General features: G+C 35.7%; 4 protein-coding genes and 1 long non-coding RNA gene across 14 annotated transcripts in view; 3 read left to right on the forward strand and 2 right to left on the reverse strand.

Moving 5' to 3' along the window:
• Window positions 1–6,945: 6,945 nt before the first annotated feature.
• On the forward strand, window positions 6,946–16,386 carry LOC134848048 (uncharacterized). Of its 3 annotated transcripts, XR_010162889.1 has the most exons (4): window positions 6,946–7,187; window positions 7,867–8,071; window positions 13,067–13,594; window positions 16,030–16,386. It is a non-coding gene; the product is annotated as an uncharacterized LOC134848048 (long non-coding RNA). The 3 variants fall into 3 exon arrangements; XR_010162887.1 differs by lacking the exon at window positions 6,946–7,187 and having other exon boundaries at window positions 7,405–8,071; XR_010162888.1 differs by lacking the exons at window positions 6,946–7,187; window positions 7,867–8,071 and adding an exon at window positions 8,444–10,304.
• Window positions 16,374–93,662, reverse strand: LOC134848047 (U5 small nuclear ribonucleoprotein 200 kDa helicase-like). 2 transcript variants are annotated; one of them, XM_063865381.1, is made up of 38 exons: window positions 93,500–93,662; window positions 92,719–92,885; window positions 89,937–90,114; window positions 86,656–86,845; window positions 84,521–84,727; window positions 84,113–84,333; window positions 82,767–83,013; window positions 77,375–77,562; window positions 73,101–73,218; window positions 72,625–72,818; window positions 71,525–71,680; window positions 69,400–69,629; window positions 68,917–69,086; window positions 68,029–68,216; window positions 62,798–62,959; window positions 60,602–60,733; window positions 59,699–59,840; window positions 59,269–59,382; window positions 58,414–58,772; window positions 45,003–45,157; window positions 42,168–42,322; window positions 41,751–41,923; window positions 41,201–41,546; window positions 37,769–37,938; window positions 37,235–37,474; window positions 35,344–35,523; window positions 35,064–35,242; window positions 34,362–34,524; window positions 33,948–34,099; window positions 33,684–33,822; window positions 27,713–27,818; window positions 26,871–26,947; window positions 25,855–26,064; window positions 24,753–24,917; window positions 23,387–23,545; window positions 18,779–19,027; window positions 17,329–17,606; window positions 16,374–16,770 (listed from the first exon to the last, which is right to left on the reverse strand). In XM_063865381.1, exons 1-37 carry the CDS (start codon window positions 93,542–93,544, stop codon window positions 17,361–17,363), a joined length of 6,672 nt encoding a protein of 2,223 aa, XP_063721451.1. In that variant the 5' UTR covers window positions 93,545–93,662; the 3' UTR covers window positions 16,374–16,770; window positions 17,329–17,360. The 2 variants fall into 2 exon arrangements, with proteins under 2 accessions (XP_063721451.1, XP_063721452.1); XM_063865382.1 differs by lacking the exons at window positions 84,113–84,333; window positions 84,521–84,727; window positions 86,656–86,845; ... (1 more) ...; window positions 92,719–92,885; window positions 93,500–93,662 and having other exon boundaries at window positions 82,748–82,922.
• Window positions 48,910–54,717, forward strand: LOC134848035 (uncharacterized). Of its 7 annotated transcripts, none has more exons than XM_063865365.1 (4): window positions 48,910–48,997; window positions 50,047–50,241; window positions 54,087–54,255; window positions 54,519–54,717. In XM_063865365.1, exons 2-4 carry the CDS (start codon window positions 50,145–50,147, stop codon window positions 54,589–54,591), a joined length of 339 nt encoding a protein of 112 aa, XP_063721435.1. In that variant the 5' UTR covers window positions 48,910–48,997; window positions 50,047–50,144; the 3' UTR covers window positions 54,592–54,717. The 7 variants fall into 7 exon arrangements, with proteins under 7 accessions (XP_063721435.1, XP_063721436.1, XP_063721439.1 ...); XM_063865366.1 differs by lacking the exon at window positions 48,910–48,997 and adding an exon at window positions 49,041–49,059; XM_063865369.1 differs by lacking the exon at window positions 48,910–48,997 and adding an exon at window positions 49,166–49,183.
• Window positions 93,663–100,111: 6,449 nt separating the features above from the next.
• LOC134847793 (TPR repeat-containing protein DDB_G0287407-like) lies at window positions 100,112–108,038 on the reverse strand. The gene is made up of 11 exons (XM_063865008.1): window positions 107,449–108,038; window positions 107,065–107,226; window positions 106,531–106,709; window positions 105,962–106,122; window positions 105,441–105,603; window positions 104,669–104,804; window positions 104,118–104,335; window positions 102,562–102,742; window positions 101,325–102,386; window positions 100,910–101,067; window positions 100,112–100,574 (listed from the first exon to the last, which is right to left on the reverse strand). Exons 1-11 carry the CDS (start codon window positions 107,826–107,828, stop codon window positions 100,321–100,323), a joined length of 3,054 nt encoding a protein of 1,017 aa, XP_063721078.1. The 5' UTR covers window positions 107,829–108,038; the 3' UTR covers window positions 100,112–100,320.
• Window positions 108,039–141,379: 33,341 nt separating this feature from the next.
• LOC134848747 (melatonin receptor type 1B-A-like) overlaps window positions 141,380–144,179 on the forward strand; it is a 3,151-nt gene continuing 351 nt past the window's right edge. The window contains exons 1-3 of the mRNA XM_063866260.1: window positions 141,380–141,486; window positions 143,481–143,598; window positions 143,850–144,084. Of these exons, the coding sequence (XP_063722330.1) occupies window positions 141,445–141,486; window positions 143,481–143,598; window positions 143,850–144,084 (395 nt within the window). The 5' untranslated portion in view covers window positions 141,380–141,444. The remainder of the gene's footprint in view (window positions 141,487–143,480; window positions 143,599–143,849; window positions 144,085–144,179) is intronic.

Here is a 144,179-nt window from a genome sequence, read left to right on the forward strand (position 1 = left end):
TCAATTAGTTCTATATCTTCGCTCTCTGAGCAAGCTCTACACTCTCCATCCTACATTGACGTCGGCATCTACAACTTCTGCTCACTGGACAGGGACATCAAGTTTGCACTGCTGAGCGCTCTTTTTCGAGCATGAAACTACTAATGTCAGTGCACCTTTCGGATTTAACGAAACAAGCGTAAAATTTTTATCAAGTTTCATTACTGATAAATTGAACAAAGTATACTTAAGTCATGGATGATACCAATAATCTGACTCAATACACCTCATCAAAAGCTTTTCGATTAAAATCTGCTGTAGTCTTAAATTACTCGCTATCACGCCACCAAGAGTTTTCATCCACAATCAATTTAGAAATAGTTTCTGGAAAGACGATGTCATCAACATAGCATCAAAAAAAAATTTCATTTACATTTACAGGCTCATTAATTATGCGCGATCATTTGAGCGCGGTAAAACTATTTCGTTGGAAATTTTTTCCAGCTTTGACATTTTTGCATCATTTTTTGAGACAACTACTAGCAGCTGCGTTATTATATATTGGTTTTAGATTCCTTTATAGGATTTTGATATGGATTTGATTTTGTTATTAAATCTATGTCAATTTGTTTTTATTATCAAAATCAGCTAAAAGATGAATGATTTGAAAGAAAAGCAATTTTTTTAACCAATTCCGTTTCAATTTAGTGAGTATCGAGAGTATAAACTTACAGCGCACCATTGTAAAACTTTCAAGAACTGAGCTGAAAACATACCTTAGTGTGTTATCTCAGTCATGATAGATTGCTAGGAGAAAACAATTAAAAAGTTGAAGAAGACATCAGGAAACACAAAGTATACAATTTTGTGAACTGTTTTATTCTTTTTGATATTTTTTTTGTAAAAGGAATCTTTTCGAAGCATTCTGTGCTTCGTAAAATTTGCTGTTTATTCACGCCAACCACTTTTGAGCACAGCCATGAAAAAAACCATTAATCAGGTATAATGCGTTCCTTACTTTTGCATACTTGTTTTTTCCTGAGAAGGGTTAGAGGGCTTTCCACTTCCTGGGTCGACTCTCATGTAGTAAAGACTATTGTATTAGTTTTAAAGCATTTTTTTTTGATTTTAAGAAATCTATGGGCCATAAATGAGAAGAGTATGGCCAGAATTTTACTCAATTGTTTTTTGAATCGGGCATTTTATGGGACAAAGCTTCCCAAAAAAACATTAAGCATATATATTGAGTCATTTACTTTAAATGTCTGTTTTTTTTGAAGATTTTTTCACCTTATGGAAGTTTAAAAAGGCAGCGTCTTTGGCATATCTGGATTTGATCCTCAATATTTCCGAATTGCACCTGACTGTATTTTTGATTGATTAATGCCCACAAACTGTGCAAAAACTATTCTTCTTGACCCAAGAACTTTTTTTCTGAAAATTTTTTAATGCTGATCAGGAATGAAAAGAGTTTCAAAATAGTATATCAGTCAATTTTGCACCACGTGTTTAAATTCTACATGGTTCGGCATATGAACTTAACACGTCCTAGTACAAAGTAACATCAAAAGTTCAAAATGACAAACATTATTTTTAGACAAACTTAACAGATTATGTACGACCTTTTCTGCCAAACAGAATTATTTTAGTTCCGACTTTCGAAGTAAGTGAGGAATATTTATGCTTGGTGTTGTTTTCGACTAGTTAACTGAGCGTTTTTCTTCGGAATTTTTTCTTCGGAAGGAGACGCTAAACACACCCTTACTATTTTACATAGCGTTTGGGGGGATAAAAAAAAGAAGCAATGAAAAAACTTTCCTTCTTTTTTCTCAATTCTTTTGTCAATTACTCCGCCAAAAAAAAACTTTTTAATTGGCCTTAAGTGCAGTCGAAAAATTCAGGTCTTTGCACTGATACACGAGCAGTCTTGTTAATCCGTCACTACGTGTTCGCACAAAAGCGCACAAAATTTGAAACAATTAAGTTTCAAAACACCTCGCGGCTTAAATTAACAGAAGAAGAGCGTATTATCATTTTTTTGCATTAAATCAAAGTCAAAAGGATGTTAAAAATGGGGAAAAGAGAAAATAATTATCACTTGCTCCATTTTTATCCTCTTAAAGCATTCTTATTCCTGAGTTAAATTGTAGATTTTATTATTAAAAGCCGTACGTAACACAGAAAAATGTATTCAAATGAGGATGCATTTGGTTTTCTAAGGTAAGTTACCCGTCAATTTTTTCTCAATGTTACCTTTTATAAAAGCAAATGAAAACATTCTTTAGGCGCGCTTTTGATCAAATCTTTTTTTACTATTTCCCCCTTTATTGCAAAAGGGGAGGGGCATTCTTTACAAGGTATTAAAGTCATATATAAGGTATTTTAGTCATTCGTTGAATTATTGATTTCTAGAGGTGGCAATTCTCTACTAGATACCATAGAGGGGGGGGGTAAGGTTAATAGATATACTTTACCTTTTTGATGATGAGGTTTCAGTTGTGACAAACTTTCTTGAAGATCCCGATACCACCATTCTAAACTATTCTAAATCTGCCTCTATTCCCGGATATCAAATAACAAAAAAAATTGATGCGGTCCTTTTTTGTGAAGTTTCCTACTGGAAAAAATATTAACCAACTTCACTTTTTTGAAGCTCAGTAACTTTTATTTGAGTACCAAAAAATTCTCCGATTGACTTTTTGTCAGCCTGGAAGATTTAACAATGAAAACTTGAACTTCGCCTATCAATATAGCTTTAAATGTTATACTTGCATAGGGGGATTATCAAATAGATACAAAAAGTAATCGTGAGAGAGATCATTTTTCTCTACTTTTCCATATTTTCTTTTCTTTTCATTTTTCTTTAATACAATGTGATAATTGTCAATCATATCAGTTCAAAAATTCACAAGCTGTGATTTTTTGATATCATACAACTAAGCAATAAAACTGTTGGCTCCCTTCACCTCCCTGGCGATATCAAAAGATACAGAACTGCAGCGCATAGTGAGAACATCGGCTTGTCTTTATATAAAAGCAACGTCCAACGGAGATGAGAAAAAAATCACAGCATATTTTCAGGAAAAATTGGATGTATTTCATTCTGAGCAAATGGTTGCCTGTAGCAAATAAGTCTACTCGTATCAGTACGCAGCCCTGAATGTTCTGACTGCCTTTTCATTTAGATAAAAGTTTTTTAATTTGCAAATTGGTGAAAGATAAGCAAGCAATTGAAAAAATTCCCAAAACATTTTCTGAATTCCAATGTCATGCAGTTTTAATTTCAAGCTTTTAATTATATCCATCAGCGGATGATCTATGTACATTGCAATCAGCGTAAGAAAATAGAAAAAAAACAGTGCATTTTGTGAATAGATTTATAAAAACTTTCCAAATATTGAAAGCAAAAAATAAGAACTTGTTTCGAGTTATCTCGAGCTCGTCAACTTTTATACGTTCAGAACAAGCACTTAACAGAAAAGACAAAACGGAACAAAACTGCTCGAATATAAGACCAATTGAACAAAACTTTTTGGTTGAATGATTGACAAATAAATTGAGAAAAAAGAAGATTTTTTTCCATTTTTTCTTTATTTCATCCCCCTGCACTCTAATTAAAATACTAAGGGTGTGTTTAGCATGATGTGATCATAAGACTTAGGAACGCATTGATTCGCTTCTTACGCGTGTTATAAGTACGTAATTTAATGCACTTTAATTGTCCCAAATTGGCCAAATTGGCAATTGTCAAACGCCCGTAACTAAACAAAAAAAGATCACAGAAGAAATATCATTTTAAGTTTCAGCTCAGAAGACTGATATCATTCAGATTGACTGAATAAAAAGAACCATGTCAAGCATAGATATTCGGCACTTTCTTCGAAAGCCGGAACAATAATGTGAACAACAAAACTTGGAAGTTAAAAAAAAACCAATGAGCTTTTGTCTTCTAAATTCTATATAAAATAAAGCAGTTGAATTTGAGTGAGAATCCAAAAAAAGATCCGCTTGCTGAGCAACTAGCACAAAATGTGCTGATTTGAGCCATGGCAGCAAAATATTAAGCCATAACAATGACAAAACTACGCAAAAACAATCATTGAACGACCAAAAATGCAAATATTTATGAATAACTTTATTTTCTATGCTTTTTTCTGTTGTTTGTATCTGCAAAAAGGAGAAGTGGGTCAACTCGAATTACATTTTGGTATTCCACAGTGAAAAATTCTAGAAAGAGAATAAAAAATTTCGTATGGTTTGTCAAATTATAACTGTGCCGTTTCCAAATCTTGCTAAACATAGGATAGTTCATTTCTTATAGTACTGATAATAACCCGTTCTAGGAGGTACTTTTGTCAACTGAGAGCTGCAAAAATCTTGTGTCCGGGTTTAGCGGGCCGTTTTTATTTATCGCAACAAAGTGAACCGACAAAACGTCAACTTCTTTTGTAGCTTCGACTGATCAAGTAGTGGCAGGGAATTGGTAACTCAACAGCGTTTTTTTTTCCAAAAAATATCCAGACAGCTAGAAAAGCTTATTTAGTTCCAGTACCAAATTCTTACCAGCGCGCTCACTTGTTACTAAACTCTAAAATGCTATAGTGTTATAAAATATAAAGACTATAACGCTTTTTCACTTTTTACCTGTTCAAAAAACTCATTTTCAAAATTGACTTAGACCTTTTCATTGAATGATTGCACAAGTGACGATGACCGTAAACAGATTGAATACGGAAAAAATAGATTGAATAAACAAAAAATCAAAAAAATTATTTTCAGTTTTTGTAATTTTTTTTCTTCTTAATCTGGGGTTTTTAGCTGCAACCTTAAGCAAAAATGTCATTTAATTTCTAGAAAAATTTATTTGTTCTCTATTCGGGTAGAAACGATGGTCGCAACGCTCGGTATTTTTTTCACGGTCTCCTTTTCGTACCGACTATTTCAAAAGTGTGGAGGAATTTTTATTTGGGTTTGCTTTAGTCTGCTTCTTTTTTTCTTTTTGTTTTCTACGCAGAACCAGGTACCACAATAAATCATTAAAATCTGTCGAATTTTTTATGATGTTATAACCCTTTCAACTGTGACTCAAATTAAAATTGAAAAATTTCCAGAATTTTCCTCAGTTTAGAGAAAAATCAGATGGACGTTTTTAATTTTTGGTCTAGGTTCAAGCTAATAATGTGAGCGAGCAGGCTTATAAAATCTTATTTAAGCTTAATTTAAACAGGAAAAATTTATTTATGCTTGATTAAAATTAATTTTTGGAGATTTTAGCGCCACTTTGAGAATCAAGACTTCAAAATTCAAAAACGTTTTGCATGAAAAAGTTTCACAAAAGGTTCGAAAATTTTTAGAATTTTAGAACGCTTTTTTTTACGTTTTTTTTTCAGCAGAAACTGTTTTTCGATTGGGTTGTTTTGATATGATTGTCGGTTATGCTTAAGTTTTTTGTTTTTTTGTTTAGATTTTCGACCACTCCACGCAGAAAAAACGACACTAATTTGAAAAAAAAAATCGTATTTTTGTAAGGATATGGTCGCAACATTCTGTGCTACTTGCATAGTAACCGGCTCCCTTTTTTCTTATTTGTCTTTTCATCAAAATATACGGCACAATGGACCCAATGAGTATTTAACGTTTAAATGCAAAATTCAAACTTGTCGCCGATTCCAACATGTCGCTGAATAAACATGCCGCCGATTCCAACATGTCGCTAAAAAACTACACGGCAAAAGAAGAAAATGAGTTTTTTCTGTTTTGCTTGTGTTTTACATTTTTTATAACTGTTTCAATTTTTGAAAAAAAAATTGACTAAAGTTTGTACTCCAGGAGTTTTTCTCTAAATAAACTTCGATTTTTATCTAGAAATTTGTAACCAATTTTTTATTGCTGTCTTGAATTCAAATCCCATAAATATTTTGCACCTATGAATTTTCTCTGTAAAGTAACGAGGGTTGAAGAAGGCCAATTTGACCAATTTGGAACAATTCACCCGCGATTTTTGCCTTCAGCGCGTAAGTGCAGATTTGATCCGTCATAGAAATTGTTTCAAATTGAATTGAGGCTAAGTTTTTAATCCTTTTTTTAGTTCCCAATGTGAAAGATTTATCTTTTGTATTTTACTTAAAGTGTAGAGGATGATTTTTACCAAATCTTTAGAAAACATTCTGAAGTTTTTCTCTGTTTTGTAATTCATCAACTTCTATAATGTGAACAAAGCTCTGTTCAATTTAAAATGCAGGCGGAAAATTCAGGGTTTTGCGAGCAGTCTTGATTAGGCTTGCTTAAATATGAGCATTTTTGTTTAAATTTGAATGGATGATGGAGAAGCGGCTATTGTCTCCGCCTATCTTTCAAAAGATCGGTGGTTTGAGGGACCGCCCTGATCCGGGCATGTTGCCAGTGGGTGAGGCTCAGAAATTCAAAAACCATAAAAATACCAGGTAGTTCTTAAGCAGGGGTAAACGCACATTGACAGCTATAGGTAAATAACAACTCGCATATTGGTTCCTTGCCTCGTGGAAAAATGGTTTTCAAAATAGTTTTTCGAATATTTTCCTCGCTGAAATGCTGTTTTTTCTTTATTTTCCGATGATATAATGTCAAACTTGCACAACATCTAGTATTATAAGTCAGACTGCATTGCAAACAAATGGTTCCCAGAGAATTTTTTGTTTACCAAATTAAAACAGCAAAACAAACAATAAGTATGCCACTTGATGATTTATTTTTTCTTTTATTTATGTTGTTCATTTTATGTTTTTTCTTGCCTTAATATATGTCGCCTCCTCCCTCGGGATGCTAAAAAATGCAATCCTTGGCCAAGAGAGGGACTTTTTGGCGCTAAGATGCCACTAAACTCAAGTTCAAAACTAAACTGTAAAAATTTACCGCTTATGTGTATTTTTTGTACTTAGCTTAAATGCTTTTTCAATTTTTTCATTATCTCCGTCCGATCGTGGCTGAAAAGCGGAGATGGCTGGATGGCTGCGCGTATTGTATGTTGGCGCCAGGATTCTATAGCAAAGTATTGTTATCAAGACTTGGTCTGAAAAGTGCTTTGCTGAAATTGATAACAGATCGCCAACTTTACTTGAAGTGCCTTCAAAAACACTCTTTAAAACACGCGCTCACATTGCAATTGTTCAACTCCGATCCGGAATTAAAAACTTGCCAAGTTCTTAACAATCTTCAATTTCCATTTTTTGGTTTCTTTTTTAACCTAACGTAAACTATTGTTTTTGACTTTTTGAAGTCAAATCAAAAAATTTTTGCAAGTCAAATTATATTTTCAATTTAACCATGCTGTGCTAAAAAAACTCAATTTCATTAAATAATTTTTATAAGTCGTAAATGAAAAACTTTAATCTGGAGCAAAATGAATGACTCAGTTCTTTTTTATCTTTTCTCAGATGATTGAAAACGCCATTAAACTAAAATACAGATCCAATATTTCATTCAATTATGAAAATTTTCCTTTAATCGCACTTTTCAAAAAAATAATAATAAAACGGCCAAAGAACGTGAAAATTGTGTGGACGCAGGTCATTTTGAATCCCCAATTTCGATTTAGTTTCCAATTCTACTTGATTCTATTTTGGCGCTTTCTTTGGTTCCCCCTGGGATCTTGTGATTTATTCCTAATTTTCCCACTTAATCTTCAGCCCTCATCCTCGCGGGATTTGGGCCCCGAGAACAGTCCAAATTGCATTTATTGCATGAAGGATTATCTATCAACAATCAATTAATTTTGGGGAAGCATTAAAGGGGTAAGAGCTACCAGGAGTAAAAGCCAGAAAATGGGCCAAAAAGGAGCCCAGTTGATTTTAAAATAAGCAGAAAATAAGCCAAGAAACACGAAATTAAGTCACTTCTTATTAAAATCAGGTCGATTGTTATGAAGATCTTTTGTGGTTTCAGTTTACCTTGAACATTTATCTTCACTTGTTATTTCAAGTTACTGTCCATTTCGTTTTGCACTCCGTATGGATCAGAACCAATAACAGTTGTCATTTAAGACCATAATAAATTACACATTTTTATTGCAAATCATTGGCCTAATTGGATCACTGTGTGCAGCATTTTAACGGTGGTAAGTTGTTGTTGGTTCACGTTGGTAAACTGAACTCTTCAAAGAACTCACGCGCTCCAAATTAGAATTCACGGGACGTTCCCCGGTGTAATATTACATAGCGGCATTTGCGGATATTGATTAAAGTATTAGTATTGGCGTTATCGTCGCTATTTTATACTTTCAACACCTTGCGAGGTTTACCTGGGCTATAATCACGCTAGATCACAGGGTAAACTTGGGAAGGAAATTTCCACAATAACCACCGGACGCATTTAATTTCTAGACTGATTTTGCCTCTGATGATTACAATAACCAATACTGCTTTCGGTTTTCTGTTTCTTGTTAAGCTCAAACTCTATAGTCTTAATTTAACCATTTAAAGGTAAGAAAGTCAGATTACAAATTCTGGAATAAAAAGTCGTAAAATTTTGATCCGTCATTATAGGTAAAGTTAGTTTTAGTGTTTCCTGCACGGCAAAAAGTCTCATGCCTAGGAAAAACTGAAGTCTAGCTGACTAAAAAGAAATAAAAGCAAATTTCCGGCAACTCTTATACGTCACTTTTAGAAGTACGTATAATTGAGTTTTAATATTTTATAACTTCGTTATTTGATACCTTGATAAAATGAACCAACTCTTGATTAGGACTTACGAAAATAGTTTTTTTCATCGGGTTTCTAAAAGTGTTCCCATCTGCGATGCTTTAAAAAATTTCAGATCCATTATACTCTTATGCTGATTGTAAAATGATGAATATTTAATTGAGCAAACTGTGTTTTTGTATCGATGGAATTTTTTCCAAATTGCTTTTATTTTATTTTTATAAGGCTGTCGTTTTATCTTTAATGACAATTTGCTTTCAAAAATTATCATTTATGTTTAAAAGCGGAACGCATTTCTTTGTTCAAAAATCTTGGGGCATTTCCAAAAGCCACAAAAAATTCAATTTAATTCGTTTCACTTCAATAAAATATATTGAAAAAGGCAACAAAAACGCAAAATGGTAGTTTATTCCAACTAAAAAAAATGTTTCCTTTCCAACAAAATCACATTTTATTCCATTCACAATTTATTAACAGTTTCTATCAAGTTTTGTAAAAAGCTCTCTTGTCAGTTTTCAAGCTGAGCTAGTCTGAATATATAAAATCGCATTTTCTTATAAATCTTCAAAATTCTGAAGCCTTGTTTTTATGAATACATTTAATCAATTTTGAAGTTGATTTCTCTTGATTTGAGATCCAAAGCAGCCTTTTACGCTGATTTGAGTACTAATTAAGCCTGTCTGTTTCCCCTCCTAACAGGTAACGCTGTTAACTTGAGAGTTATTGCACCGCAAGTCGGAAATTAGTCCAACGTAACGGGGGAATTAAGGGTCTTTGGAGGGGTAAGGGGTGCTTTTTTCGAAGGTAACTGAAGAAACGGGATATCCTTAAACGGGTAAAATGAGGGAAATTAATTTCCGTGACTTTCCAATTTTCCTCAATTTTTGAGATTTTTTTTCCTTTTCGGGACGCTAAGAAACTCCTGTGGTGATCTTAGTGTTTAGCAGAGAGTCAAACCTTGTCTACGCATCCCATTTTCAAAAAATTGCCTCGAGGAAAAAGAAGGGGCTAAATGGTATAAGATCTTGTTTTCCCACCGCGTTAATTGGCTTGCTTTGTTCGTTTCCCAGTTAATTTTGTCTTTCATGACACTATTTGGTCTCTAGCAGAAAATGTCGTCTCTTCAAGACGCCTGCTGTGAACACAAAGGATGCTCTATGTCACTTACAATTTTCTCCGTTCCAAAAAACACCGAAATAATTAATTCCTCGCTCCTTTTTCAAAATTGTTCCCTCCCTCCCTTAAGTTCAGAAACATTCGCAATTATTGCATCTTTTTCACCACTTCATAAGAAAGGTAGCGGCAAAAAACGCTGATTGCGCGTTGCACCTCTAAATTTAACCCCACTCTAAATTTACTCTTTTTGCCCCTCCCTCATTTTGTATGATTTTTCTTAGGATGAAATTTTCAAGTATAACTGGGCAAACACCACGGTGGAATGTGTCAAAGTTAGCCTTTATTTTCCATCAATACTTCAATATTTTATCCTCCTAGGCTTGGTACGTTTGCATAAACAGTGTAAAAATTTGGTGCATTTTAGAAAATACAATCGAATTTACGCCCGCCGTACACTTGTTTTACAAGCTATGACAAGGATTAATCTTTTTCTTACATTCGACTCCCAGCATCCAAGTGTAGGAATTTAAACAGGTCAGTAAATCAAAATTAGACCATAAACATCGGAACACTTTTTCTGAGTGTTCTTGAAGAAATTAAATGGGAAGCCTTCTTCGAGCAAAAACTATCCGCTTAGCTCAACCGATTTGGTTAGTGTGCCATAAAAAGCACATTTTGATGAATCATAACAAAAAGTAACAACAAAAAATTACTTGGTGCAATGTAAATGGTGTTCCGACCTCTGACATGGTGTTCAGACCTCTGGTGTTCCGACCTTTGCTGTTCCGACCTCTGGTGTTACGACCTCTGAAAGATTTGTAATCGAGTTTTTTTTTCAGTTTAGAATTTTTTTCTTAATTTTTTTTTTAATTTAGCGAGTGAAGCAAGCGAGTAGAGAGCGTAAACCGTTTCAATAATTTTTCACACTAAAGCTTGATGTAGTAATTTACCAATACGAAATCAAAAAGTTGTATAGAAGTTAACCTGAAAATGGAAAATAAATTGTTTTCTTTTTTTGCCTTTAAAAAAATAAGTTTTTGTTCCGACTTTCGATACGAAAGTAACGGAATATTTGTGCTCAGGGTGGGTTTTTTTTCTTCAGACAAATTTCGACTTTTTAACTAGCCATTTTTTACGGAACTTTTTTATATCATTCAAAAGGTATTGTTGTCCTGAGCTTAAATTTGAAAAGATATTTCACCTGTGATTATTTTTCGTAAAGTTATGAGGGTTTAACGATTGCCATTTTGGCCATTTTGACCAATTTGGGACAATTAGCGCGCGATATAATTCGCGCTATTAACGCGTAAGCGGAGATTTAAACCGACCTAGAAATCCTTCCAAATTGTTTGAACGAAGCTTGTTTGCCATAATTGATTTGTTACAAGGAAAGAAATCTAGCTTTTTGTACTTTATATGGCGTGTGGGGGGATGATTTTCATGAACAATTTCAAATTTTTGAAAAAAAAATTTCATTTTATTTTAGTTCATTTAATTTTTTTATGTTATTACTGCTGCTTCATAAACCTTAAACGGTAGTCGGAACATTCAGGGCTTCTCTCTGATACGAGCAGTCTTGTTCAGTTTTGTTATGCTTTTTGAATAATGCATGTTTGGAGCTCATCAGGTCCTTAATTTCATGGATGATTGGTTTCAATAAAAGTTCATGATGGTAGGCGCAAACTTAGGATTTTCTCGAGGGAGTGAAATTTCAAAAAAAAAACGAAGTTGGTCAACATTTGATTTTCTCAGCTCTCCGCGAACATTATAGAACCGGGACCCCTATGATGCAGGCAAGTTTTTAAAAAAAAAAAAAACTCTGCCAAGTTTTTGGAGTTTTGACCAAAACAATGAATTTTTTTTTTCAACGAGCGTTCACCCTTAAAGCTAGTATATATTGACGCCTAACGCAACTTTAGAGCAGTTTTAGTATTGAACTGACAAAAATTAATGTCATAAAAAGTATCTAAGGAAGTGTAGGGCTTTGTGGTCATTGTGGCGGTCAATTAGTCGAAATCATGAGGGGGACGCTAAATTAGCTACTGATGGTAGGTCGCTTGATTTTTTTTTGATGTGTTTAGTGGTTTAAGGTGTATTTTGAGGTTTGGGGCGTACATACCACCCTGATAGTTTTCATTTTGCACCAAACAATCTAGCTTAGAAGCGGTATTATCCATGCCTTTCTCTCCTCTCCCAGCTTGTTATGCTAATCTGTCCGGTTAGAGGAATGGTTTGACTGAAATAAGTATTACTGTTTTCAGAATCGGTTCTAATCCCAGCCTCGCTTTTTGATTTCGAACAGGTAATACCATCCGCTTTTAATAACTTTTATCCACCCACCGTACTTCACAAAATGCCGCAGTCGATCACAACATAGCCTTTAGTCCTGATTTCAAGCAACACTTTTGGATTTTAACTTAAAAGCACGTCAACTGTGAACTTGACTTTCTTAATTGTTATTATTGTTATCAATTAATTTCTATAAATGTTTACTTCGATGATCTTAACTTCGCAAATTGTTTTAGAAACTAGGTGAAAATATTTAATCTATTTTATCATCCGATTTTATTTTTGAAATTTAGACTGCACTGCACCTAGGAGTTCAAAAAGCTCATTCATGGCCGTTTTAATTTAGAGCTCAAATGTAATGCTCAAGTTCGCCAGCAGATTTAGGATAAAGGGGGGACGCCCCCTCCCACCAAGGATTCGACCCCATTGCCGACTCAAATTTTTGTACTATTTTAAGATCTCCATTTTTGGCTGACGGACCCGTATTTTTTTAATGGCGCCTTTGGCGCCAATATATACTAAGGCTCTTTTTCCTCCCCCCCCCCACCTGCAAATTTTTACATGTAAATTTGTTGTTCATATTGTCTGATTGTTATGAAAATTTACATGCAGACTAATAAGGCCACGACAAACATATTTGGTCCTCATACTCAACCTCGTAAATCCACTCGGTATACCAATATATTGAAGCTCGTGTGAGGTGGGGGGGGGGGGAGGAAAAAGAGCTTATACTAAATTTGAGAGGGAAACGTGCGCCGAAAAAAGCGTTTTTGCGGTCAAAATTTTCCAAAAAGTGCCCAAAACGCTTTTTTTGGTCGTTTTTTTGAAAAATTTGCCTGTGGCGCAGAAAATGTGGTCAAAATAGGTTCTTTATAGTGATTTGGGGGAGCTCAGAAAATAAATTTGGCCGAACTATAAAAAAAATCGAAAAACTTTTCGAAATTGTTTTGAACATCTGCCCCCTCGAGAAAATCCTAGACCCGCTCATTCAAGTAGCTTATGTTTAGGATTCAACAATAGAAAGTTAAAGAACTAAATTTACACGGGTTCGATTATTCAAAAAACGTGAAATTCTAGTTAAATGGGTTGATCCCTGAATAGTAACAAAGTACGAAACTCAATCAAAACGATCATGGTCGACGTATTTACGGTTATTCAAGTTGTCGCCAATATTTTCGTCCCAAACGACAAAAAATGTTCCCCGTGCGAAGTTCCATCCCTGAAAAAGTTCAATTGCGATTGCACAACAACAACTATAAATTGTGAAAACCGACGAATAACTTCTCTTCCTACCCTCGAAGACGGTTGCATCTTCAAAGGCACTACCGAAATCAGTTTCGCCAACAACGAAATATCAAAAATTAATCACGACGCTTTCAAAGGACTACAAGTCAAGGGGTCGAGTTCGGGCCAGTTGCGACTCGATTTGTCATCCAATAGAATTTCATCAATAGACGAAGAGAGTCTGAACAGCTTATCCAAGTTCACGAGCATTGATTTGAGTAACAACAAGCTTCATTCTTCATCATTTAAAGGTATTCAAACTTATCAATTTCAGAAGCGAATAAAGATAGCATCCCTAATTTAAAGAATAGGTTGAGTGATATTTCAGAGAAGAAAAACCGCTTTCACATTTCTAGTCCAATTTTGAGCAAGTTAAATCTAAAATAGATAAAATAACATGAAAAACTGATGTAATAAAATAAAATGAATTTTTTTCTTCTAAAATTTGGGAATTTTTCTGTGAAAATCATTCCCCCACACGTCATATAAAGTTCAAAAGGGCAAAGTTCAAAAGGACAAAAAACGTATGGCAAATAAGTTTCGTTCAACCAATTTGAAACGATTTCTAAGATGGATTAAATCTCCGCTTACGCGTTAATAGCGCCAAATATTAATTGTCCAAATCGACCAAAATGGCAATCTTTAAACCTCGATAACCTTACAAAAATGATCACAGATAAAATATCCTTTGAAATTTAAACTCAAGGTAACATTAATTTTTGAATGATATAAAAAATTCCGTCAAAAAGACTAGTTAAAAAAAACGAAATTAATCTCACACCGTTCACCGCTGAGCCACAGTGCTATTATATATCGAAAGAGAAGATACTGTTCGCAAACAGAAACAAAATGAAAAAGAGAGGGGCGTTCAACAGTGCTGAAGTACAACAGTGCCGAAAAAGTCGGAAAAGTTTCAGAATATTTTAAACGCATTCTCAAAAGAGCGGCAAACTACTAACGCTAATTAACAAAGAAATTCACTCCAATTTTGGTTCCAAAATGTCTGCAACTGCAAATTAAACAATTATTTTGACGATAAAACGTCCAAGTGGCAAATTTTCTTGCTCAAATTCTCAAAGTGTCACTTTAAGATTGTTACAATCGCATTTTAATTTTTGATTGCCGCACTTAATACGTTGAAATTTGTTCAAATTTTTGGCTCTGTTAAACAAATTTTTTTTTTCGGCCCTGTTTTACTTCGGCACTGTTGTACTGCCCCCAAAAAATACATCAACCTACTGAAAACACTCGCTCAATTTAAAAGAAAACATCAATTTTTTTTCAAGTTTACTTTAGTTGATAAATTTAAGACAAACACACGCCTTATGTATAAAATGACCAGTTTTTGGTGTAGTAGAACCGGATTTATTCGCCCTTTACTCAAAATTTAACCGACAACTGAGGAACAGTGCGCACTATTAGTCCCAAATTAGTCAACTTAATTTTTAAATCTCATTTAAAGCCCATTTAAATTTTCGGAAAATGATAACCGGCAAAATTACTTTTAATTTGGGGCTCAATGCATCAATATTTTTCAACAGGTATCATCAAAGCAGTTAATTTTCCTACATTCATCAGCATTTATTTCAATTTTCTGATGAACTATTCACATATAATATAGCAAAACAATAAACCAAAAAACTTGCCATGTAGATTTGAGAAAAAATAGTCCAATTAAACATAAGTGTTTTCTAATGTTTTTATCGAGACAGCAATCAAAACTTAAAAAAATTTTCATTTTTTCCTCATCTTGGGCTGAATAAAATCATGGAAGATTAGTCAAGACATAATCTGATAATTTTTTCTAATCAACAAAACTTTTCCAAAACTTACTGAAAATATTTTTTAAGGGTTAGCAAATTTCCGCAAACTTCACAATGTTCCCAAATGCAAAATATATTTTAAAAACATACTTTGAAAAAGTTCGGTGAGACAGCAGATGTTAGCCGAATAGTAATAAAATAAACAAGGATCGCATATTCCTGTGCAAGCAGAACAGTATTCTGACCACTCTTTAAAAAACTACAAAATAGTTTTCTTTCAAATTAAAGCTTTTTGGACTAGGTGTGATGAAAGGATGGGACTGAAAGCTATAGTTAAGCATTTTTAACAGTCGTAGTAAAGAAGGCAAATGGGACAAAAATGTGTAAAAAATCAAAAAGTAATTTAAAAAATTTAAAATTTTTTTATCTTCACTTGGATTTTGAACTGTTTTGGTTCTCAAAATGGCGCTTAAAACTCGAAAAACTTAGTTAGTTTTCTTAAAATTAGTTTAAAGGGCTTAAAATAGGCATAGTTACTAGAATTAAGCATAAACATGCTATTGTAAACGACATAAATACTCCTGCTCGCTCGAGTTAAGATGAAAAACCAAAATTTTCATAGCAGTTTTTCTTGAGGCTGGGAACTTAAATGTTTTTTTTTGTCTTTCGAATCACGACTGTAAGGGCTTTAAAATGATACATCCTTCATTTTTTTTCCTTGATTATTTGTGGTACCCCATGGTGCGTAGAAAATAATGAAAAAACAAACACACGAATACAAAGTTCCTGCCCAGTTTCATTGGTCGGATCAAAAAGTTAATGAAGTGATAGAAATGTTTTCATCCGTAAAAATTCTTTGTAGTTACTCAAGTGAACTTAGTTTGAAGAGATCTATTTGAAAGTTTTCAGAGTTTCTCTTTTAGGTGACTATTCACGACTTAAAGCATTGCAGGAGTTTGATTTGGGCAGAAACTCTTTAGACAACGTTCCGGGTCAATTTTGCCAGATACCTCATCTTCAGTCGATTCACGTTGATGGGAATCCGGGAAGAGCTTTTCAGGATACCTCGAGTTGGCGTGAACTTCCCGAAGATTTTTGGGACAAAACTTGCCTATCATCTTCAATCAAAATTTCTCCAATTCCAATTTTAACACTCATTATTTCATTACTTATCAGTTGCTATTTAGAGATACTTGTAATTAAAAATCTATAGACATATTTAAATTTTAATTTCGTATCGGTTCTATCTATTTTGTTGTTTCAAAAATTTTATATTTAAACGTTTTATTATCTAACAGAATAAGTACAGCATCAAAAACAACATAAGACATTCAATCAACAACACTAGGAATACAGCATAAAAACCATTAAGCAACCGAAACCTGCTTTCTGTTCGCATTTAACTAATGAAACTAATATTTTGTCCGGTGGCTTTATGAAGAACCCATAGGTCTTTATTTTCTCGCATCAATCAACAATCGAATATCGAAAATTGTTTTTTTTTTCAAATATAATCTTCAGCCATGAAATAGTTTCACAGCGTTATGATTAATTCTGGAAAGAGTTTAACTCCATTTAGTTTTTGATCATTCCATTGCACTTAATGATTCTCCGTGATTCGAAGCATGGCATCGAAATTCTATCGACAAGAGATGCGATGCTTCCTTGAAATAGTCAAAACATCCAATTGCTGCTACTTCAAATTCCCGTCAAAAATCATTAACAGCAAAGGTGTGCCACTTAAATCCAATTCAATTTTATTCAGTGGAATAGCGAAAAACACATCTGCGAAGTTGGCAACCAACATTCTCGATTCTAATGTTTTTAAAGATATAACAATTGGACTATATGCTATCTTTTCGAGCAACCTTGATTCTAATTTTTTAACCGAGTTTCAAAAGATCTGGCTCATATTGGATCTCAATGTCAAAAATTTCAATGTGGCCAAAAATAAACGTTTAGTCGGAGTAAACGACAGATTCGATTAAAGTAAATAACTTGAATAAAATAAGCGAATTGGATTAGTTAGTCTTAGTGTAGCAGAAAATTACATCTACATCTATTTCGAAGAAAAAAGATATCACTTTTTAAGCTGCGCTGCAATCTTTATTGATTTAAGCTCTTTATAAAAAATCGGATGTCCTCATTTTCGAAACTAAATAAAACGTGAATAGTTTCGTGGAAAAAAATTGAGGCAAAAAACAGCATTCGGATGTTTTCACATTCTCTCAGTTTTCCAAAAGACCTCTTCGTTCTAGTCCGAATCCGATCTGTGTCCTTGACCTCCCGAGTGTCTCACGTCAATCGTGAACTTATACTCCTGATCACACCCCATGTACGCATCACTCATGAAGTATATTGTATAGTTGTACTGTCCAGCGGAAGGGGCTACGAAATCTAGCTTCACTTTTGCCTTCTGCGATAGGGTCACTCTTTTGATCGAGATGAGAGAGTTCTTTTTCGGGTCTCCAATCACCACCCACCACCCTTCTTCTCGTTTCTAAACACTTTCACTCTTTAGATACCTTTAATCTTGGTTGACAAAAAGATTCACACTTCAAACAAAGGTGAACAGGAGCTTCGCACTGTTTGTGATTCAACACAAACAAAGCATGGCAACCATGCCGTCAGAAAGTGAGACAAAAGCCGCTGAGCCCAAATAATTTTGAAATAACAAAAAAGACTATTTTTTTTTATTATTTGCATAAGATCGTTTTAGCTTACCAATTCAGACAACTGCCAGTGTTGCATTCGTATCGAAACAAAAATTACGCAGCGGTAACTAAGTCAACAATACTGAAGCAGGCACCAATTGGACCGAAAAAAATGCCATAAAAGATATCAATTATTTTGAATCACGAAAATCGAAATTGATAATAATTAATACAAAGGCGAAGCTGCGATTCGCAAAAACAAGCCAGACAACAACAAAAATCAGCTGCTAAATATAAATAAGCCCTGGAAATTAAAGCTTTTCCTGCTACGGATTCAAGCATACTGAAAAAAACTGCAAATGCTGTGGAGCTAAAGTGGCACCAAATACAAATAGATACATTTTTTATGCTTTTTTGGTTCATTTGATGAATTAAAAATGCATCAACTGTGTTAATTTATTACTAATCGATTATTAAAGCACATGCTATCAAAAACCCGTAAAGGTGCCTCAAAAATGGCACCAATATTTGCGACTTAGGCTGGGAAACAAATCATGGTCGTACTATTAAACTACGCTCGCTACATCTCGCAAGTGTAAACATAAAAACTAGAGCCATCCAGACTAACTTTGCATGTAATAAATTGGTAAGCTCAAGGCCAAATTATGCAAAAGATATATTGAGTTGAAAAGTTTCGGATGGAGTTTTTAATTATTGTAATGTTGTTTGAAACAAATAGCTTTTATCGGTTCATTTTATGACTGTAAAATACCGAATATTTTTCGCCTTCCGAATTTCAAAAAACAATATATCACCATTTTCACTTTTGTTATTGGAGAGCGTGATTTTCCTTCCATATAGCAAATGAGTTTAAAGGCGCTTTAAAATTGAAAATCGAAGCACAAAAATATAAATTTATCAAAACTTAAGTAACTAAGGAAAGTGAAAAACGCATGATAACAAGAAAAACTCAATAGAATTTTCTCAATTTTATCAAAAAATCAATAGACTTTCTCACCTGTGGGAAGAATGGCGCAATCACAGGTCCTACCACCTCTTCCTCTCTCTCCAAATTCACATTCAGCTGCACTCTACTGCCAGGATGGATACTGTTCGCATCATTGGCCAATTCGTGAGTCAGCTCTATGTTTGGGTATCTGTTCACGAATCGGGCCACGTCTGCCATCTGTCGTTCAGAGAGAGAAGATAACAGCTGGTCTCGAACTTCATCTTCCAGGTCCATAACATCAAACACACTTTCTACGCCCTAAATTGAAAACACCGCTACTTTGATTTTATAATTAATTCCAACTTGTGGGCAATACTGAAGCCTTGAAAAGTTTTATCGGTCACAAAACAGCATTTTAGACATATTAGATTTTTTGATATAGTTTTTACTTAGAGAAACCTGTGAGAAAATTAAATCCGACGTTTCAGGTAAAATAATTTCGTCCAGACTCATTGACTGAAAAGGATATTGCCAACAATTTTGCTTAAGCTATACTAACAAAAACGCCTCATACTGTAGAAGTCCTGGGTTTTTCTAGGATGAATTTTTCCATGGATGAATTTTTTCCAGAACAAAACATAGCCAACAGACAGTTGGAAAGAGTCAATAATGACTTGTTCTTTGAAAAAATCTCAATTTTCCCTCTTTAAAGCTCTTTGAATTATTAGAACAATTTATAATTGAAGTTTTAATTATTTTTTTAAATATTAAAATAACTCAATTTGAGAAAACTGGATCAAAAGGTAGTTTTAATTCCACTGCGGAATGTGAAAACTAAACTCTACTTTCGAAATCAGCAGTCAATCACTTTTTGTGACCTTAACACTTTTGCAGTTCAATAGATGAGTCTGTTTTCCTTTTAACAACGGATATGAACTTAACTTAAAAAAGGAAACAAAAGTCAAACCTCAAAACTAAGCCTGAAAACTTTTCCTGAAAAAAAAACGAAAAAGAAATTATTGCGACCTATATAAGAGTCCGAACTACGTTCATCGAATCTTAAAACAAGATGGCGTTAAAGTTCTTTGAATTTCCCGAACAATTTTTGACTGACACTTTTTTGACCAAATTAATACAATTCGAGAAAACTGGATCAATGGGTGAAACTTTTAATTAGCTAGGAAATTCGATAATTAAAATAGTTTTTCGATAGTAGTAATCGATCACGTTTTCTTTATTTTTACACGTTTGTTGTTCAACAATAGAGTTTTCCTTCCTTTCAACAAAGGAAATGAACTGAACTTCAAAAGTCAAACCGCGAAAAAAAAAATTGAAATGAAATCTTTTAGGACCTTTCCTGAAAAAAATCACCACATATCTCCGACCTAATGATTAGGAGTGCCACTCACGTCCTCGCAACTGCGACACGGTCACTTAGAAGTTAACTAGTGGCCCAGCTAATGCTAGAAGTACCTGTTTTAATAATTTTAATCATATATTGTGCTGATACGTAACTTTCAAAATTGCAAAAAAAATGGACGTTACGCAAAATCTTAGTTATTTCTCTGCTCAAGTAGGGAATTAGCTGCTTGTTTAAAGTAAAAAACTTCTGCTTGCTCTATCAATTGAATTCTTTAACTCATATTTGGCTGGGTAGTTTTCAAAAAAGTGAAAGATTCCCAAAAGACAATCAAAAAATGAAAAATTTAACTTTTCCTAAACCCATAAATTCTTCTCTGCTAAAGCATGGGAACATACTCTTATTCAGGGAAGATAACCACGCCTTGATTGTAAGATTCAACTGTTAATATGAGATTAAGCAGTTTTCGAGAATTGTGATAAAATTTCTTTAAAAAACGGTTAAAGTGCAAAAAATGGATTTTCCCGAAGTGCATCTAGTTTTTTCTATAAAAAAAATAAGGAGAAACAGATCACGCAGGGAAAATCTAAACGCCAAAATAATTTAAATGAACTATCAACCTCAGAATTAGCAGCTTATCAACCTCAGAATTAGCAGCTATCAACCTCAGAATTTGAAGAAAAGAAGTTACCAAAAAACGGTCAAATTTCAAAAATTGGACCTTGTTTCAGGACACATATATATTTTTCAAAATGCAGGACATGGCCGCTTGCTCCGGACAGATTTCTATAATTTTTTCTCTTTCGGTTAAACCCTCAATCTCTGACTTGGCAGGTTAATTTCAGAAGTTTTGAAAATTAACTAAAGTGTAAAAAAAAATCAGCTTGTTTGAGGCCATATTTTTTTTCTACCAAAATTAGGAAATAACCACTTGAGAAGAGGGAGATCCCCATGATTTTTTCTTTTGACTAAAACCTTCATCTCTGATTAGTGCATTTAATATTTGAGAAAATGAAAAAATTCAAAGCAAATAGGTCAAAAATCGGCCTACTAAAACTTTCGAAGGCCTTAGACCGTAGGGTCAAATGAAAAGAGACTAGCGAATTATGCAGGCACATGAAAAAGCAGTCGGTTTGTCAATTGGTACAACTTTTGGACAAAATCCTTGCAGCGCTTCGCAAACACTACTGAGAACATGACAAACAGCAGCGCTATAAAGAGCGATGAGAAAAAGTCTCAAATTCAAACCTACGACCAACTGCCAGCTGGAATACAAGAGCTTCACGCACTAATCACTCAGCCACGGCCGCTTAATTAATGACAAACACTAGTCATAGTCACAAATAAAGCAGAGAACAGATGCTATCCAAATTCCAAGGCTACAGTGCAACTTCCAGATACGTGAACACTTTCAGTGAACACTTTTAATTGCGAGTTAGGTTAGAAAAAAGAAGGGCCCTTGAAATACACTAAGGCTCGCAAGCTCGCTAGTGAAAAAAAAGGCTGGGTAATTTTTGAGGAAAAATGAAATTTCTGCGAAACGAGCGAAAAATTTCCAAAAGCATTGCAAAAAAAAAACAAAAAATCCAATTTTCTTAATAGCTTTTTTTTCTAACAGACTTAAAACTAGCCAAAAACAAAACAACAACACATGCATCTGAACTATCTATGCTTAAATAAGCTTAAAAACCATTAAATTGAAATATACTAACTTTTATTTGCGACTAGATTAGAAAAAAAATCTTCGTAAAAATACACTACGCTTTGCTACACTACCTTATTTAAGAAAACTGGATCAAAGGTAAAACTTTTATTTCGCTGGGAAATTCGATTATAAAACTCCAGATCCGAAAATAGAAGTCGATCACTTTTTCGTGATCGTAAGATTTTGGCTGTTCGATAGTGGAACTTACTTTCCTTTTAACAAAGAAAATGAACTGAATATAAAAAGAAATCAAAGTCAAACCGCGAAAAAGTACATTTGCGTCTGAACAATTTTTAAGACCTTCCCTGAAAAAAAGGATAAAGAAAACCATCACGACATATTTCAGAGCCTAAATTACGTTCAGCGACTCTAAAAATGGCCCTAAAGCTCTTTGAAATTGAAATCGCGAAATATTGATAGCCAAAACGAAAAAATAAATGAAATTTGAGCATGAGCGGTTTTTATGACTTTTCTTAGCAAGAACAAAGCCTAATAAGGAAATAAATCATTCCGCTCATTAACATTCAAAAACATAAGGAAAACTCCGACCCGGTCAAAAAATCAAATTTCCTCATTCGAAAGGAAAGGTCACGCTCGACCTATAAACTTCTATGCTCTAAGTTCTCTAATTAGGGAAAAAATTGAAGTCCAATCTCTTCGTCATCGATTGTTCTTCAATGTTGGCTTTCATGGACATACCGCGATGAAAACTGTTTAGTGAACCTTTGCAAGAATCGCGCTAAGTTGGTTGGAATAGGTGGCCTTTTATAGCACCGGAGTCGCTTGTGAAAGAATCAATGCTATTTGATTCAATGAGAGGGAACTACAAAAAAAAACATGGCCAAAAGACAGTTGGAAAAGTGTCGATGAACTCAAGTAGTTCGAAAAAGAAGACTGTTTTCGTTTACGAAAACTTTCAAAATTCCAGTAAGAACAAAACATTTATCTCTTCGAAGCACTTTCTTTGAAGAAAACGGGATCGAACGGGAAAAAGTCTTTCACCTTTTTTTTCAACATTTCAACTACTTCCACGCTTTCCTCATAATGTCACATGAACTTCACAAGAATCATATGTCAGACCCACTAACATAGCCGACAATCAGTTGGAAAAGTGTAGAAAAAAAGGAAACCAAAAAATTGATTGACAATTTTTGAATATTTTTCAAGTTACGAAAAAAGAAATACATCATTTATTTGAATTTCAAATACTGTTTATGAGTGGTACTTTTTGAAGCAAGAAGTCATTCACATTTTTCGTGAGCTTTTTACTTTAAATGTTCAAAAGTGGAGTTTGCCTTCCTTTTAACAATGGAAATGAGCCGAACTTAAAAAGATATCAAAAGTCAATCCGCGAAAAATTAAACTTAAGAGCGGACAGACTTTTAAAGTTTTTCCTGAAAAAAAAACATCAAGACCTTTAATAAAGAAATCGCTTCGTTCTCTTACAAATGAAAAACGCTGAGCGCCAACGCTATCAATACGAGACGCAAATGAGTGTCTTTAATCCGTTCGTTGACCCTCAACCAGGTCACTATCGTCCACTATTGATCTGACGAATGCTGGTCTGTTCTGTTCTCTCATAAAAAAAAACGTTTTAATCCCCAACACCTACTTTGTCTTTGCATTGAGTGATGATGTCTGCGTTGAAGTGTGGCAGCTGTTTGAGGTATGGGTCTCTGTTCCAAATGGCCTGAGTCACCATCTGTGCCAGCTCCATGGCCGCCAACGCCGGAGACAGGTAACCACTCGAACTCAACACGTCAACACAGGCCTAAACAGAATTCCATCTTTTCTATTGGAATTCTTTTTTTTCAAACTAAAAGTACATTTGATTTCTTTTCGGATTATCCTGTTTGAACAAGGATAAACTCGCTCTATACCTCTGCACAGATAACAAAAATCCAGATATTTGCTCTAAGTCCTTTGCAAAATAAGATTTTGCTTTAAGAAAGCCTTTGCAAAAGTTTTTGCTTCTAGATGGACAAAGCATATTTTTCATCTAGCAGCTCAGATTCTTCCAATTTGATATTTGAATTATTGAAGTTCACTCTGATTTCGCAAATAAATTCATGGAAATTGATTATTGAAGAAAAATTCATCCCTTCGAGCAAGTACCATCTAATCTTCAACTGATCTATCCATAATATCTTTCTTGCATTTGAAATTTTCGCAGGTCAAACTCGCAATAAATCTTGCGGAACCAGCACAGAAAAATGCAACGAACTCACACAAACAGACTCTAAAGACATTGTCATGGCTTCACGTTTGATAAAAATTTCCGAAGTCCTTTTGTTGCTCTTCAGTGAACCTTATAGAAAATCAATCAAATGGATGGGAACACCTATTTTCAAGACAAGCGTTCTTTGTGTAAACTGGAACGTACAAAATCAATTGTTCAACTGACATTGAATTTTGGCGGATTTTCAAAATTTTGAGTTCAACTTCACTTTCGCAATTTACTATGTCATTTCATTGGAGCTATTCATGATTCCGCAAACACACAAGAAAACTGTTGAAATAAAATATAAAAAATTGAACAGTCAAATCAAATTCTCGTTAGGTTAGGATTGGTAAAGTGATTTATCACGAAATAACTAAAAGTCTGAAACAATTAGGGAATATTTCAAGTGTGGAAATGAAATTTAAAAACTTCCTTAACTTCAAGTTTTGCTTATTAACTGCTTTTTACTCTATTTTAGGCTCTATAAAAATCTTTTCGTACAATAACAAACAGTGATGGCTAAACTATCGATAGGATTATTTCAACGAGCTTTTTCTGTTGTACGGCCATTATCTACACATTAAATGTACTGTTCTATTTGAATTTAATTTTGGAGATTTCTTTTCGCAGTAATTAGTTTCAACATATCAGATTCAAGTATTATGATTCAGATTTCAAAGTCTCAAAAAACCAATTAGGGGAGTGTAAAAGAAACAACATATTTCATCAATCGGTAACTGCAGTTCGCTGATCATACCTGAATGAGTCTGATGGAGTGTGTTAGAATGTCGTTGGTATCTGCCTGCAGTTCTGGACTCAGTTGAATCCTAGACAGATGAGCTTGGAGGAGAAGTGAGGCTTTCACGTGTGGGTCTGCAAATTTCACCGACTTATCTGGCTTGTAGGGAATGTGTTGTATCAACTAAAACCAGACAAAAATATGTAATACAAATTGTTTCCAGAGGTATTGGTCACTTTTGCGTATTCCGTGTATCTTTCTTTTAAATATTTTTTACACAGAGGCGAAGCGAGAAAACGAAAAAAAGCTCTATAACGTGCAATAATAAAAATTATAAATGAGCCTCGAATAAGCAAAAAAAAATTCGGCTACATCTGAGATTTGAAACTGAGACCTAGAGATTAAAAGTCTCACACACTAACCACTCAACCACGGAAGCTTAATACACGCCAAACACTAGCCACAATAAAATCAGAGAACAGATGCTATGCAATTTCGAAATAAGCGAGTTAGGTTAGAAAAAAAAGAAGGTTCGTAATAACACACTAAACTGATCGCAAAAGTAAAGATATCAGCCTGAAATCAAGAGCAGTTATAGCTGAAACAGCAGGTTCAGCTCAGCTTTTCGGCATTAATGTATAAAAACTTGGTCAAAACTATTTTCAAAACTCTTTCCAAATCAAAATTAAAATTCGATTCAATCAACAATAGTCTTCGTGATAGCTGATCATTTTTGTTGATGAGCTTAAAGTGGGTAAGAACTTAGTGTTTGTCTGAATTCATTTAAAAAACTGTAATCCACTCAAAATCAGGCACCAAAAATAACACAGAAGCTGGAGTTCGCAAACATAAGCAAAAAGAAACACCCAAGAAGTAGCTTAAAAAGTAAAAACAATTCTTAAAATGACCATTTATATATTCAGAAATTCTCCTCTCTTCCAAACGTGACACCGCAATACATTTACATGTCACAGCGTGTTTTTTTGCAGAATGCATTACGTGAGTTTTCATTCCGGACAATCTCTGATTCAAAATACGCAATAAGTAAGCCCAGACAAACTAGCGATTATACAGTATGACATGTATATTATTTGAGACGTCAACATTTTCTGATATGTACCTGTCGTAATAAATTGTCCTCCTTGTGTCTGATAGGAATGACATCGAACTCTGCCGCATTGCAGATGATGTCGATGAGGCCCTTCACTTTGGTCTTGTTCGTCAGACTCATGCTGAACAGTTCTATGGTGGTGTAGTTTATGTAGTAGTAGGCTGCTATCATGCCCAGATTGAGGGGGGTGACGTCCATCCCACCCACTATGTCAATACACTACACACAACAATCCATTATGTAATAACAGCCCATTATGCAATGAAGGTATGTTTATGGCGACAGGATACTTAGCTCTATTCCAATTCAGTCTATGTTCTGTGCCATCTTCATATGCGTTCATATTTACCCTCTGCCAATTTTACTCTGAACTTATCCTATACATCGTATGTTGATTTACAAGAAGTTAATTTCAATTAGCAACAACTGTTTAGATAATTCACTGCCCGTGCCTCCTCCAGCTAACAAACAGTCATCACTTACTGTCAAAGGGTGATTTCGCCAAATAGTTTTTTGGCTATAGTTTCAATCTATTTTGCAGTTACAATAAGGCGATGGATGGGTTCCGTGAATTGAACATAACCAGCCTTTGTGTTATTATTAGTTGAGAGCGAAAACACTTATTAGAACCCATTAGGACGGGATTGCTAACTAGGTCCAATTTAATTTCAAGAACCACAAGCAAACAAAGCACACAATATGAAGTTTAATCAGTTTCAACAAATCGAATGTCAAATGGTAGTGAAGATAAGGCTCAATATCTTTTCCATCCAACTAGCCTACGTTTATTGTTCGAAATCAAATCAATTTTTCAAAGCTTTTATTTCCATATTCATACATAAATTGTAGTTTTATTTTCAACTATCATTTAATTAAATTTACTTAACTTCTAAGGACTTTTTGATTTTAAGCGTCGAGAATTAATCGAAAGAACTTTTTGTTCAACAAAAAAATTGCACAGGATGAAGTTAAATATACCATACACTTTGAAAATTAGCAAGCAGAATCATTGATACTCTTGTTACCTTAGACTGTTGGAGGTCACTGAGGGTCGTCTCCACCAATTCTGACATATGTTCCGACAGATGTCGATGGGTCGTACCTAGAGGCAACAAAACAACAATTTTAAATAATAAGCAACTAATCTGACACATCGAACTAAGCTGAGGGTTCAAAAACCGGATAAAAATTTACTTATACGCGCAATACCTCACCTAAGCCTTTATTGGCGTCTATGATGCCTTCTGAAAAACTTTCGTATTGGTCATAAAATGGATACGCTACTAGGGTCGAGAAAATGAATGCAAAGGTTAGCCTCCCAGCAAATTGTGCCTCCCTACTCCGCCATTGGCTTTACACGAATTTCTATCATCTTCACATTGAAACATAGCCAACAGAGTTGAAAAGTGTCCATGAACGCCAGTAAACAGAAAAAAACTACTGACTTGTTTTTTTTGAAAAATTTCATTTTCGAATAATTTCCAAGAAAAAATATATTCTTTACAGCTCTTTGAATTTCTGGAACAACTTATGATTGACATTTTTTTGATAAAACTAACCAAATGTGAAAAAACTGGATAATTATATATAAAAAAAAAATCGCCAGGAAATCTAATAATTAAATTTCATTTTCGAAGTACGAAGTCGATCAAGTTTTAGTGATCTTTACACTTTCGCTGTTCGATAGTCGAGTTTGCCTTCCTTTTAACAAAGAAAATGAACCTGAACTTAAAAAACAAAAAAAAAAAATCATCACGACCTACATAAGAGTCTGAACTACAATCGTCGACACTTAAAAACAGCCTAAGTAAATAATTCACAGTTTGGCCAATACTATCAAACAAGAGAACATTTTGGTTCAAAATACCTTGCAAGTTGTAGTAGTTGGGATTTTGAGTCATCCTCCTGTATATGAATGTCCACGTCAAATAATCAACAGCATCCTGTTTATTCTCAATAGTCTTCGTCACAACCTTAAAAAAATAAGAATCAAATTAATTCAAATTCTCTCCGTTCATGAATTGAAAATTGACAAGTTTCTAATTTTGTTCTGCCCACTCCCAAGATTGGGATGGCACTAAGCCCAGCGTGGATATTTTTACTCGATTAACTCAAAAAGATTGGGAATTGAAAATGGTATCTATCATATTGAAACAATATCAGATTTGATGAGAATCAAACCATTGAACTCCTTGTATCAAAGACACGTCATGATTATTGTTGTGACATCTGGAAGTGGGAGACATGGATAAGCGTTAATAAAATGAAGAAGCGCAGACAAAACTGCTAATTTTTCAATTTTTTTTTGAACTAACATGATTGACAAAATTTCATTCACACAAACATAGCCAACAGAGTTGAAAAAGCGTAGCGTCTATGAATGCAAGGGAAAAAGTGATTTAATTGATGAAAAAACTTCAATTTTAGAAATTTAAAGTTAAAAATATATGGGCTTAAAGCTCTCTGAATTTCAAGAACTATATCATCGACACTTTTTCGAGAAAACTAAAACTAAATTGAAGAAAATTGGATCTATAGCTAAAGTTTGTATTCCGCTGGTAGATCTGAAAAAAAAACTTACGAAAGTAGATGTTGATCACGTTTTTCGTGACCTTTTCGCTTTCGTAATCGGACACGGCAATTTGTCTACTTTTTAGCAAACGAAATGGAATTGAACTCAAAAAGTGCAGATATACCTAAGTGTATTTGTAAATGCATTGTTCATTTGTGAATGCATTAGCAAGTATGAATTTATTTCTGCAGTGCTTGGAGCATTTTAAGACTTTCCTGAAAAAAAATCATGACGGCTTATAAAAGAGTCTTCAATACGTTCATCGAATCTTAATAACCCCTTTTGAGAAAATGGAATACTGGGTAAGTACTCTAGCATCTCTAGAAATTACATTCACACTTTTGAAACTAAAATCTAAGCGTCAATTTCCTTGCCACATAGCAGACCAATTTTTATGTCAATTGAATTCACATGGGCATGTTTATCTAGAAGTCACGTGAGCTGAATGCTTTACTTAATTTTCGAAGCTTACATCACAGGACTTTTTCGAGCTCCAGTCCAGTACAATGGCGAAAATGGAGTCTCAAGAAACTGAAAAGATCCCTAACTTAAACTTTAATGCTTTAAGGTTTAATAAAGTGATTGTTTCGGTTTAACAAAGCATCAAATAAGTTCTCGTGTGAGCCAGGTATGTTAATTAAGTTTGAAAAAACTCTTGTTCGTCTTTTATCTAGGTAATGAACTGCTGTCTGTCTACACTTTAGCCCTCGATTTCATAATTTCTATCTATAAGGACCCAAGGAGAGCACAATTTAAGCAAAATGTTATTTATTCTGCACGTTTTTTTTTCGAAATATATATATTTTTAAAATAGGGTCTGTTTAGTGGTTTTATTTTTCGATCTTTAGTACAAAAATACGCGCTTTTCCCTTCTTATTGCTTAATATGGCATATGCAAAATAATTTTGTTTACCTAAAACCAAGTAAAACAGCAAAACAGAAAAGAATTCTAAAATTCAATAAAACGAAAATAAGACAACGAAAACAAGACTTGAAAACACTCCACACTGGCGGTGGGGGTTCGAGCCCTCAATTCACCGGGCCCAACTCGAACACCACAGCACTGACTACTAACAACTAACTCTTCCACGCATGCTTTAACATTAAATATCAGGCAGCAATGAATGTGATTTAACTGCCGAGTCTAACTTATGCGTCATACATAAAGCGTTCAATTGGAAAACATATCCAGTAGACAGCTGAAAAAAGTCAACAAACTCAAGGAAACAAAAAACCGATCTTGTTCCTTCAACACATAAGCAGCAGACAGTTGGAAAAGAGTCAATGAACGCATGGAAACGAACAAAAATACTGGCTTTTGAAGAAAAATACTGACTAATACTTTTCAAATACTTAGAACAAAAAAAACGTAAGCTATCGAATTTAAAAAACACACGCAAGCAAGTACATGAAAATGTAAAGAACAAATCATGATTGCCACTTTTTTACACAGAAGTGAAGCTTCGCAAACATTAGCAAAAACACGACGGAAAGCAGCTCTATAAAAAGCAAGAAAAATGAGAAATAAGCCTCGAATTAGTAAAAGAAAAAAAAATCGGCTACAAATGATATTCGAATCAGCGACCTATAGATTAAGAGTCTCACACACTAACCACGGAAGCTTCATTGGTCCAAAACACTAACCACATATAAAGCACAGAACAGATGCTAGGCAATTTCCAATGTTACAGTGAAATTTCCAAACAAGTGAACACTTTTAATGAACACTTTTATTTGCGAGTTAGCTTAGAAAAAAAGGTTCGTAATAATACACTAAGCTGATCAATTGTAGTGACATTAAATTGCTGAACTATGAAATGTCACGCCATGATTTCTCATCTTGTTATCTAAACTTATTGATATTTGTATACCTTAGTAAAGATCACTAACTTTGTGAGCAACCACCAAGACCGGTTGCCACCTTATTATATATCAAATTTAACTTGTGAAATGGCATTTGAACAAAAAGAGTTCAGAGCTAAAAGCTTTGTTACACTAGTGTAGACAAACATGAAAAGGATTTTAAAAAAAAATTCAAACCGCGACAATTAAATTAAAGCGTGAACAAATTTTAAGACCTATAAAAAGTCTTCACTGCGTTCATTCACTCTTAGAAACTTTAGCATTTGATTTTCAAATAAAAAATATACGCGCTTAGAGCTCCTCGAAAGCAAGAACAATTTAGTTTAGACACTTTTTTTTATAAACTTAACCCAATTTGAAAAAATTGGATCAAAGGGCAAAATTTCTATTCCGTTGGTATTTTGAAAAGTAAAATCCGCTTTTGTATCAAGATGTCGACCATGTTTCTCGTTAACTTAGACCTTTTGCTGTTCTACAAGTTTGCCTTGGTTTTAAAGGAAATGATTTGAACTTCATTACGGTCGTTGACACTTTAAAACTTCATTACTTTATAAGTCAAATTCCGATGTTAAACAAATGGTTCTATTTCCAGTTAAGTTTAAGGTAATTCACCAGTGCTTCGAGTTAGAATTTATCAAAGACAGTGAATAATTATTATGGCATACAATACTCGAATGAGTGATCATTGAGATAACTGAACTTAGCGAGTTTCTTGATTTATAAGAAAAGCTAACAACCGATTGCTGCTGCCTTCTTCTTTGACTTAACCAAAAACGCTCTTAGAAAAATAAACATGATAGCTAAGCACTGATGTTCAGGTTATAAAATTCACACCGAGGCGAAGCTGCGGTTCACAAACACATGCGAGAACACGACCAAAAAGCAGCTCTATCAAGTGAAATAAGCTTCGAATTAGCAAAAACTCGCCTACGTATAAGATTCGAATCTGCGACCTACTGCAATCAAGAGATTTTTAGTCTCTCGCACTATCCACTCAGCCACGCTAGCTTAACAACCGACAAACACTATTCACGAATGAAGCAACTACATATACTAATAACTTGCCATTGCCATTCAGCAAAAGTGGCGCCAAATACAAATAGATTCAATTTTGCATGTAATAATTTGGAATATAACAAACAGAAGGCATCCACACTAACTTTGCATGTAACTAATCGAAAAGCATAAAAACACATTATGTATAAATTATGCAGTTCAAAAAAATTGCGAGATACATTGAGTTAGAAAATTTCTTAATCGAGTTTTCATTATTGTTATGTTGTTTGAAACAAATATTTTTTTTTGGTTCATTTGATGCATTCAAAATACATCAACTGTGTTAACTTATTACTTTTCGAATGTCAAAGCACATGCTGTCAAAAAGCTGAAAAAGTGCTTTAAATGTGGCACCAATATTTGCGACTTAGGTTGAAAAGAAAGAAGGTTCGTACTAATACACTCGCTTCGCAAGTATAAACATAGAAAAATTTTGCACATTTCGAACGGTCGAAATATTGCTAGCAATAAGAAAAAAAATCAAATCAATTCTACACGCAAAGAACGATTGATAAGTAGTTAAGTCATTATTTTCTGCTACGGTTTTCAATTTTGTAATATTTCAACCCAGTGGTTTATAAACCAGCCAAGCATAAGCCAGCTTCCATATGCTTCACATACTCTGCACAGTTTCGGCTGGTTTCTACTTGGGCTGGTTTGTTCACCTTCTCCTGAATCAATAAAATTAGTTTTTTAATAGAATAAAAAGGATCTTTGATCTTTCAGATGGGCACGAGCTACTATTTAACAGATCGATTCTAACTCAACAGACTTCATAACACAGATGTAGATGACAATTGAATTATGCTATTCATCAAATAGAGTCCTTAGCCTCCAAGCTGAACCGGATAAACACTCCCGATTTCGTTAATCATAATTGTTATTCTTGGCAAGCTAATACAAGAAAGCGAATTCAAAATTGTTTGTTATGCATGATTCCTTAAGCAAGATATGTTAAAAAATCAGTTTGACTGATATATTTAAACTCCGGATTATGATTTCAATTAACTCAACTTAAAAAAAGCTGCATACTTTCTATGCACAAATTTATTAAGTTTATTAAATTTCACAAAGGTAATACTAGCACTTCCGATACAACAAAAACAATGCGTTACAAGATCTTAAATAGGAAAAGGGAATTTTTATGAAAAATTAAGTTAAAAAATTACTTAGAGAAGTAAAAAAAATAGACTTACAAAAATTTCACACAGAGGCGCAGCTACGCTTCTCAAACACTTGCGAGAACATGACCAAAAAGCAGCTCTATCAAGTGAAAAAAAAAGTAGAAATAGGCCTCGAATTATCAAAAACCCGGCTACGTGTCGGATTCGAATCTGCGACCTAGCAAATTTGAGTCTCACGCACTAAACACTCAGCCATGGATGCTTCAAATCCCAAAAACTAGCCACCAATAACGCAGCTACATATGGTAATAAATTGCCAATTCGATGCAGCAAAAGTAACACCAAATACAAAAAGACACAAATTTGCATGTAATAAATTGGAAAGCATAAAGCCAAATTATGTATAAATTATGCATCTCAAAAAAATTGCGAGTTAAATTGAGTTGAAAAATTTCTGAAATCGAGCTTTTTATTATTGTACTGCTGTTTGAAACATATTTTTTTCGGTTCATTTGATGAATTAAACTTGCATCAGCTGTGTTAACTTTTTATTTATCAAGTGTCAAAGCACATATGATATTAAACTGCTACCGCAGCCTACCACTTCAACAGTGCCACCAAAAATAGCACTTTTATTTGCCACTTAGGTTGGAAAAAAAGTTCGTACTAAAACATTTGGCTTCGCAAGTGTAATTACCGAGCGGCAACTAAGGCTACAATTTTTGGGTCGACCCCTGTTGAACCGAAAACAAAACTTATGAAAATTATAGAGCTATAAAAATATTTTGCCCTCAAAACTGCGCATTATAAGTTGACATAGGTGACATAATATAGGCCAAAGCCGTTTAATCCAAAAAAAAAATTATAGAACTTTCTGTTGTAGTAAATTTGTTCAAATCAATAAATAACTCATGCTTCAGAAATTACCAGATAGTATAAATGTCATTTCAAAAATAACGGAAAATGAACCGACAGAAACTAGGAAGAAAACCACGAATCCGAGAAACATTCTTCGAGAAAACTATTTGAAAAAATAATTACTGTCAGAAATGAACTTTAGCGAATTACTACCAAGCCTACATGATGGTAGTTTTGTTAAAATTTTCGAGAAATTGAGCATGTCAGCAGTATTAAAATTCTGTGAACAAAGTTGTTTACGGGAAAAAAAGCCAAGTACCCGGTAGCATTATCCTTGCCGATTACAAGGGCAATGAATAACTAACCTCTGCGTTGAAGTGATCATGTAAATTCTGGTCCAAATGGGACTCAATAGGCAGTGGCTCATAGAGGAACTTCTTGTAGAAGTCCTTCTTGCTGTTCTGACACAGCAACATACAAATGCCCTCATTGTCGTGCTTCGGCCTGTTTAAAAATAAAACAGTTTTTAAAAAGAACGTTGTACCCCTTTCTACTGAAAAAGTTAGTAAATTTCGTCAAGTAAATCAATTCAGTATCAATTTTCATTAAATCAGTGTCAAAACCCTCGCCTGTTAGCTCTTCCGAGCATGTGTAATACATCTGTGATTGGGTAGTCCACGTATGAGTGTACTTGTCCATTGTAGTATTGGGTGTCGATTATGACCACTAAATGGGCGTGGGCTGTCAGAGACCAGCAGAGACTGCGAGAGGCCACGATGATCTATCAAAAAAAATAGTCACGCTTATCACGATCCTCGTTGTCTTTTGTTAAACTTGAAATTGACACCTATACGAAGCAACATGTTCTGATAATTTCAGTTCATTCCATTCTGATCGCTAATTAAATTTCACTGTGCTGTTATCCAAAACTAAGGATGATCCTTTCCCATGTTCTCTCATAGTTTATTCTCTCAACATTAGTTCTTGACAGTATTATTTGTAATCTTCTCTGCTTCAAAAAGAAGAACCTGAATGTAACTGACCTGCACAGCTCCAGCGTCGAACAGTTGCTGGACGATGGAGAGATCCTTCTTGGACAGTCCCTCGTGAGTGAATGCCACTCCTGAAGAGAGAGTCTCTCTTAGTGTCTCATCTTCTACCATGTCCACGTACTGCTTCAGGTCACTCTCCGAACAGTGCAGGAACCTGGAAAAAAACATACATTTACTCAGAATTTTTTCCACCAACCATCCTCGTCACTAAAAATTCTCCATTGCGTGACATAGCGACTCAAAGTATGAAACGAACCTAGCCAACAGTCATTTGGAAAAAAAAGTCAAGGATCGCAAGGAAATAGAAAAAACACTGACTTTTTTAAAATAAACTTACGAATTTCAAAGAAAACATTAAATGGCCTTGCAGCTCTTTGATTTTCGAGAACAATTTATTGAGTTTCTCGTGACCTTTACACTTTTGCTGTTCGGTAGTCGAGTTTACCTGCAACAAATTAGAGCCTTGAAAAAATCACCAAGACCAATAACAGAGTATTCGCTACGTTCATGACTCTTAAAAATATAGTATTTAGAATGGTTGATTTATTCAGCATGTCAAATAGGTTTGGATTGTACCAAAGCTGAATACATTTTCAATCGGTTTGGTATATCAAAAAAGATAACAGAAATCTTATCAATCAATTTAAAAAAAAAACATTTCGATATTACAAATGCAAACACAGCAAAATTCACCTTTTTGGACTGAGCTCAGCCGCACAATATGTCAGCAAGTCGATCGCCGTTATTTTTGTCTGTTTGCGTGATGGCACAAACACCAGAACTGGCTTCCTGGGTGAGTGCTTTATGATTGCATTGTAGGCTGGCTTGGACATTGCCAGTAGTCTGGATGCATTGTGGCTGATGTTGAAACCCTATCAAAAATTAAATGATTAGAATATATTTGGACCAATGAATTTTTTAGTATAACTTTTTAGTTTTAGATCATAATTTAACAACCATGTGTTAAACGTACCTGAATATGCAACTCTAATGGTAGAGGTCTGACATTAGGATGGAAGTTGAAGATTCCGTTGTTGGGACAGCCGAGCCACTGTGCCACATCCCTGGCATTCGCAATAGATGAAGCTAAGCCCACGATACGGATTGGCTTCTCCAAATGAGATGCCATATTGTGCATACGTGAGCAGATTACCTGAAAAGTTACTAAATTACGCTTACGATTAACACGTATTCATAAGAATGCATACGCTTTTCTGAAATCTAGAAATCTAAAGCACATAATAAAAACTCCGATTAATCAAGTAGCACAGAATGTTCCGACTATTTAAAAAAAAACTATTAAGTTGTTTTATAAATTACGTCGTCTTTTTGTTTTGGTGTGATGAGAGAATCTTAAAGAAAGACTTAAAATTCGATAGTAAATAAAACCATAGAATAAAATCGATATTAAATTCAACGTAAATTCAATTAAATAAAAAAAGCAGCTACATATGCTAACAAAATGCGATGCGATGCAGCAAAAAAGGCACCAATTACAAACAGCCACAATTTTGCTTGTAGAATATAACAAACTGAAGGCCTCCACAACAATTTCGCATGTAATAAAATGAAAAGCTTGAAGAAAAATTATGGATAAATTAATCTTTTCAAAAAAATGCGAGATAAATTGAATTACAAATTTCGAAAATTAAGTTTTTTTAAACTGTTTTTTTTGTTTGAAACAAATACCTTTTTCCGGTTCATTTATTCATTTGACGAATTAAAAATTCATAAAGTGTGTTGACGTATTACTAATCGAATATGAAAGCAAATGCTATCCAAAAGCCGTCAAGGTGCCTCAAAAGTGGCACTAATATTTGCTACTTAGATTGTAGAAAATAATAGTCGTACTATTACACTACGCTCGCCAAAGTTTAACCATTACACAGAGGCGAAGTTGCACTTCGCATACACAAGCAAAAATATGACCGATAACGCAACTGAGAAAACCTGAAAACTGAATGAGTTAAACTTTGAGTCTACAAAACTTCTCTAGTGACGCACGCCAATTATTACGCATTAGCAGTCAATTTGAAAAAAAATTTACCAACTAACATACCTCAATTTATAGAGCGGACGCATTTCAACAAGTATACGAAAAATTTCATTAAAAACATCCGACCCTGTTAAGGTTCGAACCCTCTTGTTTTGCTGCAGGCCTCCTTCCCTACCTCTATGCTACAGATCCATGATTCCTTGAGGCTAAAGTGATATTTGTAATATAATATTCTGTGCTAATATCCTTAGCATTGGCTGTACTTAATAGCTGGATCAAAATGAACACTTTCAAAATGAACACATATTTGTCGCAACAATTGCATCGCAACAATATTTGCGACTTAGCTTGCAAAAAAAGTTCATACTATAACACAAGTTATGCTTGTGTAATAAACCTGCACACTCGCTTTATTCGATTCAAATTATACGAAAAATGAAAAAATTCAAACCGGTTTTTCTCGAAACTGGGAATTTTTTGTTGAAAAGGGCTTTATTTAATATATCATTCGATCCACTCTGAAAATTATTTGTGGCACCTGATTTTACGTGGAAATTAAATTAGAAAAAACTAGAAACCCCAAATACAAAGCCCCCCCCCCCCCCCCCCCTCCTCAGTAGCTTAAATATAAACTTGCAAACAACGAAACCGAAAAATGTTATCAGAACCAGGGGCGGATCTAAGATTTTCAAAAAATAATTGTCGGCCTGACAAAAAAAAATTATGTGTTACATAAATTTGACAAACTTAAAAACGATTCAGGAGCAAAACAAACACAACCAAATGTTCGAATTGAAATAAAACAATTAGACTGACTTTATGCTATTGTGCCTTTTTGGCACTTTTTTCCCCCGCCTCTTTCTCTTACCTCCATCACTGGTCCCTCCTCTCCTCCCAGCAGATGCAACTCGGTGCATATGAACAGGTTCACATTCTGCACACTCTTCCTTTGTTTCCACCGGCGTGAAATGATGTCCCAGTTCTGAGGGGTTGACAGGACTACGTTTCCCTTCGCGAGTAGTTTCAAGTCCACTGCTGTTTCGCCTGTCATCGTCACCACTTTCTTGCCCAGTTTGTTGCCGAACGTTTCACTCCACTCCTCGTATTTCTAAACCAAACAATATTAACATGTTGATAAAAGATAGAGCAAAATGTTCTGACTAATGTTGACGTCGAAAAAAAATATAAAACCCCCACCCCAGGAGCAAAAAATATGTAGCTTAAAATGTAAATACCACACTATGCTTTCGAGCCGCTGGCCAATGATTCGCTTGTGGTCTGCCTACAAAGGCGAAAAGCCCTCCTTGAAAGGATTAAGAGCCACCAATGAACAGGGCAAGACACAATTATTTGTGCCGTCGCCATCTGTTTGTACAAATCTACTAAATAACAAATCTCTCACCTGTTGCACTAGTGAGTCATAGGGTGTAATGTAGACTGCCTTTGCAGAGTCTGGATCTGGGTGGTGGTTGAACAATCTCATCATAGCGAACTCAGCCACCACTCCTTTGCCACTGCCACATGGGGCACCCACAAACACATTGTCATCCGCGTTGTACACTTGGTTGAACACTAGAATGGGGGCAATTTTAGACACCGAGGCGAAGCGGAGCTTCGCAACACTTGCGACGCAAAGAAAACACATTGCGCTACAACGTAGTGAATGAAAAAAAGACAGAAACAAAAAAGAAAAAATTTCAGAAAAATTATGTTAGAAAAAATTACTTGACAAAAGTTGAAAAATTACAGCTACAAAAACTTCATATTGGTATCGGATGAAGTTCATAAACAGCCCTCAATAAATGGAAATCATTTACCGAGCGACAACAAAGGCGAAAAACTTTGGGTCCAAACCTGTCGAGCCGAAAAAAAAACTGTTGTCATAAAAAATTTCATAAAATTTTAAACTTTTTACGGCCCATCCGAACTGAAACTTATAATCCCAAAAAGATATAATTTGCTCTCGAAAGTACGCAAAATAAGTTGACTAAGTCGATACAACATAATTGAAACTGTTTGAATATTAAAAAAAAAAACGAAAAAAAATGAACAAAAAACCAAACAAAATCAGATATGGTAAATTAACAAATTTGTGAAGTTCCAGTTATAGTAAAAAAGTATTTTTTATTAACCAATAAATTTCAATAACAAACCCCAAGTGACCTTTTGAAAATATAACTAGTTTAGAAGTTAGACCAATATTGAACTTTATAGAACACTGTTTAACTGCTAACACTCTCGCTTTACCAGTATTCCCATAGATCTATTGAGATGAGGCAATAAGAACAGGACTAAGATCAGTCACGAACATATCCGGTTGACAAACAGACTGTGCACTCAATCTGAAAATACTCTGAGATGGAACCTCGCTCAATCTCAAAAAGAAGAGAAAAAAATAAACGAAATTTCGTTCAAAAAAGTAGGTAAAAAAATTTGCTGAAACTAATGGAGATATTTACGAGTTTCGAGAAAACAAACATATCACGTTTGCACTCTTTGATTTTCGAGACATGTACAGATTTTTCGTAGGTGTTTTTCGGTGTTCAATAGTGGAGTTTGCTTTCTCTCAATTAAGTAGAAGACCTGAACTTGAAAACAAATAAAAAGTAAAGCAGCCAACAATCGAAATTCAATGTGAACAAATTCGTGAAAAAAAAAATAATCACGACCTTTATAAGATAAGTGTCTTCACAACGAGCATTGACGCTTATGGACATTAGACAAAACTGCTGAACAAAAACATAGCCAACAGACAGATGGAAAATCTGATAAAAATGGCCCAAATTGAGAAAACTGAATATTGAATAAGGTAAAATTTATAATTCGCTGGGAAATCTGATAATTTAACTTCATTTTCGAAGTTAGAAATCGTGCACATTTTTTGTGCTCTTTTCAATTTTGCTGTTCGCTTGCCGAACGTGCCGTCCTTTAACAAAGGAAATGAACTGAACTTAAAAGAAATTTAAAGTCAGAAGGCGAAATAGTAAATTTGAGAGTGAACAAATTCAATGACTTCTTCCACTGTCATTACGACGTATAAAAGAATCTGAACTACATTCATCGACTCTCAATTAATCTTTCTTGCAAAAAAAAACAGAGAACAAAAGAAGTTTTAAAAAATGGAAACGGAAAGAATAAAAAAAAAGGTAGAGAATAGGGATTGGTAAAACTACAACAAAAAAAAACACGAATTTCGGGAAAAATGATATTTAAAATGCAAACATATTCTAATGTTTGTGAAGTCATCAAATTGTGTAACAAATATAATCTATGAAATTTTACGAAAGTGCCGACAAACAGTTGGAAAAGTGTTAATGAACACGACTTCTGAAAAAGATTTGACTTGTTTTAAACATATTTCAAATTTCACTTTTCGGAGAAATGAATCACATTTAGATTCTTTGACATTTAAGAACCTTTTATGAAACTAACCCAGTCAGAGAAAAATAAGTTTGTTTTCTTCATTTCGCTGGGAATTCTGAAAATTAAAGTTCAATTTTGAAACTGAAAGTCATTCTCGTGTTTTCTCGCCATTGCACTTTCGATATTTGAGAGCGCAATGCGCTTTTCATTTAGCAAAAGAATTTGAAGTGAAATAAGAAAAACTCAAAAATCAAATCGCGAATAATGTAACTTGAGCGAGAATAACTAAGACTTTTTATAGAAAGAGTAGAAAAAAAAATAGCCAACCCAATTTGAGAAAACTGGATCAATAGGTAAAACTTTTATTTCGCTGGGATATCTGATAATTAATTTTCATTTTCAAAATTCGATCACGTTTTTCGTGACCTTTACATTTGTGCTGTTCAATAATTGAGTTTCCTTCCTTTTAACAATAGAAATGCACTGAACTTAAAAAAAAATCACAAGTCAAACCGCGAAAAATCAAAACTGAGCGTGAACAAATTTTAAGACTTTTTCCTGAAAAAAAAACAAAAAAATCAGCAAGACATCTTAAAGAGTCTTAACTACGTTCATTACTCTTAACAATGAGATAAATATATTCATTCAATTACACTTTAACAACTTTGGAAGGAAAAATAACGAAAACCTTGAAAAGCTTTTCGCTTTTTTAGCTCTACATTCAATGCCAATGAATTATGTTAATGAAATTAGATTTTTAATTTATCAATGCCATGCATCAAATTGGAGATCTCGGTCATCCTCAAAGTGGGAAAGTCTCTTACGCGGTTTCAATACCCTTGCTTATTGCAATGGTAATCATGGAAGAGAAAATACTTTCCTTGATTTTTTCAAACTATAACAAGTAAATTTGGCACGACAAAAATAGCACCAGGGCCAAGGTTGGCAGACAATTACCAAAAAATCTAACTGCGAAGCTCAAACAAATTATGAGTACCAAGTAAACGTAGAAAAAATTAAAGCGGATTATACTCAATACTACGACGCGTTTCGCCTTAACCAGAAGCGTCGTAAAAGCTACGTTTATTTCAAAATGAGCAATTTAAACGTGGTTTTTGTCAGCGAGTATAGAGAGTTGCGAAAAGTTGGAACAGAGAGAACTATTTAGAAAAAACAATGACCAGTTTCAAGAAATTTTTGCATGCAAAAGCTAAATTTTCAGACAGGAACTAAGACTCAAGGTCACCTAAAAATTCAAATTTGCATGCAGCAATTGCTCAAAATTGGCAGATTGCTCTTCATAATTACTTCAGTCTATTCCAGCTTTTTGCTACTAACTATAGAGTCTATATGGAGTCTAACTATAATTCTCCGTCTAGCAAAGATCAATTGATGTTCAGACCGTTCTATTTCAAACTTTCGTTGATATAGCATGGCTGTAGCAAACGAAGAGCTATCAATATTAGCCAACCTTGAGTCTGAATGGGATTGAAGTACTGGAACTGTCTCTTGTATATCTCCTCATACCTCGAGTCTCTCAACGCACTCATCGGCAACGACTGCAGATCCAACAGCTCAGTCGGAGGCGAGTACTTCTCGGGTAGAATCAGATGTCGAAACGAGACCGGGAGCTGCGTTTCCGAGTTCAGCCATGAGTCGGATACGACGCGAATGAAGTATTGCGGAGGGAGGGGTTCGAACATGGGCACATAGAACTTAATGAGGTGCTCATCTTCGCAGAATTTTTGTTTGAGTAAGAAGTATTCACTGTGCAGAATGTTTTCGTTATCGACGTCTTCAACCAAAATCCAGAAGGCCTAAAATATCCACAGTATCCAATTATGGACTTGCACATTTACACTGACATTTGAACAATTTAGAACAAACTTAATCTTTAGAAAAAGCAAATCTTAACAACCTCGTCTACAATTTTTCTATGTTAGTGCAACTTCAAAGATTATTATCGGAAAGCCAAATTCAACAGTTGTCATTCGGTAAATTTAGCACGTATGAAACCGTACCTGTGATGAGCCGTGTACTTTTTCATCCCACTTGAAATCGGGAGTGACTGTCAGTTCCACCTTCAGAGTAGCTCTGTTCACTGGCTGGATGTGGGAAGAAAGATCTAATTTGGGGAACTGGTGAACAAACTTGTAGATGTTCTTCCCTATCTTAGGCATCTTCAGCAACTCGCCTAAATTCACAGAATTTCTCATAAGATTTCTGATGTAATTCTAGTACAAATTGACCCAAAATAACTCCAACGAAGCTTAAGATGTTTCTGTGACACAACTTTATCTTCAATAGCATGGGAGGCCAATAGCGATATTTGATTCTGAATTCGAAATAAAATCACCTTTCCGTCGGATTAATTTGCCCAAGAGTATAATTCAACTACCTCATTCATTTGGTCGTCGATTACAAAGCAACAAACTTACCGATCTCGCCAGCCTCTAGATCGTAGAACCTCTCCCACATGAAGTTCTTCTTCTCTATCTTGCGCACCACTTCTTCCGGTATCTTCTTGAACTGTCTCAGGGGACACATGCTCAGCCACATCTTGTGGTTCACCATCTTGCCCACATTCAGGGCCCTAGAAAAGGTGAACAAAATTGTCCCCATCAATTTTTCAGCAGCCAGTTCTAAACAATCTAAAAATTATCCAATTGCAGTATTTGTGGAGGCTGTTAATCAGTGTTTTTTTTTCAGATCACCGAGGGTTGGAAGTAACTTTGAATTAGGGTGTCTTTTTTCATGTAAAGCATTTATTTTTCAAAGTAACATCAGATCAGGTCCATTCTTTCTGTTTTGGATTCCACAGAAAAATTACCAAGGGACACATTGACTAAATTCTTTCCTAGTAATGTAAAATCATTAATCAAGAATTTAGAAGTCTAGTATTTTGCCGTGCAGTCACATTTCATCCGCCACGTGCAAGTATTTGACTCATTGTAAAAAATTTCGAAGTAGTTCCACATCCAGTTAAGTAGTTCAATCGATGTTCAAACTACGTAAGTTTTGCAAATGATAAGTTTTGTTCAGGGGCGGATCTAGGATTTTCTCGAGGGGAGTTGCGGATTTTAGGTCGACCAAATTAATTTCCCGAACTGTGCCACCAAATCAGCAAAAAAGACACTGTTTTGACCAATGTTTTTGCGCCGCAGGCATATTTTTGAAAAAAAAAAGGTAAAAAACCCGTTTTTGGGCACTTTTTAGAAAATTTTGACAAAAAAAACTGCGTGTTTTGGCGCGCTCTCCCTTTCAAAAATAGTATTTCTTGGTACCGAAGGCGCCTTTAGAAAAATTTTAGGGTCGGTCGGCCAAAAACAGATTTCTTAAAAAGTACCAGAGGGGGGACTTAAAAAATCCAATACACAAAAATGTTTTTGAGTATTGGATTTTTTGTTAGGGGCCTCAGTTTTGAAAAAATACATGTTTTAATCGTTGGAAAAGTAGTCCAAATTTCGTGACGAAATTGCCTTTTTAGTCATACTTTGTTTTATTGCTAACTTCTTTAACAAAAATTTCGGCTATCCCGGAATTTGGCTCTGTGGGTACGCGCCAGGGCAATGACCAACTTCGGTACTCGTGACCAACTACGGAAACCTATTGAAATAGCAAATAAAGAGCAGAACTTGTTTATTTGAAATGAATCTACTCGATGAAGTGTCCTGGTAAACAATAGTAAGTTCAATTCGATGAGTGAGCCAAGTGATTTAATTCAATAATCTTTTGAAAAATAATTTGTCTTGTGAAGCAATTGCAGAGTTCTTTTAAATCCTCGTCTTTTATTGGATTAAAAAGCTATCAGCAAAATGATAAGTTAGACGTTTAAATGTTTGCCAAAGAACTATATTCTAAACATGGGTCCATGTTGATTTAAAAACAGGGTCAAATCCCCGAGGTAAAACGTAAAACGATCCAGATTTAAAACAATCATAAAAAAACACTTATGTGTTAAGCATAACGTGTTAAGCATTGTTTTTAACATGGGTTGATTTATGCATTACAACACTGGAAATTTGATTCTGGCACACAGTTGACACTAAGCCACGTCGAGACTACAGTTCTTAGAAAAAATTGAAACTTCTGAGCTTATCATTCAGCAAACCACTTTTATTTCATTAAAAATACAAAGATTTAAAAGGACATTGAACTTACATCACAAAAAGAACAAACATTTTTCAAAAGATTTTCTTATTGAATTAAATCACCTGGTTCAGTCAGCTATTTGAATTTATTTTTGATTACCAGGACACTTATTGGATCAGATTTACTGAAAGTAAACAATTATTGGTCTTTGTTTACCATTTCCATAAATGTCATTAAATATGCAAGTCTTTTAATCGGATAAACTGATTATTCATAAAAAACAAAGACAAATGACACCAGTTCTAAAGGCATCAATAATTTCGACCGAAGTAATCATCCTAAAACTGAAAAAAAAACACCCAACAGAAAGTTGAAAGCTTTTTGCAAACGGAACAAAATGATTGATTTTAATTTCATAACATAGCCAACTGACGATTGTAAAAGAGTAATGAACGCAGGGAAACCGAAAAAAAAACTGATAAAAAACTTACTTGTTTTTTCAAATAAGGTAAGCTTTTGAAGTTCGAAGAAAAAAATAGATGGTCTTAAAGATCGTTGAATTTGCAGAACAATTTATGATAGACATTTTTTTTTGAGAAAACTGGATCAATAGGCAAAACTTTTATTTCGCTGGGAAATTTGAAAACTAATTTCCATTTTTGAAATTAAAAGTCCGTCACCTTTTTAGTGACCTTTACACGTTTGCTGTTCGATAGTGAAGTTTGCTTTGCCTTCCTTTTAATAATATAAATGCACTCAACTTTAAAAAATTACAAATCACACCGCGAAAAACCAAAATTGAACGTGAATAAATTTTCTGATTATAAAAAATCACCAAGACCTATATAACCGTACTCACTGCGTTCATTACTCTTAAAAACAACCTGATTCATCTTGAACTGGTCTATGTCAAGATCTAGATACGGTAATCTATCTAACTCCGGAATCTGAGCCAAAACAATACATTTTCACCAAAACTCAATCATATCAACAGATTGCACAAAATTGGTTGAATACGTTTGATTTCTTGAATCCAAAATGAAAATTTAAAACTAACATTTATTCTTTTCCGAAAGAAAAACTGTTAGATTTTTTTAGCTTTTTTTGTAAGTATTTCGAGTAATCTTGAAAAATGCATTAATTATGAGTTAATTTTGCTGAAAAAACCGCGCTTTAATTACCTGTCGGTGAGTTGTGCCCAACCCCTGCTGAGTGCGATCTCGAATATTGCACGGAGGAGACGTCCCGCATTCTGAGAAATGAAGACCATGTCACATGCGATCGCAAATCCATCCAGCTTCAGCTGCGATATGTATGCTTGCAGCAGAATGTTCACCTAGACAAAAAAAATGCCACACAATTTTCCAAAGTTCTCGAATGAGACAATACAAAAAACCTTTACAGGTGATGAGACATGAATGAATAGCAAATATTGGAAAACTTGAATAAATAATCCATAATTAACGCAGAGGCGAAATTACACTTCGCATACACCAAATATGACCGATGACGCTACTGGGAAAAACTGAATGAGTAAAACTTAGTCTACAAAAGTGACGCACGCCAATTAATACGCATTAGCAGTATCAGTCAATTTGAAAAAAAAAAAGAAAAATATCAACTAACATGCCTCAATTTATAGAGCAGTCTATGGAGCAGTAATAACATGATAAAAATAAATGTAACAAAAATAAAATAACATTTTTTTTTAATTTGAGATTTTTGTCCCCCCCCCCACACGCCATATTAAGTACAAAGTGATAAATTTCGCTCCTAGTAACAAATCAATTATGGCAAATAAGCTTCTTAACCAATTTGGAACGATTTCTATGACGGATTAAATCTCCGCTTACGCTTTAATAGCGCGAAATATATCGCGCGTTAATTGTCCCAAATTGGCAATTCTTAAATCCCCATATTTTTCCAAAAAATGATCACAGGTGAAATATCTTTCCAAATTTAAGCTCAGGACAACAATACTTTTTGAATGATATAAAAAATACCGTCAAAAATGGCTAGTTAAAAAGTCGGAAATTTGTCTGAAGAAAAGAAACACCCCGAGCACAAATATTCCGTTACTTTCGTTACGAAAGTCGGAACAATAATAGTCTGTGTTAAAATCCTTAGCATTGGCTGTACTTAATAGCTGGTTATTGATCAAAATGAACACTTTCAAATTGAACGTATTTTATCGCAACAATTTTGCGACTTAGGTTGGAAAAAAGATAGTTCATAGTATAATACAAGCATTGCATGTGTAATCATAGAAACCCAGAAAATGATTTATATGATATTCTATACAGACAAAGAGGACTCTTTTCTAAGATAGCCATGCAAAAACCCAGTAGAAGTGCCAAAGAGGTCAATCAACAAAAACACCTAAAAGTCCAACAAGTCCACACACATTTCGAGCTCAATACAAATGACTTTTATTACTTATTACTTTATTTTTTTCGTTCCATCCAAATTCAAGAAGCTTTGCTGGGACTTCGAGCAAACTACCTCGGGGGTTTCATAGTTAATTTTCTTACTTAATTTCCCGGTACTTAACTTTCCCAGAAATAATTATTCTCAGAAGTCTACTCTTTCGACCGACACGTACTTCGTCCACTACACATTTTGCCTCAAATACTTCAAACCCAAAATCCCGTAAAACATGATAGGCAAAGAGCTTGAGGGGCGAAATATGTCACTGAAAACAAATTAGAAGAATCGTATTGCATTCATTTTCTTCAGGCAAAACAAACTCGGCAAGGTTTCAGTTAAATACTGCCGTTTTTCTGAACTGTGGCTAGGGCAGGCTAAACACATCTTCTATCGTCCAAATATGGAAAAAAAAGTCGCAAAAGAAAATCGATCTAATATTGACGAATACTCTATGTCGTGGTCAAGTGGGTTAGGCACATCTCTCTTAACACGAGGGTCATGCGTTCGAATCCCGCTTCGGTCACGGCTGGAGGGGTCCCAGTGTCATCCGCCTCCTCAAGGTGGGACCGGCTGCGGCAAAATGGATGACATCTCCCCCTCCCCCACGGTTGGTCCTGCACTGAGCAGGCCGGGGGCAAATAAAAAAAAATAAATTAAAAAAAATAATAATAAAAAAAAAAATACTCTATGTACCAAGCCGCATGAATCCTTTTTTACCCATACTTTCAAGCTAAAATCACGCACACAAACGAATTACCCACAACAAAAAACAATGATAGCCGGTTGTTGTGCACAGAATATTCCAACAACAGTGTATATTTATAAATTTAAAAAAAAAAGTCAAAAAACGATTTATTTTTACAAATCGCTAAAATGAAATAAAAAGTTTTCCAACTTACTGTAAAGTGTTTTTAGGAAATAGTGACTGAGTTAGGTGAGAAAACTTCAATAATGAAAAGTAAAAATAACTGAAATAATGATCAACTTGTCATAATATCCGATTTCTGGAGCTTCTAAGTGCCGTCAAAAATAATCAAAAGCAAAAGGGTGTGTCACTTCCTTTCAATTCATTTTTTTCAATGGCATGTCTGCGAAGTTGGCAACATGCATAATCAATTCTAACGCTCAAACAAGTATAACAATTTGGACACAGGTACTCTATTCGAGCAACATTTATTCCAAATTTTCAACCGAGTTTCAAAAATTTGGCTTGGATTGGATGTGAAAACATATTTAAAAAAAACTCAAATACTTTACCGAAGCACGCGGGAAAATTCGGTGAAAATAATTAACTTGAATAAACACAGAGGCGAAGGTGCACTTAGCATACACAAGCAAACATATGACCAATAACTCTACTGGGAAAAACTGATTGAGTAAAACTTTGAGTCTACATAATTGCTAAGTGACGCAAGCCAATTATGACGCATTAGCAGTACCAGTCAATTTGAAAAAAATTCACCAACTAACATGCCTCAGTTTATAAAGCGGACGCATTTAAACTAGTATACGAAAAAGTTCACTAAAGACCCTGCCCAGTTTCGAACCTTCTTATTTTGTTGCGACTTAGGTTGGAAAAAAAAGAGAGTTCATACTATCACACAAGCTTTGCTTGCGTAAATATACTCATTTGATAAGTTAGTCTTAGTGTAGCAGAAAGATACCTATTGGGAAAAATGAAAATTATTTGTTTTTGAGCTGCGCTGGAAATTTATTCATGTAGGCAGCGGCGGATCTAGGATTTTCTCGAAGGGGGAGTGTTTTCAAATAGTTAGTCGAATTTTTTTGTTTCAACCAAATTGATTTCCCGAGCGCTCTTAGAACACTATAAAGACCCTATTTTGACAAAAAAAAATTAGCCTATAAAGACCCTATTTTTGAAAAAAAAAACGGGTCAAAAAAGCCGTTTTTTTGAAAATTTAGACCAAACAACCGTGTTTTTTTTGGCGCTCATAATTGGTACATATTGGTTTCAAATTGGTATATATCGGTTAGTCGGTCGAAATTTGATGTCATAAAAAATCCCAAAGGGGGACCCTTTGGTTGGTGACATGCCATTGAAAAATCCCAAAGGGGGACCCTTTGGTTGGTCGAATCCCTGAGCTATTTCATTTCGCGTCAAAACTTATATTATCATGAAAACATGCTCTGATAACTGAGAGGAAAGTTATGATTTCCACATCCACAAATTTATCTGGAAGGTGTTTTTTAGGCAGGCCAAAAAAACTGTTAGCCAAGTTTTCATATGTCATTGGAAGTCTTCTGCAATAATTTCTGGCAAAAATGCAGGAAAGTTTTCGATAAACCAAGCTTTTGCACCCCTAAAATTTTAATTTGGAGATTTAGCGGCATCCAAGTTAGCGGTGCAGCGCTTAGATTTTTAAATTAGCGATGACAGAAGTCTATCTTTGGTAGTAAATGATTACAACGGACTTCTCCCCTGAGATATATTAAAAAAACAACGAAGCATTACTTTTTATTAGGTTGTCAAACACAATTTTTACACTCACTCCGGGCAATAATTTCGGGCACTATCATTTAATTTGAGAAATAAAAGCTGATTCACGCATTGAATGTCGAATGGACAAACAACACCATTTAAATTAACCGGCTTTTGTAACCAATTTCCATACTAAACAGTGATCAAATATTTATAATATGTTAATATTCTGGTTGATTATTTTTTATTTGTCTCATTTATAGCACTTGGTCGCTTTTCGACTTATAAAGAAGCACAATTTTGTCAAAAGTGAGTTTAGCTCACCAGCTAACATTTGCATAAATATTCAGTTGAACCGCTCAATTATTAGGGTAGTTAAATTGTGTTTTGAATAAGAAAGGGAAAAAAATAGCTCGTATTGAACATTCGTATCGAACATTCTTCTCAAAAAACCTGCAAAATAAAGGAAGCTTCTTCGATATAAATTATTTTGAAGCAAGTTTTTAAGTACATTTAACGAAATAAAATACAAAGTAATCAAACAATTTCTTGCTGTATTAATGATTTATTTCTATAATTAAGTCTAGTTAATCAATATTTTAGACGTTTTCCCCCTCTAAATCCACTATGGTTCTAGAAGGGTTCTCCGCACTACAAAGAAATCATTTCCCCGGGTACCCAAGATTATCTTTGCCCAAATTCAACCTTAAAAGCAAAAGAAAGCTGAATAATTGTTTAGAAGACCTTTCAATGTCTTTCTTTTTTGTTCTTATCAGTTCCGCGCAAATTTAACGACCAACAAAAGTGCTCATCGGTAACCCCGATATCATATGTGCATAAATCGAGGGCTCAAACTCATATCCGTCAAAAACAAATTTCTAAAAAAGATAACAAAAACGTTTTCAGAAACATCTTTGAAAGTTTTTATCTAGTGCAAATTTCCTTTCAAAAAATAGTCTGAGATAGCTTTTGATGAAGAAAATATTGTATTTTTGGTAAGTGCCGCCCGTATTCAAGACTGATTTTAATCGGAGGACATAGCTGAAAAGAAACTCTCCGGTCACTTCATAAACACCTGAAAAAATATTGAGATCGGGGCAAGGAAATAATCAATAGTATTCAAAACAGCGACACCACCCAAAAATTATTGGCTTTTCAGAATTTTTCTACCACTCTTTATTGAGCAAATAAAAATTCTCAATAAACCTCAATCGGAGCTCTTAAGAAAACTAGCTATAAAACAAACACTTTGTAAAAAGAAAATCTCCAATAGCAAAATAAATTTCATTTTATTTTCTCCAGATTTCTTTTTCCAATCAGCGTAGAACTATCTCTGCCAAATACAATCTTTATTTTAGAGCTAAAAACATCTATTTCTTCATTCAGCAGCAGTTTCTTGGCCCGAGAAACCTATATTTATCACATTGTTTTATACACCAGTTCAATTTGTTCAAACATGTCAGCCTTTGCAAAAATTCGCATCGCAAACTTCCTCAACAAATTATTTATTTTGTCAGTTATTTTGTTAGTCATATCTATATACAGCTGTTCAGGTGAGCTTTCTTCTACCAATAATACAAAACCCAAATGAAACCTGAGGCTTAAAATCAAACAAAAAATTAAATACAATCAGTGCTTTCTCCCATTCCATAAAAATCCCATACAAAAATGAAAAACGTATAATCTTGGAGCAAACTTTTTTCATTTAACTCATTCCAAGATCAAAATCAATATGAAACGGAGAGTAGAAAAGCATTAATCTCTCAAAGAAACTGCAAAAAAACGAATGATTATGTTTCAAATAGGTTTTCTTGTGAACAAACAAAAAGTTTTTCATGTGGTATCTTATTCGCACTTGCTAGGCGAATTGGTATCTTAATCTAAAAAAAAAACAATTGAACCCAAAGCTGCCCTCTCCTTTGCAAGCGTTAGGGAAAAACACACTTCAAAGCACAAAGATTTACAGCAGAGGCTTATTACTTAACCAAAACCTAATTCAGCATGTATGTTATTTACAATTTAAATATCAAGTTTATTCGTGGACTAATCAACTGACCTTTTATTTGGTCATTGTTTTCTTCGAGTTTGCGAGAAGGCGCACTTTTTTGCCTGACTGATTAAAAAAATGCATAGGAGTCATAAATTTGAAGGGGGAGCGGTCACCGAATAAGCAAATTGGTAATTGGCTCGTGGTGATTTCAGTTTTGGACCAAGTACCAAGAAAAAAATTGGCAACAAGGTTTTTCATCGAATAATCGAGCACGAAACTTCTCAAACGAAAATTACCCCCAGCAAAATTTCTATTTCAAATGTTTGTTGAAAAATACCTCAAACGGAAGGAACCAAAATGGTTTTTTATTGCTTGGTTTTTTTTATTGTTTAAACGAACATAAGAATCAGATCAAGTTTAAACGAACATAAGAATCAAAAAAGGAATCGCATTATCATTTATTTGGGACAAGTTCATTCAGTAATTATAAATCAACACTACGAAAAATTTTGCAAGAAATTTAATTGATACCGTCACATCCCTCAGCGAATGGACTTTCATATACATTAATTTATTATTTTTTCTTCGTTAATTTATTTATACATAAGGAATGTGTTTTTATATAACATTCCGACGTAATGGTTGTATTAAATGCCTGGTCTGTCTTTTATTTTTGGCAACAAATATCGAGTAAGAAAAAGGTTAATTGAAATCAAATTTTAGCGAATGTAACTTTCATTTTCGAAAAAAGCCCATAATTTGCAATTCGGTCGCCATAGGATCTTCTTAATAAGACCGAAAATCGATTTGTTCCACTAATATCAGGTCGAGAAAAATTCTGAATACTGTATCGCTAACCCCCCTCAACTTGGTCACCAAGATCATGAGAAATTTTAAAATTAAAAAACACTTTTGATTGAAACTACAAGCTAGCCGCCATTTTTCTTGATAACAACTATTTTCTTTTTGAAGACCGTAATTTACTATCATCTTGTTGAATGATGTTGAAATGAGCTAAATACTATCGATGGCTAAACAAAGCAATTTTTTTAATTTCGAGTTTCATACAACCTTCATCACGTTAGAGCTATTTGAATTGCCATGATCTATTACTTTTATTATTTTTTGATAAATATAGCTCAAGTTGAGAAAAACGGGATCAATCGGTAAAATTTATGATAAACTTTGAAACCCATTACAAACAAAGTCAACACACTAGAAAACAGTTTATTGGAAAAGAGTCAATACACTAACGCAAGGAAAAGAGAACAGACTTGTTTTTTTTTGGGAAAACTTCAAATTTCGAACTCCAAAAAAATGGCCTTGAAGATCTTTAAATTTCAAGAACAATTTATGCTTGACATTTTTAAACTAAAACTAACCCATTCTTATAAAACTGATTGAACAGGTAAAATGTTTTGTTCTGCTCTGATATCTGAAATACACTGTTAAAACTAGAAATCGATCAAACGTTTCATTACCAAAGGAAACGAACTTAACTTAAAAAGAAAAAAAAAATCTAACAGCGAAAAATCAATTTTGAACAATTTAGAACTGTATTCCTTCAAAAGTCAATCCATCAAATTACTGAAATGCATGCGAACAAGAAAAAACCATACCGCCAAGAAAAATGAAAATGCCTAAGTCGAAACATGAACGTGAAAACATTTGTGTTCATATGAAAGAAACGCGATCACAGAGGCAAAGTAAGCGGAGCTTTGCTTTACTTGTGATTCAACGCAAGCACACCATTGCAAGCTACCGCAAAAAAAGACAGAAATAGACAAAAAATGAATTTTCTTTTTTCGAAAAACAACAGTCGAAAAACAGAAACACCAGAATTAATTTATCTTTTTGTTCTAACAGAGCGGCCACAAAGCTGATAAATAGTTAGTGGACGCCTATAAAGAAGAAAACAAAAAACTATAAAAAAATGTTTTAATGAATGTAATTAATTCATAAAACTTTGAAAGCTTGCAACATTAAAAACCTGAAATTTTCACAGAAAAAATCAATCGGTTATCATTTTTTGCTTCTGAAGCGACAAAAAATAAGGCAACTAAGCCAATAAAACATGAACCGAGCCCACTCAGGTCGAATACAAGTTTTAAGCAAAAACTAAAACAAAAGGTAAAACCAAGAAAAAAATACAACGTCAGGGCTAACAAGTTACAGAAACAAAACATAGCCAATCGAAGATTGGAAAAGAATAATGAACGGAAAATCTCAACTTTCGATTTTCAAAATAAAAAAGATTCCCTTAAATCTCTTGTAATTTCTATAACAATTTATTATTGGCGCTTTTTTGATAACATGAACCCAACTTGAAAAAACTGGATCAATAGGTAAAGTTTTTATTCCACTGGAAAACCTTTAAAATGAATTCCACTTTCAAAACTAGAAATCGTTTACGTTTTTTCGCGCCATTTTCACGTTCGTATTGGGAGAGTGCTATTAACGTTACTTTCAGCAGATATATTTCACATGAACTCAAAAAGTGCATTATACCTAAGCGCATCAATATTTCAAAACAATTTCCTGAAAAAAAATAGCAAGACCTATAAGAGTCTTCACTACGTTCGTTACTATTAATCAAAAACTTTGCTGACATTAAAAAAAATTTACCGATGTGGCAACTAAGCCGACAAAACATATGAAGTCATACGACAGTCCGACAAATTTTTGCTGAAAAATTTAATTTCGAACACACTGAAAAACAAATAAGTCCGACCGGGACTCGAACCCCAGATCTTCAGGTACATATGCATAGGCGTTAAATCCGGCCAAGTAAGAAGGAGTCTCGAAGTTGTTAATGATATATCAACGTCCCAATTTCTTACAGATTTGTAAGAAAATTGTTTACGGGGAAAAAACTCTAGTTCACGATTACAAGACCCTTGTTCTTGCAAAACTACTAAGAAAAACTTGCCCCGTTCACCTAATCGAATTTAAGATCAGAATCAAAAAACAAAATGCTGATTTCTGATTGAAAAAAAAACATAAGCCTTTCTGAGTCATTAAGGGAGAAGACTCTTATAAGCGAGAACACGACACAAAGCAGCTCTGTAAAGTGCAACAAAATTGAAAAACGCCTCGGACTAGTAAAAATTCGGCTACGTCTCGGATTCGATCTGCACCCTAGAGATCATGAGTCTCACGCAATAGCCACTCAGCGACGAACGCTTTATAAATCACAAACAAAAGCCACAAATAAAGTAGAGAACAGATGTTATGAAATTTCAAATGCTACAGATCGTGATTATAGCGAAAGTGCACCAAATAAATGAACACTTTCATTTGCGAGTTAAGTTACAACAAAAAAGGTTCGTACTGAGACACTACGCTGCTGGCTAGTGTAATAAGCTAGGAAATAACTTGTAGCAACACCAATTTTAACATTTGTTTCAGCCAATGAGTCAGATATGGCTGATCCCTCAAGGTACATAGCATCTCCCCAATTGAGGGACAACTGGAATTCACTACGAGGATTCAACAAGAAGAACACAAACTGGAACTCATTCAGATCTTTCAAGAGGTCGCCCTCCCAGTGGACCTCACTGCGCAGTTTCAACAAGAGGTTCGTTTTTTTTGGAAGTTTCAAAAAAAAACAGCCAAAACGAAAATTTTCGGCGACCTTTGAAAGGTTTCGACAAAAAAGGCAATTGATTGGTGCGCGGTCCCAAAATGTAGGGTTTGCCAGCTGAAAATTAATCTCGTAAAATTGTAGAAAAGGATGAACCTTTTGGGTAGTGTGTCGAATTCCTACATCAGCCCCTGGATACAAAATTTATTATTTTTGAACCTGAGACAGTTTCCAAGCCTGTGTTGTTGAACTTCTAGATCACCTTCTCGTTGGAGTTCGTTCAGAAGTTTCAACAAAAGAGCAGAAGAAGAAACTAGCTTTGAAAAATGAACCAACAACAAAACAAGGACATAAAAAGCAGAGCCGACAGCTGAGTCAAGTTGAAAATATTGAGAATATGTCTATTTTGAATTGATATTGGTCGTATTATGCTGCAATTTACACCGACTAAACGCGTTTTTCTTAAAGACCAATAGTGAAACTCTGAGAATCAAGAATCTTTAGTCAGCTTAGTGAAGGAAAACGCAAAAACATTACTCAAATCTGTATATTTATGTAGAGCACAGAAAATATTCCAGCAAGATGAGACAATCAGTCAAAAATTTGCCGACTTTAACAGTCTCTCTGAGGCAACTCGATAATCGTTTCGAGACAATTTTTTCTATTTCGATCTTCACGAATATACTAAACGGAGCTTAACAAAGGTTTCTCCTGTTGTAGCTTGAATTATTCTTAACACAGGAAAAAAGGAGCTTCGCATAAATTGCCACGTTGGTTAGAGATTCGACAGAATTAAAGTTGATGTTGTAATAACCTCCATAGAAGAGAAATGTCAAAAATGGGTATCGTAAAACACAATGATACATTGCACGTTAATTCATCTAAACAAGGCTTTTGAAACAGATGACCACAAGCTACCATTAGAAAATGAGAATCATATGCATTTCGAGGTTCTGTTTCTAAACTTCTTTGTGCTATGTAAATCAGCCTTAATAAAACGATACCAAAAAGCTCATGCTAAACAAAACAAAATACTTTTTCATGATGTCCCATAGGGATTTATTTTAGGTCCTTTTTCATCATTTATTCAAATGATAGCAAACAGGCAGAAAAAAAAGAATTAATCGCATTTTGTATGCAAACTACTGTTATAAAAACAGCACCAAGAAACGGTGACTTACCGGTTAGATATCAGAAATATCAACACACTTGCGATACAACATCAACATAGCATTTTAAATTACCAGACAGAAAATGACACGGAAGCAACGCACTTTTTAAAATTCAAAGTTTTGGAGATGCGGTTCAGAAACAAAATCCAGAAACAAAATCACCGCCATTAAAAAAGCCTTTAAAACATTCACCGAGCGGAAACTAAGCCGACAGTACTAGGGTAGATGCCAGTTGATAAAAAAACCAAATGAGGTCATAAAACTTAGAGCTAAATAATTGTGAAAGCTTCTAGGAGCTACTTAACAATCGCCCTCCCTTTGGTTTCTACAAAAGAATTAACATCCTTATAAATAAAAGCAGTAAATGGCACTAAAGCGTTGTATTTGAAATCCGAGTTTTGCTGCATTCTGATCGGCAAAAAACTTGACAACTTAATCTACTTAACAATTACCCCCACCTTTCTTGAAAGGGGGCAATTTTTAAGTAGATCCAGTTTCTATGCTCCATCATTTGAGACAAAATAGAACAACGATCTTTTTTGCATTCTAAACGAATCAAGATGAGATGAAATTTAGAATCCGCGGCATAGATTTGGGCAACTATCAATATCAGATACACGTCTCCCTCATAGCAGTTTGGATTTTTTATTTTTCCCACCAAATAAATTACTTATTTTAACTTGACTGCTTTCTTTTACAAAGGAGAGTAGGCGCAAATAAAGGATTATAGGTAGGTGCCGAAATACGGGCTGAAAACATACTAACGGCATTCTCGCAATTCAGTTTTTTATTCTAAATATTTCTAAACATTACAATGGATGGAAGGTAATTTGCAAACAATTTATTCTATATTATTACAGAGGCGACTCTTTCTTTACTTCTTTAGCCCATGTTAGGCGGTTTCTGCTTGTTCCTCTCCAGGCGAAGGAACTTTTCCATTTTCACCGGCCTTAACCACAGGTCTGCAGGAGAAAAACGGGAGGGATTTCTGGGGCAGTTAAATATATGCCAACTAGTGTGGGGTGACAACAGACAGTTCGGGCAAGGTGGGAAACATGGTTGTCTAAGCGGCCGAGATGGGTGTTTAAAATCCGACTAACCGGACCAAAGTTCGGAAAACTTACACCAGTGGTTCTGGGAAGGGACTGTTCAGAGGGGGCGATACTTGGAGGTGGGATACAACTGACTTTGAGGAAGGTGCTTCTGCTAGGAAGTTGGTTACAAAATTTGTATGGTTTTGTTTAAGAAGGCACTTGTGGTAGTAAAATCGAAAAAGGAAACTTCCTCTGAGTCGTTGAGATTTGGTGATGGGTTTTGGTCGGTTAATACTGAGGCTGTGATATTTTTAAAAGCACTTAAATGAATTTGCGAACTTGATGTGGGGGTGTGGGGGGTGGGGTAAGAGTGATAAACATAATTTGGGTAACGGAAACGGAATGTGGAGATTAAAAACTGAGAATTTGAAAGAAAGTGCTGGTTTGGAACGTTAAGGATCTTGACTTCACTGTGCTGGAGTGCAGTGAAGCTCATAAGAGTTAAGCCAGTTATTACACTCTTGTGGGAATGCATATAATAAAAAAAAGGCGAATTAAGATGTAAAACAGAAGTATGGTTTCTTCAGAGTGACCCCGATAGGAACCTGCTAACGCCTTCAGGACTCCTATCATGCGACAAGCCTTGCCAGCAGATCTCTTGCAGTGTGCTGCAAAGCATGGATTCCGATCAAAATTAGCCCTTAACATTTTTGGATTTTTATTCAGAGGGAGGGCTCGTGGTTTAAAAAGACAGTAGACAGTAGGAGTTTTGTAGAAATCTTTGTTGTAAGACGAAAACAAGTTATCTGATCCTTTTATAGGACGCGAACGCTAGGTTACGGAAGGTAACAAAAAGTTTAAAAGGTAGCGCCGATAACCATTAGCGAGCGCGATGCTTTCGGGGTGAGGAGGGGCGTCATGGACGTAAAATTAAAGGGTCGGTGATGAAACAAATCCCCGGGGAACTTCACAAAGAAAAATTCTATTGGGGGATACTTGGTTGTTGAAAAAAGTGGTGGCTTGTCGGCCACATAAAAATTGCCGAGCCAGTGAACTATACCTCCTCTCTGCATCGGTGTGTCATGAATGATTTTCACTACTGTTCTATGACATACCGCATCAGATGCCTTTGAAAGATCAAGTGTGGCGAGAACAGTACGTAAAGAAGGACGGTTTTGGTTAAAACCTTGAGAGATAAAAATTCAAGGGTGGAGAAAGCGGTTGCGATGGAATGAAATAGGCGGAGCCCATCTTGGGGTGTGGCAATTGGGAGGTGCTTTGTTAAAAAGGGATGGACGAGCCTCTCTAAATTTTGACGGTGGGGCACAGTACTCAAATAGGCCTGTACATGGAAATTTTCTGTTCCTTCTCAGGTTTGAACAGGGAGGTTACATTTGGGGGATAATCAAATAAGTGAAGTATTCAAGTCCAAGAGGTTCACGGAGTTTGAGGTGGACATTATAGATGCCATCCGGACCGAGTGCTTGTGAGGGTTTGCTATCCGCAATGGCTTGTTTAATTTGTTGAGGGAGAAAGTTGGGTTATCAGAAAGAGAACGTTTGCCAATTTCGCGTTTAGTTTTCCTTTGCAAACACAAGGAAAATACGCCAAGATCTAGCTTAAACGGGTTTAAATGAGCACTTTTAATTGAGAGTGTAACTATTTTTGCTATTAACTTCACAGAGGTGGAAAGAGTCCACATAAGTCAAATCATCTAAGTCAGTGATAAATCTGTTTGTCGAGTTTCACTTGCACAACTAGCGTGAACAACTCTCAACTTTGATTTGCACAAATTTCGCATCGCTTAAATAATATCTTTACGGCGTTCAGTAACATTTAACTAAAAATAACACTTAAATTATACTAACTTTTAGAGCGTTGTGAAAAAAAGACTATTTAAAATTTTAGAAGCTTTGAAAAACTTGTTTCAACGAAAGTAATATTACCTTAGCACTTGGTTCCTCTACCGACTCTTTGATCGGAATCGGGACTCTTTCCATCAACTTATTCAACTCTAGTTTTTCCTCATCCCGCACAATTATATGTTTGAACTCCGAACTAGAAGCGAACACTCGGAACAACTCAATTTCCGACAACGTCGACTTCAACAACTGATTGAATGTAGCCATGGTTTGAAAGCAACAGTAGTAGTGGCTTGAGATTCTTCCGAGGTCAGTGACAAAAATATTCCCGCTTCTTCTGTCGTATTTAATCAGATTATGTTTGTCCAGAAGTGCACAGGCGCTGTGTACTAAATCGATTCTTCTTTGCTCCAAGATTTGGTCTTTGTCGTCTTGAATGACACCTGAAATCAAGATCTTACATTTCCAAATGGATATAAACTATAACCACAAAAAAAATCATCTAAGATAAAACCGCAATACAGAAATAATTGACACTGAATAAGACCAATTCGATTTTAGGGTTCTATTGCATACAATTTTTTGTCTCATCCCATTCTTTTCAATGGTCTCATTATATATTATGATAGCATTAGTTTTGGCAGTGGGTATCATAAATTGAACTCGCGTAGAAGTTCAGCAATGCTACCCTACTTAAGCCCTCCAGATCATCTCTACTACGAATACATCAAAGGACAATTGAGAAGACCCTTGTCAAAACCCGATATGAATTAAAATAAGATAAAGAGAGCATGATTAGCGCGAATCGGATAGTTTTCAACGCGGAGAAGACTTTTTAATGGGAACGGAGAAAATAATAGACATACACTGAATGTTAAATATTTAACTTTCAAATTTATCTTTCTAAATAGGATTATTATGTTTTAAAGGAGTAAATACCATATAAGGATGGGTTTCTCAGCATCCGGATGTAAAGATACGTGTATCCCAGCCAGTTGACAGCATCCCTTGTGTTGTTGATATTTCCCAGCACAGCCTCCGCACAAAGATGGTCTGCAAACAACCTTGGTTTTTTCTACTTAACCAAAAAATAGCTCACTAATGATTTCTCAGTTTTCGAATTTTTGAAGCTGGTCCCATTTATGGAAAAGTTGGTGGGTACAATGATCGACAAATTATCATGCGTATGAAAGGTGAAATTTGTTTTTAAATGGCCCGAATTTCCATCTCAAACGCCGTTAATGGAACTTCAAATCACTTAAGAGCAAACATTTTGATGCATTAATTTAAAATTTAATCTCTATCTCAATAATAGTTTAGCACACAAAAATCATTAAAGTTTGAATGCAGATTACAGGATGGCACAGACCTGGTAGTTTTGAAATGAACTGGCTCTCGATTGGGAGTTGCTGGTTCATCAGAGACAGGTAGTACTGCAGCTCTGAGTGGGAGGTGAGAACTATTCCAGTTCCCTTCTGGTCGTATTGGGGTCTGCCGGCTCGACCCAACATCTAAATTATAAGGCAAACTTCCCTCTATGTGTAGCAAACCAACATCTCAATAAGTGAAACGTAGCCAACACAGTTGGAAAAGAGTCGAAGAACACAAAGAAACAAAAACTGACTTGTTTTTTTTAAAATAATTTCAACTTTTTCGAAATACAATATGAAATATATTTGGCCTCAGACCTCTTTCAATTTCAAGAACAGTTTATGATTGACACTTTTTGATAACGTTAATTTAATTTGAGAAATTTGGATCAATAGATAAAGTTTTGATTCCGCAGTTTTTGCATGTGCATTTGAACTTTTAGGTGATATTGAGACATTGTCCGAATTTTTTTGCTACTGATCATACATGAGTCTTCACTGCGTTCATCGATTCTTAGAAAAGTAAGAAAACAACCTGGCTTCCGGATTTGAAAACAGAACACCAGTTCCAAAGAGGATATCAAAAGGAAGAGGATATCTTTGCGCGCTCTACATTAAATGAGCTGTCTCTGCAATTAACTACTACGCTCTGCATTAGAGTAACTAAGAGATTCTATTACAGACATCAAATCTGAATCTCACTATTTTGGACCTTTTCTACGCCCTCTCCCTTAATTTAGAGTAAGCTACAATATAAGATAACTTAAGAAATTGTGACAAATTGTGACCCCCCCCCCCCCCAAAAAAAACGTTTGAAATCACTTTGTTGACAATGATATTACCCGCACCGTATTTTTTATGGGTTTTTAGAGAGGCATGAAAAAATTTGATCAGGTACTCACCTGCAAAATATCCAGCGCGCCAAGTTCAGTCCACCTGCCCTTTTCTGGACTATAAACTTGGGTTCCCTTAATTATCACAGTATTCGCTGGCAAATTCACACCCCATGCTAAGGTTGCTGTAGATACCAAAACCTGAAACAAAAAAACTATTACAAGATAACAAACAACATGATAAGCGGTCAAGTGGCTAAGATTTCAGCCTATCAGTCGAAAGATTGGTGGTTCAAGGCCCATCCTGATGCGAACTCAATGCTAGAGGGTAGTACAGCATTCACTTGTCAATAGAAATAAGATTTCTCAAAAACAGAAAACAATTAATAGCCTTCTAAATGTCTTTCAATTTGCAGTGAAGCTTTTAGTTCAAATGTCAGGCGAAAATCAAATTTATTGATTTTCAATTCAGTTCCTTGAAATATAAAGTTGTCGAATTGAAATCCGCTATTAAAAACTGGCAGGGAAAATTAGAATTGTATAGCAGTCACAAAACTGTTCAACAAGGAAAATGGAAATTGTAAAGTAGCTATTTGAATTGCATTCGATCAAAAAAACTTTAATTAAAAACATCTGTTTGAGAACTCTCAGAGCTACCAGTTAAAAGTTATGCCTTTCAGAGCTGGCCCATAAAATTCAAAACAAAACGCTGCAACAGTCATCCTATAAAAACAAAGCTAACTAACAACATAAAAACATAGCTCAAGGAAGCCGAAAAGTTGAATTTCGGAGAAAAAATGTCATGTTTTATAGCCCGTTGAATCTGAAGAATAAATGAAGAACGTGAAACCGTAGAGTGATTGTTTCTCTTCTAATAACGCATTAACTTGACCGAATAGCACAACCGAACAGATTCGGCTGGAAAGAAAAGCGATCTCGTAACTTTTGTAAAGAGCAGACAGTTGGAAAAGGTCAATCAACTCACGGCAACCATAAAATGAAAATTTTTGGACAATTCTTTAACTTATAAAATATCAGCTTCAAGCGCTGTCTCAAAAAAGGATTTTTTTATTCCCTTGAGAAATCCTACAACTTGAGTCGATTTTAAAAAAGTAATATGCATTTTTCGCACTATTTGCACTTTAGAAATTGGTGAGCGGTGTTTGCCTTCTATTTAGAGAATGAAATTTAAGTGAATTCGCAAAAAACCTTAAAGTCAGACAGCTAAATTGAAACATAGCCAACAGACAGTTGGAAAGGAGTCAATGAAAGAGGAAACAGAAAAAAAACACTAAATTGCTTTTTTACAAAAAAAACTTCAAGCTTCGAATTTCAAGGAAAACATCATGCTTTGAATTTCAAGAAACATTTATGTTTGAAACTTTTTTGATATAAATAAAACAATTTGAGACAAATGAATCAATAGTTAAATTTTTATTCTACAGAAATCTGAAAATTTAAGAGCACTTTCGAAATTAGAAGTCGATCTCCTTTTTCGCGGTCTTTACACTTTCGCACTACGTTCATGACTCTTAAAAGAAAAATATGTTTTGGAAAATCAACGTTGCGTTAAAGTCAACCATTAAAAGTCAGACAGCTAAATTGAACCATAGCTAACAGACACAGAAGGAAATGAGTCAATGAACGCAAGGAAAATAAAAAAAAATACGAATAGAAGAACAAAAATCATGTTTCGAACAAAAATGAACAAAGTATAATGCGGTCTTTGAAGTTAAAAAAATATATGATTGAAGTTTTTCGATAAAATTGAACCCATTTGAGAAAACTGGGTCGATAGTTGTATTCACTGGAAAATCTGATCCATTTTCGAAACTAGAAGTCAATCACGTTTTTTTTGCGACATTCATACTTTTCCTGTTCGACTGTGGAGTTAGCCTTCCACTCGAAAAGAAACCAAACGTCACACCCGAAAACCAAATTTGAGCCTGAACAAATTTTAGGACTTCTTATTAGAAATAAACGAAAAAAAAAACACCACAACCTATACAAGAGTCTTCACTACGTTCATTGACTCTTAAAAATTGAGCGTGAACAAACTGATCTAAAAAAAAGAAAAAATGAAGTTTGCTTAGGTTAACATTATTTGAAAAATGTTACACTAAGAAACGAAGAAAATAAATTGATTTTGGGCGTATTACAGCATCATAGTATAGCCTCGTCTGACACCTCAATTTAGAGGTTATGGTTCGAATCCTCCAAAACATGAAAATTTGAACAAATATTTTGTTATATTAATTTTTGTACCTGAATGTGTCTGTCACTGAATAGATCTTCCACCAGAGTCCTGTCAACTCGACCCATGCCTGCATGATGGATTGCGAAGCCATACGGCAACAGATCTCTCAATTCAGTGTCTTTCACATCTTCCGCCTCCTTGCGCAGAATCTCTACCGACGCCGACTCCTCCTAAAACATAATGGACATAGTGATCTTTCGCAATTTCGCTCATCCTAAAAGGTAGCGATCACAAATACCGGTATAACGCCTATTTTATATTATACACAGAAGTGATGTTGAGATTCGCGCACCACTTGTGATGAAAAAAATGACTACGATTATTATCAAATGAAAAGAAACATTGAAAATTTAAAAAACCGTCAAAAAATGGTTTTTGTCAATAAAAATTGTGAAAATCGTAACAAAAGCCCAAAAAAATCAGGAATAAAACTAGCTAAACAATAAAAACTCTACAAGATGCTTTCCGAATGCGAAAAAGTCGAATTTTCAAAAAAAAGAATTCTGCGGAAATAAGCCGACAAAAAAACACTCAGACAATAATCTTAAGTGGCCGAAACACTTCAGTTTGCAAAAAATCAAATCTTGACTGTTATCGAACTCCCCGGCTTTGACGTCTCAAATATAGCTGTAACAGCAACTTGGAAAAAAGCTGAACCTTTAAAAAAAGTCGGGCTACGGGAACTAAACCGACTAAAATAAATAGACTGAAGATAGTCCAAATTTTTTTCAGTTTGCAAAAACACAGGCTTCCGCCGGATTCCAAGCACAATCTTTTGCGTCTCACGCAGTTGTCTTATCTCTACACCAGATGCGCCAGATGGTTGATTGAATTTGAATGAATAGTTATCAAGCGATAACAAAGTTAAAACATAAGAGACAAATCAAATAATTTCAAGTCCCCTTCCCCTCAGAGCACCAAAACACGCGCACCAAAATATTTTCGATTAACAAACAGAGCAATAAGAGGCCACTAGGTCGATATTAACAAAGAGGCGAAACTGCATTTCGCATACACAAGCAAAAGTATGACCGATAACGCTACTGGGAAAAGCTGAAGCCTTCAAAATTTCTTAAGTGACGCACGCCAATTATGACGCATTAGTAGTACCAGTCAATTTGAAAAAAAAAGAAATTTACTAACTAAATTTATAGAGCAGTCCATGGATCAGTAATAACATGAAAAAAATAAATGTAAGGAAAATAAAATAAATCCCCCATACGCAATTTAAAGTACAAAGTGATACATTTCGCTCCTAGTAACAAATCAATTATGGCAAAAAGCTTCCTTCAACCAATTTGGAACGATTTTTTATTGACGTATTAAATCTCCGCCTACGCGTTAATAGCGCGAATTATATCGCGCGTTAATTCACCCAAATTGGCAATTCTTAAACCCCCATAACTTTACGAAAAACGATCACAGATAAAATATCTTTTCAAATTTAAGCACAGGACAACAATACCTTTTGAATGATATAAGAAATTCCGTCAAAAATGGCTAGTTAAAAGGTCGAAATTTGTCTGAAGAAAATAAACCACCCGAGCACAAATATTCCGTTACTTTCGTTACGAAAGTCGGAACAGTAATCGTCTGTGTTAAATTCCTTAGCATTGGCTGTACTTAATAGCTGGTTATTGATCAAAATGAACAATTTCAAATGATTACATTTTATCGCAACAATATTTGCGACTTACGTTGAAAAAAAAAAGATAGTTCATACTACAACACAAGCATTGCTTGTGTAAAAACACCGAAACCCAATAAGCCGATGAAACCAAAAAAAAAAAAAAATAATAAATCGAGTTGGTAAAATTACAACAAACATAATAAGCACATTGCGATTAGGCCGGATATTTATAACTCTAGCATGCACAAAGATCTGTTGCAACAGAAAGTCTCCTGGAATGAATGATTCCAGGAGATGACTCCTCTGAACAAAGTTTTAACAAAAATTTCTATTAAGATTTTAGCAAATTGTGCGATCTAGAAAAAGCAAATATTTTTCGCTAGTTGAAAAACGCAATATATGCCATTAAGCCGATGCGACATATGCCGAAACCCAGCGAGCCCAAAATAAAGAAAAGAAAAAAAGCCAAGAAAAATGTTGTCATGAAAAACTTGACCAATAATTTTTGAAAACTTTAGCAATTTGGGCTATCCAGTGAGCATAAAAACTATTTTCCTTTCAAACTACTCAAAATTAGGCCACTAAACCGATGAAGTATGAGCCGAAATTGTATGGGCAGAATAAAATTTTTCAGCAAAAAAAAAACAGAAAATTTACGAAATAAAGAAATTACAAACAGCAGAAGTAAATAAAAACTCTACAAGCAACTACAGTGTAAATTTCGTTCAGCAATAAAAAAAAACAATAATATGATGTAGCAACTAAGCCGATAAAACATAAGCAGACAAATATTATCCGACAAGTTTTTTGAAACTGAATATTTCGTATAAAAAAGGTCCGGTCAGATTCGAACATAGGACCATTAACGTCCCAGGCGTATTCGTTAACTCCAAGCCAAGTAAGTCAGAGAGGCAAAAAAAATCAAATTCATTATGAGCTGAACTTAAATTGACCATTCTGTGAATAAAGTTATTTACGTGGAAAAAGTCTAGTACCCGATTGCAATACCCTTGTTTATAGCAAAGGTAACAAGCACTTGAATCTGAATACAATGATACTTTTATGAGAAATATTGCAAAACGAACTCGGATATTTTATTTATAAAATATAAATTTTTTTTGTATTGAAAAAATGTATATTTTTCAGTCCCAACTTTGATACTTGCTACATTCATACAATTCCTGTTGCATCGAGGGCAGCCGAAAAGTTGTATGAAAATGTAAAAAACGCCGATAAAGCTTCGCAACAAACTATAAAGCCGAACAAAACCAATTCGTCTCTAAAAAGATTATCACATTTTCAACCTAGAAAAACTGTTTTAGGCAAAAAAAATCAACCAAACGAAAAAATGCAATCAAAGATCCTTCCCCACACTATATTTTTTTATTGAAGGAATTCTTGCAAGGCAAATCATCAATTTTTCAAGATATCTTAACAAGTTGTACTGGTGAGTTTGGCAGTCTAAATCGAATAACATGAAACCGTTAAGCGATATATATTCTCCACAAAGAATTTAGACGGCGATAAACCGCTCGAAATACATGCATTTTTTATCTTTTATATCATACTTTTAACATTTCCCCCCATATATGCCCAGTTGACAGCTTTCATCAGAAATGTGTTCACAGAGGCGCAGCTGCATTCCGCGAGCACGCGCAAAAAGGGACAAAAGGTAAGAAAATTTCGACTTTGGTTATGTCATCATCCAAGCGAAATCAACAAAAAAATATTGCCTTTTTATCTTTGGAAATCTTCATCTTCAATTAAATTTCGATCAATCAAACGCCTCAGCAACGTTAAATTGATGATTGATTCGTCTAAATTGGCCAGAAAGAATCATTTGATCTGACATAAGTTCACAGAATAGCATTTAAGAAAAATATTTCACGCCCATAAATAACACCCACACAGAGTCCACAGAAAAGTCAACATGATGTCCCATAGACAAAAATGAACAAATCTAACTCAATAAAAAATTATCTTACACTTTGAAAATCTTCCCTGTAAATTCCCACCACACATGTATCCATTTAAATTTATCCATCAGAATAAGGGTAAAAAAAAATTAAGCAGATATGAACCTTCAGAGAAAAGTTGTCAAGAGAAAAAAGCAAGAAAGAATATAACTTTTTATATGGTTGCTAATTTCCATTTTCCACATAAGTTTTGACATGTTTAGCTACCGAACACATCCCGTCGAAAAAAGAAACACGGAAGCTTTAAAAGTTTGAGGCTATTAACTACCAATTACCGATTAAAAAATTTAGTAGCTTAATATTCATTGACAATGGCAACCACCTCGAGCACTTTATATATCGGGATGCCCGCAGCGGCATCATGGTTGAGTTTACTAGCTCCCTGGAAAAATCACGGGCGGTATATCCCTTGCTTTCACAAAGGAAATTACAGTTTACATTTGAATAATTCAATTTGAATCAATTTTTAACCAGTGAGCAGAAATTGTAGAAAGATGTCTAAAAAGAGCCGTGAAGCTTCATTCAAGACAAATATAAATAAAAGCTTTACTCGAATTTACATTCGGAAAATGCTAGGCGGACTGTTTTGTCAAATTTTTGTCTAAGTTCCGGACGGGCAAAATTGCTGTTTTTGGGCTATATTTGGAAAGTTTTGACCAAAAAAATCAACCTTTTTTGGTGCAACTCCTAAAGGAGGTTATCGATTCCGCGGGAGGCGTCCCTGACTACAACCATAAAATCCGCCCCTGACTACAAGCATAAAATGAAACGAGCATTAATTACAATAACTTTGGGACACAGATTTTCACGACGCATTCTTGTGACTATCTTTACCACGATTTACATTTAACACCATTAAAAAGGCTGTACTCTTTTGTGCGCCATATGCCCTCATTGGTCAATGTTTCAGTTTCTCGAGTTTATGGCACCCAAAATAATAATTTAGATATCAAATGATGTTGTGAAGCTTAGTTTGAACAGAGGCGAAGCGGAGCTTCACACAAATTACGATACAACAAAAAATGGCACAGCAGCTAGCCCAAAAAAAAAGATGCAAAGCTGAGCCAAAAATGTTGGAAAACCTTTGATTTTTTTAACGTTTGTCGGGAATGCGGGTAAATTTAAGGAAAAATACTGAGAAACACAACCGCCAGTCTTATATAAGCATTAAAAACGAAATTCGTCAAGCGGATACTGAGCAGACAAAACTTGAGTAGACGACTGTTCAGCCGGAAAAAAAACCAAAATTAAGCTAAAAATTATTTTGAGCCAAATTATCAGGCAACTAAACAGAAATGCATCAGCCGAGACCTTTTAAGCCGATAAAAAACCTTTTGAAAAAAGCGAAAAATCATAACAAAAAAAAGAAAACTTAAAACAAGAGTTTATTTACAACCATCAATGAAAATTCGAATGGTCATTTGAAAGGCAAACGAGCTCAAAAAAAATCTGCTGACCTGATGCATTCTGTTCTGCTGCTATCAAAACGAGCTTACTGCTTCAACTGATTTTGTTCATCTAGTTATTAACCCGAAAAAAAGTCTACATTGAAGCTTGATAACGCTTGCTAATTGCGAGCGAAGTTAAATATCCCTTTAATAACTTGTCAACTAACTTTCTGAGATTAACGTACCTTGAGGAACTTCCCTAGTGTTTCATTCTGCAGACACTGGTCTCTGATGGATCTGGCAGTCCTGCCAGTCTCCTTCCTGGAGTGAACAAACACCAGCACCTGACACTGGCCCGCCCTCTCCATCACTTTCTCATACACTATTTCGTTCATCAGCTGCATGCGCTTAACTGCCTTCTTTTCTGTCACTCCTAAACAAATCACGTTGGAACTCATCTATAGAGAATATATCAGTCCAAAAAGTTAAAAGTTTGCAATATTCATTTTTCCAAGACTTTCTAGTTTTTTAATGCTTTATAGTTTGTCCATGAATTATCAGTGCTTTATTCATTTTGAAACACTTATGATCACGAATAAGGAAAAACTTAGGTCAAAAACGCAGAGGTGAAAACCGCAAACTCGTTATTTTCTTCCTGAAAAAAGGATGAAAAAAAACTTCAAATAGCTGCCATCAAAGCCGCAATTCGGAAGTTTTTTCATTACAAAGGCATGATTGATTGAATCAAGTCTTTGCAAAAACTAGGAACACAGAGATATTGAACGCAAAGAAACCGAAAACAGTGACTTATTGTTTTGAAAACATCCTACGTCATAGTTCCTTCCAGTCACTGTCAGTGACATGGTGGACAGAAAAATACTATTTCGTAGTGCCCTATAAAAAATTCCTTCTTAACTTTACAAAAGAAATAGAATTTCTACCCATCGAATTTTTGTAGCATGGTGTAATCGCTATGATGCAGGAACGAAAAATGTTCCTACTAGCTTTAGACACCAACTCTAGTAGTAATGGCTCCAACATTTCGTAGGCTTCATAAAAAACTTATGCTTCTAACGTTTCAGTGTTTCAAGAGCGAAAATATACAATCAATTTTTTGCAGTTGTTGGACTTACCTATGTACTGCTGCTCGAGTGGACATGGTCTGTATGAGTTGTCGAAGTAGTGCAGTCCAGTCTGGGGTTCCACTCTGAGGAAGGTGGCCACGTCCTGGTAGTTGGGGAGAGTAGCACTCAGACCCACCAGTCTCACCTCACCCTGCGTATTCTCTATGTTCCTGATGGTCCTTCAACGAAAAAATTAAATCATACAAAATTGGTAGTTTCAAATGATTTATCTCAACATTATTGCTACATTGTTCGAACATCTAATTTGCGAAAATACTCATAATGAAATCGGTTATCGTTATACGTAACTCGGCACCGACGTGTTGAGCCATTACTATAACTTTAATGAAACCGAAGCGCACAAATAGATGATACAACAAAGGTGACTCTAAACCCGCGTTCTTCTAATTTTACATATGTGTATTTTAAGTTGTCAATTTTCAATTAGAACTTCAAGTCTGCTTCAGAAAAACTTAAAACCAACTGGCTCACCTAGCCACAATATTCTCCAGCACCGGTCCTCTGTCATCATGCAGAAGATGAATCTCATCAATTATAATCAACTTCACCAGCTGAGTGTAAGTTCTCTCTCCCCCTTTCCTTGTGACTATGTCCCACTTCTCAGGGGTGCAAACTAGAACTTGAGTGGCCTGGATTTCCTCTCTTGTCAACTGATGGTCCCCAGTCAATTCCGATACTTTGATGCCATAAGACTCCAGTCTCTAAAAAAAACAGAAACAAGGGTACGTTTCAAAACTCTACTGAAGGTTGAAAGGGCTTTTCCTAGATAAAAATCTACTTTCAATCAAATATACGCTATTTGCAGATAATGAATTTTAAAAGCGGTAGAACTTCCGAAAAAGCGACAATCATAAGCGGATTAACTACACTAATTAACACTGAACTAGGAGCAAAAAGATAGCAAACAAACAGTTGGGGAAAAAGTCAATAAACGAAGGTAAACAAGAAAATAATGTTTTTTTTAAATAATAGATGGCCTTACAGCTCTTTGAATTTCTAGAACAATTTATGATTGACACTATTTGATTAAATTAACCCAATTTGAGAAAACCGGATGAATAGGTAAAATGTTTTATTTGCTGGGAAATTTGACACAGAGGTGAAGCTAAGCTTCGCGCCATTTGCGATACAAAAATCAAAAATGTCGAAAAAACGATATCTATCAAATGAATAGGGCTAGTTTTAAAACCAAGACGTGCCGAGACAAGAGAATGAGAAATTAGCAATAGAAGATAATTTACCCAGCGGTAACAAAGCCGAAGATACTTTCGCAGAAACCCTCTAAGCCAAAAAAAATCAGGAAGACTTCAGACTTATGGAAAGTTAATAAGTCCACCTCACCCTCAAAACACTCAAAAAACTTTATTTGCTCGTCAAATGAAACAGTATGAGACAAAAAAGCCGATTTAAAATAGACCGAAACCTATTAGGACCGAGAACAAAAAAAATGCCGAAAAATTTCAAAAAAAAGTAATAACAAGTTATCCAGCCCACCTCACCCTCAAAACACAGACACTGTAGTTGGATGGTTAAAACACAGCGGAAACTAAGCCGACAAAAAATAAACCCGAAGCGACGAAGTCAAAAATTCAAAAAATACCAAGAAATATCATTAAACACAGGCGAAGCTGCGCTTCGCAAACACTTGCGAGATCACGATCAAAAAGCAGCCCTATCAAGTGAAATAAGAAAAAGTAGCATAAGCCTCGAATCAGCAAAAACTAGGCTACGAGTAGGATTCGAATATGTGCCCTACTATAATCAAAAGATTTTGAGTCTCACGCACTATCTACTCATCCACGCAAGCTTAACAACCGATAAGCTACTAGTCACGAATAAAGCAATTACATATGCTAAAAAATTGCCAATGCAATTCAGCAAAAGTGGCACCAAATACAAATACACTCAATTTTGCAAGTAAAAATTTGGAATATAACAAAGTGAAGGCATCCAGACTAACTTTGCTTGTAAGAAGTAGCAAAGCGTAAGACCACATTATGCATAAATTACGCATTTCAAAAAAAAATGAGATAAATGGAGTTAGAAAATGTCTGAAATCGAGTTTTCATTACATTGCTTGAAACAAATCAATTTTTTCGGTTCATTTGATGAATTAAAAATGAATCAACTGTGTTAACTTATTAGTATTCGAATGTCAAGGCATATGCTATGAAAAAGCTGTAAGGGTGCCCCAAAAGGGGCACCAATATTTGCGACTTAGAATGGATAAAAAAAGAAAACGTACTAATACGCATCGCTTCGCAAGTGTAAAAATTTGAACTGCGAACTTATTGGAAAAACAATAATAAGGATGCTCAGAGAGAGTAATAGACCAATGAGCGCAAATATACGCACATACTGCATGCATGTCGTGAACTACATGCAATACTGAAATCTGTGAACAAAGTTGTTTATGGAAAAAAAATCTAGTACCCGATTACATTACCCTTGCTTATCGAAAGGGTAATAGTTAAAATCTATTTTTAAAGAAGAAATGAACTTAAAAAGAAACCAAAATTCAAACCGCAAAAAAAGCAAATTTCGGCTTGAAGACTTCTGAAAAAAAAATCACGACTTATAAATTAGTGAAACTTACCGCTGAGAAGTTTCCGACCATCTCCTGTACTAGTGATCGCATGGGTGCTACGTAGACTATCTTGAACTGGTCCGTGTTTATCCTGGCCTCCATGTCCATGTTCTTCCCTATCACTCGCAACATCGTCAACAGGGCCACGTTAGTCTTACCAGCTCCCTGCAACAGAATTACAACATTGAATTGAGCTCTCACGGAAGTGAGCAGCGTAAATCCAACAACTTGTCTGAAGAGAGCTCACCGAGTTTACAGAATATTCGCCCAATAAGATACAATCTATTTTGAAGGATTAGAGTTTCCGCCAAACAATATCAAATGAAACAATATCTCTCCTAATTTCTACATCGTGTTTATGAAAGAAGATTCAGACAATTGTTTTTTAAACACAGACGGGGCAAAGCTTCGCACCTACTTCGATACCACACAGACATAGCATTGTAAGCTAGTGCACACAATGACCAGCGTTAAATTAGCATTCGGAAGAATTTACTGGGCGCCAACAATAATTGGGTAAAATAGAATCGTTTACTGCTGAGCTTAGCTATTCAGTTCTATTTCAAGTTGTAATTGAATTTCATACTTAAAGAAAAAACACATTGTACAACTCTAATGAGGCGACTAGCAAAGAATCACTATTCATTACAACACCCTTTCGACCCCTCACCACCCAAAGGGTCCTCACTTTGCCCGACATCAATGTCGGCCGACCGACATCAATGTTCGGCCGACCGACCCTAATTTTCATACATGCGCCAATATAAACTAATTTTGAGGGGGAGCGAGCACCGAAAAAACGCAATTTTTTAAAATTAAAAACCTTCAAAAAAAAGTAACCTAAAACGTTTTTGTCCTGTTTATACAACAAATCCCCTACGCCGCAGAAAATTTTGTCAAAATAGGATAGCTATGGTGTTTTAAAAGAGTCCAGAAAATCAATTTGGTCGACCATTCTAAAAGAAGGGCAACGTTTCCTCAAAAAAACTATACGTAAAATGGGCAACGCTCGATGGGAAAATTGATCAATTGGTGCTCAAATATTCATTAAATAAATAAAATCAATGTACAAGGTTGAGAGTTATTTTCATCAGTTACATTCCACTTACAGTGGGTGCACAAATCAGCATGTTTTCATCACTCTCCAGGGCGCACTTTTGTACTTTGGACTGGATTCTGTTCAAATGAGAGAACCCCTTGAACGCCGGCTGGGCATATGCTGGCAGATCTTGAATCGCCACCAGTTTCTCCCCCTCTTTGAAAGGCTTTGGTCTCAAAGCAGGCACATGTACTTCCTCGTAACCTTAAAATCAGATCAATTAGTTCATCGGATCAACTGGAATGACTATTACCAGCAAGGACGTGCAGCTCTTTCAACAAAAAATACTATCAGGGTTATCTTGCCGCAACATATATTATTTTTGTACCCACACGGTTTAATTAGAAAATCATAGATTTAGACTTGCATTTAGAGGTTGAGCATGCAAGGGTTTTGAACGCAAAGTTAGCGAGATACAACAAGACCTACATGCAACAAGGTTCATACAAAACCAGCATGGATAAATTGACCGCATTAGCTCTGTACCTTTTTTCTGTCGTCTGTTTGAGCCTTCGGGCAGGTGACACTTCTTGTTGGACATGAGATGACTTCCTTGACTGAACGAGAGGTCTTCCAGGTCTAATGTTTTCATCTGGGAGTAGTTCTAGAACAAAAATCACATTTAATTTCTTCCACCTCATTTACGGATGCTTTTCCTTGAAAAATTATACACCTTAACAAATAAATACATATACACCTTAGCAAATAAATACGCCCACAAACTGTCAAAAAAAAACTAGACAATATCGAGATTCAAAACGATCCGCCTCCCATAATTATTCCATTTTTCCATTCAATTTACTCTTTTCCGCTTTTTTACAAATGCTCTTATCGATTAACAAATTTTCTTTTCGCTTTATTTGCAATGATGCACTGGATGCTCTTGGAGGTTGCTGGTTCACACATCACCTTCATGCGTGTACGCTTATAATTCGTTGGTCTATATTCACAAAAAAACGATAATTTCAGTTAAACCATCTTTTTTGATGAACATTAGTTTTTCGGTGGTTTTAGAGTTTTTTTTCATCTTTACCCTTGAGCTATCAAGCTTAAATTGTCTTTTTTAAACCTTTATTTAAATATCAGTCCCCGAAACCAGACAAAACTTAAAACTAAGAAAAGAAGATAAGAAGAAAAACGGCTGCAAAGAATTTCACAAGTGGTTTTCAAAAACTTCGAAAGCTCCTTTTCTTTATTAAGATTCAGAAATGGCTTCAGTTTGCGGCTCTTAAAGGCAAAACGTAAAGCAACAAAACTTAGATGCATTAAGGCACTTCCATATTTAAGTGAATAAAAACAGTAGTGTAAATTAAAACAAAATCACAAGTAATTTCTGAGGACCCTTTTTCAAAATGAAAAAGTAAAACGAAGCAGTAATGCAGTGAAGTAGTAGATGTTACAGGTGATCAGTGATGGTGGGGGTGGTGCTGGGAGACCCCCATGTTTTAAGATAGGAATAGAACATTGATATTTACCAATTGGATAACGCGCGCCCTAATTTCTTCCAAAAACCCGAGATTTCCACACAAAATTTGGTTTTAAAAAACGCTATTTTTCTTACCATTCTGTTACCATTACACAAACATGAAACCTTACCAATTTTTTTCCCTATCGTAATACATTGTAGACTCTATACCCAATGTTAATACATAGCTGGGAGACCTGATGTTCTATTCTCTAAAAACAGGGGTCTCCCAGCACCCCCACCCCCTGATCACCTCCAACATCTACTACTCAGTAAAAATATCTCCAAGATCGCCAAAAAGATTGCTGTCAATATTTATTAATACAAGCCGGTAAATTCAGTGCAATCGACTTGGCAGTTTGAAAAGCGAGGATAAAGAAATCACATGATTTAGACAACAATGCTTCAAAGGCTCATTGTCATATGAAAGGACACTCGAAAACTGGAAGAACTCAAACCTCGGGACAGAAGAGTGAAAAATTTCATCAGCGTATACAACCAGCATACAATATCAATTCTAAAGATTTGCCAAATTGGTGGAAATTGATGAAAAGGATGCCAGAGATAAATTAGAGTTATAAGTTTTACACCCCATTTTTGAAACAAAAAGCATAACAATCAATTTTTGAAAATTAATCGACGCAAATTGAGGTAGAGAAGAGAAAAGCATAAACTGAGCTCATTCGTTGAAAAAAAGTAATTAAACAAAATCATAGTAAACTTACAAACTACAGACCGACTGTGAATTGTAATAAGAATTGCTGAAATAAATTTGAAAAAAGCTTTGAAAAAACTCTATGCGTTGGACCGTAAGCTGACAAAAAACAAGCAGACAAGACAGGCCTACAATTAAAACTTTCCAAAACAAAATCTTCCACACATTGAAAAAACAAGGTTCCATAATAAAGCCAAGATACATACATACATACATAAATACATGATTTTATATCAAGGTTTAATGATTTTTGAAATTTCAAATATTCATGTCGTCCCCGAAGCCCGAACTTAGTTCGCTTTTCAAACGACGTCCAATAAGGCAACTTTATCCATATAACAAAACGAACAACCTTTTAGCGCAAAAATAATACGCAAAAAAATATATTTAAAATGGTAGAACACTGTTACCTGCAACATAATAATTTTGAATATAGTATTCATCAATGATAAAAGTAGCGTAAACATCAAGTGTGTGCTCAGGAAACTAAGCCGATAAAAAGCGCCGACACGAGAAAGTCAGAAAAAAAATTAAAAGCCTAAAATTTACGAAATTTTGGATTTAAAAAATTGTTGGCGATATTTCAAAAAATCATGTGCCATGAACTTGAGCCCGATAACAACAAAAACTCTGAAAGAGACGAGAAATAAAACGCTAACTAGCTAGAATGTAACTCCAAACCAACAGACAAAAGAAATTAACCAAAAGCTATGCAGCCAGAAAAAACACATCTATTTACGTTTTTCGTCAGTAATAGAAACATTTGGGGGCTATAATACCAAAATTATATTAAGCATTTACACTGCGCTATACAAAAGTGATTAGAAGAGAATTAGAATAAGAAAAAATTCTGATCATAGCCAAAAGACAAAAAAAACTTAAAATTGAACAATCGAACTTAAAACTTAATATTGTAGGGCCTTAATGCTCGTTAAATTTTCAGACGAAATATGATTGACATTTTAAATCGAACTACTGACACTTTCAAAGCCAGAAAATATTCACAATTTTTTGCGCCATTTCCACGTTCTTAAGTTTAGAAAGCGCAATTTAATTAACTTTAAGCAGATGAATTTGAGCTGAGCTCAAAAAATGCACATTAATATAGATGCATTCACAAATGCATTAATAGGTATGAAAGCACACATAGAGTTATAAAATCACTTTAGGATTTTTTCCTGAAAAAAAACGAACAAACAAATTAGCAAGACTTATATAAGAGCCTTCACTTCATTCAGTGACTCTTAAAAACAACTCAACTTGACATTTTAAAACAAAAAGTTATGAGCAAAACTTAATTTTTATACCTATATGTATTCATAAAAAAATCGCTACGTAGGACTGCACTTCTTTAGTTTTTAAGCATTGGGACTTTTTCCTGACAAAACAAAAAATCATCAATTCGTTTTTTTTACACTCAAAAAACAAATATCGCAAAACTATTCCAAAAAACGTGCAAAAAACTCATGATTTTAATTATATTCACCAAAAACGATATGGTTAACACAACACGCCACTTAAAAAGCAGCGAGCATATATCTACTTAAAAAAAATAAAAATTTTATGTTTTTTGTCCTACAAAACAGTGTCAGAGAAATTGATTTTGAGATTTCGCAAACATTGTCAAATTTGAATCAATTTCAGCTCAAAAAAATTGATAAGAAACTATAAGAAAAAAATGAGGTATAAAAGCCGACATAGTTATGACCTAAACCCAATAAAATCAAAACAATCAGAAACTTCAACGAAAAAAAATCGCATTAGAAGTACTTTCAAGTAACAATCACGAACAGTACACCAGCGCTACATGTAAGATGTAAGCGCTACATTAGTATACTATCATTTTAAAGATCATTCTTAAACTGACCACTCTGTGAACATATTTATTTATTTCAAAACATCGTCACCATCGAAATGGATTTCGCAACAACTACACAGAGGGGAACTTGCACTTCGCATAAGCAAGCAAAAAATATGACCGATAACGCCAATGGGAAAAACTGAATGAGTAAAACTTTGATCTACAAAATTTCTTAATAACGGACGCCTATTATGAGTCTACATAATTGCTAAGTGACGCAAGCCAATTATGAAGCATTAGCAGTACCAGTACATTTGAAAAAAAAGAAATTTACCAACTAACATGCCTCAATTTATAGAGCGGACGGATTTTAACTAGTATAAGAAAAAGTTAATTAAAAACATCCGACTCTGCCTAAGTTCGAACCCTCTTATTTGGTTGCCGGTCTCCTTTACTACCTCTACGCTACAGATCTATGATACCTTGAAGCTAAAGTGCTATTTGTAATAGTCTGTGTTAAAATCCTTAGCATTGGCTGTACTTAATAGCTGTTTATTGATCAAAATGAACACTTTCAAAATGAACACAATTTGTCGCAACAATGTTTGTGTCAACAATATTGGCAACTTGGGTTGGAAGAAAAAGATAGTTCATACTATAACACAAGCTTTTCATATGTAAATAAATTGATTCCAGAAACAGAATTAACAGCAGAAGCAGCTAGAATTCCGAAACTGAATTTGAATTCATCTCTACTTATATTTACGAGTGTATATTACCTTGTCTCCATCTCTTCCCATGAACTCTGGATCCTTGTCTACATACTCGTACTGACTTTGATGTCTACTCTGAGCGGCAGCAGATGAACCCGACACTGCACTCGAACTCCTGGCCGACGACGACTTCGAGGATCCCGCTGACGACGATGTCCTATCCAAACCGGAGTGGTCCATTTGTTTGTCATGACCTGCAAATATACATATATTTTTTAAAGAATTGCAATATGATAATCATAAAAAAGGTTACCAACCAAACTCTCCTCAAAATTACAGCTGATAGCAAAAAAAAAACGCCGGTTCTGTTGAGGACAGACGAGCTCAATGCCAGACTAGTGAAATACCAGACCAAACTCAAGGTCAGACTTGAGCAATAGAAACCTAATTAAAGGTCGACTGGTATAAAACTCAATGCACTCAGACAAGGTCAACTGGTCTGCTGGTATTTGATAAACTAATTAATTAACTGGTAATTAATTAACTGGTACTATTTGATGCTCAGTTTGTCGTGTCATTTTAAAAACACAATCTCAATTCATTCTTCAACAATCAGTATCTCTTCTCTCTCCTCAGTTGAAACCGCAGATAACTCTCAAACCTCTATCCCCTAGTCCTACTTGCTCTAACTCTGAATCTTAACAGGTTATGGGCCCAGATTTCTAAACTTTTTGATTTAATAATTATTTGATTTCTGTCAGAGTTTTTTTTAGCTTTTATCTAGCCTTTAGCAAAGCAGAGATGGACTTGAAACTGGCTGGATTCAGTGGAAAGTCTGAAGATTTTCCAGCTTGGTCGACGAAGTTTGTGGCACTGATGCATACCAAAGGCCTGTTCAGGACTGTGATGGGCAATGACGATCTACCAGAAGCTGAACCTACGCTACCTGAGAATCCGAATGCTGACCAGATGACGGCGTACAACACCAAGATGCAGGAGCGAGCTGTGCTGATCCAGCAGAGGAAAGACAACCGAAACACAGTGTGGTCACATCTAGCTCTGGTCCTGAACAACACCACACTGATGTACATCAAGAACGACTGCGTGGCTGCGGATGGCTATGGCGATGGGACGAAGGCCTGGAGACTGCTGCAAGAGAAGTTTTGCAGTGTGGAGAGGCCTACAGTGGTCAGTCTAGTAGGCCAGCTTGCGAAGCTGCGCCTAGGATCAGAGGAGGATCTCGATGACTACTTCGTTCGAAGTCAAGAGCTGATGACGCGGCTGAGTGAAGCTGGGGAAGCAATTACGGACACACTCTTCAATGCGCTCGTGATCAACGGACTGCCTGACAGCTTTGAGCATTTCGTGGTGCAGGAGAGCTTCCAGCCGGCCAAGACTTTTACAGAGCTGAGAACGAGGTTGAGGAACTATGATGACTCGAGACGAGCTCGATGTGGAGAGAAGACTGGGAATGGACACATAGCTATGCAAGCTGTGAGGAAGAAGAAAGGAGCGTCGGGTGGTGGCTGTTTTGTGTGCGGTCAGAAGGGTCATTTGGCAAGAGATTGCAGATCCAGAAGTGACAGTGGTCAATCTGGTGCTCGAGGCAGTGGCTCGAATGAAGCAAGTGGTCCAACTTCAAGGAAGCAAGGGTGCTTCAAGTGTGGACAACAAGGACACTTTGCAAGGGACTGCAAGCAGGCAAAGACAGGGTTCTTCAGTTGTTGTGCAACAACCTCAATGAAGGGAGATGATCTCATTGTGGATACGGGATGCACCGATCATGTAGTGCGCGACAAGGCTGTCTTCTCAAGCTTTGAGAAATGGGATGAGGGGACAACAGTTGAGAATCCGAACGGTACAATATCAAAGATTGAGGGCATAGGCTCGGTGGAAGTGGACATACGAGACTGTCAAGATGTGACGAGGAGCTACACTTTCCACAATGTGCTGTTTGTGCCGAGCTACAACGTGAATCTGATGAGTGTGAGCTCAGCAATAGCTAGAGGGTCTAGTTTCAGCTTTACATCAGACTCTTCTCATCTTGTGGCACCGGATGGTCGACGGCTACCAGTGAAGCAGCGCGGCAAGCTTTTCTTCCTGGAGTGCAAGTTCAAGAGGAACGCGATGACTCTAGCTACGAAAGCGAAGATGGAGACAAGTAGTGCAATGCTGTGGCACCGAAGGCTGGGGCATCTCAACAAGCATGATCTAATATCAGTTGTTGATGTCGGCGAGCTAGGGTTCTGCGAAGTGTGCACAGCTTCGAAGATGCACGAAGTAGCAATGCCAAAGAAGACAGAGAACAGGGCAACTGCAGTGGGGCAGCGGGTCTTCAGCGACATCCAGGGACCATTTGAAGTTGCGAGCATGCATGGAGCGCGCTATGCCGTGAGCTTCATTGATGACTTCAGCCGTCTGGCAGTGGTCAAGTACCTGGTTAAGAAGAGCGATACTCTTTCGAAGTTCAAAGACTTTGTAGCTGAGCACGGAACACCGAAGTGCTTGAGAACTGACAACGGAGGTGAGTATTCGTCGAATGCTTTTCGGATGTTCTGTAGAGAAATGCAGGTGAAACAGGAGTTTACAGTACCTAATACTCCGCAACAGAATGGCGTGGCAGAGAGGTACAACAGGGTGATAACTGAGATGACTCGATGTCTACTGGCCGATGCAAAGCTCTCAAAGATGTTCTGGGTACGAGCAATGTCAACGGCAGTCAGGGTTCGCAACTTGTGTCCTACATCCAGCAATGAGCATCGCATTTCATCAATGGAGATGCATTATGGGAAGCCATCGAAAGTCAACTACCTGCGAGTGTTCGGATGCCTGGCGTACTACCTGGACAGAGGAAACCGGCGGAAACTGGATCCGAAAGGCAAGAAGAGCAAGTTCATTGGTTATGACGAGGAGAGCAAAGCCTACTTGCTGATGGACCTGGAGACAAAGCGAGTGGTACGAGCAAGAAGCGTGACGTTCAATGAAGACATCATTCCAGACGACTTTCTGGTAGACAGTGAGCAGTCACAAACACTGGGTCTATCAATCGAGGGATGCATTGATGTAGAGGAAACTAGCACGAAGACCATCACTGAGTCTACCAATAAAGCGAACGATAGTGGAGCAGCAGCTTCAGTGGGGGTTACGGAAGATGACCCAGTCGAGACTGAAGAATTGGAACCACCTTCCACAGAGCCTCCAGAGCAGAGGCCAACAGAGATTCCAGAGCAGCGGTCAACTAGAACGCGGAACCCTCCCATCCGATACGGACTGGCTTACACTCATGCTTCAGTGATAGCACAAGAGCCAAGAAGCTACTTGGAAGCAGTATCTGGACCAGAAAGGGAGCAGTGGCTAGCAGCTATGGCTTTGGAGGTGCAGTCACTGAAGGCAATGGGCACCTGGACACTTGTTGATAGACCAAATTCTCGCAAGGTCATTCCTGGACGCTGGGTGCTTGCTGTGAAGAGAGATGCAATGGGACAAGTGGAGCGGTTTAAAGCCAGATACGTGGTGAAGGGTTTTATGCAAGTGGAAGGACTGGACTTCAATGAGACCTTTGCGCCAACCTGTAAACCAGAAACAAAGAGAATACTACTGGCTTTGGGAGCGCAAGATGATCTTGTACTTCATCAGATGGACGTGAAGTCAGCCTTCCTCAACTCGCCGTTAACAGAAACTGTGTATATGGAACAGCCCGAGGGCTTCAGCAGCGGGGACAACCAAGTGTGTTTGCTACAACGCAGTATCTATGGGCTGAAGCAGGCAGGAAGGGACTGGTACCAGACGCTGAGCACGTTTCTTCTGGAGACTGGTTTCACTCGAAGCACCAATGACTTCTGTTTGTTCACGATGAGGGGAATGGATGATGCTATGATCTATGTTCTAGTATGGGTGGATGATATCATCATTGGCTGCAAACTGCAAGCAGAAGTTGACAGGGTGAGGGACCGATTCACTGACCGATTCAAGATGGATGATCGCGGTCCATTAGCCTGGTTTTTGAAAATGCAGGTCAAACGGGCACCTGGTTCTGTCACTGTGAATCAGTCTCGCTACATTGAAGACTGCTTGGAGCGCTTTGGGTTGGCTGACTGCAAACCAGTAGGGACACCAGCTGATATCAGCACTCAGTTGACGAAGAAGGACTGCCCTGGAGCGGGCTCAGAAGAAGCAGTGGCAATGCAGCGTGAGGACTACAGAGGCATAGTGGGCTCGTTATTGTACATAGCCAAGCAAACGAGGCCAGACATCCTAGCTACTGTGACTCAACTTTCACGGTTTCTGGAGAATCCTGGGAGAACACACTGGGTGGCTGCTAAGAGAGTACTGCGATACCTGAAAGGAACCAAAGATCTGGAGCTGTGCTACATCAAAGATCCTGATGGGTTCAACCTTTATGGTTCAGCAGATGCTGACTGGGCTGGTGACGTTGATGACAGAAGGTCAACAACAGGCTACAGTTTTCATGTGCAGCGGTCAGGAGCAGCAATCAGCTGGAGTACCAAGAAGCAACCTACTGCAGCAATATCTACCAGCGAAGCTGAGTATCAAGCAATGGCAGCGGCTGTTCAGGAAGGCCTCTACTTACGATCCCTACTCAATGAGATGGATATGACGTGTGATGGTCCAACTGTGATCAACGAGGACAACCAGAGCTGCATCAAGATGTGCAAAAATCCCGTAATGCAGAAGCGTACAAAGCACATTGATGTCAAGTATCACTTTGTCCGAGAGCGGGTCGAGGATGGAACATTTGCGCTCGAGTACTGTCCAACCGAAAACATGGAGGCTGACTTGTTGACGAAATCCCTGAGCAAGGCAAAGGTGGATCAACATCGTCGAACGCTGATGGGTTGCAGCCTGACATTGGACAAAGCCAATTCAGCCTGAGTGGGGGTGTTGAGGACAGACGAGCTCAATGCCAGACTAGTGAAATACCAGACCAAACTCAAGGTCAGACTTGAGCAATAGAAACCTAATTAAAGGTCAACTGGTATAAAACTCAATGCACTCAGACAAGGTCAACTGGTCTGCTGGTATTTGATAAACTAATTAATTAACTGGTAATTAATTAACTGGTACTATTTGATGCTCAGTTTGTCGTGTCATTTTAAAAACACAATCTCAATTCATTCTTCAACAATCAGTATCTCTTCTCTCTCCTCAGTTGAAACCGCAGATAACTCTCAAACCTCTATCCCCTAGTCCTACTTGCTCTAACTCTGAATCTTAACAGGTTCCACTTAAAATGATATCTTAGAGCAGTAAATTAAGTATTCACATACTGATATATTATTGTTAACTGCGCATACTTTCCAAAAGCGAAATATATAAAAATCATAAAAACAGTTCTGAACTTCAGCTAAAGTAAAATTATCAAAACAAACATGATTAAATCGAATAATGTAAAAAACGAATTAAAACAGTTGAAATCACAATTAACAGAGACTGGAACCTCGCGAAGATGATGATTCCTGGTGATCCGAAGTCTCCCACAGCGCATGTAGAATGACACTCAACTTGGGATCACTTTGCATCTTATCTTCAATCTTCTCCTTCTCGTCTTGGCTCTGAGCTTGGGCCAACAGGGTGCAATATAGAACTACATTTCGATTCTGCACCAGTTTCTTGATGAATGCGAACTGGTCGAAGGAGAGCAGATCCACTAGCTGGTTCTCGCAATCTCGGTTGTCGCCAGCAGCCTGAAAAGCGACACTACGATATAACACAGAAGAGAAGCTCTGCTTCGCAAACACTTTCGAGAACACGTCGAAAAGCAGCTCTATAAGGGGCAATAAGAAAAAGTAGAAATAAGTCTCGAAATAGTAAAAATTCGGATACGTCTCAGTTTCCAACCTAAGACCTACAGCGACCTAGAGATAATTAATCTCGCGCACTAACCAATCAGCGACGGACGCTTAATTGATGACAAAAACTACCCACAAATAAAGCAGAGAATAGATGCTATGCAATTTCCAATCCTACAGTGAAATTTCCGTTTAAGTGAACACTTTTATTTAAGAGTTGGGTTAGAAAAAAAAAGAAGCTTCGCAGTAATAGACTACGCTGATCGCTAGTGTAAACACAGCCAATCGAAGATTAGAAAAGAGTAATGAACGCAAGTAAGCATTAAAAAAAAACCACTGACTTTCTTGAAAAAATATCAACTTTCGAACTTCAAAGAAAAAAATCGATGCCCTTTAAGCTCGTGAATTTCTAGAACAATTTATGATTGGCGCTTTTTGATGACATGAATCCAATAGAGAAAACTGGATCAAAGGGCAAACTTTTATTCCACCGGAAATCTCTAAACTTCCACTTTCGAAACTAGAAATCCTTCACGTTTTTTCGCGACATTTCCACGTTCGTATTTGGGGACAGCTTTTACGTCACTTTCAGCAGATTAACTTCAATTGAACTCAAAAAGGGCATATATACCTAAGTACATTCATAAATGCATCAATGTATATGAATGTACATCTGTAGTTATTAGACTTTTAAGACTTTTCCTGAAAAAAAAAATCAGTAAGACCTAAATAAGAGTCTTCACTACGTTCATTACTTTTAATAATTCACTATCTAAAGCTTCGGAAGAGTCGCATGATATGCTAAACTTACCTCATATGCAAACACGTCAAAAACATTCAAACTCACATGACATGGCAAGATTCCTATTTGGCAAGATATCCATATCCGACATTAAAGCATTTGATAACAAAGATTGCATCCTTGTCTTGGCTTAATGCCAATGTCGACATGCCAGCCTTAGTTTGGTATGGTGAAAACTTTTTCTGTTCTTACCTTTAAAATAGCTAAAACTTCATCTGCCTTTTTCTGACTTGCATGTGCATCATTGTAGACTTTGTTCAAATTCCTCTGCAGCCAATAAGCGTCGATGTCCCTCGGATTCAGTTCATCCAATGACCTTGAACTCTTCTTGGAAGTCATGGTGGTCAGACCGGCATTCAAGTGCTTCTTCGTATCTTTCTCTTTTACGCCTTCCGATGCTCCTTTTGCTTTACCTAAAAATATACTCAATAAAACATCTCCAGCCTCAATAAAAAATTCCAAAATTTTGTGTGGTACTTAATTAGGTCAAAACTCAAGCTTGCGAAGTTACTGTGTTTAAACTGTGTTGACACATATTGTCTTGTGTTTACTTATTTTCTTCCAGATTGATAAAATTAAGATAAGTCTTTTTGATTTAACCTTGCGTGGTGTCCATATCAGAGTCGCTATCTCCCTCGTCATCCTCACTATCACTCCCCCTCTCCCTCACTTCCCCGTACACATTCTCCCCATCAGCCGCAGCTCCTCTTCCCCCTCTCGCCCCTCCCTCTTCTCCCTCCTGATTATCTTCATCTGAGTCGTCAAATTGCACATTCACCCCATAAGTGTCGTCTATTTCGTCATTGTCTACACAAACATTTTTTTTCCTTCTATCAAATGGTACTTTTTATAACGAAAACTACGATGTCAAAAAAACATAGATTTCACTTCACACATTGATTCTTGGTTGCTTCGGTCATTGATCTGAAGTACCATAAATGTTGTCTATTTTGTCATAGTCCACGCAAAACTCCTCAATTTTCCTGTTTTCAAAAAATACTTACCGTAATGGCAACTGAAATGTCAATGAAAGCCGCAGTTTTCGATTCGTCATTCAAAATTGGTTACTTCGGTCATTAATCTGAGGTAGCAGACCAATAAAACAAACAGAAAAAATGCTACTCACAGAAAAATTCAGACTTTCAAATCAATTGGAGCCAAGTGAAAGGCTCCTCGAGTTTCCAATGCGTAAAGTATCGTTTGATTAGATGAAGAAGAAAAAAGCTCAACTCGGATGAAGGAAGTACAAGAAATTTTACATCAATTACTTAAGATTATTGATGATTCAATTATTTACAGTACAATCATTTTAAGACCTTTAATTATTGCAATTGCACTTTATAAAAAGAGAACAGGTATTACTGGTATCAAACTTGCAAAATTTTACGCAGAGGCGAAGCTGCGTTCGCATACACTACCGATGCTCTATAATAGGAAATAAGGAAAAGTAGAAAAAGCCATAAAATTAAAAACTTTGCAGTGGCAGATTCGATCCCACGACCAGGAGATTTGGAATCCCATGTCCTCGCATTTGCGCTACCGGCCCTTGAGCAGCTACATGCCGGCCCTTGAGCAAAAAAGCTGCTACATATGCTAATAAATTGCCAGCAGAAGAGGCAACAAATACAACACTGAGGCGAAACACTAGCAAGAACACGAAAAAAGCGTCTCTACAAAGCGCAATAAGAAAGTAGAAACAAGACTTGAGTTACTAAAAAATTGACCCATGTTCGAACCCTCTTATTTTTTTTGCAGGTCTCCTTCCCTACCTCTACGCCGCTACAGTGCCATAACATCTTGAAGCTAAAGTACTTATTGTAGTATAATAGTCGGTGTTGATATCCTTAGCATTGACTGCAGTTAATAGCTGGATCAAAATGAACACATTCAAAATTAACACAATTTGTCGCAACAATTGCAGCGCAACAATATTTGCGACTCAGGTTGGAAAAAAAGAGAGCTAACACTATAACGCAAGCTATGCAAGTGTAAAAAAAAGCTATAATTGTGTAAAAAAAAAGTGTACATTCTATAACACAAGCTATCAAAACAACTAAGGGTGCCACCGATGGTGGCGCCAACATTTTCGACTTGGGTTGGAAAACAAGAATAGTCGTACTAATACACAACGCTAAGTGTAAAACAGAAAACTACCCAGAGCAACCTTGAATGCTTTTAGAGTCATGTCACAGCTAATTTTTGTCACACAAAGCATCTCGCTTGAGGTACTGGTAGCGCCTACAAAAAAATTGTAGCAACACCTGAGTTTTTAATAATGCTCAAATTCAATTCGTTCATTTCTGACTGATCTAAGGTCGAATTCACTTTGACTTGCTCCAATTGTGTAAATTATGCCAACTGTTTTAATTATTTATCAAAAGATCAATTCATTGCTACAAAAAACAAACAGGAAGGAGCTTAAACCGTAAGAAAGAATAGACCTGACAATCGTCTTTACTGTAAACCCATTTCGTAACTCTTCGCTGAAAACTCTCCAATTTTCGCAAACAGGATACTGGCGAACACCAAACCGCAGAGCAATATACTACAATTGATAAAACTAGCGATTGAAACAATAAAGCCGAGTTCTTCAATAAAATTAACGTCAAGTGAAAATTTAAAAAGGGTAAAATTGTCGTAGCTGTAATTAAAACGTAGAACTTTGATGGGAGAAAAATAATATTACAAGCGACATCTTAATAATTTTATAACCAATATCTGGACCTGGTCCTTACCTGCACTGAACTTGTCAGCGTTCTGGAAGTCAGTGATCTTTCTGGTCAGATTCACCAGCAGAGCATATCTCTCATCGGGTAGTCCTCCCAGCAGGGACTCCACCTCCTTTCGCTTTTCCTTATCTTTCCTGTTTTCACTCTTGAGTGTTATGAGCACTTCGTCAGCCGCACCACACAACACGTCACGAGGCTAAAATATTAAATGAATTTAAAAACAAACCGGAACTGTGAGCCAGTCCGAAATGAGCGTGTATAAGGCAGCCAAAAATTACGTTATTTGGGTTGAAACTTGCCAGATTTTTGTAACTGTTACACAATTGTTACATTATTATTACATGATGATTAAGATAAGACAAAAAATGCAGAGGGCAAAGTTGCTCAGAATTTCACCAAAATAATATGGTGCAATAGTTTTACCAAATTTTTATTCAAAACTTTACCCAAAAAATGGGTCAACTTGGCTTTTGTAATTAATCAAGAATTACGATGAACCTACCAAATTAAAGATGAGAACGTTAAATAAAAAAGCCCCTTACACGGCCAAACAAAGTTTTCGAGATATAAAATTTTCGAAAATCTATGTAAGAGAATATATTTTGATTGATAGCCAAAAAGGTAATTTTTACTTCATAAAAATCAAAGTCTTCGGCTAAAACAAATTTCAAAAATTTTCCGAAAAACTTGGCAACTTTTTTTTCAAGAATTTTGTTGGGCTGTGTAAGAGTCTTCTTTTGATATAACTTTTTTTCTCATCATTTAACATGGTAGTTTCAGCGTAACTGCTGATTAATTTAAAAAAGCCTATGACCATTTTTTGGGGCGAAATTTTAGGAATTTCGGTTAAAAAATTGCACAATATATTAACTCTGGTGAATCTCAAAGCACCTTTTCTTCTGTTCATTTTTTTGTCTAATCTTCACCCAATTTGGTAAAAACGCGTTTTTAATTTCAAGTTTTATTCGTCTTCATAACAGCTTCCTACAGTTCTCATTTAAGTTATCCGGACATTTAAAACTTCAAATCTTTTTTCTCAAATTGAGTTTAGAATAAGACAACAACAAAAAACTGAAAATTTGCTCAAAATTTTATCAGAATTATAATGATCCAATTTACTTTTTGAAATTTGCAGCCAACATTTTTTTCCCAAAAATGGGTGTTTTTGGCTTTTTATTAGTAAATCAAGAACCCAGCTGAAAAAACACTGCTAATTGATGAAAAAATTATAACAAAAGAAGCTTTTTACACACCCCGACAAAAATTTAGAAAGTAAAAATTCGAAAAATACCGCTTGACATTTGTTTTTAAGCAAAGATTTTGATTTTTACATAATAATTCGACTTTTTTTGGCTATCAATCAAAACTATATTCTCTTATACAGATTTTTGGAGCGTTTACTTTGTCGGACTATCTAAGAGACTTCTTTTGATATAACTTTCTTATCATTAACTAGATAGTTTTAGCGTAATTCTTGATTAAATTTAAGAAAACTCAAAATGACCCATATTTGGTGTACAGTATTGGTTGCGAATTTCGAAAAATGAATTGCACTATATTAATTCCGGTTAAATTCTAAGCAACTTTTGGTCTCTTACCTTTTTGTCTAATCATAACCCAATTTGGAACCCAGAAAAAAAGCCTTTGAAATGTCAAATTTTGTTCTTTGTGCCCTTAAATAGCACTGTATTATTGTCTGGCTTATATGGTAGCTGATTAAAATACCCTCCATGTATCAAAATGTAAAACTTTGAGTCAATTAGTTTCAGAGGCGTCTGAAAATAGGCTGAAAAAACCCACGGCATTTTCGCTGATTGATTTTTTGTATTTTTTTCCTAGCAAATTGATTCTTTTTGTTTGCTAATTCTTTACTTTATAATGAATGGAATCTTATTTTGGAAACAATTTATTACATTACTAACATTGGAGGAGTCCAATTCCAACCATCATTATCTATCATTGAAAATGATTTTCTTTAATACAATAACCACAAATTAACAATCGGACGTTACCATTTTTTATATCCCTTTCATCATCAAATACATGACGAGTATATGCTACTCTAGACAGTACCATTTTGAAAAGTTAGAAACCCCCGATTTTTTCGTTTCGACTATATTATTTTAGTGATTCGCAATTTTGCGATCAGAATGTTCCGACGATATTGCTCTTGTGATTGACAGTTTTGCGATTAGATTGTTCTGACGATAATGTTCTAGTGATTGACAATTTTTCAAACATAGCCAACTGACAGTTAGAAAAGAGTAATGAACGCAAGGAAACTGATAAAAACTGACTTGTTTTTTCAAATACCTTAAACTTTTGAATTTCGAAGAAAAAAAAAAGGCGTTAAAACTCTTTGAATTTGTAGAACAATTTATGATGGACACTTTTTTGTAAAAATAAACACAATTTGAGAAAACTGGATCAATAGGCAAAAATTTTTTTCTGGGAAATCTGATAATTAATTTCCATTTTCGAAATTCGATCACGTGATCTTTACACTTTTGTTTTTCGATAGTGGAGTTTGCCTTCCTTTTAACAATAGAAGTGCACTGAGCTTGAAAAGAAATCACAAGTCAAACCGCAAAAAATCAAAATTGAGCGTGAACAAATTTTACTTTTCTCAAAAAAAAGACCTATATAAGATTACTCACTACGTTCATTACTCGGAATCAGGCAGGAATATTGTCTAAACAATCTGATTAAGAGTAATGAACGTAGTGAGTAATCTTGCATAGGTCTTTTTTTAGGAAAAAGTCGTAAAATTTGTTCACGCTCAATTTTGATTTTTCGCAGTTTGACTTAAGATTTCTTTTCAAGTTCAGTGCATTTCTTTTGTTAAAAGGAAGGCAAACTCGACTATTGAACAAAAAAAAAGTAGAGATGACGATAAACGTGATCAACTTCTAATTTCGAAAAAGGAAAATTTCGAAAAAGGAAAAATCTGATTTCCCAGCGAAAAAGTCTTGCCTATTGATCCAGTTTTCTCAAATTAAGTTTATTTTTACAAAAAAAGTCCATCATAAATTGTTCTACAATTTCAAAAAGCTGTAAGGCCATCTATTTTTTTTCTTCGAAATTCAAAAGTTGAAGGTTCTTGAAAAAACAAGTCAGTTTTTTTATCAGTTGAATCAATAGATTATTATGGTCGGAGAAATCTGATCGTAAAACTGTGAATCAGGCAGGAATATTGTCTAAGCACTCTGATTAACAGTTTTGCGATCAGATTCCTCCGACCATATTTTTCTATTGATTCAATCTTGCAATCAAGTAGTGACATGTACCTGGTCACCCAAAGCCTCTTGTATGAATGTCAGCATGATCTCATACGTCTGTCTTGTCTCCTGTGTCTTTGGCCTGTACACGACTCCTGAAGATACCATTTCATCCACACTCTCACTAAGCAATGTTGTCCCCTTCATCCGATCTACGTCATACCTGGCCTGGTCACGCTTCACACGTCTAAACACGAAAAATTTTATACCATTTTTCAGTTAAGCAACTAGATGCCGGTACATAATAACAATAACCGCAAAGTTACTGCTTGCGCAGTCTCACAAGTATGATAAATTAGACCCTGAAAATTTGATGGTCCAATGAAAAGTTTTTTATTTGTGCTTGAAATCTTTGGAAACAGAAATCTTTGTGCTTGAAATCTTTGGTGAGCGGGCAAGCATTTGCTTACTTGTTTCAAATTTTTTTTCAAAAATTGCGGACGCCATCTTTCATACTTGCTTTTCCAGGGACCCATGACTCATATCTAGTTTTTATAATAAACCAAAAGTTTCATACGTTCATTTACAGAAATAAATCTAACCGTTTCATTAATCATGCACATGTTCTAAACGCCAGATACTAAAGCATCCGTTTAATTTCGGATTTTAAATATTCCTTTACCAAAATGTTTCTATCTGTTTCTTTAATTCTGTACATAACGCCACAAAGGTCGCAATGCTTGTCGAAAAGTTCAGATACTAGAAGCATCTTTATTATTTCGGAATTTTAATACCATTGATTCAGCTCGCAAATCATGGTGGCATAAATTCCAGGCAATAGCAAAACATCACTCTTCTGTAAAATGTTTGATTTCACGAAGACATTTCGAAAATTGAGATACAACAGAATTAAACTCCCACACAAACCCAATGTGCTCATTGTTCGGATAATAGTGAGCTTAAATTATTGACAGATTACTTAAAATTACTTAAAGAAACCAAATAAAATTTAAATAAACAAAGATAGAGATATCCAACTAAACTTGGATAATTTTTTTTCTACATTTCTTTCCAGTTTTTTATCAAAAAGGCAAAGGAGTTCAGAATACTGTACATGAGAGGTTTCTTGTGACGATTCTTCATTAGCAGTGGAATACATATATTTGCTATATGCTGTTCTTTCACAAGTAGTATACGTACTTTTATACTCCCTAGTCCACTGAAAAATTTTAGTTATCTAAGATTTTTGTGGTAGGGCGACAATTCGTAACAAGCGACAATTCGTAACAAGCGACTATTCTTCACAAGCGACAATTCTTAACAAGTGACAATTCTTAACAAGCGACAATTCTTAACAAGCGACAATTGTAACAACACATAGACAAGAAGAATAAGCTTGCTCCGCTGCGCTTACATTCTGCACCAGGGGAATACTGCGCAAGAATCAGTGTTCTCCGATTAATCTACTGTAACGAAATGTCACCTGTTACGATTCGTCACATCTTATGAATTGTCGATTCACGAGTTTTTGTAATCAGGTGGTTTATGATACGAAAGACAGGGCAATAATTTGTTTGGAATTTTTGAAAACTCAATAAAACCGCATACATTGAAAAAAAAGATCTGGAACCTTTGAGTGTACTCTGACAGTACCCAATGACAGGGTTCGTAATTTCAAATGTTGACAAGTTTTTTTCTATGAGTTTTTAAATTCAAATATTGAAAAAACATTAAATTTTGTGAAGTTTATATATCTAAGTTTTTGAAAAATTTTAAAATGACATTAAAAACGTCAAATCTTGGAAACTTAAAGCATTTGAGCAGTCGCGTTTCGATGCTAAATTTGCAACTCTTGAGCGTACTCTAACAGTACCCAACTACCGTAAAAAGATTTAAGTAAAAACTATTATGATTTGAGTAGGCATATTCAGAGGCAAGATTTTCAACCCTTCGAGAGTTCTCCGACAGCTTCCAACCAAAGGGTCGGGAATTTCAAAATTTGAAAAAAAAAATGAACTTAGGTTTACTGAGATTTTTTAAGCAATTACAATACACGCCATATGTCGTAAACTACAAAAATTTGAACAGTCATAATTGGAAAGAAGATTCTCAACACCCGATAGTATTCTGACAGCCCCCAAATAGAGTGTTCGGAATTTCAAAGTTTGGCAAAAAAAATTCAAATTTAAGATTTCTGAAAGTTTTTTGAAATATCACAAAAAAGGTCATATAAGAGGTTTTGAGCAGTCGCATTTGGGCGCAAGATTTATATCTCGAAACTCCTGAGAGTACCCTCACAGTACCCAGTACCCAACTACAAGATTAGGAAATTTCAAATCTTTTGAATTTTTTAAAAACTAAGTTTTCTGAAAACTTAAAAAGAAACCATAACACGTCATATCTCGAAAACTACAAAGATTTCAGCAGTCATATTTGGAGGCAAGATTCGCAATCCTTGAGAGTACTCTGAAAGCACCCAACTACAGGGTTTGAAATTATTTTTAGTTTGAGTTTTCTGAAAAACTTTGAAAAAATCTCAAAAATCTCGTACACTAAAAGGATTTGGGTATTCTTAATTGGAGGCCAAATTCGCAACCCCTGGGGAAGCTGACAGAATCCTACTTTTGTGTTGCTAACTTTTAATTCGCTGGAACAAACACTAGATTCAAACTGGAAAATCGAAAAAAAATTGTTATACATTACAATATACGACATAGCTTAACCATGCATACTTACCTTATGCCCTTAACTGTTGTGAAAACAACGCTTAAAGCTGGCAAGATACGTGTCACGCGCATTAAAATATAGTATAGAAGTTCAAATCTGTTTTAAGATTCTGAATCAAACTAACTTCTCCTTGCGCCTCTGCATCTGGGGCGGTTTGGATCTCAGTGCCTTGTCTCCCATCTGGGTGCCCAGTAGCTTCCCGGTTAGGGACAACACCTCCCCTGTCGCCTCATCTCTGCCTCGCTTGTTGTCTATCAAGTTACGGTCCGGTTGCAACACCAAGTTCGAGTTCTGAAACAAATTTGGACTGTTTTTCAGTAGGTTTGAAGCATATTACCTTGTATGTTAATAATTTTCATATAAATTTACAGTGCTATTAACCTCATCATGATTAGTTCATGAATTGCAATTTTTTCTAATTTGATTAAAATATTATTTTTACTCAGATCAAAATTATGTAAAAATATCAAATTTTACGAGCTTCATGTGCTTGCGGCCCATTTTTGAACTTAAATCGCAATCACAATTTTTGAATAGACAACTCAGACCAGAACGCCTAGAAACTTTCTCATAATTTAACACTGTTCAATGATAAAATCTGTATTGCACTTTTTGTATTGTAATTTCTGTACCATTTGAAATATTTTTTCTACTTCTCCCGAAAAAAATCATTTCTTTTCACGCTTCACAGACTCTGAGCTTTTTGACACCGTCAATTTCTAATCCTCTGGACCGCGGCGACATAAAAAAAATATATATATTTTGTTTCGGCACCTTAAATTTCAATAGTATTGAATCTACGCTTGAAGAGTAACTTTTATGGTGAATTTGTTTTGTTTTTCATATTGATTTTCCAATCAAGGTTAGATTGTGGTTGGCATAGAATCTTTGAAAGAAACTCTTACCACTTTGTACTCGAACTGCAAATTTCGTGCTGCTTGATCGGCCATCTTTTTTCTTTTCTCTCCTCTTCAAGTTCAAAGAAACAACACTCCGAGCTATTTTATTGTGAAAATCAACTCAATGAAGAACTGTTTCTAATCAAGCAGTTACTCAAATTGCATGTGATATCTAAAATGCAACACAAAATGCTAACACTTATATTTTATTTCGATATTAGATTTTATTTCAATGAAATTTCCTGATTGAATTTTCAATTCATTTAATTGATCGGATTTTTCAATGGATTTTCAATTGATCCGATTTTGCAAACGATTTTTAGGCACTTTAGATTGCTGGATGAATTCCGGAAGAGAAATTTAACTAATCGGTAGACCCTGTGTAAGACAGTTTGATAGCTAAATTGACTGCATTTGCATAGAAGATCCTCGAAACTATTAGTAAAAACTATCTGCGAAGCCATGAATGGTGATTGGATTAATTGTACTTTTAACTAATTTTAACAAGAGATTCCTGTTGCTGCCCCTGTAGCATACAAGGTTCAAAACTTTAATTACAAAATTACAATAAAAAAATACATTTTGTTCGAGAAGCTAACTCGAGTAAATTACTCCTAGAATACCAATGACAGCTAAAAGAGCTTAAAGATGAAGCCATACGCAATACCTTACTTCAAAAATGTGAAGATCAATCGAACCGATTCCCCGAGCTTCCCTAAATCCCTATATAGACTCTATTTTGCCGAAGAATGCCCACCCCCCCCCCCCCTTTTCTCGAATGTAGCAATAATTGGCGCTCAAGGCACCTGAAGAAATTTTTTTGTTAATGGTAGGGGCCGAAAACGGCGGTCACAAAATAGCACCGAAGGTGGACAAGACTCCAATGAACGAAGGGAGGGGGCTGGAGGGATTGCTTATCCATCTTCTTCCCCTAAATCCACCCCTGCAGTCGGCAATTTTGAGTCGCAAAACCATAAAATGGCAACTGGAAAAAACGTTCCATTTTCTGTGCCGCCGGCAAACTTTTCGGCTCGCACTTCCAATTCAATTTTTTTTCTGGTTGGTCTGCCGAAAGGTCAGCTTTTAATGTTCAAGAGCGTTATTTGTCTTTCAATTGGCAAAAGAAATTGAATTGAATTTGAAAGATTCCAACCGCGAGAAATCAAATTTGAGCGTGAACAACTTTTTCCCCAAGTAAAACACGATGTAAATAAGTAATAAATTACTTCATTCTTCAGCGCTAAACAAAGACCTTTACATTTTAGCAGTCATAGCCTTTCGCAGACATTAACAAAGGCAAGCAGGAATACGCAAACCAAAGCGATAACACAACGGCCAAAAAATGCTCTAACTTGAAAGTGGAACAACGAAAAAGTATAAAAAAGAAAAAAATTCTTCAATCTGCAAACACTTCAATCTGCAAACACAAGCCATCAATAAAGCAGATACAATAGATGCTATTTAATTGCTAATGCTTAAAATAAGACCTTCGGAATTGAACCCCCGACCTGGAGATTAAGAGTTTCACGACTTTGCACTTGTTCCACGGTCACTTCTCCATCTCCAACAGTAGCTATCAAAAAGCAGATAAATAAGATGCTATTTAATTGCAAATGCAATGAGAAAAATTGCCACAAAATGAGCACTTTTAGTTGCAAGTTGCGCTGGGAAAAAAGTGGATCCCTAAGGTAACACTACGGTCGCAATATCTCATGTGTAATTATTTAGGATCGATAACTTAACAAGATTGATAATAATAATTTACTTGGATAGACAACCATTCAGCCAAAAAATGCCATGAAAAACTTTGAGCTACTAAGTTTCAAAACTCATTTTACAACCAACCCTTCAGAAGCAAACAATAACGGAGAAAAGTAATTTCTGTTTCGAACGACACATTTTACGGTGCCCAAGCCGGTATAAATAAAACGGAAACCACTTAGGCGATACAAAAACGATTAAAAAAATTGTATTGACAGTCAGAGTTCGTTAATTAAAAAGTAACAGAACGATTTTCGATAAAAATAAAAACTATTTAAGTTAGAAAAAAAAACATACATTTCGGAAAAAGCCAGCAAAAAATAAACAAACGGACTATAATCCGACTATCGAAAGTTTCCAAAAAAAAGCAACCTAAATAAAATCTATTAAAAGAAAACAAGTCTCGAAGCCAAGACCCAATGATGCCAAGGCACGCCGGTTACAGGTAAGCCAAAAGTATAACGGCCCTCCTCGAAAACCAAAAGTATTTCAACCGAAAAAATTATATTGCAGATTTGATAGCCTGCACTGTAACCTGAAAGCACTCCATCGTAGGTTTCAGATTTTCAATTTCTAGTTGTTTTTGAAAACCAGTTTTTTTGAAAAAGAATTCAAAAAACCATGACAAACTCCATATCTCGGAAACCAAAAAGGTTTGAGCAATTAAAGTGAGAGGCCACATTTGAACCCTGATAGTACCCTTGAATATACCCTAACAGCACCTCACCATAGTGTTGAGAACTTTAAGATCGTTTTTTATTTCTATTTAAGTTTTTGAAAATTAGAAAAATCATAAAATCACATCTCGGAAACCCAAAGAATTTGACCAGTCAAATTTAGTGGGTAGATTTTCAATACCGAAGAGCACCCCGACAGTGCCACACCAGAAATTTGAGAAATTCGAGTTCTGCTTGTATATTTTATATCTAAGTTTATATTTAGAAGCCAAACTTGCAACCCTTAAGTGTCCCCTAACAGCACCCCACTATAGGGTTAAGAATTTCAAATTCGGTTAGTTTTGTTTTACCTTCTTTAATCATATAAAAACGCTATATCTCGAAAATCAAAAGGATTTGAGCAGTCATACATGGACGCCAGATTTGCAACCTCTGAGTGTACCCTGACAGCACCCATTATAAGGTTGAGAATTTCAAACTTAGTTAAATAAATTGTGAAACAAAAATTTTGATAGCTTTACGTTGCAAATATAGGAAAAATGTCGAGTTAAAGCATTCAGGCTCCAAACAGATTTAGAAATGTCGACTTGAGTAAATATTTCAACCCTTGCAATGTTTTGACTTTTTGATAGACCAACATAGCGAATTCTTAAACATTTGCCAAGTGAAATTTCTAAAGGATCACAATATATGATATATCTTACACATGCAAAAATTCTTTCGTTAAACTTACAAAAAATTATACGTTGAAAAAGCTTTAACATGTCAAAATAGGAACTTCTTGAACATGTATCAAGTGAAACGCCAATTAAATAATGTATATATTTTGGCGCAGAAAGCGACAGTTAAAACTTTAGAGACGAGATTTAAAAGTTACCAAAGGGGGCCCCTTTGGGCGGACAGAGGGTCGAAGGCGAAAATCGCAGAAACAATTCAGGTAAAAAAAAAGCACACCAATCATTGACACTTAGCAATTAAATGTTTAATATTCACATATGACATAACTAATAAGTACTCATGGCTGTCGATAAAAAAACAGACAAAAATTAATGTATAAGATTTGGATAGTTTCTTCTGTATCGGAAAAATCTCTGCCACCATTCCACAACTCTTTTTATAGACGAGTTCCTTTGATTTTGACAAATCCAGGGCTGATCAGGGCACATTACATTCGATTTGAACCAGCTGAAGGTTATGAAATCGATCGGATTCTCATACGGTATTCTTGGAGTCCAATTATCTCCAACCTTTAAGAGATAAGGGATGCCATGACGCTCATCTCTGAATCCATTCCCATGATTATCTCGTTTTAGCTCCCCAATTCCGAAACCAATTATGGTAATTATATTAGCATGACAACCAGGCTCGTAGAAGGACAAAATGTAATTAAGTTGCTTGTCTTCCTCCGAGTAATCAAAGAGTTTCGTTAAATACTCCATAGGAGTAAGCAACGCTTCTCGAAAACCATACGTGAAATAATAAAAATATTGACCTTGACAACAACCCTCGCTGACTACAAAATGGTTATGATCCTCATACACTGATTCAAAGAGATCATCACATTCTTCTCTAACAAATCTCTTCAACATGTTAAGATGACTTCCGAACAATTCGCTGGCAACAACATCTCCAGAAATGGTCCGGACGTGAAACGCTGGATTGTAAATATCTTCTTCAGTTACGAAGGCAGTTAAACAGTAGTATTTACTACGCTTTTTGCACAGTGGCCAGTAATGGTTAAAAGGGACTGCAATGGGAATTAAGAAATTCAGAGAAGACCAGACAGGATTGACCGTCGAATTAATTACAATACCACTTGCTGCTCCTAACTTAACGCTACCTAACCAAAAAAATACAAACCATAGAATATTTATAATCATTTTTACCACGAATTTGTTTTCATACGTGGTTCAATGTCATTTAGTAACAACAAATACATGACTAGTATAAATAAACTTAATCAGGAAATATCTGATCATTAACTAACTCCTTAAATTGAGTTTAATTGATATGAGCAAATACACTTAGATATCAAAGATCAAGATTCGCACTAGTAAAGACACATCCGAATTTCGAAACAGAAAAACGAAATCATGAAACTGAGTTACTTGCACCTTTAAAAACTTTTCAAACAGGCGAAGCAAAGATTCGCACTATTTGCGATATAATGCATACACCGCATGAAAAACTAATCGAGGGAAATAGAGATGAAAGCCGCAAAATATGCCAAGACGGTAAACAACGTCATCACCATTGAAGCCATCGCCAATATCAGTCATCCTGTGACAAAGTTGTTTACGGGAAAAATAGCCGAGTACCCACTTGTATCTTAACCGAAAAAATACTTTATAAGTTTGACCGATTCAAAGAACGCATATAAAGGATTATATGCAAAAGGTAGGATACGATCAATGTAAATGGCCGAACTAAATTCAAAAACAATCTGATTGGCCGAATCATTGGAAGACGAAAAAGAGGCCTATCTAGAATTCCAACAAACACTCTTTTACGATCACTACACTACTTCAGCCGAATACCGCTAGTTATAAACTTTCGAGTTTAAAAAATCGAACCACATTAGAGCTTATTAAACCGCGAAAATCAATTTTAAAGACTCTGTCTCTTCTCTTGTAATGAGAAATTTTACAAAGTTTATAAAGTTTTTGACCTATCCGAACTGAAACACATAATCTCATCATTATATCTATTTTGCCCTCAAAACTACGCAATATAATTTGAATCAGCCGATTTAACAAAAAGCTATACTCTTTCATCGAATAAAAAATAAATGATTGAAAATCAGATTTGATAAAATTACAAATTACTTAACTTTCAAATATAGTAAAAAATTTTTAATCAAAATGAAACCTAAGCTTAAACAACCGAACCAATAAAAAAAATTGTGTTAAAAAAACGGAAAATGAACCCACAGAAACTAGGACGAAAACCACGAACTCTAAAAATCTTATTTCAAATTGTTTTGACATAAATTCACTACACCTTGAACGAATTGCACCTAATTACTACTTGAATGATGATAGTTTAATTTAAATTATTGGGGAATTGAGCATGTCAGCCATTGAGCTTAATTTCACCGATCCTACTAAATCTGCCATTCTGTAACAAAGTTACTAAGTGGGCGAGTCTAGTACCTGATTGCAACACCCTTGTTGACCGCATGAGTAAAAGACGTAAATTATACTAAATACAATTAGTTGCATCTTTGCAAAATTTAACACAGAGGCGACGCTTCACTTACAAACACTAGCGAGAACACGACAAAAAGCAGCTCTATTAAATGTTTAAAAAATAATAAAAGAAAGCCTCGTAATTAAATATTCGAGTACGTCTCTCGGATTCGCTCTCCAACAGATCAAGACCTAGAGATAAAGAGTCTACCACACTAACCACTGAGCAACGAACGCTTTATAGGTAATATACACTAGTCACAAACAAAGCAGAGAACAGATGCTATGCAATTTCCAATGTTACAGTGAATTTCCAAACAAGTGAACTCTTTTAATGAACTCTTTTATTTGCGAATTAGGTTAGCAAAAAAAGGTTCGTTATAATACACTAGGCTAATAGCTAATTTAATAATAATCACAGAAACATTAGTAAGTTTATTCAAGCTATCCCAGCAGTAAATATTTCAAATTCTATAGCTAGCAAAAAAAACAAGATGCGACCTGGATTCGAACCAAAGACATTAGGCTACCAAAACAAGCACTCCAACACTAGACCAAATATGAGGGGCCTGGAAGTTACTGAGGTTTCATAATAAAGTAAAGTTTTTACCGGGGAAAAGTTAAGTTCCCAAATACAAGTAAACTCACTTTCTCTCGCAAATGAATTGATTTGAACAGCGATGAATTTGAACTCCGCATACAACTCAAATCAATAAAAACCATAAATCTTAAGTTTCTTCACCTTCGAGACAGGCCAAAACAGCAATAAACAATTCGATCTGCTTTTCAAAGTGGTGACCTAGGGGCCATGTGATTAGCAGCTATATAGGTGCAATTAAGCGACGCTATTATGGAAGACGACACGACAGATCGTTTTTTTAATGGGTTCAGGCTTCATCCGCAAATGTTGCGTTTTACAAATCTTTTGAGCCACAACTGATCAGAAAGCCCAGCTGCTATATTGACATACTCAGCGCATTGCTAAGAAAACATAAAATCTAACTTTAATTAGTCAAATAAACTATCATTTACTAATTAATTAAACTAAAATGCCAGATAGATTATGACATGGTATACGTGATTAAAGTACTAACATGATACATTGCAAATCTATTCACACTATATGTAGTTGGCACGTTTATTGCATTACTGTGTGAATAAATTTTCGTTTGTAACGTCAAGTGAACGCATTATTTGATCATCAATTCTTTTTATTTTCATTCAAATCACTCAGCAACTCGTTTGCCCTTTTCGTCTCGGGGTGGTTTTCTCCGTACAACGACACCGAATTATGATAGAACCCAACCAAATACTTCTTTGCCTCTTGGATTTCATTCGCATATTGGTGGAATCGTCCTTTGTTTCTGCAGAATCTTCCGTAGGTCAGGTGGAGACCCCCGCCTCCGAGCATCTTCTCGGCTTTAGTAAAATACTCGCGCTTTTTCTCGTGATCCTCTGCAATGTCATTTCAAGGTTAAAATTCAAAAAACATAACAGTATTACTCAAATGACAACTATCCTTATTTTCATTCAAAAGCGTACTATGTTATTTTGTTAACAATACTATGGCCAAGCCTAACTTCACAAACAGAACTCTTATATAGTAGATTTTTTCGCACTGCCATCTTTATGCACTGTGATCTGCAAAAATCTATGAAAATTGCATCAAAAACGCAATAAGAACTGAGGCAAGCAAAATAAAATTTCGAGTTAAAAAAACTACTTCATGATCACAATTGTCAGCGGTGATAGATATCATTCAGTGGTTTCAAATAATATTTTGTACTCACTTTCGAAGATGCCCCTGGATATTTGGCAATTGGCGAATCCGACCATATCTCCTGTTCTAAGATAGCATCCTTCTCCACTGTCGAGCCAAGTAGAGACTTCTATCAGAATCTTGTCAGCCAGTGTCGTGTTTTTATCCCTGAACGCTTTCCTTGCTTTCCTGAAGCAGCAGTTTATTTTATGGTTTAATATGATTTAAAAAAGTCCTTTTTGATCCATATTTGCTCAATTTTTCTAAAATCAAACAAAAAATATGAAGCGTTTTTGTAAAAACTTTAAAAAATTCATTCGATCTGACTCATAACTACTAACTACGACAAACCTCAAAAGGCCAAAAAAATTAACAAATCAGCGCCCAAAATTTTTGCACAATTCAAAATGCGTCAAACATTTTGTTCAAACTTAGACTATCCATACCTGTAACACAGCATAGCCATTCGATTGCATATATCTCCACAATAAGTCAGCATTTCCGAATTTGCCCCGAAGTCCTTCAATAACTCATACGAGTTCGTCAATTCCTTTTCAATCTCCTCTATTTCTTCACTAGTTTCCTCGCCTTTTTTCTTTTCTAGGAAAACATTCCTTTCTAACGATTTCGCCTTTTGGTACTGCAATTTTGCGTGGAAAAACTGTGCCCCTTTTTCTTCGTTGACCATTTTTACAAGTTCGCCTATATCGTTCAAAATATGAAGCGATTCCTGAAATTTAGCGTTCTGAAAGCACACATCAGCCAACACTAGAACTTGACTAATTCTTTCGTCTAAATGCAATTCACAGTCTTCAATTATATCACTAGCCAAATTCGTATATCGAGTAGCCAACTCGTTATAATCGCTATCAACAGCTCCCCATAATTGAGCCAATTCCTTTGAGAACATCGGATTAAAATACCCGAAAATCACTTCACTGTCGCAAAGAAAATCTGCCAATTTGTCTTTCTGACCCGATTCTGCTAAATGATACGGGTACTCTTCCAGTTTTCTATCCAGCCTGAGACATTTCTCAAAATAAGAGGCCAGTTTTTCATGGAACCATTTGTAAGTTACTTTCTCCGAAGAAAAATACACTCGTTCCACTGCTTCTTTGAACGAAGTATGATATATATTCAATCTATTTTCAGCCGTGTCTCCGTTATACTTCACAAAGGGTCGGATTGATCGTTGAATATCTTTCCACTTTTTCAGCGCAAGTTTCTCTGAAAATCGGTTCTCTCTCAGATGTTCTGGTAAAATATTTGGCGGCTCAGCCAGAATCTGGAGCAGTTCATCTTCTAAGAGACCAGTACGACTTGTTACTAACAAGCATAGACTAGCGACTAGAAGCCAAGACCTAGTATCCAATTCAGCTTCAAGCCGGTGTAGAATTTGACACTGGAGCTCGACCAAGTCGTCTGGTAGGCTTGCGATCTTATCAGTCAAGAGAGAGAAATGTCCGAATATTCGCAGCTCCTCGCAAGCCAGAGATAGCCAGTAGTAACTGAAATACGAAAACACGAATTCTAATTCAATTCTAAAACCTCCATATTCCAAAGTTATCAACGCAAAATTAAGTGATTGAAACGCAATTATTAAGTATCAGATGTATGAGAAGCTCCGTGAAACAAAATCGCAGGATACATCTATAACTACAGATACTACATGCAAAAGCCCACCTTGACGAGGACTCTTTGGACAGGAGTATATCCATCTGTTCATTGTCCAGGGTCTTGTTGTACTTGCCCAGGGATGCATGGACCAGTTTACGCCTTCCGGCTTCGTCCATCTTCTTCAGTGTTTTCACAGTTAGTCCACGCGAGTAGTTATTCTGAAGGTAGTCTGCAACATCTTCTCTGCCTGAAAACAGAATTACAATCAACTCTGAATTTCATAAAACCGCAAATAATTTTTGGACATCTCCAAACCGAAGTTTGCATGGTACCAAACTTGTGTAAGAGAGCTAGTTATCAAAACGCTTTGTTTGTTTCGACTGATTAAAGTAGCCATATTATATTATTAACAAAAAGTAGCTCTTGAACTCATCCAAACGCAAGTTCAACTAAAACAGCAAATTTCTAGGTCTGTGTTAATTAATAAACTATACAATTTCAAAGGATGAGCAAACCCATAAACATTATTCAACTCAATTTGAGCGGTAAATATTCTGTTATTTACGAAAGTAATCCCTGTTACTAGTTTTTTTATTAGCCCCCGGTCCAGCTCCCACTATTCAACCTTGGGCTTTTTTTCCATGGCGAGAGAAATGTCATCAATTTTGCCGCAGCCAGTTCCACCTTGAGGAGGCGGATGACACTGATACCCCTACAACCGTGTGTTTTACTACTTCTAATACCCTTTTGCTGTTCTCTTAAATCTGAAAATGATGCTTTCGAATAAGTAAAGAAAATCATGCACAACTAAACTGTTTGACTTTATAGTTTGCCGATTTCGTAGCTGATTTTTTTTGGATAAAATTACCTGATACGACATTAATTATATAATTGTTCCGACCATTTGAAAAATGTGGAAAAACTTTGTATTCGGGTTTGTTTTACTTTTTTCGTTTTGTTTTCCACGAAAAATCAGGTACCACAAATAATTATCAAAATGGGTTGAGTTATTAATCATATTAAAACTCTTTCAGTCGGGTAGAGCTCTTTGAATTTCAAGAACAATTTACGTTTGACACTAGTTTGATAAAATTAACTTAGTGTGAGAAAACTGCATCATTATATTTACAAAAAATTTCTCTTGGAAATCTGTTAATTAAATTCCATTTTTTGAAGTTAGACGTCGATCACGTTTTTCAGACCTTAACACTTTTGCTGTTTGATAGTGGAGTTTGCCTTCCTTTTAACAATGGCAATGAACTGAGTTGAACAGAAAACACCCGCGAAAAGTCAAAATTGAGCGTGAATAAATTTTAGGACTTTTTCCTAAAAAAAACAATGAAAACGTTCAGCAAGACTTATATAACAGTACTCACTACGTTCATTACTCTTGAAAATTTTCGTTTGTCTAGTCATTTTCTACAAAAACTGTTTTCTAATTAGCCTATTTGACTATGACTGTCGAATATGTCTAAATTAAATTTTTTTGTTGAGATCTTTTCTCACGCCACAGAAAACCACACTCATTTGGAAAAAAATGTAATTTTTTCAAGACTATGGCCGGAAAATTCTGTGCTATTTGCACAGTAACCGGCCATCCTTGTTTATTTCTCTTCAATGACCTGTGATAATGACATGCACATTTTCCTTGAGGGGGCACGGCAGCCAAGTCAGCGACATCTCATCCAGCTGATTATACGCATCAATCACCAGCATCACATAATCACTAGTCGAGTTGAGAGTGTTTTTAATCTGGCCCACTATCAACGATATGGGTTTGTTCTCATCTAGTTGCAGGAACACTGCTATCCGTTTCACCAACTGCACATAACTGACTGATCTAAAAATACGAGATAAAACGCGACCGAAACATGGCTGCTTTGCAACTAAAACTAAAAATTCGAACAAATCTATTTTTGCGAAAAATAGAACAAAAATTTAAAAAACTTAAGATTACCGACTCGTTTCCAAGACTGCATTGCTTTCAGTTTGATCATTCAGTTTTCGAGACTAAATTAAGACTATTCATTCATGAGAGAACGGTGCTATGTCCGAGCTGTGAGCTCTCCACAGAGATCTTAACAGCTTTTGCTATCATAATTTTAGATCATTAAGCCAAATTATTTAGAAGTAATGAAACTGTTGAAATAAAGAATCAGCTGACTCTGCTAACCCTGGAACTGCCCCCACAAAGTGATGGAATGTCTTGAAGTCCGGGTAGTCTTGGGCCACTCTGTTGAGGAAGACTGCGAGGCAGGAACTCTTCCCACTTCCAGACACAGCAGTCATGATATAGGGACTCTTATCGCCTGAAGCACACAAGTAAAGATGTCCAAAATGTATCAGCATATCAAAAAAGCCAGTTTGAATTAATTGCGACAATCCGCGCCAAAAGATTTAAATAGATAAATTAGTTAATCTTTAGGCTACTTAATATGAAAAACAAACCAGCATGCGGAATCCATGATAACCATACACGGACATCAAAGTATTCAACTAAAAACGTCAAGAGAAACTCTCCGTGTTCGATTCTCCGCATATATTTTAATTTCGATCAATTTTTGGAAAACTAGAAAAATTTTCCGAACTTTTCGTCTTCGAACATATTTGAAACTGCATTCCTCTTAATTCAAACTCTTAATTCAAACAAATTCCTCTAAATTACTTTTTTCTACTAAGATTTTTTCGTTTTCACAAAATATTTTTTTGATTTTCTCTAATTCGCAAGCTAGAGACAGCGATATTTGAATTTAACAATTGAATGTCTGGTTCCACCGTGGTTGCAACTTCTTCCAAAAATTTTTGTCGAAACATCTAAGAAACAAACCTATCTGTTCCATTTTCATCCAAATTAGCGGTTCAGTGACATCCAAATTAGCGGTTCAGTGATTAGCGGATTAAATGATCGATTACATAAATCTGATTAAAAGCAAACATGTAGGTACCTTTGGTGTTGATGTATGCCTGCAAGTCTTCAATCTGATTGTTCCACACAGGAAGGTCTCCGATCAGACTGGCCTCGTCGTCCTTGAATGCCTCGTGCAGGTCTGTCAATTCCTGCCACTTGTTACTGCCAGACTCCACCAAGGAGGGGTACTGTCTCTCGATCTAGAATATTACGAATGTTTAATTAGCATCATTTCCGCTTCAGTAGTGTTTACAGTTGTCTCCGACAGTTTTTTGTTTGCCGAATTCAAGCCTCATTCTTTTACCGTCAAGAACTTCATTCTGCCTCTCCGCGATTTCTACACTTCGTAACTATCAGGGAAGCTTGTTTTGCAACTATTTGAGCCATAGATTTTTACAGACACATTCAGAAATTTGCACAAAAAAGGAAAATGACTTCGTAATATTTTATTTTTTGATGAAATGATTAGCTAGCCAAAATGGACACTTTGGAAAATACTGCAAACTTCTAAATCTTGCCTGCCACGAATGTGAAAAAGAAAACATCTGCAAACCTAACCTGCTGTTTGAAAAAGTTCAAGGTTTTCTCCACGAAAATTTCCTCGAACCCAGTCAACAATGGAACACCGGAAGCGTCCGTTTTTCCAGCGTATTTAGCGTAGTACAGCAGTTTCTGCGCATCCGAAAAACATTCGTCTATTTTTTCGCGGAAGCACGCAGCTGAAACACAGACAACATTTACAGATATATGGAATCCATAGTACTAATCAAGCGTAATATCTACATTTTTGACACATTATTATTTCACTATCACCCCAAACATCAGTTGACATGAAAAATAACCCTTTTTTTTATGCTACAACCCCTGTGAAATATCATAAAATATTCCCTGATATGATAAACTACTGGTTATAACACTAAGTAAAAAATTATTACTGTTTTGGGATCGAATTGAACAATATTTATTTACTAATAAAAAGTTGATCAGTAAAAAAATTCAAAAAATATTCTATTCGCTATATATATATTTATATACAAATTCCATGGCAACGCCTGCATTTTTACTCTAAATACCCAGAATTTCTAAGCCTCATACACACTTTCAACAATTCTAAGACTCATACACACCTTTGTAACTGCCAACTGGTATTTCATCAGTGAATTTAGACTTCACACCCTCGGGTAGAGTGTGCACGAAAGAAGGGTTTCTGAGGAGGAAGAGGGCATTTGGGTTCTTACTTCTAAACGCCCCCTGCACACACTCCATCTCGGTGATGCTCAAGTCGTCTATCCAGTCATAGCTTTTTCTGCATAAGACAAGAAACACATGAAAATTAATTTATTAATTCTCCATGATTAACCCAGCCTGTGAAATTTTAAATGCCATTATTTTTTAGAGCTTTAAATTTTTTTTGACACGAGCATTAAATATATCAGGACATGTTTAGTCTGCTTAAAAAACCTTGTAAAACAATGCAGGTGTAAAAAAAATTTATGTTTGATTGAGATTGGGTCAAAAAATTAAGTCAACTAATGGAAAATTCAATAGAATTCGAAAAAAAAACTGAAAACAAGCATCGAATTTGAATAATTTTATTTTCACTAATTCAAATTTGGTAGTAACATCAAGATTTTGATACTATTAATTCAGCAATATTTCACCTGATAGCATCGCTGACCACATGGTGATCTGGAATCCAGCCAACTCTCTCTGACAACATACTGAGGAAAAAGGGAAAAGTGTTCTCTTTGTAACACCTCTCAATCTCACCCAGACACGTGTGAACAGCTAATTCAGCATCCAGGCCAGACGGAACGCCCCATCTAAAAGTCGTTTTTGGTCCACGAATCTCGAATCAGCTTTCGAAATGCTTTTACTTAACCAACAGATAAAATATAAAAACGGACACCCACCAAAAAAAATTTTAAAAAGAAGTCAGCTATTACAAACCACACTGGATTGAAAAAAAAAACATATTTTTTGATTTTTCTTAAATAATTTCCGGAGCAATAACTTATAATCAGGTCTTCGCCTGTTTAACTCACCTCAGATCTATTTCGACGAGATGCAACTTTCTTCCCTTGCACCAAGCCCTCAAATCAGGAAACACTTTCTTCACCAAAATATCCCGCTCCACCTGGAAGTCGTGAAACGTCGACGAAACAAACAGTCGAATAGTCTTCCATGGTTTGTTCATGGGCTTTACGGTTGCATTCTGACGTTCGAGATACTTGGAATCCTGACATGATTTCAGCGCCAGTGACCAGGCTTTGTCAACTCTGTTTTTGGTCAGTTCATCAGACCTTTCACCTGAAATTCCACTCCTGGATTTGCTCCGAGGTCTCGCATTTCTAATTTGGCGTTTCGAATTATCTTGAATTTTCTTGAGTCGATCAAAGTAAGATTGTTCTCGTCGAGAAGACATTTAATTACTATATTTAATATGGCGTTTTAGTTTTTCAAAGCGTGCACTTTGATAAACATTACAACTGATTATTTATGCAGATGCATTCAGTAAAAAGCACGTGGCGTTATTTAACCGTTTGACAACAATAAGCAGAGCTACTGAACGGAACTGACGCATCAGCAAACAAAATAATTTAGGTGATTGAAAAGAGTAAAAACTCCCGTCAACCACTCGGTGAAAAAAAAACATATTTATAAGTGTCAAGTCATACTAATTTGTGGACAGAATCGGACCAGTAGATATAATTAGAAATTTGATTATATTTGTACTTTTTTTGAATGGAAAAAGGAAACAAGCTTTTGAAACGCTTTGAATATTAATTATTTTGATATCACAATAGAAAAGTTTTTTCTTGATAATTTCTTGATTTACTATTATCTTGACATTGAAACCATGGTTTCTTTATTAAGGTGATCAGAAGTGCAGCCAAATCTGCTTTAACTTCAAGGGCTATTTTATTTGTTTTGACAGCTCTTGATAAAATGAGCGATACATAGATTTATGAAACCGTTGAAAACAGAAGCTTGCAGAGCTTCGTACCATTTGCTATACAACCAAACATAGCAGTGGAAGCTAGCAGACACCAGTAAAGACGATTTCGACGAAAAATAGAGAAAAAACAACTACATCTACAAAACTTCCTTACACTTATCTCGAATGATTTTCAACTTGGGAAAAACATAAGAACCACAATCGACAGTTTAAAAAAGTATTATAAAAAGTTCACTAAACTGACAGTACTTAGGTACTAACAATAAATACAGTTGCGTTTACAAAAAAATTCGAGCTATACAGTTTTTACCAACTCTCTTCTGAAACACAAAAGTCAGATGTCTCCTTCATACGATGTGTTACTAGATATCTAAACGAAAACAACATAACCCAAAAAAAATTCAGCTGAATTAACCTTTTATGCGAAAAAAAAGGAATGAGTTAATCATACACAGAGTTTCTGAATGAGTTGCGTGAAAATAAAGTTGCGTTTGCATAAACAATTCGAGCTATAAAGTTTATACCAACTCTCTCGTGAAACACAAAAGTCAGCTGTTTCCTTCATACGTGTTAAGAGATGTGTAAACCAAAATAACATAACCCGAAAATTTTCAGCTGAATCCGTTTATGCAAAAAAAAACGAATGACTTAATCATACACAAAGCAAAGCGGAGCTTCGCATCACTTGCGACACAACGCAAACATATCATGAAATACTAGCCAGCGAAAAAAAAACAGATTTTGTAACACAGAGGCGAAATTCCACTTCGCATACACAAGCAAAAATACGACCGATAACGCTACTGGGAAAAACTGAATGAGTGAAACTTTGAGCCTGCAAAATTTCTTAAGTAACGTACGCCAATTATGAGTCTATAACATTGCTAAGTGACGCAAGCCTATTATGACGCATTAGCAGTATTAGTCAATTTGAAAAAAAAAAGAAATTTACTAACAAACATGCCTCAATTTATAGAGCGGACGCATTTTAACTAGTATACGAAAAAGTTCATTAAAAACATCCGACCCTGCCCAGGTTCGAACCCTCTTATTTTGTTGCTGGTCTCCTTCCCTGCCTCTACGCTACATATCCATGATACTTTGAAGCTTACATGCTATTTTTACTTTAATAGTCTGTGTAAATATCCTTAGCATTAGCTGTACTTAATAGCAAATTATTGATCAAAATGAACACTTTCAAAATGAACACATTTTGTCGCAACAATATTAGTGACTTAAGTTGGCAAAATCAGGGAGTTCATACTATCACACGAGCTTTGCTTGTGTAAACCAATGAAAATATTGAAACAAAATAGACTCGCCAAAAATTTTAGATGAAGATCTCAATTTTATTGAACAAATTTCTTGTTGGTAAAAAACTCCAGCTAAAAAACTGCCACTTCCAAATTCTAATCAAAATGAACACTTTCAAAATGAACTTATTTTGTCGCAACAATATTTGCAACTTAGGTTGGCAAAATAAGAAAGTTCATAATATCACACGAGCTTTAATTGTGTAAACCAATGAAAATATTGAATCTCAAAGATCTCAATTTTATTGAACAAATTGAAGAATTTTATTGAACAAATTTCTTGCTAATCGGAGAGAAACTGGTAAAAAAGCCGATAAACTGATAAAAATGTTTTCATTCAGAAACTTACAAACTAACACCCCTCAAAACACCGTTTGGCATAACTTCAAAGCTTTTCAAACGCAATATGAGGCAATTGAGCCAACTAACGGAAACCATTAGGGTAAACAGAAACAATTTAAGTCGGATAACATTAAAAAAAGAAAAGACTAACATAAATGATACCAAATCAGAGCTGCTAAAATTACACAGACACCAAGCAGAGGTTCAAACCATCTGCGATACCACAAAAACAAGGCATGGTAAGCTAGAGGACAAAAAATGAAACGGGGGCCATTAGGTTGACAAAAAATCAATGTTGAAAAAAAAATTTTGCTGCAACTAAGTCAATAAAACTGTTGTAGACGCCAGTTGAGCCAAAAATAATAATTGGCACAGTAAAAGCCAAAAATATTTTGAGATTGAAATTTATACGCTTTACACTTTTGCTACACAAGAAAATTTTCCTTTCAAACAAACAGGTTCTGGTCAGATGCAAACACCAGCCGTTTGTCGTCCCAGGCAAGCACTTAACCGCCAAAACAAGCGTGCCTCAGAAGACAAAAAATTTGAACTGATATAATGGAATTAAACACAGGGGCAAAGTTCTCTAGAGAACAAAGTTGCTTACAGTAAAAGTCTAGTGCATGATTGCAACACCTTTGCAAGGATTAAGAATTTAAACAGGCCGATTCCTGTCTAAGTAGCACAGAACAGTCCTTATGATGTTTAAAAACGTCGGAAGTGTCAACTTTTTTAGGAGAAATAGGATTGGGTGCCATATGGGTGCCACGATTTGGCTGATGAAAGTTCAAAAGATCCTCATTACAATACCACGCTTGACACCTTACAGATTTTGTTTCAGGTAGTCACAATAGTTGCGAAAAAACGCCTTGCAACAATCTTCCTTCCAACCGTGAAGTGGTGGGTACAAACGAAACCAACAGAGAGTTGGAAACGAGTCAAGAACGCAAAGAAAAAAAACTTCAGCTTTCCAATTTCAAAAAAATAGATAATGAACAATTCATGATTGACACTTTTTTGATACAACTAACCAAACTTTAGAAAACTGGACCAATAGGTGAGTTTTTTATTCCACTGGGAAATCTGAAAAATTAAATCTACTTTCGAGAAAAGGAGCGTTCACATTTTTATGACCTTAACTTTTGCTGTTCGACAGTCGAATTTGCCTCTCTTCCAACGAACGAAATGTAGTGAAATGAAGAAATCATATGTCCAACCGCAAAAAAATGAAGTATTTTTCCCGAAAAAAAAACAAATAAAAAAGACGTATTTAGGAGTATTCAGTACATTCAGGACTCTAAAACTGGAACAACTCTTATTTAAGAACATCTTCATAAGTCGACAAAAACAGTTAAATTACTGACACGGGAAGTGAAAAACTATCTTGAAAATAGAAGACCAGCACAAAAATTTAAAAAACAAAATAAATCGAAAAAAGCGAAACAACTGCGTGATAAAAATTAATGTAGATCTTGGCCCAAAGCACCCGGTGAGGGATCGTTTCAATGAACTTCACTTTCTTGCGGACATTGATAATTTTTTATCTGAGCTTAAATCGCAAAAGGTACCAGGTGAAAAATTATGTGAAATTGAAGCTGCTGCAAAATCATACGCTAAACGTGTGCGGCAAACACCGTCGGCTAGAGGGATTGAGAAAGCCAGGAAGTATTTGAAGGACAATGATCTCTTGGCAGTCCCATTCGATAAAGGTGTTGGCTTCTGTGTAATGAAGAAAACGACATATGAGGCTAAACTAACTGAGCTGCTGCAATCGGAACAATTTAGCGAAAAACCAGGTTTAACTGATAGTGTTGTTATGAAAATTGAGAAAGACATCAACAAAGAACTGTTGGCCATGAAAAAGAAAGATGAGATCGATGAGGCACTGTATAGTAGGCTTAGGTCCACGGGAGAGATGTGAAGAGCATTGTAAGAGATGTAAAGAGCAGCGAGATCAAGAAAAACCAACAGAAAATGTCAAAGCGTTCCTAAGATATGTAGATGATATTGTGAGGACGGTAAAGGGGGATCCAGATATAGTTTTAAAAGCAGCTAATGAGCTCCACCCCAACTTACAATTCACTATCGAAAATCCGGATTCGAACGGAGACTTAGCCTTTCTAGATTTGAACATTAATGTGGACTCACGAAAAAAGGTAACATGTGGATGGTATCAAAAACCAACGGATACTGGGACTATCCTTAACTTCAGAAGCTGCGCTCCATTGCAATATAAACGCAATGTAGTTGAGGGTACTGTTCATCGGATTTTTAGATGTACATCAACATGGGAAAACTTTGACAAAGCAATGAAGATTATTAAAGAACGATGGGTGGATAATCAATACCCTGAAAAATGGTCAGATGGTGTAGTATTAAGAACGTTGAATAAGATCATCGACCGAAAAACTGACACACGAACAACGGTAACATCAGTCAAGGAAGATCCTTTAAAGGTCAGTGCACCCATTATAACATTACAATACCGGGGTAATGCATCAGAGTGGTTTGCTGCCAAACTGCGTCAAAACGCCGGAGCCCAAGTGATTTTTACTACGAGAAAGCTCAAGACTTGCCTACCGTCCCTTAAATCTCCCTTTGCGAAAGATTTGAAATCCAGAGTGGTCTACAAGCTCACATGTAGTGGATGTAATTCCACCTATGTTGGACAAACGGTCCGGCATTTGACCACGCGGATTGAAGAGCATCACAAGGAAGATTCGCCAGTAGGGCAACATTTGAGAGAATGTGACAGGGATGGTAAGAGCGCTGAGCTTAAGTCTGAGATTATAGATCAATCAAGTAACATACAGAAACTCCTCACTCTGGAGGCCTTACATATTTGGAAAGAACGCCCCAGAATTAACACGCGCGAGGAGTTCAGGAGCAGGGAGCTGACATTAAAATTATAGTACATGTTTAAACATGACTTAAATTGCAATTTTTGAAAAAATAAACTGACATGTCAGTTTGGATAAAACATCAAATCGAAAAATTATGACTCAAGTAACGAAAAAGTATGGAAATTGTCATAATCGATGAAATAATGATCACGTAATAACAGATGTAAGAATTTGATTGGTTAAAAATTTCTAACATGTTCTTTTTGAATTTCATACATGATCTTTGATCATTTTATTGTAAATAGAAAATTTTATATACTGACGATGCACAAAATGTGCGAAAACGGTTGAATTAACAATTTTAAAAAATTCTTATTGTAGATCTTTAAAAAATCTTAAAAACTGAAAAATGATATCAAGCAATACGACAAAGAATAACAAAACCTAATAAGAATTTTTGAAGTAATGATGTGTGTGACACTTTTTATGATCTTTGATCATTTTGTACAGATAGTTTAGAATTTTTAAAACCTGAAGATGCACAAAATTTGCGAAAACGTTTGTTTGAATATACAATTTTAATGCATTCTCAAAATATTTAGATGTAAAATTTTGAAACCCAACGGCGTTGAGCCAATTCTCAATTACAGTCTCTCCTACAAGGAGACGTAATTTTAAATTTATTTTCCCTTGTTTTATTGGAGAAATCTTTTTAGTTGAAAAATCTTTTTATATTTTACCATGTTAGAATTGAAATGGTCTACATTGTAGCAGCTAGCTCACTCTACCACAGCCTGGAACAACTTAGCAACCCGGAAAAAGAACAATTTTTACCCAAAATTTTGGCTATTCCGGGACTTTCTTTAAACCCGAACACCACGAACCCATAGAAGAACCTCGCAAGCCTACTCTGCACGGCACCTCTTGCAGAAAAACGTCAAGTGGTGGTGTGGCACGACATCATCAATAATTCTATCAACAGTCACCGCACAAACAATTTCAGAGCTTGCACTGCAGAGGAATTGACAGAAATCCTGAAGACACTGACAAATATCAGCGCAATTGTATACTGTCAGAGAAACGGTACACCGGATATCAGGAACCAGCTGATCAGCTCGGGTATTCTTGTCATTCCTTTTACACAGTGTCTCATTTCAAAGAGGAAGAGAAGAACGGAGCTGGTCAACGAATATCAGGCACTGCACCAGGACGTCCAGCTGGAGCTAAAGTCTTTGAGGATTGTGTTCGAACACCAAGACAACCTGCCAGCTGTCTTGTCCAAGCTTCGTTCAAACACGAAAAAGAAATCTCAATCGAGAAGGATGGCGGAGAAAAGAAGACTGGTGAACATAGGCGAAGCAACTGTTGGTCGGACTGACGAGGAGGCTTCAACGGAGAGGATGAGTTAAACTTATGTTATTTGAGTTGCTTTGTGTCACGTGAGGTTTATTCCTCGTGGCCTGCAAACCAATGAGCACAGTTGTACTCCCACCTCCATTCTTGATTTGGACTTTGAAAAACAACCTCATTTGGAAATTAGTCCGGGATTATGCGTCCATATATTTTAAATTTATCAACTGTCACCAACGTGTTAAATTTTTGAGAGTTTGTCTAGAAAACGACATTATACCTGATTTTTTGAGGTTCAGGGTACCGGAAAATGGGGTGTTTTCGAACGAAGTGGTACACAGTTTTCAGACAAAACTTCTAAGAACGGAGATAAACAAGGCAAGGACAGATGAGAAAAACGTTGAAGTCAAACTAGAAAGGGCGAGAGGCGCAATACAGAGGGGTGTAGATGAGAAGTTTTGGCCTTCGGTAATTAAATATTTAAGTCTTAGGGGACAAAGACAAACAGCAACAGTCAAAGAGACCCATCAGAAGAAGCTAATGAAACTATCAGAAAGGCAAGACCGACCTCTAGGGAAGCAAGGTGAGGGTTCGGTAAGAGCTCTTGATGATGTTGAATTATCAAATTGGGTACAACAAGTGTTGGCATTAGGGCCAAAGCATCCCGTCAGGGATAAATTTAATGAGACACACTTTCTCGCCGACATTGACATCTTTCTATCGGATCTCAAAAATCGTAAAGTCCCCGGGGAGGCCCTTTGTGAGATCGAAGCTGTGGCAAAAGCCTATGCTAAGAGGGTGAAACAAACACCATCTGACAAAGGCGTTGATAAGGCCCGAAAGTATCTGAAGAGTAATGGATTAGTTGCGGTACCGCATGACAAAGGCGCGGGTTTTTTGTAATGAGAAAGGAAACCTACGAGATAAGTTGTCGGATACATTAGATTCAAATCAATTCAGCAAAAGTAAAGGAACAAGTGACTCTAAAACTGGAACAACTCTTATTTAAGAACATCTTCATAAGTCGACAAAAACAGTTAAATTATTGACACGGGAAGTGAAAAACTATCTTGAAAATAGAAGACCAGCACAAAAATTTAAAAAACCAAATAAATTGAAAAAAGCGAAATAACTGCGTGATAAAAATTAATGTAGATCTTTAAAAAATCTTAAAAACTGAAAAATGATATCAAGTAATACGACAAAGAATAACAAAACCTAATAAGAATTTTTGAAGTAATGATGTGTGTGACACTTTTTATGATCTTTGATCATTTTGTACAGATAGTTTAGAATTTTTAAAACCTGAAGATGCACAAAATGTGCAAAAACGTTTGTTTGAATTTACAATTTTAACGCATTCTCAAAATATTTAGATGTAAAATTTTGAAACCCAACGGCGTTGAGCCAATTCTCAATTACAGTCTCTCCTACAAGGAGACGTAATTTTAAATTTATTTTCCCTTGTTTTATTGGAGAAATCTTTTTAGTTGAAAAATCTTTTTATATTTTACCATGTTAGAATTGAAATGGTCTACATTGTAGCAGCTAGCTCACTCTACCACAGCCTGGAACAACTTAGCAACCCGGAAAAAGAACAATTTTTACCCAAAATTTTGGCTATTCCGGGACTTTCTTTAAACCCGAACACCACGAACCCATAGAAGAACCTCGCAAGCCTACTCTGCACGGCACCTCTTGCAGAAAAACGTCAAGTGGTGGTGTGGCACGACATCATCAATAATTCTATCAACAGTCACCGCACAAACAATTTCAGAGCTTGCACTGCAGAGGAATTGACAGAAATCCTGAAGACACTGACAAATATCAGCGCAATTGTATACTGTCAGAGAAACGGTACACCGGATATCAGGAACCAGCTGATCAGCTCGGGTATTCTTGTCATTCCTTTTACAAAGTGTCTCATATCAAAGAGGAAGAGAAGAACGGAGCTGGTCAACTAATATCAGGCACTGCACCAGGACGTCCAGCTGGAGCTAAAGTCTTTGAGGATTGTCTTTGTTCGATTACCAAGACAACCTGCCAGCTGTCTTGTCCAAGCTTCGTTCAAACACGAAAAAGAAATCTCAATCGAGAAGGATGGCGGAGAAAAGAAGACTGGTGAACATAGGCGAAGCAACTGTTGGTCGGACTGACGAGGAGGCTTCAACGGAGAGGATGAGTTAAACTTGTGTTATTTGAGTTGCTTTGTGTCACGTGAGGTTTATTCCTCGTGGCCTGCAAACCAATGAGCACAGTTGTACTCCCACCTCCATTCTTGATTTGGACTTTGAAAAACAACCTCATTTGGAAATTAGTCCGTGATTATGCGTCCATATATTTTAAATTTATCAACTGTCACCAACTTGTTAAATTTTTGAGAGTTTGTCTAGAAAACGACATTATACCTGATTTTTTGAGGTTCAGGGTACCGGAAAATGGGTTGTTTTCGAACGAAGTGGTACACAGTTTTCAGACAAAACTTCTAAGAACGGAGATAAACAAGGCAAGGACAGATGAGAAAAACGTTGAAGTCAAACTAGAAAGGGCGAGAGGCGCAATACAGAGGGGTGTAGATGAGAAGTTTTGGCCTTCGGTAATTAAATATTTAAGTCTTAGGGGACAAAGACAAACAGCAACAGTCAAAGAGACCCATCAGAAGAAGCTAATGAAACTATCAGAAAGGCAAGACCGACCTCTAGGGAAGCAAGGTGAGGGTTCGGTAAGAGCTCTTGATGATGTTGAATTATCAAATTGGGTACAACAAGTGTTGGCATTAGGGCCAAAGCATCCCGTCAGGGATAAATTTAATGAGACACACTTTCTCGCCGACATTGACATCTTTCTATCGGATCTCAAAAATCGTAAAGTCCCCGGGGAGGCCCTTTGTGAGATCGAAGCTGTGGCAAAAGCCTATGCTAAGAGGGTGAAACAAACACCATCTGACAAAGGCGTTGATAAGGCCCGAAAGTATCTGAAGAGTAATGGATTAGTTGCGGTACCGCATGACAAAGGCGCGGGTTTTTTGTAATGAGAAAGGACACCTACGAGATAAGTTGTCGGATACATTAGATTCAAATCAATTCAGCAAAAGTAAAGGAACAAGTGACTCTAAAACTGGAACAACTCTTATTTAAGAACATCTTCATAAGTCGACAAAAACAGTTAAATTATTGACACGGGAAGTGAAAAACTATCTTGAAAATAGAAGACCAGCACAAAAATTTAAAAAACCAAATAAATTGAAAAAAGCGAAATAACTGCGTGATAAAAATTAATGTAGATCTTTAAAAAATCTTAAAAACTGAAAAATGATATCAAGTAATACGACAAAGAATAACAAAACCTAATAAGAATTTTTGAAGTAATGATGTGTGTGACACTTTTTATGATCTTTGATCATTTTGTACAGATAGTTTAGAATTTTTAAAACCTGAAGATGCACAAAATGTGCAAAAACGTTTGTTTGAATTTACAATTTTAACGCATTCTCAAAATATTTAGATGTAAAATTTTGAAACCCAACGGCGTTGAGCCAATTCTCAATTACAGTCTCTCCTACAAGGAGACGTAATTTTAAATTTATTTTCCCTTGTTTTATTGGAGAAATCTTTTTAGTTGAAAAATCTTTTTATATTTTACCATGTTAGAATTGAAATGGTCTACATTGTAGCAGCTAGCTCACTCTACCACAGCCTGGAACAACTTAGCAACCCGGAAAAAGAACAATTTTTACCCAAAATTTTGGCTATTCTGGGACTTTCTTTAAACCCGAACACCACGAACCCATAGAAGAACCTCGCAAGCCTACTCTGCAGGGCACCTCTAGCAGAAAAACGTCAAGTGGTGGTGTGGCACGACATCATCAATAATTCTATCAACAGTCACCGCACAAACAATTTCAGAGCTTGCACTGCAGAGGAATTGACAGAAATCCTGAAGACACTGACAAATATCAGCGCAATTGTATACTGTCAGAGAAACGGTACACCGGATATCAGGAACCAGCTGATCAGCTCGGGTATTCTTGTCATTCCTTTTACAAAGTGTCTCATATCAAAGAGGAAGAGAAGAACGGAGCTGGTCAACTAATATCAGGCACTGCACCAGGACGTCCAGCTGGAGCTAAAGTCTTTGAGGATTGTGTTCGATTACCAAGACAACCTGCCAGCTGTCTTGTCCAAGCTTCGTTCAAACACGAAAAAGAAATCTCAATCGAGAAGGATGGCGGAGAAAAGAAGACTGGTGAACATAGGCGAAGCAACTGTTGGTCGGACTGACGAGGAGGCTTCAACGGAGAGGATGAGTTAAACTTGTGTTATTTGAGTTGCTTTGTGTCACGTGAGGTTTATTCCTCGTGGCCTGCAAACCAATGAGCACAGTTGTACTCCCACCTCCATTCTTGATTTGGACTTTGAAAAACAACCTCATTTGGAAATTAGTCCGTGATTATGCGTCCATATATTTTAAATTTATCAACTGTCACCAACGTGTTAAATTTTTGAGAGTTTGTCTAGAAAACGACATTATACCTGATTTTTTGAGGTTCAGGGTACCGGAAAATGGGGTGTTTTTGAACCAAGTGGTACACAGTTTTCAGACAAAACTTCTAAGAACGGAGATAAACAAGGCAAGGACAGATGAGAAAAACGTTGAAGTCAAACTAGAAAGGGCAAGAGGCGCAGTACAGAGGGGTGTAGATGAGAAGTTTTGGCCTTCGGTAATTAAATATTTAAGTCTTAGGGGACAAAGACAAACAGCAACAGTCAAAGAGACCCATCAGAAGAAGCTAATGAAACTATCAGAAAGGCAAGACCGACCTCTAGGGAAGCAAGGTGAGGGTTCGGTAAGAGCTCTTGATGATGTTGAATTACCAAATTGGGTACAACAAGTGTTGGCATTAGGGCCAAAGTATCCTGTCAGGGATAAATTTAATGAGACACACTTTCTCGCCGACATTGACATCTTTCTATTGGATCTCAAAAATCGTAAAGTCCCCGGGGAGGCCCTTTGTGAGATCGAAGCTGTGGCAAAAGCCTATGCTAAGAGGGTGAAACAAACACCATCTGACAAAGGCGTTGAGAAGGCCCGAAAGTATCTGAAGAGTAATGGATTAGTTGCGGTACCGCATGACAAAGGCGTGGGTTTTTTGTAATGAGAAAGGACACCTACGAGATAAGTTGTCGGATACATTAGATTCAAATCAATTCAGCAAAGGTAAAGGAACAAGTGATGCGATTGTTTTGAACATAGAAAGAGACATCAATAAGGAGTTGTTGGCTACGAGGAAAAAAGATGAAATAAGTGAGAGTCTCTACACAGGGATGAGGTCTACTGGGGGGCAGCCCGCCAGGCTTTATGGGTTGGCGAAAGTGAATAAAGTGAATACCCCATTAAGACCGGTCCTCTCCTTGCCTGGTAGCTCTTATTATAACTTGAACAAAGTTCTTGCTAAATTTTTTGAGAAAATTGAGGGCGCAAACATCGAAACCAACTCACTAGATGCGAGAGAAATCTTAGAGAGCACTAATCTTTAGCTCAATGAAAACTTGATATCTCTAGATGTGAAGAGTTTGTACACAAATGTTCCACTGAAAGAAGCGATAGACATAGCTCTGAGAAAACTGTATGAGCAAGATGAACCACCATCAATTGCTAGGAAAACCATGAAGAGACTGTTGAACATGGCAATTAGTCAAGTCCATTTCAAGTGCAAGGAAACATGGTACGTTCAGAAAGATGGTTTGGCGATGGGGGCATCTCTTGCCGTTATTTTAGCAAATCTTTGGCTGAAGCAATACGAAACTGCACTATCAAGGGATATTCCCGAAATGTTTTTGCCCGAGAAAGATCTTCACGGAATATGTCCCGAGTCTAATAAGAAAGTCACGTACAGGTCAAAAGGTGTAGAATGTGAATGCTGTTTGAACTGGTATCACGTAAAATGCAGTGATATACCAGATGATGAGTATCGAAATATAAGTGAAACCGTCTGGTACTGCAGAAAATGCATCGCAATAAGGGAGAAAAATAAGTCAGGGCAACAATCAAAATTGTTTCTCCGTTACGTTGATGATATAGTGAGAACAGTGAAGGGTGATCCTGAAAAAGTGCTACGTGCTGCAAACTTACTACATCCAAATTTACAGTTCACAATAGAGACACCAAACACAAACGGAACTTTGGCATTTTTGGATTTACAAATTAGTATTGACAAAAGCAGGAAAATTAGCTGTGGGTGGTATCAAAAACCAACAGATACAGGTACCATACTCAATTTTAGAAGCTGCGCCCCCCTTCAGTACAAGAGAAGTGTGATTGAAGGAACTGTTCACCGGGTTTTCCGCAGTACGTCAACATGGGAAGAATATGATAAAGCCATGAAAATCAACCGTGAGCAGTGGTTGGATAACCAATATCCGGAAAGTTGGTCGTCGCGGGTTGCATCCCATGCCCTTGAAAAGATCATCAGCGAGGGCAAAAACAAAAAGAACATGGCTGAGAAAAATAAGCACTGTGATTATAGCAGTGATTCACCACCCACCTTGATGGTCCAATATAGGGGGAATCACAGTCAGACATTAGCAAAAAAAGTGCGCGATATCACCAATGCGCTGATAATCTTCACGACGAGGAAATTGAAAACTTGTATGCCCTCTCTAATATCCTCCTTTTCCAGTGAACTGAAATCAAAAGTGGTGACCAGACTTGAATGTTGTGGGTGCAAATCCATCTATGTTGGCCAGACGGTCCGACATCTCACCACAAGGATTGAGGAACACCGAAAAGAGGATACCCCAGTTGGACAGCATATAAGGCAGTGTGGTAGTGAGCGTGGTAAGTCTGAGTTTAATTGGAAAATTATCGACCAGGCGTCCAGCAGCATCAAGTTACTTACATTAGAGGCGCTGCACATTAGGAAAGAGAGACCGGCAATTAACACGCGCGACGAGTTTAGAAGTAGGGAGCTGACACTAAGGCTATAGTTCCAGAATCGAAAAATTCTGGCTAAAACAACAAAATTTTGAAACAACTTACATGTTAGCATAAAAATTAGCCACAAAACGAAAGTGTGAAAATAAAAATGAAGAAAACTCTCAAAAGTTTGTGACAAAATGTTTTAAAATGTTACATAATAGTTGTTACATAATTTCAATGATATTTGTAAAGTTTTGATTGGTTGAATTTTTAAAATTTTGAAGTAATGATGTGTGTGACACTTTTTATGATCTTTGATCATTTTGTACAGATAGTTTAGAATTTTTGAAACTGAAGATGCACAAAATGTGCGAAAACGTTTGTTTGAATTTACAATTTTAACGCATTCTTATAAGAATAAGAAATTCGCCAAAAAATGAACTATCACGATGTTGCAAAAATTCTGGAAAGATTTGCGAAATACGTAAAAATCATGCTTGATGTTCAACAAAAAGGCAAGCTACCGGCCCCAAAACTGGATAACTTTCAAAAAAATTTGTGAATTTAACGAGCTTTTTTTATTCCAACATCCTGTGCTGTTGGAATAAAAAATATATTCCAACATTATGTGAATATGCTATTGCTGCACAGATCGTAGAAATATCAAAATTTTAAGTTGTGATTCCACTGAAGTAGAGAAAAGAAACTCCTCTGGGTACCTGCCGTAATTTGACTGTTATTATGATTGTTATTAATATTTAGTACAATCGAAAAAACAGCTGAAAAAAAAATCAACCGAGAAAAAAAACTCAATAACTGCCGGACACAAATTTTCCCTGCATAATTTCAATGGCCAAATCCTTCAAACAGCGTTTAGGTCTGCTTAGAAAAAGTGGGGTCTGTCCCACTATAGCCCCTCCGAAAAAACACACCCCCCGTAGCTAATTCAGACAAAACAAATAAACATTCACAATGGAATAGTAGACGCATCTCGAGATAACACTAAAGCGAGGGAATCGATATTAGAGGAGGACTTGGCGAAGAACGTGAGCCTCAATTTGCACAATTACTTTTGCATGAATAGGGAATCTAAAGTGAAGGAAGAAATATTTGCTAAAAAGTAAATTTCAAACGTTTTTTGCAACTATGTGCATCGTCAGGATTTTTACAATAAACTAATCTAAATGACGATAAAACATCAATTTACAAATGTTATTTACAATATTTCACTTTAAATTTGGTTCTAAACCATCATGTTAAAAAATTAGCCAATCGCAGTTGACCTCTAAATTACTATTAAGATTAAGATACTTTTAACCTCTAAAATCAATCAAACATTTTAAAATTAATTTGTCTGGAAGTTTCTGAGTCATAATTTCAATTTAGACAAGTACGTTTTAAATAAAAAATCAAAAATATTTTGGGACTAAAATTTCAGTGTTAACTCCCTGCTCCTAAACTCATCGCGCGTGTTCAAGCCCGGTTTCTTTTTCCTGATCTGTATTGCCTCTAGTGTTAACAATTTTATTTGGTTGTTTGACCTATCTATAATTTCGCAAGTAAGATCTGCGCTATTTCCCTCAAATTGGCATTGCTGAAGGTGGAGGCCTACCGGTGAGTCTGCTTTCGTATGTTCCTCAATTCTAGTGGTCAAATGTCGAACAGTTTGTCCGACATAGGTGGAAGTGCATCATGACAGTTTATAAACCAATCTTGACGTGAGGTCATTAAAAAATGCTGACATCAGTGATGGTAAACATGATTCCAGTTTTCTTGTGGTGAAAACCACTTGAACGTTAGTTAATTTTCGTAACCTGTTAGCAAAATATTGGCTCTGGTTACCTCTATATTGCACCATCAGCAATGGGGGCTTCACATCCTTTGATGATTGAATTGACAAACACCTTTCACTATCCAGGGGCTTGCCCTTACCCTCGATGACCTTGCACAAGGCGTCTGAAGACACCTTTGCGGACGAATTTTCAGGGTACTGATTTGTCAGCCATTGCGCCCTATTAGTTTCCTTAGCCTTATCAAAGTGAAGAGTCTGCCGAAAGTGAAGGGTCTGCCGAATCATGCAAAAAGACTACAAGAGCAAATGGAGTGGATGCGGGCCTAAGAACAGCTGAAGGCATGGGAAGAGATCGTAATCAGTTCCGATTATGAATAAGAACTGGCAAGGCAGATCACGAAGTCGAATGTGTCAGGACCCATCACCTCGAAGACAAGGGGCACGAACTGGAGGGGTGTTCAGGGATTGGTTCTTGAGTCGTGAGCGGGGGAAAGAAAAAGGGACTTGAGTGTGAACTCAGATGAAATCTGAGGGCACGGAAAAGAAATTTTATTAAAAAATTATTGTTACTATTATATTATATCTACTATATTAATCAAAATGCTGCATGACAATTTTCTGAATGGGTAGAACAAAAGAAATTTTAATCATTAGCTTACAAAGCGGAAATTCAGGTGTATGCAGATTTTGATTGCTGTTTAGCGATAATGTGACAATTTTGCAAGGTTGTGAAATTTGGTTTGTAGATAAAGTTAAATCTCTGCAAACTTCTGTAAATGACCACTGGCACTGTATCTTGAGACGCACTTAACATTCTGGGGGCTCACTGACAGACGACGACACGCAATGAGGACATCGACTTTAAGTCCAGGGAGTATGTGCCAGTCGGTCATATTTGGAAGTTTTACCTTGAGAAAACGTTTAGTCTTGATTATGGGATGAAATGCAATTTTTCAAAAATTCGAATTGAGTATATCATGCTCAAGTTTCTCGCGACAACTGAAAATACCAGGAAAATAAGATCAGAAGATTCGAACTACAAGCGCGGGAAAGTAGTCAAAAATAGCAGCGGGAAATTGCTATTCGCATTTTCAAAACATAAATCGAACGAGAGTAGAGCTGTCTAATTCTTTGCAGAAGACAGAAAGTGATCGCGAGTAGAGAGGAATTAAGCCAAAGTGGAGCAGAGTGAACCTTCGGTGGAAAGGTGGACAGCTGAAGCTGCCCATTGGTGCAGAACAAAAACATGTTTCTTGAGTTAAAACTTACTTATTTCAAACTTCTCGAGTTAAACCAAAATACCCAATCAATTCTAGAGTTGCTTTATAGTTTAGTTACTCAATTCTAGAGGTCGTGTCGGTATGTGAGTACCTAATTTGTTTTTCTTGAGTGTGTTTTATTTTGTTATGTTGAATTAGGGAGAATTTTAGGTTGATCCATCTGAAATGGATCAAAGGTCCACTGTCTAACAAAAAGTTCCAACCCTGTTTTTAACCGCGTTCGCGTGTTTCAGGTATTTTGAGACCTGAGTATGGGGCATTCTTATTTTCTAGATTGGGGGGGGGGGTATTTTAGTAGTGGCATTTAATCTGTAACGCGGGTTTAGTAACTCAACATAGGGAGTATTTCAAGGAGGCATGGTATGCTAATCAAAAACAATTTTTGGATAATCAATATCCTTAAAAAAAGTCAGATTGGACAGTTTAAGGATCATTAAGTAGAACATTGGGAGGAAAAAAGTCTCAGACATTTCTGTATTAAAACAGAAAGTAGAGACATCGCAATAAAATGCACCAGCTTAGCAAAGTATTTTGAAAAACTTCAAATGGAAAACATTAAAACGAAAGCGCAAAGGGCCAGAGAAATCCTTAAAAAAGGTGTATTAGACTCTGATGAGAGTTTAATTTTGTGCTACTTCACATGTGGTTGGTATCAGAAACCCACTGACTCTGACACTGGTACAATACTGAAATTCAGAAGTTGTGCTCCTTTGCAATACAAAAAATATTGCAACTAAGGGAACGGTTAATCGGTTGTGTAAGAGTACTTCAACATGGGAGAATCAATGAGGCATCGAATGTCAATCGAAAACAAACTTTGTACAATCAACATTCAAAACATGGTCAGTTGGTATAGTACTACTATCATTAAATAAAATAATTGGAAGAAAAAATTTTGATACTTTTGCATCAAAATGGAAAGAAGAGGCATTGCGGAAAAAGCCAACATCTCAATAAAGTATTGGCAGAGTATTTCGAAAAAATTGAGTTGCAAAAATTCAAACGAACTCGCAAATAGCCAAGGAAATCCTGAAAAAAAGTACATTGGACTCTGATGAGTGTAAAATTTTGTCAATATCGGAAGAAAACCAATGAGGCATCGCATGCTACTCAAAAACAAAATTTGGATAATCAATATCCAAAGAATAGTCAAATGGGATAGTTTTACGTTAATTAGAAAAATAACTGCACGAAAAAAGGTCTTAGACACTTGTGCATCACAACGGGAGATAGAGACATTGCGGAAAGAGACATCATCTCAAAAAAGCTTTGAAAAAATTGAGGGGGCAAACATTCAAACGAACGCGCAAATGGCTAAAGAAAACCTGAAAAAAATTGTAATCGACTCAGATGAGAGCATAATTTCCCTTGATTTAAAAATTATGTACACAAATGTCCCGCATAAAGAAGCACTAAAAAAATAACAAACAAGCTATGCCGCCAGAACTAACACGCAAGAGGATGAAAAAAGATTTAAGAATGGCAGTAGGCAAAGTACACCCTAAGTGCAATAGTCTGTGGTGTATAGAGGTCACAAAGTGGGTTTTAAGTTGTGATGGTGTTTGTGACACCCCGCAATGTAACTTTACATTATCCAGGAAACCCAGGGCAACTACAGATATCCAAAATGAGGCAAATAACTGGAGCTCAAATTTTTTTCAACACAAAGAAATTTAACTCCTGCCTGCCTTAACTAAAAACTCCCTTTGAACGTGAACTGAGCTCCAGAGCAATGATTTACAAGATTACTTATTGTGCAAGAATTCCAATTATGTTGGCAAGACAGTCCGACATTCAATCACGAGGATCGAGGAACACGGTAAGCAAGACAGTCCAATCAGATATCACTTGCAGGAATCTGGTGGAGATGGTAGTAGGCCTGAGTTAAAGTCAGAAGTTAAAAGTAACACGCATAAACTACTTACTCTGGAAGCATAGCAGATATGGCAAAAAGGGTTCAAAAAAGTTGGCATAATTGAGGGGAAAAATTGTCTAAAACAAAAAAAAGGAAAACTAATCAGAAATTTAGAAAACTTTTGTTCAATGATGATGTAATTGATTACGTAATAACAGTTGCTTGAATTTGAAGGAAGATTTTTTGGTAAACAAAGTTTCTAAGTTGAGGTTAACGTTTTTTCATGATCGTTGATCTTTTTTTTAATGTTTTGCTTTATGATCTTGACAATTCTCAAATTGAAAAGTTTTTGATCTGACAATTCTAAACACTCAAAAAAAAGTATTCGTCAAGTAAAAAGTAAACCCCAAACTAAAACGGATTTTGGACTTTAGTATATCATTAGAATTATGCGGATATAAAACTTTACAAAATGATTTTTGATCAAACAATATCTTGCGCTACATGACAAAATAAAACATAAAAATTCAAGCAATTATAGCTTGCGGTTTTTTAAATTCATGCCAAAAATTCATATTTATTAAAACATCAAACTTACAGACATTATATTTATTCTATGTGATTATTTTGTTCGATATATTTTCGTTTTTTTTTTGCTTAAACCAAAACTTGACATCGGAACTAAATCAAAATTTCCTGCTCCTGGACTCATCCTGCGCGTTCCGGATGTGAAGTGGTTCTAATATCAGTCACTTGACGTTGTTGTTAGCATGGTCTATAACCTCCTATGACATTACAGCAATGGAGATCTCATTCACACACTCCCTTAGTTTTTGTCCTACAGGTGAGACCTCTTTTCAGTGTTCAGCTATTCTAAAGCGTTAAATGATGAACCGTTCGGCGAAAAAAAATTGTAGTTATATCCACAACATGAAATCTTGTAAACAGTTTTTGTTTTTAATCCACGCAAAAATAAGACTTTGAGGGTGATAAGCAGGTTTTCCTTATCTCGGTACTGCACCAGAATCAAGGGTGATGAGTCTTTAGAAGCAAAACCTTTGACTCCATTGTTCTAGGTTTTGGTTGTCAACCCATTGTTTTTTTTCTAGTTTCATGGCATCTTCAATTTTATTCTAAAATGAATTGCTTCTTTGAACTGCTTCTTTTTTTCTGTTTTTCTTATAGAAGAATTGAATGCAACTGCTAAAACCAAAAATATCTGCTAAACTTGAAAGTCCTTTATCTGATGGTTTATATACTACCCAGAAATTACATTTTTCTACGTAAGTCTACGTTAAAATTGATGTCCAGAAATGCTAAGTTACCTTTCTCGTTAGCTTGTCCCGAATTCAATTGCAGGTTAGGTTGTAATTTATTCCTAGCAATTAACAATTCTTCAGCATCTTCTTTCATAGTTTACACGACAAAGTCTTTATATCTCAAGAGGAATTTTATTGCCCCTGGGGGTTGGTGTCTATTTCAACTCAAAGCATGACGAGCAAAACTAAACAATATTAAATATAAACTTTCATTCATTATATTGATTATTACTACCTTTTTGATAGAATTAATTTTGATCTTTTTCACATTCAACACCTTTCTGTCTATACATATATTTTTTACTACATTCTGGACACAATTTGCAAAGGTTTTCAAACTTTGGTTTTCGAACTAATTCATCCACAAATTTGCCAGAATGACTGCAAGAGAGGCTCCCGTAGTCAAACCATCCTTATTTTATTTATCACATGTCATTGCACTTAAGTGAAACTGGCTTACAGCTAAATTTTTTTGGTATTGCGTGCAATGTCCAGAGGTTTTTTTTCTGCTCAAACTGTTTTCTGAGTACTATGTCGATAGCTTTTTTCAGTGTATCATTACTGTACAAACATTTAACAATTTAAGAAAACAATTTCTCATTTCCAGATCAATTTTTTCAACAAACTCTCGTGCTTCTTGTGGGTTTGCTTCTATCTTGTCGACTATTTCGTTCAAGTTGTAAAATGAACCTCCACGTAGTTGTATGGCTTTCTTGTGTACTTTTGCTTAAAAACGATCCAGTTGACTTCTTGTTTACTTTATTTGATTTCAAAGATGTTCCCTTATATCGTAGCTTTTTTCAGATTCAACATTTTCTTCATCTCATTTTATCACCATTGAATCATCAGTGTTACTCATTACTTTGAATTGGTCTGACTGCAAAATTTTCTCTATTTCGGACTTCTATTGGTCTTTTGTCGTTATACAAGACCCAACTCATAATCGATTGGTACTGCCAAAAGAGCGTTGCTTTTTTGTTATTTTCTAGCTTTTTACACTCTACCTGTCAGATGATGCTGATTTCAAGGGCTTTGCATAGGCTTTAGCTGGAGCTTCTGTTTCACATGATGACTCTTTAATTACGTTATAACTTTTCAATTGGGACAAAAAGAACCCACATTAAAAAACTTATTGATTGATTTAAATCTGAGTCGGGAGTTTTGGCCACAGGAATAGAAATTCATGCTCCCAACTTGGCAAATCAATGCCTACTAAAGCTTACATCAATGCCTCTTTTTGCAAATCAATGCCCATCAAACTCTTTGTCCAATGGTCTATCTTGTCTTTCTGAGATTTTAATGATTTTAAATTCGTAGGTTTCCTCAATGTACTTCAGCTCTGTTTACATGTGTTAGGAGCTGCAAAAGTGACGGCCAAAATTTATCACCAACAATCTTGGTTTCACTAACTGGTCGCTATTGTTGTTCTCGTTAATGCTATCCTTTTTCATCTCATTTTTGAGCAGTTTCAGCTGAAAAAAGTGAACCGCAAAGTCAAATTTCTGACCACAAAAAAAAACCGTTTTATGGCAACCGGAATTATAAAAATCTTGTGTTATACCGTTTTTTAAGCATTTTCTCCGAAGTTTGAGATGCGTTGAATTTATTTAGCTTAAAATGCATTTTTAGATTTTCCAGCACCAGTTTCCACGAAAGTTAATTTTTTAATATCCAACGTAAGAATCGTGGTGGAGAATTGTTGAGTTCAATACTCTGCTGACTACGCAGAATGAACTTTAAGAGGCAAAAACAACAAAAAAAAACAACTGCAACAGTTTTATAAAGTACCATTCACTTGTTTCTTCTCCTTCCGTTTCGCTAGTGTCTTCCTCTTTTTCTGTGATGGTCTGTTCTTAAATGCTCGTGTCTTCCCAACCAGTCTTGGTAGGTTGCTCCAATTTAACACACCAGCTTGAGCAACTTCAATTCCAGGGCACTAACTTGATAGTGCTCCAGAGAGTCCGTTACCCGATTGCATTACACTTTCCCTTCCTCTTTGAGAGGAGGTTTTTGTTCAAGAGAATGAGCAAAACAATCGTTTGTCTGAGCGCTTCTTCGTTATCGGGCAACAGTTTTTCCCACAAAGTTTTATCACTCTGATTTGCGAACTTTTTGTCTTCACTTAGATAAAAATACCTTCAGGGCTGCCAGAACGATACTTTTTTGACCTGCGGCTACACCGCAACTTTTTCTTTTTAACTGCAAGTGGCCCTGATCTAGGAAAAATTGCAAACAATTTTTCATGTCGTGTTTGGAATAGAGTCTGTGAATGCTTTTCAAGACTTTTGGATAAAATTTTTACTTTTTTGCGTATAACTACGGCAAAAAATCTAGCTGCTACAAAAAAAACCATTCTCGCTCTGAAATTATATAGTCGCAATACAATATTACCTTAAAAAGGAGAAAAATTAACAAAAAAAAAGAAGTAGGAAATAATTCCATTTACAATTTTAAGGAAAAAAATTCAGAGCGAAAAAAAATCAGAAGGAAAAAATCAACACAACAAAGAAGTAAGAAACAACTCCATTTACAATTTTAAAGAGAAAAAAATATTCCTCTGTACACTTTTTTAATGTTCATTTTTCAAGTAAAACCAGTTTGAAAACTAGCTCAGCGACACTGTTTTAACTTACAATATCACATAAACAGGTTGGAAGTTATTGAAAACGTTTTTTCAAAAACTGTCGCAAATTTGTGCATCATCAAATTTAAAAAGGTTTCAACTATTTGACTATCTAAAACAGTAAAAAAAATCAAGCAATCACAGGTTTCAACACTAAAATTTGCACTGAAATTACAGAACGATTATATCGTTCACCTCAAGTTTCTCATTTTTTGAATTCCAATAAATCATTTTTCTTTGTTTTCATTAGTATTTGGTAGTTTTTGCTCAAGCGAATTTACGAGTCAATTCCTGCTGTTGAACTCAGCGTGTGTTACCTGCTCCTGAACCCAAGGTGTAGGTTCGATTCCCACGCTTAATTTTGTTTTATGGGAATAGGCGGGACAAATCAATAAAAGTTTGTTTCTCACGGTACCAATTAAGTAAGCTAGTATCCTGAACACCGATAGCATGATGCAAAAAAATGGATTTCAAGAGGTATTACAATTTACTGGACTGTTTGTGGGCCATCACGATAATGGTTCCAGATAGAAGTCAAACCACTAGCCCTATTATCAGAATCTTCAGTACTTCCAATGAAAACATGGAACCAAGTGGCTGATATCGTTTTGACATCCCGAAATTTTCTAGAGGGCTTCTTCATCCCTTACCACGTTGTTAGATGAAAATTCATATGTTTCGACAACTTGCGCAATTGCATGATAGCTGCCAAGTGAACATATTGTTGCATGAAAACTGTTTGTTGGCGTTTTTTCACATGAGGGATAAATTTCCTTTTCTGAGAAATTTTGAATTTCAAAAAACCACCTGTGAAAAAAAATTTGGTTTCAGGTTTTTGAAAAAAAAAAACATTTAGTTTCTTGTCTTTTTGACTCAGTTTTTTTTTATCGCAAAGATTTCTGTTTTTCAGTTTGTATTTAATCGTTTCAAAAGATTTACGATATTGTGTTCTTCTGATTTTTGAGAAAAGTAAAAGATCATTTAATAAGGTAGCGTTGAGAGATTATTATATCGCTCAGGCTGAACATTATATCGTTTTTTAAGCTTTTTCTCCAAAGTTTGAGATGCGTTGAACTCATTAGGTTTAAGATGCATTTTCGGATATTTCAGCACCAGTTTCCACAAAAGTTAATTTTTTATTATCCAACAAAAGAATTGTGGGGAAGAATTGTTGAGTTCAATGCTCTGCTGACTACGCAGAGTGAACTTCACGAGGCAAAACAACAAAGACAAATAACTCCAACAGTCTATAAAGTACAATTCACTTGTTCCTTCTCCTTTCGTTTCGCTAGTGCCTTCCTCTTTTTCTGTGATGGTCTGTTCTTTAATGATCGTGTCTTTCCGACCAGTCGTGGTAGGTTGCTCCGATTCTCCACACCAGTCTGACCAATTTCAATTCCAGGGCACTATTTTGATAGTGCTCCAGAGAGTCCGTTACCCGATTGCATTACACTTTCCCTTCCTCTTTGAGAGAAGGTTTTTGTTCAAGAGAATGAGCAAAACAATCGTTCGTCTGAGCGTTTCTTCGTTCTCGGGCAAGAGTTTTTCCTTCAATATTTTATCACCCTGATATGCGAATTTTTTATCTTCGCCAAGATAAAAATATCTTCAGGGCTGCCAAAACGATAGTTTTTTGACCTGCGGCTACACCGCAACCTTTTCTTTTAACTGCACGGGTCCTTGATCTAGAAGAAATTGCAAACATTTTTTCATGTCGTGTTTGAGATAGAGTCCGTTAATCATTTTCAAGATTTTTGGAAAAAACTTTACTTTTTTGCCTACAATTACGGTGTAAAAATCTAGCTGCTACAAATAAAAACATTCTCGCTCTGAAAATTTATAGTAGCAATAAAATATTACCTTGAAAAGGAGAAAAATGAACACAAAAAGGAAGTAAGAAACAACTCTATTTACAATTCTAAGGAGAAAAAATTCAGAGCGAAAAAAGATCAGAATGAAAAAATCAACTCAACAAAGAAGTAAGAAACAACCGCATTTACAATTTTAAGGAGAAAAAAAATAATTCCTCTGGACACTTTTTTAATGTTCATCTTTCAAGTAAAACCATTGTGAAAATTAAGTCAGCGACATTGTTTGTCTTACAATATCACATAAACAAGATGGAAGTTATTGAAAACGTTATTACAAAAATTTTCGCAAATTTAAAAGAGTGTAAATTTTTCAAAAAGAATTTTAACCAATAAAAAAGTTTCAATCATATGACTAACTAAAACAGTAAAAAAAAAATCGAGCAATCACAGGTTTCAACACTAAAATTTGCACTGAATTTACAGAACGATTATATCGTTCACCTCAAGTTTCTGAGATTTGTCTCATTTTTTGAATTCCAATAAATCATTTTTTTTTTGTTTTCATTAGTATTTGGTAGTTTTTTCTCATGCGAATTTACGAGTCAATTCCTGCTGTTGAACTCAGCGCGTGTTCCCTGCTCCTGAACCCAAGGTGTAGGTTCGATTCCCACGCTTAATTTTGTTTTATGGTAATAGGCGGGACAAATCAATAAAAGTTTGTTTCTCACGGTACCAAACAAGTAAGCTAGTATCCTGAACACCGATAGCATGATGCAAAAAAATGGATTTCAAGAAGTATTACAATTTACCGGACTGTTTGTGGGCCTCCACGATAATGGTTCCAGACAGAAGTCAAACAACTAGCCCTATTATCAGAATCTTCAGTACTTCCAATGAAAACATGGAACCAAGTGGCTGTTATCGTTTTGACTTCCCGATATTTTCTAGAGGGCTTCTTCATCCCTTATCACGTTGTTAGATGAAAACTCATATGTTTCGACAACTTGCGCAATTGCATGATAGCTGCCAAGTGAACATATTGTTGCATGAAAACTGTTTGTTGGCGTTTTTTCACATGAGGGATAAATTTCATTTTCTGAGACATTTTGAATTTTAAAAACCCACCTTTGCACTAATTTGGTTCAGGTTTTTGAAAAAAAAACATTTCGTTTTTTGTCTTTTTGACTCTGTTTTGTTCAACTGTGCATTATATATATTTAGCACACTGTCTAATTAAAACCAATTGACTTTCATCTGAAGTAATAATTCGTTCATACCGATGTGAATAATCTCTGAAGTCATGATCTTTAATCTCTTGATACTAAAAATGGGAAACTAATTCATTCAATTAAATCTTTCGCTGCTATTTCAATTTATGGACCCTAAGAGGTTATGGGCGGTTTCGTGAAGAATTGAGACTCTACGCCTGACAGCATCAGAGAGTAAAATTCTACGGTGGTTTGTATGAATAGGATTTCAAGAGAAAGAAAAGAATTGGTTGTATGAATTACAACTTTGAAAAAAGAAGTTTTGAAAGAGAAGTTTTACAATTCGAAATTTGAAGTGACATTTAACCATGGCACGAAGTATTCAAACAAGATTGGAAAAATTGACTTTTTCGGGAAATGAAAATGATTGGGAGTATTTTGCTGAGCAATTTGAAGCTCGTATAGTTCTTTTGAATTTAAAGAAAACGTTGAAGGGAACAGATGTTCCAGGAAGTAGTGAAAATGAGACTAATGTTAATGATAGAAAAGAACAATTGTGGTGTGAATTAATACAATGCCTTGATCGAAAGTCTGTAATGCTAATAAAACGCGATAAACCAGATGGTTCAGCGGCATGGAATCGGCTGCAAAGCTACTTTAAAAGTACGGAACGACCTTGTGTTCAAAGAATGTTAAATGAAATTTCTAATTTGAAATTAGAGGCGAGCGAATCGATTAAGGACTACATACTTAGATCGGAAAATTTGCAAATGAATCTACAAGAAGCGGGAGAGGGTATTTCTGAAAAAATGATGATTGCAATGCTTTTAAAAGGACTACCAAAAGAATTTGATAATTTTACAACTGTGGTGAATTTTTCGAAAGATGCAAAAAGCTTGGACGAGATTAAAAGAGATTTGTCAAATTTTGCCGAAACAAGCAAGACTTTTTTGCAGAAAAATTCAACAAATGAAACGTTTTTTAGTAATAAAACTATTAAATGCTACAGTTGCGGAAAGCAAGGTCATAGAAAACAGGATTGCAAGAAAGACATAAAATGCTACAATTGCAATCAAATGGGACATTTTGCTAGAGATTGTAGGAAAAATACCCAAAATAACCATTCAAATAGCAGCCATCAAAAACAGTTTACATCAAAAAATCAACAAAACAAAAGCCATTTTACTTCAGAAAATGAAAACACTGTCGACTTTTTCAGTTTTCATTCTAATGACAATGATTTTGGCGTAAATTCCGACAAATTTTGCTTGATTGATAGCGGTTGCTCTGCGCATATGTTTAAAACACGCGAATTTTTTACGGAACTTGATACGAATATTAATGGAAATGTTGGCTGTGCAAATGGAAGTAATTCAAAAATTGTGGGAAAGGGAAAAGTAACGTTTAAAGTTCAAACAAGTGATGGTCGATTGATAACTATAGAATTGAAAGATACTCTGTTTGTACCTACGTATACGGCAAATTTAGTTTCTGTATCTAAACTTAACAGAAATAAAGCTGATGTAATGTTTGATGATGTTTGTCCCAGAATAATTTTACCAGATAGTTCTGAAATTTTGCTTCAAAATCAACGAGATCTTTTCAAAATGAAAATTGAACTGGCAAATGAACACTCTGTGGAAAATGTTGCAATGGTTGTTTCGACATAGAAATTTGGCATAAACGGCTTGGTCATAATAATTTTGATGACATCAAGAAATTAGAAAATCTAACGGAGGGAGTTAAATTTAGCCAAAAGAAACAAAATAACTGTGTTGATTGTCAAACTGAAAAAGCTAAGCGGAAAGCGATACCAAAAGTTTGGGGGACTAGAGCTACAGAAAAACTAGAAATTGTTCATACGGATATTTTGGGACCAATTGATACGATATCTGTAGACAATTTTAAGTACGCAATAGGTTTTATTGATTCCTACACAAGATTTTCTGCGGTTTACTTATTGAAAAATAAAAGTGATAGCACTCAGATGCTCAAACAGTTCATAGCGGATTATGGTAAACCAAAAACAATAGCTAGTGATAATCCAAAAGAGTTCAAATTTGGAAAGTTTAAACAGTTTTGTCTTGATAATGCCATAAGAACTGAATTTTCTGCGCCTTATACACCAGAGGAAAATGGTAAAATAGAGCGAACTTGGGGTATTGTAATGGCATTAACTAGATGTCTTTTACAAACTGCCAGCATGGAAAAGAAATTTTGGTCTTTTGCATTGAAAACAGCTTTCTACTTGAAAAATCGAGTTTATCATTCTGCAATTGGGGTAACCCCATACGAAAAATTTTTCCAAAGCAAACCTGATTTGAAACACGTAAAAATTTTTGGTTGTGCTGCATATATGTTTGTCGAAAAAGTAAACATGAAAAAACTTGATTCAAGGGCCGTGAAAGGATTTCTGCTTGGATATAGTCTGAACAGTAAATGTTATATAGTAGGAACTGAGCTTGATGGAAACTTTGAATTTTTGGAGAGTAGAAATGTTACTTTTGATGAAAAAGTTTTTCCTTTCAAAAATGACGATGAAAATGATTCTGGACGGGAATTGGAAATAAGCGTTGAAAACTATTCTGAGATTTCTGAGAAAAATTCTGCGGATAATGTCAATGGCGGAAACCTTGAAAATGATCAATTACGCCGCAGCGAACGGATCAAACAATTAAATGCGCCTGAGATTTCATTTTTTAGAAATGAGACAATTTTTGATGAGTGTTGGCTAGCTGATGCAACTTTTTATGTTGATAATTTGCCAAAAAATGCTAACGATGCACTTTCTGACCCCAATTGGAAAAAAGCAATGCAGGATGAATATAATTCTCTGATCAACAATAATGTCTGGGAATTAGTTCCACAAACGGATCAAACTATTTTGGGGGGAAGGTGGCATTTTACTTTGAAATACAATAATGAGGGGGGAATTTCAAGATACAAGGCAAGATATGTGGCTAAAGGCTACAATCAAATCAAAGGCGTTGATTTCAAGGAAACCTTTTGTCCTACAGTAAAAATGGCAACATTACGACTTATTTTAGCAATTTCAACAGCTAAGGGTTTTGATGTAAGACAATGGGACGTAAAAACAGCCTATCTAAACGCTAATTTGGAAGAGAATGTCTTCCTGCAACAACCTGAAGGTTTTGAGCAGAAAGACAGTGGGGGTAATCAACTTGTTTGTAAGCTAAATAAATCTATTTATGGATTAAAGCAGTCAGGAAGAAATTGGTACTATACCTTACAGATGTTCCTTAAGTCAATAGATTTTACAGCGTCAAAAAGTGATCCCTGTCTTTTCATGAGAATTTCAAAAGATGTTTTGGAATACGTATGCATTTGGGTGGATGATATAATTTACGCTTGCAATGATGCTAACAAGTTTATATCATTTGAACAACAAATATCTAGTCAATTCAAAATCAGCGAAACAGCAAAACTTTATTGGTTTTTGGGGATGAAATTCAACTTTTGTGGGGATGGGTTAGAAATTTCTCAGGAAGCGTATATTGACAAGCTACTGTCAAAATTTGGTTTGATTGAGTGTAAACCAGTGTCTACACCTGCAGCTGATGGTTTAAAACTTTGTAAACGGCTACCAAATGAGGTGAAATTAGCAAACGACAAAGATTATAGAGGAATTATCGGCAGTCTAAGTTACTTGTCAATTACTACAAGGCCTGATATTTCATTCATCGCTCATTGCTTGAGTAGATATGTGAACGACCCTACTGAAGTACACTGGATTGCTGCAAAACGAGTTCTACGATATTTGAAAGGAACTAGATCGTATAAACTTATCTACAGACGATGTACTGCTACGCCAATCTTGTATGGCTATTCTGATTCTGATTGGGGAGGTGACAGTGACACTAGACGCAGTACTAGTGGATATTGCTTTTTCCTGTTTGAAAACAGCGGTGCAATATCGTGGGCTAGCAAACTCCAAACTACTGTTGCAAAATCTACAGCTGAATCAGAGGCTACAGCTCTTTCGTTAGCCTGTAATGAAGGATTATTCCTGTTGAATTTACTGATCGAAATCAAACTCGATTTAATTGATTTCAAAATGTTTGTGGACAACCAAGCATGTAATTCTCTTGTGAAAAACGACGTTAACAAGGGAGTCGTAAAACATTTTGCTATTCATCTACATTTCATCAGGGACTTAATTCAAAAGAAACAGTTGGATTTGAACTATATTGGGACTGACAATATGGTGGCTGATATTCTCACTAAGAATTTGGGCAAGACAAAGTGCAAACGTTTTGGGCTTCAGATGTTCGCCAATTGAGTGGGGGTTTCAACTGTGCATTATATATATTTAGCACACTGTCTAATTAAAACCAATTGACTTTCATCTGAAGTAATAATTCGTTCATACCGATATGAATAATCTCTGAAGTCATGATCTTTAATCTCTTGATACTAAAAATGGGAAACTAATTCATTCAATTAAATCTTTCGCTGCTATTTCAATTTATGGACCCTAAGAGTTTTTTTTTGATCGCAAAGATTTCTGTTTTTCAGTTTGTATTTAATCGTTTTAAATGATTTACGATATCGTGTTCTTCTGATTTTGAGAAAACTAAATGATCATTTAATTAGGTAGCGGTGAGAGATTGAGTGAAAGCAGCTGATCTGATTGACCCTGCTGATAATTTAAACTTCTACAGCTGCAATTAACTGATTACTTCTGTAAAAATTCTAGTTTTTCAGTGTTTTGTCTCAGCGGGCCGAATAGTGTAATTCATAGAGTGAGAGGGAATTAAAAATTGACTTGGAGTACCTGATTGTCGAAGTTTTCTTCTGATTGGTACAAGAGCGTTAATTATAGAGTAGACATACTCATACTCCAACAGCTCAGCATACAAGTTGTCTATTTTGGTGCAACAAGAACAGCATCACATCACCAAAAGTTTAGCTGTATAAACTGTCTCTGGCTTTCAGTTCAATGTTAGACTTTACAAAGCAATATTTCGAACGATCATCACTTTTGTAAAAGTTTTCATCACAAACTGAGGACAAATTAGAGTGCTGATATGGCAAGATATCTAAAATGTTTTGCCTCGCGTCGGGAAACTAACAATTTTCTTTAAAAAATTCTTTCGTCAAATCGATTAATGACCTCTTGTTCATTTGCATCTGGGCTGAAGATTAGGTCGCGTTTAGCTTCGGAGCAGGTTTTCTCCATTAAGATCATAAAGTAAGTAGGCAACCAGAAAACAACCGAGTCAGATATGATCTTTGAAACATACCTGAATTTATTATATTTGGCAGGTGCATGTTGGATTGATCCGGTTGCTTCAAGGGGAAAAGTTGAATATATAAGGTTGATTAAATATTGCTTAAAAATTGTATCTGAATATATGTAAGGCTTAATTGATTTTGCTCAGAAACTGTAGCTTGTTACTCATCTTCGACCTTTTCCGCATAAAACCCTGTTTATTTTCCGTCAGTTATTTCTTGAAATGTTACTTCAAAAGCATGTAAAGGCATTTCGCAAACTATTTGCTGCCAATGCAAAGTAGTGAGATAGGCCAATGTTTCTCAACCTTTCTAGGGTCCCTTCTCTTCTTTAGGGATCCACTGCAGCTATTTTCCAAGACCATGGGAGATTCGTTGTTCAAAATTCTGCACATTTCATTTCTTGTGCGATGTAAGAGCTGGATGTCTTGCAGTTTCGGCGCCTCGTGATTTGGCTGTTTCAATTTCCTATAGAAGAATTTTGAATACTTTGTTCGAGACAGAAATTTTTTTAAAAAACCTTGCGTTCAAAAACCTACAAATCGTCCGAAAAACTCTATCGCCGAATAGATCATAGACTTTTTGTTCAAATGCATCTGGACTGCAGATTATTTCACATTTAAATAGATCGCAACCTTTTTTGTCCATTCAAAACATAAAGCAAATAAGCAATCAAAAAAGAACTGATCTGTGGTGATCTTTGAAACAACTATAAATTTAATTTATTTGAGATATTTGTTGGATTGATCAAGTTGGTTTATGTGTAACCGTTTTTTTAACGAAATTCTTTTCAGGATTCGAAAAGGTATTTAGATACCTGAGGTGCTAAAAAATTTATTCAACAGGTCAAAAATGCGTCAAGAACAGATGGACTGCATCTTTCAGATTATCAGCGTGGAAGTTGTAGTGCCAGTCTTTAGGGATTCATTAGGTAGTACCTAGGTTACAACAAACTAACGTGAAATGACATCCCGACTCATAATAAAATAAAAAATACTAAAATTGTAAAATTCAAGAATGTTTTTCCACAGTTTTGTGCATCTTCAGGTTTTGAAAATCTGAAGCAATGAGTACAAAATTATCAGAGATCATACAAAGTGTCATACCCGTCATCTATTGAAACTTTGAAATTTTGCCCAATCAAAAACTTGCGACTATTACTAAAACAACGTAACATTTTTTTGTAACCATTTAATGAATATGCTACAAAAATTTTTGTTTATAGATTTCGTTCTTAATCTAATTTCAGCCAGCATGTAATTTATTTCGTTTTTACTAGTTTAGCCAATATTTTACATTCTGAAATCACAGAGTTAAATTTTCAAAAAATATAGCTTAAAAGACATTATGTAAAAAATTGATTAAATTGACCAACTTGTTTGTTGAATTTCAATTGAAGTTTGAGCGGAAAAAAAAACAGAAAATATGGTTTTGCGCCTACTTGTCCTTAAAGGCCTCAAAAACGCAATCTGCTTTATCTACTGGGATCGTTAAGCTGAGGCGTTGATTCAGGTATCTGAATGGGTTCGGCTCTGGTGACTGACCTGACTTGTTGATGGCTAGCTATTGTAGAAAGTTGAGACAGGTTTTGCCGAGGCCCCCTAGATGGGCTCGGAGATGTCTGTGTCTGGCAGGTCTGAAAAGAATCTTGGTTGTCTTACCTCTGCGTCAGATGCTAGTTTGTTTCAGGTAGCACTCCTGGTGTAATTGTTGAGTTGGAGGCTCTGCTAACCAACAAAAATCCAAAATTAATGTTTTTGGCGAGCTCAAAGCATAAGCGTCAGTCTATCTTCTCATTGTCCATACTGACGCAGTAGACCGACTTTGCAGACTTATATTCAGACTTTGCAGACTTATGTTCAGACTTTCCAGACTTATGTTCAGACTTTGCAAACTTATGTTCAGACTTTGCAGACCTATGTTTAGACTTTGCAGACTTTGACCTGCGTGGCGACTATGAATTTTCGGTCCCCACGCGGATCGATTCAGACTCATTAAGTCTGAACATAAAACATAAAACCACGACCGCGACCCGGGTTGTTATGTGCTTATGAACCTGTGTATAATTTTAGTGCAAATCAAAGCATGACAGCAAACCGTATTGACTGTGGTTCCCATTTTAAATTTGTAGTGTGAAGAGTCTGAGGTACCGAAGCGAAATGCGAATAATGTTCTGATTTATTCGTCAGCGAGACTCAAACACAGATGGCAGAACGACTATCCAGTAATCTTGCACCATACAGTACTTCGCTGATCAGAGTCTATTCCTATCATATTTCTCGTCGCCCCAGTTGCTATGGTTATATTGCAGAAAAAAATGATGTTTCAGGAACTTCCAGTCTCTCATTTTTAACCAAGAGGCCTTCATCAAATTTACTTCGATTTTGAGTGCAGATTTTAGCTGTTCAGGGTACTTAGTAGATTCTTTAAGTGTCCCAGACGTCTAACTGTCAAAGCAATGAGCGTGAATATGCCATCCAGCTACTATCAGTTCGATCGATGACTTAGGATATCTGTTGCAAAATCTTTTAGCGGAATCAGACAATGAGACTTTGCCAGGTAACAAAGTGCCCAGCACCATTTTCCAAGTTTTTATCCGGTTTCATTGCCTGGTTTTCTGCCAAAAATATTACAACGTCATTTTGTTAATTCTGTTCTGTAAATTCAAAAATAATTTGCTAAAGTTGTTCTTCCTAGTTTCAATTGCTAGGAAAAAATTAATTTGTTACAATTTATGGTACTTGTTTGGTAATTTTGAAAAATAGTACTTTTTTAGATGTTTACTGTGCATGCCTGTCTGTTCGCTATTGTTACTTGGTTGCTGCTATCAATACCTCGATTTCTAAAATCAAAAATGGAATTTATTTGATGCCCATTTTTGGACCAAAACCATTTGTTTTCAGGCGCGGTTTCAAGTTAAAAATATAATGAAACCCAAAAGCGTATCAATTTTCCATTCTGACGCAAATGTAAGAATTGAATGTAAAACTAGCGGCGGAAAAAAAAGATGACAGTGAACCTTCAGAAATTGCTTGCTCTTTCATTTGATAACATCTTTTAGAGATCACAAAAAAATTGATTCGCTTTGAGTTGTTTCTTTTTGCTGTTGATTTCCACTTTTTTTGAATTTGTGCTCTTGTTTAGAGACTCATATCTTTTAAAAAAAACTAAAAAAATGAATATCTCTGCAATCCAAATTAGCGAAAGAGACATAATCGTAAGTACATGTTTTTAATATAGTTTTAGCTGAATCTAATTAGTGATCTTGATCTAATTTATCTGGACTGATTATCTGGGCTTAATTTGGAAAAAGGGCCCTTTCAGTTATGACTCCCCCACCCCAATCAAGGAAAATGAACGGGAAAATGATACACAAAAAAACGATGTTAGTTGAAAACGCAAAACAAGATTCAGGGGCAGATGGAAACAAAGCAATTTCATGCAAAATAGACTCAAAATGTCCCTTTTTTACATTTTTTTGTCGTTTCATTGACTAAATTTTTAAGACATCATTCAAAATGCGACCTGCAATCTCGTTTTTTGGGCTTTTGCTCGACATCTACCACGGTGACAGGATTACCAACAATTGTTTTTCAATTCTATTTTAAAATTTTTGAGCTGCAAAAATTATCAATCTAGGGAGTAGAAACCGTAAATATCCCAAAAACCCGTAATATGGTGCCGGAAATGTCAAGACTGAACAAAGAGTTTTCCTTCGCAACAATTTCTAAAAACTGAAACAAAATTAATGCAAACAATTGTTTTTTGTTATAAAAACAATGCTTTACTGTTGGTATGAAAACTGAAACAAATTTGACAACAAATAACCATGCAATTGGAAAGGAGTACGTTTTAATTAAAAAAAATGCAACACTCGAAAATAAAAGTGTTCGTATAAAAATGAAGCATTGAATGTTCCGTTTGCCCTTTAACGTCTCTTAATGAGGTAAAAAAAAGTGTTGATTGATAAGATTGATTCAGTTTTCAAAAATAAATCATTTGAATCTGTTTTTTGTTTTGTTTTACATTATGCTGGGTAAAATATAAACTGATATGTTTTGCGTTTTCTATTAATACAACTTTTTTTGCCTCAATTCCTTTTGGATTTATTAAATTCACCGCTTTCGCTTTACTGGGATCAATCTATCTTCCATTAATTACCAGCATCTGAATTAAGTTAAAAAACATGGAAACTTCCTAGACAACATTGCAGTAAATATTGACCTGGGATCTGACCCTGGGATAAAGATTTGAAATATGAATCAATTATAATCCAAGCTTTTCTCGAATTTTGAAATAACTTATTATTCATTCAAAATTCTCTTTTTTTTTCGTGAATTTGGTTTTCAGTTTAATTATTCTTCGCATCATGCAAATTTGGGCAAGACATTCTGCATAACTCGAAAAAGTAATGTGAAAGTTTTCTGATAGTACGGCGTGCTCGAATTCCAAATGTACTGATTTAAAAAAGAATCAATTTTTTCTCCTGTGTTTTAAATTTCATTTTTTTTTTCGTTTTTTTTTCTGAGACAAAAGCACTTATCAATCCCCCACACGCACGCGACACATACACACACACACACACACGTATACACAAACGTTTAATACCCCACTTATATTTTTGGGCAGAGGGATTAAAATTTGCCACCTTATGCAGAGGGACTGAAAATTGCGGAGGTTCAATTGTGGGAGTGTGAAGCAAAAGCAAAAAGTAAGAACCTAAATCTGTTAAAAAATGGGAAAGTTTTTGAAGAAAAAGAAATAAAAAAAGATATCTTTTTTCTGAGCCAAAAGCAAATTTGTTGTGGCAAAATTTTCGAAATGTTTTTGAAAATCCGCCCGTATTTTTACTAATTTTTTGGTCAAACTTTTCGAAAAATGGTGGCTGGTGAAATATAAATTAACGTAAATTATATAATCTTAATCTAACATTAATATAAAATTTAATTTTGTGCTAACAACACCAAAAGTTACAAGACAATTTTTTAAAAAAATTTCAAAATGGCTGGTTAAGAAGTCGAAATTTTCCAGGAGAAAAAAAAACTGACTCAAATATTTCCCGTCACTTTCTTCGAAAATAAGCGTCATGTGCCGACTTGAGAAACTTGAAAAAAGTTGAGAAACTTGAGAAACTTGAGAGTTTTGAGAATGGCTCCCCCATCTTTCGAAAGAGACTTCTTCTTTATACCACTTCTACTGTGCTGTGCGTAGGAGGAGTGGCTTCTGCCTCTGGAAGAGATCGAGGATCCTCGATTGGTGGCCACTCGCATCTTCATGACAATCTGGCTCACCTGCACTGTCCTCCTCGGAATCCCAGGAAATATACTCAGTAGGAAACACAGATACACAAACATGATCGTCATCCCCCCTAGTTCTAATTCAGCACCCTCCCTCCCCTCCCCCCTAGTTGTAAGGGCCAATTCAACAATTTAGTTTTTAAAAAATTCTCCTTATGCAACTGTTTTTTTTTCCTGTTGAAGTTATTGGAGATCAAGTATTTGACATATTATATACCTTTTGAAATGCTTGAATACCCTTACTTGCTAACCATAAACAAGTTTACTGTGTTTCATGATGAAGTCATTGCGGTCGTTGTCATGTTCAAACACCTTCGTGAGGTGCCCCACTTACTTGTCATCAACTTAGCGGTCAGTGACCTTGGAGTTATGCTAATGAGTGGACTGGAATTAATTGGGGTGTTTTACGGAGACACTTTCCTCCCTAAATATCCCCTTCTGTGCGAGTTTAGTGGAGTTTTGTGCATGTCTTGCTGCTTCGCCAGTCTCTGGACTATGATGTTTATCGCAATCAACAGGCATGGTGGCTCTCGAAATTTGTTTAAAACTCTTACCTTTGTTTTGTATTGTTTTGTTTTGTGGGTGTTTAATTTAGTTTTGATTTATTTCTATT

Source organism: Symsagittifera roscoffensis, chromosome 6 (assembly GCF_963678635.1).
Source record: "Symsagittifera roscoffensis chromosome 6, txSymRosc1.1, whole genome shotgun sequence".
NCBI lineage: Eukaryota > Metazoa > Xenacoelomorpha > Acoela > Convolutidae > Symsagittifera > Symsagittifera roscoffensis.

Excerpts from the sequence above, each read along its gene's own strand:
- LOC134847793 (XM_063865008.1), bottom strand. The coding sequence starts at position 107,828 with ATGTCTTCTCGACGAGAACAATCTTACTTTGATCGACTCAAGAAAATT. Across the intron at positions 104,805-105,440 it reads GGCATACATCAACACCAAAG|GCGATAAGAGTCCCTATATC; the intron begins GTACCTACATGT and ends TGTGTGCTTCAG. Across the intron at positions 104,336-104,668 it reads TTTGTGGGGGCAGTTCCAGG|ATCAGTCAGTTATGTGCAGT; the intron begins GTTAGCAGAGTC and ends TCGTATTTTTAG.
- LOC134848047 (XM_063865381.1), bottom strand. The coding sequence starts at position 93,544 with ATGGCCGATCAAGCAGCACGAAATTTGCAGTTCGAGTACAAAGTG. Across the intron at positions 45,158-58,413 it reads TAGAGGAACCAAGTGCTAAG|GTGAACATTCTGCTGCAAGC; the intron begins GTAATATTACTT and ends TTTTTTGTCTAG. Across the intron at positions 33,823-33,947 it reads ATGCTCGGAAGAGCTAACAG|GCCGAAGCACGACAATGAGG; the intron begins GCGAGGGTTTTG and ends ATTTTTAAACAG.
- LOC134848035 (XM_063865365.1), top strand. The coding sequence starts at position 50,145 with ATGTCAGCCTTTGCAAAAATTCGCATCGCAAACTTCCTCAACAAATTA. Across the intron at positions 50,242-54,086 it reads ATCTATATACAGCTGTTCAG|CCAATGAGTCAGATATGGCT; the intron begins GTGAGCTTTCTT and ends CATTTGTTTCAG. Across the intron at positions 54,256-54,518 it reads CTGCGCAGTTTCAACAAGAG|ATCACCTTCTCGTTGGAGTT; the intron begins GTTCGTTTTTTT and ends TTGAACTTCTAG.